The sequence below is a fragment of the Schistocerca gregaria genome, chromosome 6, assembly GCF_023897955.1.
Source record: "Schistocerca gregaria isolate iqSchGreg1 chromosome 6, iqSchGreg1.2, whole genome shotgun sequence".
In the NCBI taxonomy this organism is placed as follows: domain Eukaryota; kingdom Metazoa; phylum Arthropoda; class Insecta; order Orthoptera; family Acrididae; genus Schistocerca; species Schistocerca gregaria.
The window spans coordinates 112,623,054-112,767,232 of NC_064925.1; positions in this window are offsets into that span (position 1 = coordinate 112,623,054).

Consider the following 144,179-nt stretch of genomic DNA (forward strand, 5'->3'; position numbering starts at 1 on the left):
ACATGAAATATGTGTACATGAAAGTGTAATATTACGACGATTAACAAGCAGTGATGAAGTCAGGATTGTCAAAGGAAAAAACATCCTACACAATTGCTCGCGAACGAGCACTTCTAAATATTGTACGTAGTATGGTTTCTATCAAATGCCAAGGATAGAATAAGTACACTAACGACGCACTACAAGTAGCAATCTTAGAAGTAGCTTGATCTCTGAAGCAGACCTTAGCAAATCTTCTTTTTCCATGTAGTGAGTAGTGCTGGAACGCATTTTCTATGTGTTTTTGTGAAGATATAAACGCGCAGGAGGTCGGGCCTGCAAGTCAAGAGAAGAAAATGCAAATATTCTGAACAAATGAAAGATTCCTTCTAATTTACTTATTAGTGTGTAAAACGATACCAAACATGGAATCCATAAATGAAAACTTAAGGTGAATTGTACATTTAGTTGTCAACTATATTATTGTCAATGTTGAAGTCTATGTAAAATGTATGTATGTACTGCTTTCTGTGTGTATCTGTGAACGTAAAAATGTGGAAGTCGGTCCTGCAAGACAAGAACGAAAAAGGTGTCAACATTCTGAACAAATGCAAGATTCCTTCTAATATACTTATTGGTGTGTAAGATGCTGTTTAACATGAAGTCCATATACGAAGTGTGAATGTGGACTGTACATTTATTTGCCAACTATATTATTGTCAATGTCGAAGTCAATGTAAAATGTATGTATGTACTGTTTTCTATGTGTAGTTGTGAAAGTAAAAACGCGCAGGAGGTCCGTGCTGCAAGAAAGGAAGAGGAAACCCAAATATTCAGAATAAATTAAAGATTCCTTCTGATTTGCATATTAGTGTGTAAGAGGGAGCATGTCATGGAGTCCATATATGAAATGAGTATGAATTGTAAATTTGTATGTTGACTTTATTATTGTCAACGTTTTTGTCTATGTAAAATGTATGTACTATTGTCAATTTTATGTGAAATTTTATTCTTGAAAAGGAACCATTTATGTATGTATGTGAAGTGCAACGCGACGGACGAGTAAAACACTCGCACGTGTGAAGTAATAGAAAAATGTTAAGCCCTAATAATAGTGAAAATAACGGCTGAGCCGTAGTAAGAGTAAACGCTACAATGTGGCGAAGTGAATACAGTGAGTGCGACGGAAAAAGAGAGGAAATACGTATAACCACGAGTTGTGGTGTGAGGACCGCTGAACTACAATGGACAACGGAAGACAATGCCGAGTTCTGCAGTGCGGCCCTTACCTCACCTTGCTGTGCGAAAACCTCGTCCAGGCGCGAGATGATGTATTGGTGTTCTTCGGTGTGAGCGTTGGAGCTGAATCCGTAGTATCCCGTCTCCGGACTGGAGGGCATATACAACACCGACTTCATGAGCCTGGAGCGACATTACGATGGATGCGCGGGCAGTGCTGCTGCTCACGTGGCGCTCGCGTCACTGCGACGGGCGCAGTAAACAATGAGCTGCTGCTAGCCATAAGCGCAGCGAACAATGAGATAGCGTGTGCTGAAAAGACACCTTCTCAGAACGGCCAATGAACCAAAAGCCAGTGAGAAAAACAATTTTTAAAACATGGGGAGGACAATTTACGAAATGTAAAATTTTTCCCCTGTCCATACAGCTTAACAAGTATAATGAAAAATCACAGACTAAGACGTTAGCACGACATGGACGTACGATTATGTAATATAAATATATGTGAATGTCGTTATGTGATATAAGTGTATGTGAATGTATTTATATGTATGAATTTGTAATGCATAAGGAAATTAACTTCGTAGACTTACTTGTAGTAGCTTAAGGGTATTAAAACTCCATTGACTTGCACCAAATGACTCAACATGAGCCCCAAGGTAAATAAGGCTACTGTATACTGTCTCACTAAATAAAGAGACTTATTCCCGACAGTAAACAGTAGGGGGGGCAATTGTGATATACCTTTGGCATTTCTTACTTTTTTGTTTTCATCCTCTTTAAAAGCAAAGAGAAAAGGTGAGGTGGTAGTAGCCCAGCGTAGAGCCTGTGCCTAACGTCAGGTATTTTTGACTTTCAGATGTTAAAAGGCAGAGCAGTTTTTATTCTTGTACGAGTTGTTGGAAGGAAGGTTTCGCTCAGTGAGTGAACGAGTGAGAACCGCCATTTTTAGCGAGTAATTGCAGACTGCCATTGTGTGTATTTTCTATGTGCATCGAACAGAAATATAGTAGTGTTTTATTAAAAGAATATTTGTGAGAGTTATTATTATTTCAAGTAGTAATGCAATAAGAAGAACGGAGGCCCACCTGTGTACTGCGGAAAAATTACGAAGATCCGAATATAACAACACGGCCACAGTCAAGGAGACGGCGATCGGACATAATATTAATAATTGGTACGCATAAAATACTATGAACACGATTTATTTATATAAATATAGACTAAAATGATTCCTTTCCCGTTACAGGCAATGCCTAGCAAATTGTGCTTGTCCTTCATGCCAAAGAATTAATCTCTTTAATTCATCCATTTTAAAAAAAGCCACACATTCCAACATTTTATTGTCATTCATTCCCTATCTTATTATATTATCATTTTATTATATTATACAGGGAAGCAGGTTGCTAGCCTTGCTTGCCCCAAGCACCATTGAGTTTTACCTCTAATGGTTGAGGTACTAACCAGTAGACTTGGTAGTCTTTACTGTATGAGCACAAAGGTGACCACGAGTCAGAATATATCCGAGATGCCCAGCTGGTATCCCGACTGTCGGGACCACTTACTTGGCCACTCATATGTTGCCTGTGGTTCATGAACTAGGACATGACTACAGGAACCCACCCCATGAACCACCCCACACCATGAACCATGCACACAAAATTTCGGCAGTTCATGATTGGATAGGTACCTGATTGTCGGTTTTATAACATCGAAAACAGCAAGTGAGAAACCATGTTTGTAGGTGTTCGGCTTTCCAATGGCCACGATATGCCATAAAGGTAATAATGAGGATTATCATCTCCGTAAAGTTCCTTCACTGTCATCAGTGATCTTTCTTTTGTCACACTGAGAGCTAGATTTGGTCACTACTTGAAAGTTTAAGATTTCCCTGTATTCACACCAATGAGGGACGATACACCATGAAGTGGTGTACAGCCCCTCTTCATCCAGTTTCCATCAAAAGAGACTCATAGATCTTTCACTCCTCAGTATTCTTCTTCCCCTTCATTGTTGAAATCTACAGTTTCTTCATCAGGTGCTTTTATGTCCCCCTTGCACTCAACTTCAGAAGCACTGAGGAGTTTTCTGTTGTAATCACTGAATCTAGTCACTTATGCATAATGTTCATCAAGCCACAAAACAAATTTGTGATTTCTCGGCCTACACCTAAGCATCATATGGCGTATCACATTGTTCTGCATGCCTCATATATCTTCCCATGGCGAGCAGAAGTCTTCAGCTAAACATAGTAGTTACAGACTTTGAACAAAATATTTATGTTGCTTACTATACCAATTATGTCAGTGCCATCATACAGTGTAAATCCTTTCGACCCACAGTACACCTGAAATTGCTAGGTCAGTTAAATGCACTGCAAAACTCGGCTTTAGCTGTGTACTCAGCATCATCTTTTCCTTCACTAATTTTCATCTTCGATGAACTCAGTGATTTTGTCCAACCTTGTTCTTCGCACTTAGGAACAACATCTGTATAACTGTTCCTTAAGTTCCTGTAACTTATCCATGTGAAATTCGACATTTAGTCACTTTTTTGAATATGCGTCCACTGTTACAAGCATTTTAGACCAAAAAATTTTGATATATTTGCAAAACAGAAGACTGAAATAAATTTGTAGCAAGTATTATTTCATAAAAAAACGCATTTCAAACAGAGGAACGGACAAAGATAATCTTTCTCACAGACCTATCTTCTGTTCGCTACTATTGTGAGAACGAAAAATTTGTAGCCTAGGGAAGGTGTGGATTACAGCATAGAGACAGTTGAAGAACAAGCGCAGAAGACCAAACTAAGGTTTTTAAAACATTTATATAGACAGAATTCGGTTATGGAACTTGGCTATGTTACTTTTAAAGAATCAATATAATAAATTACACAACAAAAATAATTCGTCATTTGGATTTGCAGCTCCTTATGTTTGCCGTGTTTGCAGTTAAAATTGTTGAAAATGATTTAAACGGTGGTAAGCATTTTGGGATTTAACATCTGAGGTCATCAGTCCCCTAGACTTGGAAACTACTTAAACCTAACCAAAATAAAAACAGCACACACATCCATTCCCGTGGCAGGATTCGAACCTCCAACCATAGCACGCGCGCAGTTCTGGACTGAAGCGCCTACAAGCGTCACAGCGGCCAGCTTAAAATTTTAGACGCAAAGTCCGCCAGTTATGCAAACCACAGTTTTTCGAAGTTCCTAAACATATTTCAGCACCACTGTGCCGTCATGAATGGGTTATTGTTTTACTCAGTTGGTAATGTGAACATTTTCACTAAATGATTACAAAAATACGGGAATATGTTGTAATCATTAAGAAAAAATTTTCATATTACAGACTGAATAAAACAGAAACCCAATAATGATGGTATGGAGGTACTGAAACATATTTGGTAACTAGAAGAAACTGTGTTTTACATAACTAGCGGAACTTATATCAAAGAAAAAAATGTTCGATTTCTTTCTGTGCCATTGAATACTTATCTGCCATTGACTATTAGATATGCAGTAAATTCTCCATGTTCGTCGCTGCAACGTATGGTGTCCGTGCAAAGCTACCATTTCTCCTATGCCCGAACGACAATATGATAGCAAGAGAAACACTGGATAAAATCGGCTAGGAGGCAATGGAAAACATTTCGCAGAAATCTAAACATCCTGAGGCCATATCATACAAAGTGGAATTAGCTGACATTAAAATGGGTATTCTAATGGAGTAGGTGCCTGGAATGCTGCGGCAGCTACTTGTCGACGACTATTAACTTTTGGATTTGGAAATAACGCAAGATATTTCCGTGGTTTTTATTACAATCCAGATGTGCGGCTACATAAAACCAAAAACAATTTGTAAACGGTAAGAGAACACCAGAGGATCAGCAACGTGATTGTGGACAACGATTAGGCAGTCTACCACTAATGACCACATACCTTAGAGTAAAGATTTACAACAAATGTACACGTCAAATCACAAGCCCAGGTGTCAACAAAGGCATAGGTAACAACGTTATATATTTTAGAAAATGTCCAGACATGCGACTACGAGAAACTCTTACGTCCTCCTTTGTCATAAAACGTAGTACTACCAGACTGTAGGCTACAGCATACAGCAACAGAATGGATCGTGTGTTTGGCCCTGCTCGAAACTCTTTAAGTGTTTTAAACTTTAAATAGCAACATTTACAATGTGCTAGAGTTTACTCTGTGCAAATCACATTCATGTGGTGTCAGCTAACTAGTAACTTACAAATCCTCTCCTACATGATGTTTAACAAAGCTCGGCAGTTGTACTATCCCAGCAGTGGGATAGTACAAATACCTGAAATTTAACTGGTATGCAGATAAGTCTACCAGGCTCTCAAGACCAAGAAGAGCTAATAAGTTATATTCTGTTTGCATGTAGTTTTAATTAATTACCTTGAAGCTATGTGGAGATTTTTAAGACAATATAAGTTTGACACAAAAGTACCATAATAAAGCAGTAAAAACATATTTATCTGAAGATGGATCATTGTTCTCCACAGTATCACTCTATAGCTGTGGTAAGTGGACATATGTTTGAAGTACTGGTCCTAAAGCCATAATTATATTTTAATGTGTTGGTGTGCATATGGTGCGTCAAGCAACAGAAAATTGTCTGTAGAGCTTAAAATAAGCGTAATAACTACATTTAGTGGTAACTCGATTGCAGATGTTGTAAACTTGAACTTCTACACTGAAATTCCACATTAATGTGCAGCAGAAGGGATTGCAGTGCACACATGACGACTTTAATTCTATAACCATGGGGGGATAATGCAGAAGTTACATTATCTGAGAGTTCTTGGCTAGAAAGGCTGTAAGAGGGAATGAATCTAATAGTTAATGCAGTAAAGGAAATAGTTTAGAGGAAAAATCGAGATATGTATTAAAATTCGAAAACATACCTCCTTCGTAGTAGTCAAATTACTGGTGGGTCAATGAAAAATATCGTTCAGATACAGACTTATATCACAAGTTATAAATTAACCTGGAAATTATTAAAAGCCCACCAAACACAAAAAAATAAAGTTTTTTGTGTCTAAATGTATGTGCAAAGATTACTAAAAATTGTTGTACAAGAGTATTTTTTTATATTCTTTACCCAGTCACATATCCTAAGAAAATATCCGATTTACAATGATACATATGTCTGCCTATTGGGTGAGAGTATAGTAGGGGAATGAGGTAGAAAAGTATTTGAGACTAAGTAGTTCAATGTATAGTAACCCCCTCCTCTTATGCATAGGAAAAATGCTTTATGTAATAAGCAAACTAACACAGAACCAGGCAAACTTACACTCAAACTAACACAACTGTGAAAGATAGCGGAATTAGGATTAGAGTGAAGGGACTTGTATACCTTCACTAATTCAGAATTATCCGGTAGATACATGATTTCTTGAGGAGGGCTGGAAACCTACAACTGTGGTTCTGGGCACTGGTTTGTGCAGAGAGGTCTCTCCCCACTTGCTCACATTTGCTCTCACTTGCCATGACGTACTAACTACACGCATCAAGGAATGGAATGGAGAGCACTATGTTAGCCATCATTCTGGGTCACGTGCAGATATGTCTGTTTCCAGTGCACTGCACCTGCGCAAATGCACGACATGGCGATTTGGTCATGCCTTCCAGCTAGCGCAGGCAGACGTTCACTGCGGTCGCCTGCATTGTGATAACCCATCTGTACCAGCATGTCATGTGGAACTAACACAAAACTGCGCACATGCACGCCAGCTTTCCGTGGCCCTGGGTACATGCTGAGTAAATCCTTATTTGGTGTCTAACAGCCCACCGCAAGGAAACTGTTGTCAGGGGCGTCAAAGCCAGCTGCCACTGGCTGGTATAGGATTGGAGACCGGCACATGTTTCAACTCTCTCATGGCAGTAGGAACCGATGGTTACTATAGAGGGTGCACATAAAGTCTGGGAACAGAATCAATTGTTTCTTGCACAGATTCAAACATCGTACAGATATCATACACATGTCATTTTGAAGAGAAACTCTGAAAGTATTTTTTTCATGTACACCGCCACAGTGTAGTTTAGTAATTTGCCGATAGTCAACGCTAGTCGCAAATTTGACGAGTTCAGGCGTGGAGCGATCTTTGTCTGCGTTGGAGTTCAACAAAAACAAGTGTGCTACAGCTGATCACCGAACCTTCACAACCAAGTACGGCAGGAAGCCACCGGCAATGAAAGCCATTTACCGCTGGCACAACCAAATTGTAACGACGGCTTGCCTGTGACCGGCAAAGAGAATAGGACGTCCCAGTGTGAGTGAAGTGAATGTGGAGCGCGTATGAAGGCATTCATAAGGAGTCCAAAGAAATCTCTGCACCCTGCATCCTGTAAACTCGAATGGCTCCAATGACAGTGTAGATAATCCTGCAACAGAAGCTGTCTATAAAACCATGGGAAGTGCCTACCACAGAATTTGATTACCGTATTGATGTCCGCTGTGTTACTCATGGTTCACAAATCGAATGTTTGTAAAAAAGCTTTCAGAGTTTCTCTTCAAAATGCTATACGTATGACATCTGTACAATGTTTAGTTCTTGTGCAATAGATAATTGAATGAGTTCCTGATCTTTATGTACACCCTGTACATTTGACTACTTTTCACCGTCATCCCCCCTCATTTACCCAAATCAACACAGATATCATTGTAAGTACGAGACTTCATCAGGAAGATTACTAGGGGAGAGCACTTGAAAGCAAACATTCTTCTACAAAAGAATGTAGGCTAGAAACGAAGGTTACTATGCATTTTACTGTCTTGTTTGAACTACTTTTCAAGCTCATCCCCCTTCCTATACCCCCTATCCAACATGCACACACGTGGATACCTGTAAAAAGGAGACTATTGGGATGATTGTATCTTTCCTTATTTTTGTTTGGTGTAGTTTTAATAACACCAAGCTTCATTTTTAACTTAAAATTTAAAGTCTACATCTGTACCATATATTTCATTCTCCAACCAGTAATTTGCCAACTACGAAGAAGGTGCTTCCAGTTGTAATACATACCTAGTTTCTTCTTGTAAACTGTCTCCTTTATGGCTTTAACAGTTACTTCTGTTCCATCTTGCAGTTCTTCTGGCTGCAAGCACTCGGGGATTCTAGTTTTCCTTCTTATCTCCCGCATAATACTACGTTATGAACACTCCATGTCTTCTTGGGTGGTCACTGTCACCACTTCTGCTGCTCATTCTTGTGGAATTCAAATATTCAATTTTAAGTTTAAAACTTTGCAAACGAATTACCATTAACTGTCCTTATTCCATTGCTTTTAAATTATGCAAACGGCTGTTGTGTTTCTAGGTCCACAATGTACAAACCGGTGTATATGGATATGATGTAACCATCATTTATAGCAGATCATTGTAGGAATGGAGTTCAATAAAGAGATTTTCGTGTATCTTTTAATGTATTAAACATTACCAATGATGGTATTTTCAGCCAGTTCTCCAACACATTGCCATTTACCACCGCTATTTACAGTAAACGCTGAGTGTCTTATATTCTCCACTTGTGTTCAGACTTTTCCATATTCTGTGATTCAAGTTATACTTAAGACTTGCCTGTCCATCTGCAAACCTTCTTTTTTCATTACAGGTTTATATGTCTCCTTTGTGACACTTTTCTTCGCCAAATACTCGTAATATTCCTTTCAGTTTTGGCCTTCAAGCTCTTCTACTTCCTGTTCTATTTTTCATAAACTTAATACATTAACTGCACCTGAAATTTAATTTGTTTCATGGGGAACCGTTTACTCTGTATGATACATTGATTCTTTTGGTATAACATTATTTGCATGAACTAGTACCATTTCATTCATACCTATATGTAACAGTACTGTTGGGAACAACATTCTGTCTTGAGAAAAATATGCTTCTTCCACTTTATTATTCCACTTGTGTGTAATACTTACGTTCTATTTGTTGGAGTCAGTGTTAAGAATCTCTAAGCAGTTGACAGAAAAATAATTAAAACCGCATGCAGTTAAAGTATAGCTTATGAGCTTTACTCGGTCTTGAGAGCCCAGTGGAATTACTAGCACATCGGTCAATTTTCTGGTATTCTTGTTAGCCAACTAGACAACAGAAAAGTTTGAAACACCACATAGTAGCTGTTCTGTAAGTTATTAGTTAGGCTGGCACCAGCTGGATGAGATTAGCAAAGGAAACATTGCAGCACATTGTAAATACTTAAACAGTTCTGCATTTGCTCTAACACGCAATCCATTCTGTAGTGTACATTGTAGCCTCTACTGTTTTAAGACCATATTGTTTATTCAATGAGGAAGTAAGAGCTTCTCATAGTAAAATACTCAAATTTATGGACACTTAGTATGATGATAGTAGATCCCGAATTTATTAAAAATCTCAGCAAAATCTTCAATTATATGAAAACCTAAGAGGCAATAGTTATCAACAAGTAGCTGCTGCTATATTACAGATAGCTCTTCCATTATAACATCCATTTTAACGTCAGCTATTTCCACTTTGTATGGTATAGCCACAAAATTTTTATATTTCCTCGAAATGTTTTGCAGTGCCTCCTTGCCGATTGTATCCAGTGTTTGTCTTGCTGTCACACTGTCATTCGCATGTAGGGGTCACAGCAGCTTCACCTTGACATCATGTCTTACAGCAACAAACTTGGAGAATCTAGTATGAATATAACTGTTTTATGAGCTACACATCTCCTTCTCTAACATTACAGATCGTCCCTTCTCTTAATTGATCTTCACTTTAATCTGGATCACATACTTTAACTACCATAATATTATTGCAGAACATTTACATAATAGGAGTAATCACATTTAATTTCCTCTCGCTATGGAGCATAACATTTACAAAGTAATTGATATTGCAAATGACAGAAACATTAATTTCCATAAACCACAAACCAAAGTGTTTGTCTTTTGGTCCCATCGTCCTACCTCATAGCGACAGTAATATGCACAGAACACTCAGAATGACAGCTAATATACTACACATTATTCCATTTCTCGGTTCATATGATTCTTACATCATGGGAAGTGGAGGCAGACGTGAGTTGTACCCATGTTGTGGAACCCTGACTCCCACAACCTAACTGAATACAGAATTTGCTGTATATGTTATTGTCACTGATTTGAGTTTTGTGTCATGAGACCCTCTTTCTCCTGTACAGACTGATATTAATTTCCAACTAGGTTGGGGATAGAGGCAGATGGCAGCATGGCTGGTGATTTTCCTAGAGGGTTAATTAATTGAGAAATTCAATTAATTATTCAATTAATTAGTTATCAAAACTGTGCTTGCATCGTCAGGGCGATGACGGTTTGAGATTTCACAGAGGGGGGAGGAAGAGGGGGAGAGGGAGGTGTAAAGTGCTTCCCAGGAGGAGGTATTAATCCTAGTTCGTTTAAATCAACCGTTGGTACATCATACAACGATTAATATAACAATAGTTTTGTCCATGAGTGTAAGGTTGCCATTGAATGTAGCAACAGGCAGAAAGGCAGAAACAAACTATGCCAGAAGCCCCTTTATCCCACTACATCCGACAACATCTCACTGAGCACATTAGGGTTTATATATCTCACTGTTTCCCACAACTTTATTCAAAACCCAGCAAAATCACTTCCATTATTGTAGGACTAGAATCGATAGGGCTCCTGACCTGCCTATTGCCTCACAGGAGTTAGTGACAGAGAAATACTGTAATTCTAAACAGAATGTATGTTGTGCTCATTATATGTGAGAACTCAAAATTATGAAGCAGACTTAAATGCTTACCCATACAACTGCCTTTTGAAAGCAGGAAGCTTCGAATTAGTCCATCTGAGAGCACAGAAAGTATTGTGCACAGAACAGAAGCATTATTTGTGAACGTCTTTAATATGGTACGTCAAAACATTGTTAATTATAGTTACTCATCTTCACTATTAATTCTCCAAGGATTGGAGATTAAAGTCCTCTCCGATTTCCTGCCAAGACATCTGGTGGCTACAATTGTAGATCGCATACACTACTTAGCATAGTGACTGGTGTATGCTTCTGTAGCCCAATGCATTGCCCTGTACCTAGTAACTGCAGGTGCACTGCAATGACATACATCATTCTTCGTGTACAATTTTCAGAATATTACACTTTACCTATAGGCATCTACCCACTGTGCTACTAATGGCAAGAGCTAAGGTACACTCATTATGGAATACATATGTGCATTAGAAGCCTCATTGTCTCCCCTTCCAGTGGTGACTACAATTACAACTGCTTCTATTGGACTTAGACTAGTTTCTATTTGATTTACATGTATTAATAGAATATTACTTACCTAGTGGACACAAATGATCGAAACATATTCCTTACAAAGAACACAGCCTGTTAAAATTTCCCAGATAACTGCACCACTTCACTATAGCAGAATGTTCCAACCTCACGTTCTGGCCTTCTTCAGACTTTTCTCCACGCACTGGCATGCTGTGATATCTGAAAAATGTTAAAGGGGTTTCGGTGGCAGAAACAAAGTCAAAATAATGATGATAGAGTAACGCTTGTTCAGATCTGAAGACAAAGGTATAATGGCTATAAATGATAAAGTGCTACATAAAGTTGGCATATTTTTATATTAACTAAAAGAAGGATTTATCTCATTGCCAGTCACTCTGAGAGGTTAAATGATTTCTCAAAACCTGCATTACATTGCATCAGAAGCAAGAGTAACATGGAAGTCTGTGACTCCGCTAAGTGGCTGTTACACATATTCATTGTGCCACCTCGTGAGAAGACATGACCAATCAAGCAAAACTCATGTACATAGGGTGAGTGTAAATAGGATAGGCATCACTTTGATACTACGCAACTTCTGTGAGATATTGTATACTGTTGAGATTGTTACATTGGTTTTTTACTGTTCGGAATAGTGTCATGGCCCAGGTATTTTAATGTATATAAATGGAAATTAAGATTGCAACAAAGCTTCAGTGAAGATAGTTGGAGAAATCTAATTTCATATTACTCATGTGACTACAATACAAATAGTGTTCAATTGGCTCACCATCATTTATCACTAGCTGGGAGTGACCTGGGTGGTATTTTAAGCCTTCTTTATCTTCTTTCGCAGTGCTCTGAGCAGTTTGTTGGGGGCGTTCTTTCTATGGCAGTGTGTGGAGGGGAAGGTGTGCGAGTGAACAGGAGCAGTGCAAAACAGATCACAGTCCATTACTTTCTGCAGGACCTGGATATAACACATAGAGAAATGATACGACTCCCCATACTTTACCACCCCAATATATACCGATGCATATGTCAGTCCTGTTGGTCAGCGTAAGTGGGACAGACTTGACAAAATGTGCAACAAGTTACTTTTAACTCATCAGAATTCGAAAATACATCTGTGCAACCCGAGTTATCAGTCTTCAAGTGGACCTCACCATTTTTATATCGTCTATTACCTTTTAGTATTCATAACTTTACATCTCCTTTGGCACAACAATCTTTCCCACACTACCCATATCCAACTGAGTTTCTTGCACTGACCAGCAAACAGAAGAACAAAAAGACAAGCTGCTATTTAACTTTCTTCGGCCTAGAAGATATCTGTTTAGTAAAGTTTGCCATGCCTCTTACGTAACTGTACAGATAGTGAAATCTTTGCTTTTTATGCCTTTAATCTGGCCTTGTTCGAAAGAGCAGTTGATGAATTGGTGCTGTATAACGTTCAGTGCTGGCAGTCGGCTAGTTGTCATTGGAAAACCGTGGCTATAGATGGGTTCAGCTCAGTCAGCTGCAGGCTGACGTCATGTGCATCCCTCAAGAGACGAGCAATACACAACTGAACTAATTCATCTCGACTGAGTGATTGCTGACTCAGGAAAATGGAGCAGAAGCTCTTTGTATTGTGCCTTTCCAATGACGTCAGTGAGTGGACTAGGCAATCTGTTGCAACACTGTGCCGTCAACATGGTAAATTAATCACAATGGTATGATTATTTCCAGAAAAATATGATGTATATAATATTCAGCTTATAGCAGAGATGCTGAATCACTGAAAGGCTCCTGGTCTCACAGGCTGTGGTCACGTGTGTGTGAGTTGCATTTGCGTGAGTGTGTGTGTATGTTGTCTAATTCTGATGAAGGTCTTGTTGGCCAACAAGTAATTGTGTGACACTCCGTATGTTGTGCCTTCCTGTGACTCAGCATCTCCGCTGTACGGTAAGTAGCAACTATTTTTTTTTTTTTGCATTGTATCGTTACATTCGATCTTGGATTTTCCATTGTCCGACGTACATGAAATGTATGTCAGTATTTCTGTATCCTATTATCATGAGCAGCTTTCCTCAGGACTGTAAAGACAGAAAGTTGAGAGAGGTCAGTCCTTTAGATTTTTAAATTTAGACAGAAAACACTTTCCGACCTCTTATTTCGGCTCTTTATTTGAAAGATATCTTGCAAATACATGCCTTAATACGCCACTCATCGCTTTACTCTCATAGACGATCCTCTGTAGAGCGCCAGCTCTTGGCAGCTCGTTTCGAATTGAATGACCTGTTAAAAAACTGATGTCTACACACTACTACTCATAATTCGTCACTCCACTACCCACTCACTGCTCCTGTATGCTCTCGAATCACTTGCTGACCCAGCCCGCAGCACTGTTCACTCATTCTCTGATTAAGCTCACAGTTCGGTTTCATTATTATTTATTGAGCACTTTGCATTCCAGTTCCTATAGCCTTTCATAGTGTTTATTGCAACAATGATGGTATGCATAATAAATTATTAAATTTTACAAATCTATTAGTGTTTGAATAGAATGTAGAGCGCACTGCTTGTACATTGGTTCTCATTCAAAATTTTCTATCTTTAAAATGTGCATATTAACTATTTTGGTTTTCCATACACAGATTTTTCCATAACGCATATTAAGCCAGTCAATTGACCCCCATCTGGAAGTGATTCGAACGAGTAGGTATAATTTTACCAAACAAGATCATAACAGAAAATTTCTTTGATATCATCAGGTAGCTTCCTGCTCTACTTTCTCTTCATCGGACCTGAAATATGTCCCAGGTCCTGTCATCCAGCAGCATGCATGGAATGGTATGGTTTAGAAAAGTGAACAAGATCACAGTCACCTGATGAGTCTATCTCTCATGAATGACCTTCGCACATGCCTGCTTCCGCTGTGGATAAGGTTATCCTTCAGAAAAATTCGAACAGAGTCTGAGTTAGTATGCACCGCACCCCTGTCATTTGGCTCCTAGACAGATCATAATTTATTTTCATTCGTGCCGCCTTCACCAGTTGCTTTCCGTTCACAGTACCCTGTATCTAAAGCTATCAGTTCTTTAAGGCCAATCATGTTGAATTAGACTATGACATTGGTCGTAAAAAGTTCTAAAGGGATTATAAATATGCTTTGTACAACAACCTATAAATAAAACTGTCAATGTTACGATTCCGGTCAAAGTAAATGAAATTATGTCATTAGAAGCACCCAGTTTTAAAAAATTCCTCTATATGCTTTGGACCAATTATAAAGATCAACTTCTAAATACTTATAAATCTCTGTAATGTCTAGTTCTTGATGAAGTTAGGAGCGACTTGACCACGACAAACGCAATGATAGGTGGTGGAGTATAAAGTAGACGTGAATGCGCAACTGGAGTCGCACGACCAGACTGAAAAAAGACATACTGCAGCAAATACACTGAAGAGCCAAACAAACAGGTACACCTGCCTAATATCGTGTAGGGCCCCTGCGAGCACGCAGAAATGCCGCTACACGACGTGGCATGGATTCGACTTATATGTGAAGTAGTGCTGCTGGCAACTGACTCCATGAAACCTGGAATGCTGCCCACAAATTCGCAAGAACACGTGAGAGTGGAGAACTCTTCTGAACAGCACGCTGCCAGGTATCACAGATATGCTCAATAATGTTCATGTCTGGGGAATTTGGTTGTAAGCGGACGTGTTTAAACTCAGAAGAGTGTTTCTGGAGCGAGTCTGTAGCAATTCTGGACGTTTAAAGTGTAGCATTTTCCTGCTGGAATTGCCCAAATTTGTCGGAATGCACAATGAACATATGTGGATGTAGGTGATCAGACAGCATATGTATGTGTCATCTGTCAGAGTCGTATCTACACGTAACAGGGGTCCCATATCACTCCAACAGCAAACGCCTCACACCATTACACAGCCTCCACCAGCTTGACCAGTCCCCTGCTGACATACAGAGTCCATTGATTCATGAGGTTGTCGCCATATTCGTAGACGTCCATCCGCTCGACACAATTGGAAACGAGACTCGTCCTATCAGGCAATAGGTTTCCCGCCATCAACAGTCCAATGGTGGTGTTGACAGGCTCCAGCGAGGCGTTAAACTTTGTGTCATGCAACCATCAAGCATACACGAGAGAGAATTTGGCTTCGACAGCTCATGTCGGTGATGATTCATTGAATGGTTCGTACGTTAATTCTTGTTGCTGGCAGAGCATTGAAAGCGGCATCAATTTGCAGAAGGGTTCCACATCTGTCAAACTGAACTGTTCTTTTCAGTCGTCGTTGGTGGCGTTCTTGCAGGATCATTTTCCTGCCCCACCCATGTCTGAGATTTGATGTTTTACCGGATATCTGATATACACGGCACACTCGTGTACTGGTCGTAGGGAAAAATCTTCACTTCGTCGCTACCTCAAAGATGATGTGTCCCATCGGTCGTGCGCCGACTATAACACGACGTACAAGCTCAATTGAATCACGATAACCTTCCATTGTAGTTGCAGTAACCGATCAAACAACTGCGCCAGACATTTGTTGTCGTATATAGGCGTTGCCGATCGCAGCGCCGTGTTCTCCCTGTTTACATATCTCTGTATGTGAATACGCATGCGTATCCCAGATTCCTTGGCACTTCAGTGTGTTTCAAACAAGGCAAAGGCTGCTACCACCAAATATCATATTAAGCTTGAGATCACTGTCACAATACAATGGATCAGTCAAGAAATTGTCTTACCATTCCTCTGAAACACATTCTTTACATATTGCTGTGCAACACGCATTATAAAAGTAAATACCTAAAACTGTTCATGTGGGCAATAGTTCAGTTACGTTTTTCAAAAGGTATCGCCTTCCTTTATGCAAACTTGCTGGTATACTGGGGGATGGTTACAGGAAAGTCTAGTCAACAACTAATCGACTCTGTAACTGGTGGGAATTCTTCAATTTAATATGAGTACGATGATACCATGGCAAAGTTCCTAAGAAGTGTAAATAATTATTTCAGTCTGCAAAGACAAAATATTATATATCTCTGCTATATTATACTGCCTTAGTTGCTGCTATTATTGGTATTCATTATTCAAAATAAGACAGGCAGGGAATGCCTCCTCCTTTGTGTGTTTCTCTTATTGTATCTCAGAGTGTAAGCATCTCTTAAATCGGTTCATTAGAACCATAGGAACAATAACTGGAAATTATGATTTGATCTATATTTTATGTATCAGTATGAGCTTACTTCCATTCACTAATAGTATATAAACTTTATTTTATTTCTCTAATGATTTAGTTTTTAATATTTCTAGTATCAGTTACGATGGAAGGAGATCAGTTTGGTGACGAGCCAATTCGCAAGTCACCTACACGTTTTATGTGCAGATTTCCACGATTTAGAAAAATTCGAACATTGCAGTTTACATTTGTTCAGAGAATTCAGATTTGCATCTTTATGATGCTAATCATTTTGTTGCATTACTTTTTGTGCAAACTCGGTACCCTGCCATCGAACTCATATGCTCGCCGCAAATGATTTGGAGCCTGACGACCATCCACACAGGTAATCCAGTTAACGTTGATTCTATCATCCATGCTATATATTACAATTGTCAACTTTAAGTATATTTTGCATACTTCGTTTCTGTGGTAGTGTGACATGCCCATAATTCCGAAAAGTTTGAATTAGGAAGAAAGCAACATTAGTATATCAGTCCTAATTCTAAATTTATTCTCAGTCATTTTAAGACACGTTATATGATTACACCGTGACAGGACAACATAAATGTCATCAACCAATTTTGTCGTGTCATATTCATATAATATTCATTATTCCTATTCATAGAAGTAATGTATGTAATATAACTTAAAGTAATAGAACGAATCAGCATAAAAGAAAGCAGAAGACTGGATAATTGAATAATAATTTACAACTCTGTGTCAACCCTGTGGTGTAAAATAACAGACAGGGAGGGGTTTGTCCATTTTTTTCTTGCTTGAGTGTAGTACTTTCCTTTTCTCTTCTCAGAAATACACAGAACCTGGCTTCTGCTTGAGTTTTGTGAGTGTAGCAATAATCAGTAGCTTAGTTGTACAAGATGTCACAAAAGTGAGTAATGGTGCAGCGATGCTCGAGTTTTGCGTCTTATTAATGTTGTATTCGACAATATCCTTTCAGCATACTTAGTTACGTGTAATGTTAATTCGGTTTAGGGTAATTCAGTTACTGACTTCAGTCATTTTAAGTGCCATGGTAAAAAATGGAAATTCGCTTAACGTGGAGCCGCAAAATCTGCAGGAGAGTTTATAGATTGGAATGGAAATACTGACAGGGCTGTACAAGCGAAACTGAATTTAGTGCTGAAAGAAAAACAATTACTCCTATTGGTAGCCCTGCCACTAGTCTAGTACAAGACCCAAACAAAATGATGCTCACAAGTTAATGGAGACGGTTAAGAAAATGTCGATGAATATGTGTACTAATAACGAGAAGTTCGCTACGCCTAATGAACTGTCACCAAGGATACGCAGTGAAATAACAACTAAAAATAAGGAGCTATTGAGTTACGTTTACATTAAAAGTAAAATGTCATCTAAATTTAATGACATATCTTCTCAAATAACGGTTATGAGCACCACGATGTAGAATTTTACTTTACAGCAGAATCCCATAAAATCTGGGGTGAAAAATTTCTGTTTGTAATACGATACACAAACTACAACAGGCAATGCGTTGAAAGATCTCTCTCAAACACTAATTTCACCAGACCATCAATATTTCCTGTTGAAACTCCAATTAATTACATGGTAATGCACAATTAATTTCAAACAGACACACATAGTGTAATGTTCAACCGTTAGACCTCTATCTCGAAATTGGTCTTCGGAGAAAGTTATTGAACCTGAAGTGAATCCCTGTGAGAAACAATAAGAAAATTTTACCAGAAAGGCAAGAAAGTAACAATGATTTGATATAGATCAGTAATGTAGCAACGGGTCATTCCCATGCAAAACGCAACGTAGTGAACACATCTGTCGACCATTACGCGGTAAAATGATTTGTAATAAATAAAGCAGGTCTGTAACCAAAATTTGTGTCGCATGGTGTGGGGACAATACAATTTATACTCCACATTCATAAACGAATATTTCTCTATCAATGAAGAATCACAGGTTCCCACATCTACACTACTGGCAATTAAAATAGCTACACCCAGAAAAAATGGAGAGGATAAACGAGTGTTCATTGGACAAATACATTATACTAGAACTGACATGTGATTACATTTTCACGCAATTTGGGTGCATAGATCCTGAGAAATCAGTACCCAGAACAACCACCTCGGGCAGTAATAACGGCCTTGATACGCCTGGGCATTGAGTCAGATAGAGCTTGGGTGTCGTGTACAGTTACAGCTGCCCATGCAGCTTCAACACGATACCACAGTTCATCAAGAGTAGGGACAGGCGTCATGTGTCGAGCCAGTTGCTCTGCCAGCATTGACCAGACGTTTTCAGTTGGTGGGAGATCTGGAGAATGTCCTGGCCAGGGCAGCAGTCGAACATTTTCTGTATCCAGAATGGCCCCTACAGGATATGCAACATGCGGTCGTGCATTATCCTGCTGAAATGAAGGATTTCGCAGGGATCGAATGAAGGGTAGAGCCACGGGTCGTAACACATCTGAAATGTTACGTCCACTATTCAAAATGCCGTCAATGGGAACAAAAGGTGAGCGAGATGTGTAACCCATGGCATCCCATACCATCAAGCGGGGTGATACGACTGTATGGCGATGACGAATACACGCTTCCAATGTGCGTTCGCTGCCATGTCACGAAACATGGATGCTACCATCATGATGCTCTCAACAGAACCAGGATCCATCCGAAAAATTACTTTTTGCCATTCGTGCACCCAGGTTCGTCGTTGAGTACACCGTCGCAAGCGCTCCTGTCTCTGATGGAGCGTCAAGGGTAACCGCAGCCATGGTCTTCGAGCTGCTTGCTGTTGCAAGCGTCATCGAATTGTTCGTGCAGATGGTTGTTGTCTTGAAAACGTCCCCACCTGCTGACTCAGGTATCGAGACGTGGCTGCACGATGCGTTACAGCCATGCGGATAAGACGCCTGTTATCACGAATGCTAGTGATACAAGACCGTTGGGATCCGGCACGGCGTTCCGTATTACCCTCCAGAACTCACTGATTCCATAATCTGTTAACAGTCATTGGATCTCGACCAACGCGAGCAGCAATGTAGCGATACGATAAACCGTAATCGCGATATGCTATAATCCGACTTTTATCAAACTCGGAAAGGTGATGGTACGCATTTTTCCTACTTACACGAGGCATGACAACAACGTTTTACCAGGCCATGCCGGTCAACTGCTGAATGTGTATGAGAAATCGGTTGGAAACTTTCCTCATTTCAGCACGTTGTAGGTTTTGCCACGGGCGCCAACATTGTGTGAATGCTGTGAAAAGCTAATCATTTGCATTTCACAGTATGTTCTTCCTGTCGGTTAAATTTCGCGCCGGTAGCACGTCATTTTCGTGGTGTAGCAGTTTTGATTGGCAGTAGTGTATTACAAACAGGAAAACAATAGCTGCGACATGGATTTCTTCTTTCCGATGCACTCCAGTTTCTCGTCGTTGTACATCGCAAGACAAACACGTAATTCCGGTGATATAAACAATGACGCCACTATTGTGCTACTCGTGGCATGCACAAAAGTGTTACATAACAACAGTCGGTTACTGCTGTCACGATATGGAATGTAAACACAGACCAAAACGTAAACGAAATAAAAAAAAGGTTGTAATTTTAACGTGATTTTTGGAAGGATCCAACACTCACTAAATTAAATTTGACCCCAAACAGTAAACCAAGGGAATGGTTTGGAGGCAAGAGAGACCATACAGTAAACTTGTTATGTTATGATGATAATGATGATGTGGACATACATTAGGATTTAACCACAAATCATTCTAAATGCCGTAGTCAAACAAAAATATTTTATCTGATTCTTCAGTTTCTCCAGGCGTATTTGTTGGTCGAAGAGTGCACTGGTATACTGCCGGTAGATAGTGTCCAACGGGCACATTATTTCGGCGATCAGACATGTCGCCACCGTCAGGGCGGCCGATTTAAATCCCCTCCCGCCGCGGACCGCTCTCTTCGCCGTCCGCACCCGCGCGCCCGCGGTCGCGAAGACGTGGGCGTCGGAATCTGTCGTAGCGTCGATGTGCTTGCTACGTCCGCCCTGGCCGCCAGTTCGTACATCTTGCTGAGAGTCTTCTTAATTACATTCAGTGCCGCGTCCGAAGCTGAGATTGTAGCCGCACACTCCGTTCATAAGATATGCCCTGGTGCGAATTTCGATAGCTTCCCTTATAACGCTGTCCCAATATTTAGACGTTTGAGCCAGGATCTTGGTACACTCATAATCCATCTCGTGTTTCTCGGACAAACCGTAATCTGCTACCGCCGACTTATTTTGATATTTCAGTCGAGTGAGCCTCTGATGTTCTCGGCAACGATCTTCGATGGTGCGTACTGTTAGTCCGATATAAGTCTTCCCACACTCACAGGGAATTTGGTATATGCCGGCCTTCCTCAAACCGAGGTCATCTTTCACACTTCCCAGTAATTCCCTTGTTTTATTAGGCTGGCAAAAGCCGTAGTTGTCCTATTGTAGATGTTCAGTTTTCAAATAAGAGAGATATGAATCGCATCCTGACTGCATCTCAGATTTTAAGCATTTCATGCATTTGCCCGTAAGAACTAGATACATAATAACTAGAAATTCTGACTTACCCAGTGTTTTGTTTATCAGTACGAGGTTACTTTAACTTAGGACATACAGTTTATCCTATTTTGGAATCGGTTACGGTGGAAGGAGATCAGTTTGGACATGTGTCGATTCGATCGTCTTCTGCGTACCAGTATGTGGAGATTTGCACAATACAGAAAATATCGTACGTTACAGACTAAATTTGCTCAACGAAGTCCGATCTACACCTTTTGATGCGATGCAAATCATATTGGTGCGTTATATTTTATACAAATATGGTCTACCTTCACGAAGGTCATTTTCTCGGCAGATTGACGACCGCCCACATGGGTAATCCAGTTAATGAAAATCCACAGCACACTAAGCCTATGAGAGACAAACAAATGAATCCTAATACCCTCCACGATGACGGCGTTAAGTACATTTCTTCCACTATAATCCGTTCATCATGAGAATAAATATGATGCAAACAAACATAAACGCGATGATTGATCATAAGCGGTAGCACACGTACACTGGTGTTACGCTCTTTGGAGTAAGTCATACTTATGTATTACATACATTATTACGGAGTTAGGTTAAGTGAAACTGTAAGATATTTAAATGTATTAACAGCCACTCTTTCTTAATCACGTTGATGCCTCGTAGTTTTTATTTCAAAAATGGTGTTTAGTCACAGCCTTTCGAGACTTGTGCTCTGATTGTCGCGCTTTTATTGCGCAGTGTGAAAATGGCTGAGCCCGCTCTCTGTTCCATAGTGAAACACGAGTGTACAATACGGTTAAAAAGTGCTCAAGAAATAGGCTGCTCTTAATGTTTTTCACAAATTTACGGAGATAGTCGGATTTGAAGATTTCCTAGCCACTGTGTGTAACACAGTGGATTCACTGGTCCACATCGTACATTGGTAGCGGAATGGAACGTTAACCAAATGCTGTAAATCGTTCGAATCTCTTCAGCGTAGTTTTTTCGTTTACTTTCAAATAGATACGTGTCCCAATTAGGAAACTCATCATCACTTTTTATGAATAATGCACATCTTCTTGTTTCTAACTATATACTGGAGGCTGAATTCCTGTTTTCGTTTCAAGTACTAATTCTTAATTTCTAAGCCAACGAAAAATTTTATTTGAAAAACATTTTTTAATTTGATAGCTAATCTTTATTGATTTTTATAATGTGTATCCAAATTCAGCTTTAATTTTTATGTAGCACCCATAGTTTTCGAGCAATATGCGCTTTGCTATGTAGTATAAAAATCCTATGCTTTACAGTAAATGGGGAAATTAATGAAACGTTTTGTTGCAACGTAAGCATGGTTTGTATTTACACTAAGCTACTAAAATGAATGGCATGTGTTATTAGAGGTTTCACCTGTCAGATGGAATTGGTTTCTATTTTCTTTCTCTTTTTTCCTTGAATCTTCTTGTGGAGCTTTTTCTACGATGGATCGCTTGCCAATCTGCTCGGTTAGGTGGCCAACAGAAGTCCCCCGTCATGTTGGTGTTCCAGCGGCCTAGGTAGTCGTCTTCCATCACTTTAGTGTCGTGTTGAAAACGCTCTCCTTCCTCCTCACTAACATCTCCCATATTTCCCAGGAGGTAATGAAGGTGACTATTCAAAAAGTGAACTTTCAGGTTCCTTAAACCTCCTAAAGTTATAAACTTGTGTAACATTGTAGCTATAACAGAAACACATTCTGGGTCTTTTTCAAGTCCTAAGAACTTTGTAACGACTTACTTGTATGATACCCATGCTTCTTTCTTATTTAAGGTCATTGTGGATTCAAAATTGACATGAAACATTAACTTTCTAATGTCAGGACCGACAAGGACGCCTTCTTTTAGTTTGGTTCTGGAAGGCGTGGAAACTTTTGGCAGAGATACTTAAAACATGGTCCATCTTCATGCAAAGACTTACAAACTGTTTTATTATGCCTAACTTTATATGTAGAGGTTGTAGGAGTACGTTTTCTGGATCTACAAGGTTTTTGTTTAGAATGATCGCCTCACCAGGTTTTAAAGGCTCCCTCACAGGTCAGTTCTTTCTGCACCAGTGTTGATTCTTAGCCCCACTGTCCTATTCACATTAGAAACATGGAAATTTAATAAAGCCGCCTGCTCACCAAGGAGCATGCGTGTTACTTTTAGATCACCACATCTCATCCAACCACGAGCAGATTAGCATATGTTATTTTGCACTACTCCTAGGTTTCCATAGCTTACATTCACATGTATAGAATATCCAACAGATAAAGATGCATACATGTTACCATTGTGTAGTAAAACAGCCTTTAAACTAGATTTTGATGAATCAATAAACAGCCTCCATATTCCTTTTTATATTCAAATTCGTAATCAGACCAGGAATGGCTGAGCAGTACACTAAATTACCTTTTTGTTGCAAAACCTGGTTAAATTGCTCCTCTCTCTTTATATACATGTATATTCTGGTTCCAACTGCCAATACATTATTCTCTTGTAATGTAGAGCCAAGCAATTCAGCTTTCTTTTTCGTTAAGCCCCGATCCCTAACCAAATCGTTAAGCTTGGTCTGAGTAAACAATTTGGGCTCTAGACTTTCTGTATAATAATTGACTTCATCAAAATCTGGTTCATTTAAATCAGATTTCACATCAGAAAATACTTCTCTTGGAACAGAATTTAAAGCATCTGGTGTTTCAGGAACCGATAAATCTACACCATGTCCTGTTGGTCGGATGGCAGACGGAAGGCTGGGGTAGGTTACTACTTTCTTTTATTTCTATTTTTGACCAGCAATATCAGCAATGCAAAAGTAGCAATCACCAGAATGACTTTTTGGCTCCCTGTTTATCATAGAACTGCAAATCTAAAGGCTTTTTTCTCCTTCTGTGCCATTTCCTAAGACCTTCAACACACGCACATATTCAGTGCTTAAGACATATCTAAATCACAAAATTTATATCCAAAGTATGATTGATAAACTTTTTCACAAAGTCTGTAAAGTTTCTTTAGTGGTTTTTAATCACAAATTCACCACAAATATAACAAAACCTGTCAGCAGAGTTTTTCCAACCACGATTAGACATTGTATTGAGCACATGTACACGAAGTGGGGAAGTGAGGGTAGGTTAACAGTAAACAAAACACCATCTGTTAACACAAAAATAGAATCGTCCTTTACTGGCCAGCAAATGTTTTCCAGCAGTGCTACCAACATCTTCTACATTCATTAAACCACATATTTAAATTATTTCAACTACATAAGAACTGTTAAATTATTTAAGGGGAGTGAGACGTCAATCAGGCCGACTTGGAGCTGGAGAGGCACCACAGGACATTTTATTTTCTGCTGTCTACATTATTACAAATAAATTCATAATACATTGTCAGCATGAGCAGGATGGATTCACGATTCACACTAGTAGCAGCGAAAGTTCAAAAACATAACAAAATAATTTTCTTACATGTGAAATTTCATAATTTTTTTCACATGCTTTTGCCTGCATTTGTTGCTATAGGTACACTTTTCTTCATAAGTAAGAGACTGTAAGATGAAATTTTCACAGCATGCAAACCATACTTACAGGTGTCTAAAGCTCTATAACCTATTTAATTTATGAAAAAATTAATGAGCTGTTACGTTTTCAACTTTATATTTAGAAAAAATCAAATTTTGTACTTAATTATCCAAATGTTTACCACAGTTTTCAATAGATTTGGAAAATTCTAAAGTTTCATACACCTGTGAGTATGGTTTGTGTGCTGTGCAAAATTCATCAAAGAATCTCTGTTACTTGTGAAGAAAAATGTACCTATAGTTACAAATGCAACAAATAGTAAGCAAAAAATGATTAAAAATCACATGTAAAATAAGTAATTTTGTTATGTTTTTAAACTTCCACTGCTATGAGAGTGAATTCTGAGTACTTGTTGGTCATGCTGACTAAGTTGTATGATTCTTTTTTGTAAAAGTATAGACAGTAGAAAATAAAATGTCCTGTGGTGTCTCTCCTGCTCCAAGTCGGCCCGTTTGACGTCCTACCCCCTTGAAAAACTCTTAATTTAATACATTTTACTGTAAAATGTGAAGAAATGGTGGGTGATACCGTATTTTAAGTATCATATTTGGATTTCCCAATGTACAAAACATAACAATAATGTATTTTAAGCAAGAAAGGTTTTCCATCAATGGCCTATGTTATCTATGTTTTATAAAAGACTCTTCAGAAAAGTTGCTTAAATTAAGGAAATGTAACAATTAATTTTTTAAGGCAAGCATTAAACACCAAAGGCTATGTCCATGGTTTCATACCACAGAGGTAAATAAGTGTCGTAGAAACATGAAAAAGAATCATTTTCACAGCATAAAGCACATAACACAAAAGCGGCATTTTTACAATTGCTGCTGTACCATTACAATATGAACCGAAAAGAAGTGAAGTCCGAGAATTAACAAGACTTATGCTGCCACACCTACTGGAAATAACGCAAGCAGTGTTTTCACATGTCACTGCCGAACGCTGGCGGGATATACACTCCTGGAAATGGAAAAAAGAACACATTGACACCGGTGTGTCAGACCCACCATACTTGCTCCGGACACTGCGAGAGGGCTGTACAAGCAATGTTCTCACGCACGGCACAGCCGACACACCAGGAACCGCGGTGTTGGCCGTCGAATGGCGCTAGCTGCGCAGCATTTGTGCACCGCCGCCGTCAGTGTCATCCAGTTTGCAGTGGCATACGGAGCTCCATCGCAGTCTTTAACACTGGTTGCATGCCGCGACAGCGTGGACGTGAACCGTATGTGCAGTTGACGGACTTTGAGCGAGGTCGTATAGTGGGCATGCGGGAGGCCGGGTGGACGTACCACCGAATTGCTCAACACGTGGGGCGTGAGGTCTCCACAGTAGATCGCTGTTGTCGCCAGTGGTCGGTGGAAGGTGCACGTGCTCGTCGACCTGGGACCGGACCGCAGTGACGCACGGATGCACGACAAGACCGTAGGATCCTACGCAGTGCCGTAGGGGACCGCACCACCACTTCCCAGCAAATTAGGGACACTGTTGCTCCTGGGGTATCGGTGAGGACCATTCGCAACCGTCTCCATGAAGCTGGGCTACGGTCCCGCACACCGTTAGGCCGTCTTCCGCTCACGCCCCAACATCGTGCAGCCCGCCTCCAGCGGTGTCGCGACAGGCGTGAATGGAGGGACGAATGGAGACGTGTCGTCTTCAGCGATGAGAGTCTCTTCTGCCTTGGTGCCAATGATGGTCGTATGTGTGTCTGGCGCCGTGCAGGTGAGCGCCACAATCAGCACTGCATACGACCGAGGCACACAGGGCCAACACCCGGCATCATGGTGTGGGGAGCGATCTCCTATACTGGCCGTACACCTCTGGTGATCGTCGAGGGGACACTGAATAGTGCAAGGTACTTCCAAACCGTCATCAAACCCATCGTTCTACCATTCCTAGACCGGCAAGGGAACTTGCTGTTCCAACAGGACAATGCACGTCCGCATCTATCTCGTGCCACCCAACGTGCTCTAGAAGGTGTAAGTCAACTACCCTGGCCAGCAAGATCTCCGGATCTGTCCCCCATTGAGCATGTTTGGGACTGGATGAAGCGTCGTCTCACGCGGTCTGCACGTCCAGCAAGAACGCTGGTCCAACTGAGGCGCCAGGTGGAAATGGCATGGCAAGCCGTTCCACAGGACTACATCCAGCATCTCTACGATCGTCTCCATGGGAGAATAGCAGCCTGCATTGCTGCGAAAGGTGTATATACACTGTACTAGTGCCGACATTGTGCATGCTCTGTTGCCTGTGTCTATGTGCCAGTGGTTCTGTCAGTGTGATCATGTGATGTATCTGACCCCAGGAATGTGTGAATAAAGTTTCCCCTTCCTGGGACAATGAATTCACGGTGTTCTTATTTCAATTTCCAGGAGTGTATGTTTTATGGATGTAAAAAAGAGAAAATCGAAAAGACTTCTTTATTTATGGAGCTGATTGTCCTTGTGTGTATGTATTTTTCTCTCTCTCTCTCTCCTCACTTTTGGTTTTTGTGTTTGTGTGTGTGTGTGTTTGTGTGTGTGTGTGTGTGTGTGTGCGCGCGCTCGTATGTGAGTTCACATGCAGTTTTTGTAAGTGGAACTAACATCTACTAACTACCATGTGTGTAAATTATTGCTCTAATGTGGTACTTAGTTGGGTGATGTAAGGTGGGGACATTACATAGTTTGTGGTATTATTTTGTGGTGTCCTCGGGGTTTCTCCTTTATCCACAACGTTTTATTACTTCAAATAACATTTGACTGCTGGTGTTTTTCTGTTCGTTTAAGATTTCTTTCATCTCGATTATTGCCTTTTGGATTTGAATGTTCTCTTTTACGGTCAGGATTTGCTTCGTGTTATCGAATATGTCGTATTTTCATGTCATTTTCAATTGTGGAAGGATGCTTGTTTCCTTACAGGCGGCATTTTGAAAAAAAAAACCTGAATTCCTGCTGCGGTATTTTCATGCTTCTTTATGTACTTTACCCCTTATGTTACTGTCATTTTCCTTCTTTAGACTCTCCCGTACTGTCATTTTCCTTCTTTAGACTCTCCAGTACTGTCATTTTCCTTCTTTAGACTCTCCAGTACTGTCATTTGCCTTCTTTAGACTCTCCCGTATTGAATTTTTGGTTTTATATTCTATTATTATTCCTTGTTTATTAAGCATCAGTTTCTTTACATTTGTGAGCGTGTACCAGCTTGTATGCGGAGTTTCTGCATCGTCCTCTTGGTATGTAGTTCGCATCTGCTCGACGACCGTTTTGAAGACTAGGACTACCTGTGCTCTTTTCCAATCATGTGGAACCTTCCGTTCGTCTAGAGACTTGTGGTACACTGCCGTTAGAAGGGGGGCATGTTCTATCGCGTACTCTGTGTAGAATTGAATTGGTATTCCGTCAGGTCCAGTGGAATTTCCTCTGTTGAGTGATTTCAGTTGCTTTTCTATTCCTTGGACATTTATTTCGATGTCAGCCATTTTTTCATTTGTGCGAGAATTTAGAGAAGGAACTGCAGTGCGGTCTTCCTCTGTTAAACAGCTTTGAAAAAAGGTGTTTAGTATTTCAGCTTTACGCGTTTCATCCTCTGTTTCAATGACATCATCATCCCGGAGTGTCGGGATATGTTGTTTCGAGCCACTTACTGATTTAACGTAAGACCAGACCTTCCTAGAACTTTCTGTCAAGTTGGTACATAGAATTTTGCTTTCGAATTCACTGAACGCTTCACTCATAGCGCGCTTTACGCTAACTTTGAGATCGTTTAGTTTCTGTTTGTCTGAGAGGCTTGGGCTGCGTTTAAACTTGGAGTGAAGCTTTCTTTGCTTCCGCAGTAATTTCCTAACTTCATTGTTTAAGCACGGTGGGTTTCTCCCGTCCCTCACAGTTTTAATCGGCACGTACCAGTCTAAAACGCATTTTACAATTGCCTTTAACTTTTTCCATAAACACTCAACATCGTCAGTGTCTGAACAGAAAATTCCGTTTTGATGTGTTAGGTAGTCTGAAATTTGCCTTGTATTACTCTTTCTAAGCAGATAAACCTTCCACTCTTTTTCTGTATTCCTAATAACTTCCATATTCAGGGATGCTGCAACGGCCTTATGATCGCTGATTCCCTGTTCTGTACTTATAGAGTCGAAAAATTCGGGTCTGTTTGTTCTGAGTAGGTCGACGATGTTATCTCCACGAGTCGGTTCTCTGTTTAATTGCTCGAGGTAATTTTCGGATAGTGCACTCAGTATAATTTCACTCGATGCTCTGTCCCTACCACCCGTCCTAAACATTTGAGTGTCCCAGTCTACATCAGGTAAAATGAAATCTCCACCTAAGACTATAACATGCTGAGAAAATTTATGTGAAATGTATTCCAAATTTTCTCTCAGTTGTTCTTCCACTAATGCTGCTGAGTAGGGAGGTCGGTAAAAGGAGCCAATTATTATCCTAGCTCGGTTGTTGAGTGTAACCTCCACCCATAATAATTCACAGGGACTGTCGACTTCTACTTCACTACAGGATAATCTACTACTAACAGCGACGAACACGCCACCACGGATTTCATGCAGTCTATCCTTTCTAAACACCGTCAGTGCCTTTGTAAAAATTTTGGCTGAATTTATCTCTGGCTTCAGCCAGCTTTCTGTACCTATAACGATTTCAGCTTCGGTGCCTTCCTTATTGGAATTATAATATACGTTAATATTAATTTTCTTTTTTGGTTTATCTACTACTAAAAACATGAAGTTGTGGTCACAACATCAAAAGGTTTTTAGTTGCTTTTTCCTAGTGATGTAAGAGACAATTGTTACTTGAGGCTTCTTAGTAGATGGATCTGTGAAGGCAAATTTGTAGGAATACAGCTCTCTGCCTGCTGTCGTCTTAAGTTCTTGCGTTACGTGTTTTCTGTTGGATTTGAGTGTCCTAAGTTATAAATCTCCATACAGAATATCCGACAATTCCACGTAAGTGTATCAACGGTCAGTTGTGATATTGTAGCCTGTATTCTTCATTAGCTCCATCAGGTTCTTCACAGTCTCAAGTTTACCTCTTTCAGAGTCAGTTCTGCACTACTAAGAATTCTAACAAGTATGGCATATTTGTCTTTGAGGAACATTTTAAAAGGACAACGACCTCTGAATAGATGTAGCATATCATGAATAGTATTGAGAGGTCCACTTGTAAAGCATGTTGGAAAAATTCCATTCAGTTCTTCAGATAATTCAAAGAGAGGTGCGAATTTGTCACATCAACGTCTTTCTGCCCTGGCGACTTTATCACCAATGCTAAGAATTTTCAGTAATTGATATACTCTTCTCTTACTCATAGTTACTCCAAATACTGATCTTCCCAATAAATTTCACCATAAATCAGAGAACGAAATATCAGACTCCTGCTAAATTTTCATTACTATTAAAATATCTAACTAAGCATAAATTCAGAAACGCTAGGACAATTTTTTTTCTTACAGCTTCATTTGTGTGGCCAACAGTTTCCTGTACTATTTGAGGAGTGAAGTATGTGTTGAATGATTCACATGTACTTGTTACTTTCCCAGCAGAAGTTGTTTCCTGATGTTCACGGACTACGCTGGCAAAATCTCATTTACAATGCCTTGTATTTTGCGTAAGATACACTCTACTAGAACTTGTAACATATTTGTTTGGAGCGTTGCCTGCATGGTTTGTTCCTTCACTGTTCTCCGCTTATTCTTTTGTATTCTCTTCTGCTTCTATGTTACGTAACTCAGAATCACTGAAATCTGATAATTCGTCGTCCATTAGATGTTCAACAAAATTTTCTACGTTGTTCAGCTATCTAAAAGTCATTTTAGGAAATCTACTTTACAATTAAGGCACTTGCTCTACTATGATAAACTGTTAAAAATAATGGCTGGTAATCAGCAATGAAAATGAAATACAACAATTAGCCCACAAGAAGGCACTGTAAAACTCTCATTCATAGCTGCCAAATCAAATTTAATAAAGGAGAAATTTATAGACAATTTTTGGGGCTTGGTGGTTGTAGGGATGACAATAAAACTATGGTAGCATATAGTACCAACCCAAGGAAAAATGTGCTCTTGGACACAAAACTTATTTTTTTCTGCAATTTTTAAAATTATAGCCACATAAGTGTACGGTATAGTAATCTATAAGTTAAATGACAAACAGAAAAAATGCCCATAAATACCGGAGAATGTTTGTTATAATTTTTTAATAAAAGAAGATTGTACAGGAAATTTTTGCCCATGCTTGGTGGTTGTAGGGTTAAGTTTGGTATTGGACACTTTTATGAGACATGGGTAGAATTTATGTGGGTGTCTACATCTACATCTACATGACTACTCTGCAATTCACATTTAAGTGCTTGGCAGAGGGTTCATCGAACCACAATCATACTATCTCTCTATTATTCCACTCCCGAACAGCGAGCGGGAAAAACGAACACCTAAACCTTTCTCTTCGAGCTCTGATTTCTCTTATTTTATTTTGATGATCATTCCTACGTATGTAGGCTGGGCTCAACAAAATATTTTCGCATTCGGAAGAGAAAGTTGGTGACTGAAATTTCGTAAAAAGCTCTCGCCGCGACGAAAAATGTCTATGCTGTAATGACTTCCACCCCAACTCGTGTATCATATCTGTCACACTCTCTCCCCTATAACGTGATGATACAAAATGAGCTGCCCTTTTTTGCACCCTTTCGATGTCCTCCGTCAATCCCACCTGGTAAGGATCCCACACCGCGCAGCAATATTCTAACAGAGGACGAACGAGTGTAGTGTAAGCTGTCTCTTTAGTGGATTTGTTGCATCTTCTAAGTGTCCTGCCAATGAAACGCAACCTTTGGCTCGCCTTCCCGACAATATTATCTATGTGGTCCTTCCAACTGAAGTTGTTCGTAATTTTAACACCCAGGTACATAGTTGAATTGACAGCCTTGAGAATTGTACTATTTATCGAGTAATTGAATTCCAACGGATTTCTTTAGGAACTCATGTGGATCATCTCACACTTTTCGTTATTTAACGTCAACTGCCACCTGACACACCATACAGCAATCTTTTCTAAATCGCTTTGCAGCTGATACTGGTCTTCGGATGACCTTACTAGACTGTAAATTACAGCATCATCTGCGAACAATCTAAGAGAACTGCTCAGATTATCACCCAGGTCATTTATATAGATCAGGAACAGCAGAGGTCCCAGGACGCTTCCCTGGGGAACACCTGATATCACTTCAGTTTTACTCGATGATTTGCCGTCTATTACTACGAACTGCGACCTTCTTGACAGGAAATCACGAATCCAGTCGCACAACTGAGACGATACCCCATAGCTCCGCAGCTTGATTAGAGGTCGCTTGTGAGGAACGGTGTCAAAAGCTTTCCGGAAATCTAGAAATACGGAATCAACTTGAGATCCCCTGTCGATAGCGGCCATTACTTCGTGCGAATAAAGAGCCAGCTACGTTGCACAAGAGCGACGTTTGCTGAAGCCATGCTGATTACGTGTCAATAGATCGTTCCCTTCGAGGTGATTAATAATGTTTGAATACAGTATATCTCCAAAACCCTACTGCAAACCGACATCAATGATATTGGTCTGTACTTAAATGGATTACTCCTACTACCCTTCTTGAACACTGGTGCGACCTGCGCAACTTTCCAATCTGTAGGTACAGATCTATCGGTAGTTTTGCCATTTGTTTCCCAAAAGTGCCGTAAGTTTCTTATTATTGTTCTGTTCAACTGTTGTATGACATTAAAGGTCTGTTCTTTATTTTCTCCAGTATGTAGTAGAGAATTGTGGCGTACTTGTTGCGTCAGTTATGTGCAAGTGTCTTTCATAGAATTTATGGTTAACTTTGAATTTTTGGTGTAATGTTCTAATTTCACTTGAAAGGCAGCATTATTTTTTTATTATTGACTTTGTGCTTTGAGCTGCATGTGAACTATTTCTGATCGTTAAATACACATACTTAGGTGTGATATTTACTAAAGCTGATGTGCTGAAGCTTGATCTGGATACTTTGGTACTTCAGGTGACAGCCTGCTGAAAACGCTTGATTGGGCATCAGATACATATTGTCTTGTATGTTTTTCGTCATGTTTTTTGTGAATTCCAGGCATAGAATATTCATCGGTTAAATACCGTCTTTTGCGGCTGCAATGAAAGTCGGTAGTGGATTTACCTTTATCTTAAGTCGTCACTGTAACAATGTGTTTTTTTCTTACAATTTTTTTTTCTTTGCATCACGGACAGTGCTCATTTCTTAAGTTACTGTGTTAATATTTTCAACACAGACCACTTACAAGAACAGAGGGCCTAGGAAACCGGTGACGTTTGTGGGTTTTATAGCATTACTGGTACATATGTAACTGATGTGTCTTCAATACTAATATTTACAATCAAGGACCAAACTTCTAGTTTTATATTTAATATTTACCTTACTCCTTTGGTATGTTAGAAATACTGAAGTAAAGATGAGCCTCATTACAATCATCCTCCCAAGAAAAAGTGCGAGGTTTCTGAATATTCTCTCTCCCTTCAGCTTCGACAACTTCTTGCTCACTCAAAATACGTGAAGTATTTGTACCAGAATTGCCGAATTTTATGACAGCATCTGGCACCTTCGATAAGGTTTCTTTCGAAATAATTCTAGAAATTGGCAGCAGAAGGTAGGGAAACTCGAGGGGCAAGTAGTGAGATATTCGTACATAGTTTTCAAACGAAATGAGTCCAATTTTCGAACAGTAGATGGCTTGCGCATGGAGAAAATCCCTTCCGATTTATACTCAGGCGCAGTCTTTCTAGCACATAGTTGGGGCCAGATATTCTCAGGCTTGTTATCGAAAGCGTTAAATATTATCTTCACTCACTGTTTCTTGCAGCGTTAATAATATCGTAAGGACTGTGACTCTTTGCAAGCTATCATGTGCAAAATACCTCATTTCAGTACCTTGAACTTTTTATGAAATACTATTGTTAAGACAAAATAATTTTCAATGCACTTAGATAGACTCAGGAAACCTTGCGCAACCATTTCGTATATACACAAACATTCTAAACAGTCATGGTGGTGTCTGTTTGTCATATATCGTGTCTCCCTGCCACTTTCCTGCAGCGTCGCTCTGAGCGGTTTTTTAAGGAATTGACTAGTTTGAACCTGGGACCTGTTGCTGGTAAGGAAACGCCAGACCACACATAACATGTAGAATTCACAAGAGTTCAGTGATACTAGCGATGATATAACCAAATACTAAATGATCTCAGCGTCAGCTCCACTGCACTCCCGGTAAAGGAATCTTAATACTAACTAAATTTAGTGGAAAGGGTTCAAGGCTTTCCTATTTTTAGTTAGCTGGTAAAATAACGTCGAAAAAGCAGTTAAGTTTACCACTGGAAATTTTATTCTACCCACAAACATCGTTTATAAATTGCACGATTGATAAAAGAAAATTTTTTAATACAGGATGGTTTAAACCAACTGCGCTCAGCAAAACTAGGAACGAATATTCCCTGAATGGGTTTCCAAGCTCTACAATGGATCGAAGGATGACCTATGCCATATCACATCTATAATCTAGGTTTAAATTAAGTTTCACAAAAGAGCAAACTATCAAAATGGTCTACAGTGACCCTCAATTATCTTCAATTACTTATCTAACTTGCCGTAAATTACAGTCGCTGATGTGGCTTCTCAATAACTATATAACAGAAAAATCATCGCGTTTCAGATCTTTACTTCAAGTGGCAAATGTGAACACCATGAGCTTTAATTGATGATCGACACCAGTATTACGCAAAAAAAAGAGGTGTAGCAGATGAGACTTCTGCAGTTCTGAGTGAAGCGTTATGCGCTCAAAAATGCGGCATCGCGTGCGTTCTTTACCTTGTCGGTGTTTAGGCAGCGTCAAGGCAGCAGCGGGCAGCACAGCTCCGCTCACCTCGCCATCTCGGAAGCAACTCTCTTCTAACTTCTCCTTACTACAATTTACCAAAGTTGGTTAAAAAAAAAACTATCTGGCCTTGTTTTTATCTGACCAATCAGGGTCTCAATGTTAACCTTAAGCTCCGCCTACAAAAATTCTGTCTATCCAATGAGAAACGTTGTACCTTTCGTGGTGGGGCAATGTTTTTAAAGTTTGCAACGTAACAGAGACGCGAAAAAGTCTCACGCTAAAACCTATAGCTGGTGTGGTCCTTTTAGCGTTATCGTAAGATCTATACTGTTCTTCTGGAGCGCACTATCTTTTAACATGGGCTGGGGAGTGGTCCTAATGTAACAGACATGCGTAAAGGCTCACGCTAAAACTTGCGGGTGGTAGTGGCCAGCCGGCCGCGGTTGTCTCGCGGTTGTAGGCGCGCAGTCCGGAACTGTGCTACTGCTACGGTCGCAGGTTCGAAGCCTATCTCGAGAATGGGTGTGTGTGATGTCCTTAGGTTAGTTAGGTTTAAGTACTTCTAAGTTCTAGGTGACTAATGACCACAGCAGTTGAGTCCGATAATGCTCAGAGCCATTTGAACCATTTGGTTGGTAGTGGCCCTTTTGTGTTATCGTAACATCTATACTGTTTTTCTGGCGGGCTCTAGCTTTTAATAAGGGCTGGGGAGGGGGGGGGGGGTCCTTGACGTAACAGAGACGCAAAAAAGCCTCATGCTAAAACGTGCGGGTTGTGTGGCTCTAGTGGTTAGCTGGTGACGTGGGTGTCGGATCCGTCCCTCATCGTAAGGCCTTCTAGCTTAACAGTGTTCTGCTCTCGGCTTCTGTTCTCATTTCTCCCCTCGGAACTGCATCGGTCTCACGGTGGGAAGGTACGACATGCTTTTAGGCATTCTTGTGTTGGTCTGTTGCATTCCATTTGCTCACTTGTTACTAGTATTACTTTGTTTAATTTAATGTCACGATTTATTTAGAGCTATGTGACATACTACTGGATTTTCATATCATGTCAAGGTTTTCATGGAAGGTGTTTGATTTGCCTCACACCTTACATATCACCACCCTTCGAACTTAATTTTTGCACCGAATTTAGGCAATGATTGAATCGTTGTCTAAGTCAGTCAAACATTTTCTAATTTATCTAAATTTTCATGCGTACTGTTCAGCCACATTATTCAGTTCTATGCTAGTTTGTATAACTAATTTATATTTTTATATTCTTCCACATTATAATTAAAATTGACAAGAGAAGAATATTTTACACTATTATTAATTTTTAATTATTTTCTTTCTTTATTTAAGTGTGAAGTTTGTTTTTTAAGAAGTTTGTTATAGAAAGTGAGGTGTCTTTCACATTAATTTTCTTAGAAATATTGTTTTTATAAATGTAGTAATTAAGTAAAATCTATTCGTAACACATTTTCTAAATATCATGTGCAAGTAAAATGTTTTTGTTTCTAGACACTCATTTAAACATTGTTACACTAACAAATAAGGATTATTTCCTAGAATTGCTTTGACAAATATACATACACAACTATTGAGATATTATCCTAATAAATGGCACAAATGTTAAAAAAGGGAAAACATCCAACTAGATAATTTTTTATTCTTTGTTTTTATAAGGAGAAAACAAGTAAAATATAGTTATCCTTTTATTTTTATGAGGAGAAAATAAGTGGTATATTGTTTCTTTATATACTGTCCATTTCAGAACTAATGACTTACTTTTATCGAAAGTCTATTTTTTACTTAAGTCCATAGTCAATGACTGTTATTTTGTAGTTTATTAGCTGTCTGTTGTGCTTAACTTATTTAGTTCTTCATACGTTTCTTTTGCACAATTCCTACATCACATAATTTGATTTCACACATTCACACAATCCTATGAATGTTCAAGTATAAGGTTGGCGAATGTTTTTGCACGAAGGTGATGGACTTGAGCGAGATGGTTGTGGTGCAAGTATTTGATGTACAGCTTCGTTTGTCGTTCCTGGGTGAATTATAGATATTGCCATATTCTCTTCTAAATCCACAACCGGTTCTTTGTTGAAATCTATTGTAGTTTCTTGGTGCAAAGTTACCACGTGGTCCGTAGCTATTGTTTCTTCGTACTGTGTCTTGTGGATTCCACTGATTTTTGCTTTCGTTTTCAAGTGCGCTTCGTCTTTTTCTTGCGTCATCTTCCGAAAATATGAACTCTAGTTCCATTAGAATACCTTCAAATGCTTCGACGTCATTGCCTCCGCGACCTAGTAATGATTGCTGGTATTTCAATGGTAGCTTTATCGCGCATAATTTAATCAACTCTCCGTCATTGATTTTTGTTTTGCCATTAATTCGAAAAATTTCACGGGACTCTTCTCTCCTGAATTTTCAAACTATGGGTTCTGTAATAATTCGTACCTCACTCTGTTCTGTGCTTCGCTGGACCAATATCGTGAGAGAAACTTCTCTCTAAAATCTTCGTACGACCGTCATGTCGCTGCAACATTCTGCATGGTTTCGGCGACTGTTCCTGACATGTGTGCACATATAAAGTCTAATTTGTGTGTTAGCGTCCAGTGTTCTGGTAATCCTACTCGGAATTGATCAATATAAGTTCCTGGATGTAATGAGTTTCCTTCGCGAATGTGTTGAAATTTTCTGACTGTGATGAAATGATCGTTGTCGTACTTCGTCATAGTTCCATATGAAATTCGCGATTCTTCGACACTTTTCTTTCTGATCATTTCTCCCGTCGTTATTTCCGGTTGTGTTAGATCCATTGGATATTGTCCACTGTAACTTTCGCGTACCCTTGCGTAGTATCGTTGGAGTGCTACGCAATAATTTTCTTCCATCGGTTGTGAACGTATAGCTGAATGCATTGCACTGTACTCTTCGCGACCTGGCTTTCCATTGTCACGTATGTTACTTTCCGCCTGTGATTGGAATCGCATATGCGTAATATCTTCGTTAATAGCTTGTTTTTCCGGTGCTGTTACAGATACGGATGTGGTTGCAGACTCTGTGCTTGTTCGATCCTGTTCACTAAGCTCTTCAATGGTTTGCAACTACTCTGTTCCCAATTTCTGAAATTGTCGCTTCGTTTGCGCTTCTATTTTCACTTTGCGGTTGTCATAACTTTTCAGCGCTGCTTTTGTGATACGTTTGTGTAACGCACTGTTTTCAACAATTTCACGCGCTGTACCTGCTGTTTGTCCAGTAATTTCGTTTATCTATTTCTTTAGTTTCTTGACTTCTCCCTGGGTGTTGTTACGTTATGTTTTGATCTCGTCCTGCGTGTCATGACGCAGTGTTTGTACGTCCTCTTGTACCTTGTCAATGTCTGTTCTCATTTGATTGTGACCTGTTATTAAGTTTCCTATCACTTTTCGAGATTCTTTTGCCTCGTCTTCAATACGACTTAGGTGTAACTGAATTTTTTTGTTTTGTTCTTTAATCTCACGCATTTGTCTCGTGGTTTCTGCATTCTGAATTTGAATTTGGTTCGCTATGTCTTTATTTTTCCTTGCCATGGTTTCCGTAATTTGTTGTAATAATTCTGCAAGATTGGTGGGTTCTATTGCATTTTCTTCCGACGTCCTACGCTCTGTGTTTTCGCCCAAGTGTTGGTTCGCAACCGATTGCATTAAACTGTGCTGTGACACGTTTCTGCTCGCATTCCTTGTACTCTGTGGTGAGGGAGCTCTGATTGCTTGTACTATGGGTTCTACGTATTCAAGTTAGAATCCTCACCGAATGTCTCTCTACTTTCCTGCTCCTCTGTCGTATGCTGACCTAGGTTTTCTGTGCCTTGATCTACATTATCCTCCTTATGGTGCGTTATATGTCCTATTTCACGCGATACTGCATCGTCTTTTGTACTGTTCTCTATTCTCTGTCCATTTTCAAGCTGGGTCTCTACCTCAATTCGGTCAAGGTCTCGATCTGCCATTGCTTATCATTCCGAATTCCTTATTTTCTGTTTTAAAAGCAATTCACGCACCCTACTTCGCCTCAACATGCGCTCACACGATCTCACGCGTTTCATAAACTTTTTGTTCACACGACTTGACACTACCAAGACTGACAATCCATTCACTTACTTGTTGGGTCAGAACCAACTTGTCGACGATATATCCGCCACCTGCGCGCTTGCATTGGAGAGAAAACTTAATTTTAACAATATTAAAATTCATAACTTAATTATGCTATTGCTTCTGCTAGACTGTCTCTATTGAATACTTTCTTACCAGCTATCGCTGCAGCTACTGTTTTCGACTATGAATAACTTTAGAAAAGAATAATTTAAAACGTTAATTTTTCAGCAGGATATTTTTCTGACTTAGTTAGGCATGTGGTCGACCTTCAAACATGGTATTTTACCATCCTGGCAGGTTCGCCATTTTCTAAACATGCATGGTGGTGTCTGTTTGTCTTATATCGTGTCTCCCGAACACTTTCGCGCAACGACGCTCTGAGTGTTTTTTTTTTAGGTAATTGACTAGTTTGAACCAGGGACCTGTTGCTGGTAAGGAGACGCCAACCACATATGACATGTAGAATTCAGAAGAGTTCAGTGAGACTAGCGATAATATAACCAAATACTAAATGATGTCAGCGTCAGCTCCACTGCACTCCCGGTAAAAGAATCTTAATACTAACTAAATTTAGTGGAAAGGGTTCAAGGCTTTCCTATTTTTAGTTAGCTGGTAAAATAACGTCGAAAAAGCAGTTACGTTTATCATTGGAAATTTTATTCTACTCACAAAACATCGTTTATAGATTGCACTATTGATAAAAGGAAATGTTTTAATACAGGATGGTAAAAACCAACTGCGGTCAACAAAAATGTGAACGAATATTCCCTGAATGGGTTTTCGAGTTCTACAATGGATGGAAGGATGACCTATGCCTTATCACATCTATAATCTAGGTTTAAATTAAGTTTCACAAAAGACAAAACTATCAAAATGGTCTACAGTGACCATCAGTTACCTTTAAAATAACTTGAGAACGCAGAGAGATATCTCTCTTCTCTCAGCTTTAAATACAGGCTACATTTCATAGACAGCGTTGTGTCACCTAAAGTGAGCAAATCGCAAGGTATATGCAACGATTTTTACCACTGAAAACTCTTGAAATTTGGTGCAATTATTTACTTAATTTCTATGTAGCATTGGAACTATGATGAATAACGAAAATAAACTCAGTCACTTAGTAAGTGAAGATATCACGTTGTAACACCAAATAAATAAAATTTTGGCACTTAATGGTTTTCTTAAAATTGGATGATGAGTGGTTGATAGTGGCCAGCACTTGCGACACCGTGCTTCGCCGAAAGTAGGCACAGCAACTGTGGCCTCCGCTTATCTCACGCGCAGAGTGTTCTGTGATTGGGATCGAGGGCCTGCAGCGCACCTCCTGGTAGCCGGACAACGTGGACAAACTTTGATGACGAACCTTGCCGCGAGGCATTGCAGACGGATTCTTACGTTCAAACCTAGCCGCTGCTGCTAACGTTGCCTCGCGAAGGTTTAGAGTGCGACATACAAGAACAGCTATGTTGTTATTTGTGTTACTGGCCACCACTAGAGACTTCACGTCAAAGTTGTTGATTGTGCTGGTCTGCAACGCAGCCAAATGTTTGTTCGTTGTGGATTGAGAATTTTCTTGGCTTATCCTGGGGAAAGGTCGGTTGTAAGAGATTACTAAGAAAGGCCATATTGTGTCTGCATATTCTGAAAGTGACATGGTAGTATACCATCTGGACTGGAATACTTGCCTTTTTTAAGTGATTTGAGTTGTTTCGTAACACTTAAGATACCTACTTTTATGTTACTCATGCTAGCAGTTTTTCGGGGTTCGAATTCTTCAATACTTACTTCATCTTCTTTCGTGAAGGGATTACGGAAAGCTGTATTTAGCAACTCCGATTTAGTGACACTATCATCGGTAACACTTCCATCGCTATCACGCAGGGACGGTATTTACTGTCTTTTGCCACTGGTGTACTTTACATACCACCAGAGCCTCTTTAGGTTTTCTACGTCATTTTGAGAGAATGTTCCATTGGGGAAACCATTAAAAGCATCTCGCGTTGATGTCTGTACAAAAATTCGAGCTTCTGTGAAATTTAGCCAGTCTTGGGGATTTTGCGTTCTTCTGAATTCGGTGTGTTTTTCTCGTTGCTTCTGCAACAGTGTTCTCAAGTGTTTTGTGTACCATGGTGCATCAGTTCCTTCTCTTATTAACTTACGCGGTATGAATCTATCTATTGCTGTCGATACTGTATCATTTAATTTGGGCCATATCTGGTCACCACTTACATATTTAGTTTGGAAGGAATGGAGAGTCTCTCTTAGGAATGCATCAAGCGAATTTTTATCTGCTGTTTTAAATAGATATATTTTGCGTTTATTTTTAGTGGTTTTGATTGATATGGTTTTGAGCCTCGCTACAATGACCTGTGTTCATTAATCTCTGTATCCGTTATGACGCTCTCTATTAGATCAGGATTATTTGTGGCTAAGAGGTCAAGTGTGATTTTGCAACCATTTACAATTCGTGTGGGCTCATGACAATTGTTCGAAGTAAGTCTCATAGAAACCATTTAGTACAATTTCGGAAGATATTTTCTGTCTACCACCGGCTTTGATCACGTATTTTCGCCACGAAATCGAGGGTAGATTGAAGTCTCAACCAATTATGAGTGCATGAGTGGGGTACTTATTTGTAATGAGAGTTTTCTTTGAGCGTTTGAGCAATTATATCATCTTAGTCGGGGGTCGTTAGCAGGAGCCAATTATAATTAAAATTAAGATTTTGGTACGGCTGTGAACCCATTGTAATTCGCAGGAACTATCTATTTCAACTTCACTGCAAAATAAACTACTACCAACAGACACAAACGAAACACCACCTACTTTATTTAATCTATAATTTCTGAACACGGTGTGCACCTGTGTAAATCTCGGCAGATTTTATCTCTGGCTTTAGCCAGCTTTCTGTTCCTATAACGATTTAAGCTTTAGTGCTTTCTATCAGTGCTTGAAGCTCTGGTAGTTTTCCCACCCTTGCGGTAGTGACCAGACTCTCGCTTCTGCCTACATGGCAAATCTCATTCGCAATTTGTGCAGTCAACTGGCGCGAGATTCAGAGGAATTGGACTTATATTATTTATGAAATGGATAGGTTAAAGTCAGATATAGTGGGAATTAGTGGGAAGTTCGGTGGAATGAGAAACAAGACTTTTGGTCAAGTGAATACAGGGTTATAAATACAAAATCAAATAGGTGTAACGCAGGAGTACGAGTAGAACACATAATAGTGGCCAAGCTAGACACGAAGCCTACGCCTACCCCACAGTACTAAAAGTTTATTTGATAACTAGCTCCTCAGATGACGAAGAGATTGATGAAATTCATGATGAGACAAACGAATTATTATTCGGATAGGGAAGGGAGACGAAAATTTAATAGTAATGGGTGACTGGAATTCGGCAGTCGGAAAAAGAAGAGAAGAAAACGTAGTAGGTGAATATGGAATGGGGCTAAGAAATGAAAGAGGAAGCCACCTGGTAGAATTTTGCACAGAGCATAACTTAATCATAGCTAACACTTGGTTCACGGATCATTTAAGAGGCCTGGAGATACTCGAAGCGTTCAAATATATTATATAACGCTAAGACAGACATTTAGGACCTAGGTTTTAAATTTTAAGACGTGAGCCGAAACAAGGCCCCATGAATAGACAAATTCCATTAGAACCACTGACGGCCTTGGGAGAGCAAGCCCTAACAAAACTCTACGATCTGGTGATAAAGATGCCTGAGACAGGCGAAGTAGCCTCAGACTTCAAGAAGAACATAATAATTCTAATCCCAAAGAAAGCAGCTGTAGACAGAGGTGAAAATTACCAAACTATCAGTTTAATAAGCCACGACTGCAAAATCCACGACTAAGAAATGCTAACACGTATTCTTTAAAGACGAATGGAAAAACTGGTAGAAGCCGACCTCGGGGAATATCAGTTTAGATTCCGTAGAAATGTTGGAACACACGAGGCAATACTGACCCTACGACTTATCTTAGAAAATAGATTAAGGAAAGGCAAACGTACATTTCTAGCATTTGTAGACTTGGAGAAAGATTTTGACAGTGTTGACTGGAATACTCTCCTTCAAATTCTGTAGCTGGCACGTGTAAAATACAGGGAGAGAAAGGCTATTTACAATTTGTACAGAAACCAGATGACAGTTATAAGACTAGAGGGACATGAAAGGGAAGCAGTGTTTGGGAAGGGAGTAAGACAGGGCTGTAGCCTATCCCCGATGTTATTCCATCTCTATATTGACTAACCATTAAGGGAAACATTGTAATTCTATCAGAGACAGCAAAGAGCCTGAAAGAGCTGCTGAACGGAATGGACAGTGTCTTGAAAGGAGGATATAACATGAACATCATCAAAAGAAAAACGAGGATAATGGAATATAGTCGAATTAAATCGGGTGATGCTGAGGGTATTAGATTAGGAAATGAGACGCTCCAAGTAGTAAATGTGTTTTGCTATTTGGGGAGCAAAATAACTGATGAAGGTCGAAGTGGAGAGGATATAAAATGTATACTGGCAATGGCTAGGAAAGCGTTTCTGAAGAAAAGAAATTTGTGAACATCGAGTATAATTTTACGTGTTAGGAAGTCGTTTCTGAAAGTGTTTATATGGATTGTGGCCATGTATGGAACTGAAACGTGGGCGATAAATAGGTTGGACAAGAACAGAATAAAAGCTTTCGAAATGTGGTGCTACAGAAGAATGCTTAAGATTGCATGGGTAGATCACTTAACTAATGAGGAGGTATTGAATAGAATTAGGGAGAAGAGAAGCTTGAGTCATGTTATACGTAGGCTCCATTTGAGGGTATTTGCAATATCTCTGACAGATCGCCTGCCTGCATATTGCATATTTTGTGCAGACGACAACGAATTACAGGACGCAGCACATCGATCCTTTCCAGATGCTTCTGCCACAATTGTCATCAAAGGCAGCCCTACATATCGAGAAAGCGGCATGGTATTGCTGCTCCAGCTTCTTAGAGCAAATAGAATCAGAGTCTCGTCACTTCTTCTCAGCTACACCAATCCTATCCTCGGTTTGAGCAAGGGTAAATAGATTAAACAGATAAACATTAGTCCTTGCTGAGCAAACACCACCCAATGGTTGCCTCTATTTGTGTTGTTAACAATTCGTGATTGATTTCGTACATCCCTTTAGTTGTTTTGTTTACCGTATGTAATGATTTATAAACTATTATCATTTTTATAAAACGCTTATCCCTTGTTGATATGTTAATAACCCATTACTAATTAACTATAAAAACAACTGGGCCATCATTTCAGTCTTTGCATTCAAATATTATTTAAGATTTTATTAAAAGTGATAACCTCCAATGCAGGCTACCAATAAGAACCACTGTGAAAGGGCAGAATCCGTTTCTCAGACACAAGGCCAGTTAGACAAGAGTAAGGTTTACAGGCTAAAGCGATTTCTGGCAGAGTGTAAACTTGCAGTCGACTGTAGTCTTCCAAATCAAGCCGTAAGACCAATGTAGTCTTGCAGGGCACCTATGCATTTTCTGTACAACTGTGTCTCATCCAACGGTTTCGCCTCTAGGAGCGCTGAGTGAGCTATATCGTGAAAATGGCTTTCCCTCAGGAGAAAGCTCAATTTGTTGTGTGGTTAGCAGGAACCTAATCATCGATTACTGTGCAGTGAAAGTTAGTTTCTCATTATGAAAAGAAAGCAAGCACTTGATGCCAAATTAATCAGAATATGGATGGAAACATTTTATTAACTAATTTTGTTCAGAAACGGACAAGCAGCAGCAGCAGACCTTGGAGGTTGTGGAGGTATTCCTAACTGCATTCACGAGGTCGCCAGCGAAATTGCTTAGACTAGCTTCATGGGAGATTCAAGTGCCAAAGATTACAGTACATAAAGTATTCGAAAACGTCTTCAAATGTATGAGTTCAAAGTGAAAATTGTTTCGACCTGATAACCATGTGATATCGTAAAAATGAGTAGTTTTCAGTGGGAAAACTAAACCGTTTGGATGGGGACAATTAATTCCTAAAAACCGCCATACAGAGTGAGGTGGCGCAATGGTTAGTACACTGAACTCGCATTAGAAAGGAAGGCGGTTCAAATCCATATCCGACCTTACCGATTTTGGTTTTCTGTCGTGTCTCTAAATCATTTCAGGCAAATGCTGGGATGGTTCCTTTCAAAGGTGTGGCCGAGCTCCTTCCCTTATCCTTCCCTAATCTAATGGGACCGATATACTTGCTGTTTGGTCCCCTTCCCCAAGTCAACCAGTCAACCAATCTGACCACCATAATGTGCTCTTCTAGGGATCAGGATTACATTCTGGACAGTCTAAAGGTTAATGTGTGGTTTGGGTTAATGGGTGAACGATCATTCACCTATTTCCTTCCCTGAAAGCAATATTAAGTTGATATGTTTTTCAGGACACGTTGGTAAATTATCCAATACCCCAGATACTGGATGTGCAAGACACTATAATTTTTCAGCAAACTGGCGCTCCCCCACAATAGGCTTCAGAAGTCCTTGATTTTCCCTATGGAATTTTCCCCAACAGGCAGAGCAGCCGGATGGTCCAGTTCCATCATTAACGAGATCACCCATGATTACCCACTCATAGTTTGAGGGTATGTGAAAGATAATATGTACAAAACAATAGCTCCTGATGCTGTGATATTGCTACAATGCATCAGACATGTGGCAAAATGTGTGGAAGGAGACTGAATAACAGATTGATATTTTGTGGGTAACTGAGGGTACACATGTTGAAATGGTTTAAGGGAAGACGGAAGGCAACTGGGCTTCACGAATTCAAGTTTTAGATTTTAGCATATTTGAAATTCCTGGTCTTTCCTGCGTGAAAGAGTTTTTGTTTCATATAAATACGACAATTTTTTCGTGAGATATGGTGGTTTTACTGACGCTGTGTGCTATCTGGGGGCAGTGACGGCGAGCTTTATGACCAGGTATGGGCAGAACAACTCTATGGTCCCAATGTAACAATTTCTAAATTAGAGTGCATTGGGCATGTCCAGAAGAGAATGGGGTCCAGATGGAGAAGACTATTGAAAGAAAAGTCAAAAATAGTATTGGAAGATTGTAAGAAGGTAGATGGTAAAGGTCACCTGAAAAATTTTGAAATAGACAATTTTCAGAATTTTTATGGCTTGGCCATAAGAAAGAATGTAGGTAATTTAGAAAATATGAAAAAAGCTGTATGGGCTACCTTTCTCAACAAGCTCTCCACAAATGAAAATCCAGTGCATGGTTTTTGCACGAATGATTCTGACACTTGTCGCAAGTACAGAAGTGCTGAATATGACCACAAACAATCCGTACTTGCATCAGTAATGAATGAAATTAAACCATATTTAGAGTACTTTGTAAAGATACCTTGTTCAAGAAATGTCTTCATGGAAAAACCCAAAATGTAAATGAATGGAAGAATTCTGTCATTTGGAACTGGTGACCGAAAACTGTATCTGTTCAGCTTACAACCCTCAAATTTGGTATTTATGATGCTATTTTATGCTTCAATGAAGGTGTAATCAGAAAACTAAATGATTTTGAATTATAGGGCATAAAATATAGTGAAAATACAGCAAAATTTTTGGTGCAAATAGGCAAAGAGAGAAAATGTAAAGAAGATATTGCTAATTTAAAATACAGAAAAGAAGCCAGACAGAAAAGAAGAGGCAGCAAGAGAAGAAAAGATCAGTATGATTCGGATGATGCTCATTATAATGAAGGAGAATATTAGTGGTAAGTAATTATCATCAATAACTATACTATAATTGCAATATTGAACTTTAAATGGATTATTCTCATAACCACATTTTTTACTTTCAGGTACCATTATTTGATAAACTAATGGGTTTAGAAACATGAAATACGGTCAAGTTGTACTGCAGATGGTAATAAGTTATTACAAGTAAATTGAGAACTACCAAACAATCCCAAACAATCAGAAACTGTTTTATAATAATTAGTGTACAAAGAAGTTAAATTTCACTAGTGAAAGAATAAAAGTTTTTTACTTCAAAAACATAAGACGTATTATGTTCATTTTAGTTGTAAGTTGAGGCATACGTGTTGTATATATGAATTAAAAATTTCACTGTCTTATCACTTATAAGTCTTTTGAAAAGTGTACAGCATTGGCAGAATAGAGATAAACATTACCTTCCATCTCCAATTAAATGTAGTGAAGCGTATAACGTGTAGTAACTCTTACATAAGATCGAAAACTTAATGAGCAGAAGCATCAGTGGTATAACGCATGTTCCATTTACTATATCCATTAAAGAGTTACATTGTTTTGTTATCAGTGTGAATATTCATGGACACCCTGTATATACTCTGTTGGGGTCGACTATATACAACAAATACAGTGTGGTCACTGCAGCACCTACGTAATTCTCTTACAGTAGTTCCATTCTCCTAAGGTTTGCGATCAAATTGTACGTGGAGACTACATAGGTCAACTTTGCTTGGGATTGAATGTCAATGTGCTGGAATGTTAATAATAACATCTGAATCCCTGAAATATTCCAGATAAGTAAGAAGCGAGTTTAAAAAATGGAGCACGTTTAGGTGTGGCACTGTCGGCGACTCCCTAATATAGTGCTCATGCAGTCACTTTTTCAGGCGGCCTGCATAATGGTTCAAACAGAACCTTACCTGTTGTTACTACTTGGTTGGGCAGTGAATATGTTTGTGTTCATGATCCATCATTTAAGATGTGGTGCTACAAAAATTTTGGATGTTAGATGGACAGATCATATAAGGAATGAGGAAATTCTCCTAAGTATCGCTAAAGAAATGTGCATGTGCAAAACACTGACATGAAGAAGATGTGTGCAATGGGATACGTGTTACAACATCGTGTAATAATCTTCATGGCACTAGATGGAGCTATATACGAAGATAATTCTGTGGGAAGACACGTATTGACGTACTTCCAGAAAATAGCTGAAGACATTGAGTGCAAGTGATACTCTGAAATAGAGATGTTGATGCAAGAATGAAATTAGTGGTGAGTTTCTTCATAAACCAGCATCAGACGACAGCTGGGTAGTAATAGAGAAATGAAAGAAAATAATGAATAAAAAGTCCAAAAATGAAAGAAAAACAATGTTAACAAATAGCAGGACAATACCCAAGGTCATACTTAGGATGTCAAATAAACTTAGTGGTTTCTGGACGAGGGTGCAAAGGGGAGGGGCATGGGGCTGGTGGGTGCGGATTATCTACAATAGGGTCACAAATCATTACACTGAATGTGGTCCTACTTCACTGCTATAGCCAATAGACATTTCTATAATCATACACTTAATTTTTTCCAATAATTTTAGGTTTGCATTCTACAGACCCGGAAAAAGTACCGACTGATGATGGCACAATCGTGTCGAAACATGATTAAGCCTGCCTAACAGATGGGATAGAATTTCCATGAGTTAATACAGATTCTGTCGGAATATCTAAACAAAAGAGAGATGATTTCATCGTCAAACCTGCAAGCTCTACAATATTTAAAGGAATATCTCACTGAAAACTAAAAAAAAGTGCTATAAAGTTTATAACAAACCTCTCACCCATGATGACATTCTAAACAGCATGGAAATCCCAATGAACATCATGTTATTTCCTGAGCCAAACAAAGAATTAACGATAGATATCGTAATGGTGAAGCAAGGCATTAATTACTATATGGTTAAAATTTTCCTGAACATGAAACTTCTCAAAACACGTCTAGCATTCAGCAATTAATAAAAATGTCAGCTTACTGTTAGAAAACAACCGAAACTGAAACGCATTGACGAAAGGTAACACAACTGGGAAACACAAGTCAAATAAAAAAAAAAAGACAGATTCATATAAGAAATAAGAATACCGATATTCAGATAAAAACAAATCATCGGATCATAACATTAATAACGAAGGAAAAGGATTAAAAAGACAAATCACGATTTCCTGATGGAGAGAAATATTAATGATACTAGTAGTGGCCTACGTGTAAGATACCAGCGAAACACTTAACAAGCGCAGAAAAACACTGAAAAGCATTAACAAAGTGTAAGACGAAAGGGATTATGTAGAACGATTCTTCTACGCTAAATTATTTGGATGCAATGTACGAACAAAATACTCAGACAAGATCATTTATTAATTTTAGAAATGCCCATCCTATTTCTCAGCCTAATACACATGTATATTAGTACAGAAAATATTCGCATGCGTGAAGAATAGATAACAAGAAATTTCTCAAGACCTTAAGAAGCATGATATGTAACACACATATTCCAGATACAGCAAACCTTATAATATTTATTTTATTTCTTTACACGTTAAGTTCCGTAGGAACAAATTGAGGAGCAAATCTCCATGGTCATGGAACGTGTCAGTACATGTAATTACAACATAAAGGTAATTACAGATAAATATAAAATGTTTATGAACTCGAAATGTCAAGTTTAAGTAACCGCAATCAACAATACAACAATCAGCTTAATTTTTCGAAGGAACTCCTCGACAGAAAAGAACGGGTGTGCCATGTGGAAACTCTTCAGTTTCGATTTGAAAGCGTGTGGACTACTGTTAAGGTTTTTGAATTATAGTGGCAGCTCATTGAAAACGGATGGAGCAGTATACTGCACACCTTTATGCACAAGAGTTAAGGAAGTCCGATCCAAATGCAGGTTTGATTTCTGCTGAGTGTTAACTGAGTGAAAGCTGATTATTCTTGGGAATGAGCTAATATTGTTAACAAGAAATGAGAGTAACAGGTATATACATTGAGAGGACAATCTCAAAATATCCAGACTCGAGAACAGTGGTCGACAAGAGGTTCGTGATCTTACACTGGACTGAACGTTTCTGAGCCAAACGCATCCCTTGGGAAAGAGTTACCGCAAAACATAGTACCATACTGCCAAAGCGACTGAAAATAAGCAAAGTAGACTAATTTTCGTGTCGAACAATCACTTATTTCAGATACCGTTTCATTGGTAATAATTGCAACATTCAGTCTTTGAGCAATATCCTGAATGTGGTCTTTCCACGACAGTTTAATATCCATCTGAACAACTAGAAATCTGAACTGTGTAGTTTCAGTATTCATATCCCCATTCTGTGAAAGTAAAACGTAAGGTTTTCTTGAATTTTGTGTTAGCAACTACAAAAACTGAATGTCACTGTGATTTAGCGTTAGTTTATTTTCCACAAGCCGTGAGCATACGTAACGAACTGCAGTATTTGAAACCGAGCCAATGTTGCACACAACATCCTTTACTACCAAGCTAGTCTCTTCATCATACAGAAATATTTTAGAGTTACCTGTAATACTAGAGGGCATATAATTTATGTAAATAAGGAACAGGAGTGGCCCCAAGGCTGTTACCTGGGACACCCCCACTGTACCCCATTCAGACCTCACATCACAGCCATTCTCAAGGTTGTGAATAATGATATTTTTCTGTCTGTTGCTAATGTAAGAAGTGAACCAATTGCGACCTACTCCCCATATTCTGTAGTGGTCCAATTTATGGAGCAATATTTTGTGATCAACACAATCAACGCCTTACTTAAATCAAAAAATATACCTAGCACTCGAAACATTTTGTTTAACCCATCCAGTACCTCACAGAGCAAAGAGGATACAGCATTTTCAGTTGTTAAACGATTTCTGAAGCCAAGCAGTACATTTTATACCAAATCGTGAGATATAAAATTATTAAATATCCTTACATACACAGTCCTTTGAATAACGGTAGCGAGTACTTATGGCATAGAAGTAGGTCTAAAATTGTCTACATTATCCCTTTCTCCCTTTTTATAAACTGGCTTTACTACTCAGTACTTTAATCAGTCAACACACAGACCATTCGTAAAGGAAAAATTACAAATATGGCTAAATGCACGGCCAACATGTGCATGACATTACTTTAATATTCTGCTAGGAATTGTACAGTGAAAGTGCTTTGATTTCAGTGATTTACATATTGACTCAATCTCCCTCTTGTCTGTATCTGAAAGAAGTATTTCAGACAACAATCTCGTATAGGCATTTGCCAAGGAAGTTATACAAATCCCTGTAGAAATTCAATTTTTGTATTAATTCACCAGCAGTGCTCACAAAATAATAGTTAAGTACTGTACATATATCTGATTTATCAGTAACAAAAATATTTTTACCATAAACTGACTTTATATCGTCGACCTTGTGGTGCTGACCAGACACTTCTTTCACAAATGACCATATGGTTTCAGTTTTATCCTATGAATTAACTATTCTATTTGCATACTACATACCCTTCGGCTTCCTAAGAACATTTTTGAGCACCTTACAATACTGTTTGTAATGGGATACTGTAGCTTGATTTTGACTACTTCCATCATTTTGATATAATTCCCACACTGTTCTATATGATATCCTTATCCCTCTAGTCAGCCCCCTGGGCTGCTTATTACTGCTAGTACCCCGTTTAGAACGTTCTAATGGAGAGCAACTCTCAAAGATAATGAAAATGTGTTAAGGAAGGCTATATATTCATCATCTATGTTATTGACACGAAAAACTTCATGCCACTCCTTCCTCTTGACACGGTTTAAAAAACTCTCTATTGCTGTAGGAGCAAGTGTCCTACATAGATTTTAGTTACATGTGACATTTGTGCGAGAGAAAAGCCGTTTGGTCTTTAAATTTATGCATCATGGTCTAAAAGGCTATTCACCATTGTACTGACAGAATACCAGCTAGTAATGAAGAATGAATAAATATATTATCTATGGCTGTGCTACTGTTCCCCTGCACCCTAGTTGAAAAAAACTAGTTTGAAGCAAATCATATGAATTTAGGGAATCTATCAATGTCCTTTTTCTTCCACCATTATATACAAAATTTATGTTGACGTCACCTGATATAACTAATGTCTGGCACTTCCTAGAAAGTGAATCAAGAACTCACTCTAGCTTGAGCAGAAATGCTCTGAGGTCGGAGTTCAGAGACCTATAAACTACTACAATTAGAAATTTAGTTTCACTGAATTCGATTGCCCCTGCACAACATGCAAATATCTGTTCAGTGCAGTGCCATGATACGTCTATGGACTCAAATGAAATAGTATTTTTTAAGTACATAGCCACTCCCCGGCCCAGCTAGAAACTCCTTGAATGTATCACATCATTGCATACATGTATTTATGTAGGTGAAACAATCAACGATATCACAATAAGATGAAAACACCAAAGCAACACAAGACTCTGCATTTAGAAATTAACAACTCTTCCTAGGGAAGTAATGGCAAAAAATTTCTATTAAATACAATGAATTTTAGACTCAGCTTGAAGACGTAACAATGAGATTACCAGTTAGTAGGCTAGTGCCAAATTTTTTGTGAACTGTCTTGGAAAAAAAGCACTTAACTAGATAGGGGAGCCCAAATACTAAACAGACGTGTTTATCAATATATACACGACATAATAGTTCACACACACACACTAACACATACAAAACAGCTCTTTGGTGAAATAACACATTTAGAGCCAAAAATAAATTTCACACTAGAAAGAGGAACAGACAAACAAAATTTAGCGATTGCTCCACAAAAAGGAAAATCAACAAACATTATTTCAAATAATATTGAATACTAGCAAAAACACGCACCAGTGTCATCAAGGAATCAAACCATCCAAAGAGACACACACAAGCAAACTTCGGTGTAATTCTCCACAGAACGAACAGAGAATCCTCAATCAAATGAAACTACTCACACTACACAAGAGAAGGTGTGAGTTAGCAATGGAAAACTGATATAACACCAACATAACTTACAAAATTGACTATAAATATTGCAGTAGAAATTAAATGAACATACCAGACACACAAAAGGCACTGCACAACAACAGTAATAACCCATTACTCACACATTGTCAACACAGAACACACAACAGAACAAGAGGTCACACGCAGAAAAATTGCTTGTACTTACCAGTAATAATAAAACAGTCCAGAGAGAAGGCATAATTCTAAACAGGCACGTAATTCCACTGCTGTTAAAGTATATGTTAAAGGTTCTTGGGTACTGCCTCTACTTGATTCTTGCAATATCTTTCGATTCGAAGATAAGGCATTCTTACTAAGACAATCCCCTTGGCACTGAAAATAACCAATATGGATTTGTGCCTTACAGTATGCGACAGACGAAGCGTTAATCTTAATACAGGAGACTAGTAAAATACAAAGCTGTGAAACATAATAAACTTCACAAAATTGGATGAGAAATTATTCAGAAGTGACTACAATGCTAAAACAGCTATAAACAGTGAAATAGTATTGGAGGTAGGCAATATTTTAAGGAAAAACCACATGACAAGAAGAAACTCAGAGGTACGTCACATTAACAAATCAGTTGAACATGATATATATGTAGCAATTTAAATGCAGCTTACAAAACATAGTGCTAACATGTACCAACTTGAAGACAATCTGTTGAGAACATTTCAACCAAATAAAGCTATTACATGGTATTCCACTTACACTAAGCACTTAATAGCTCATAAACATCAGCCAAACTGCAGCGCAGCTCATACCATAGAACTTATCAAAACAGAACACTTCTATACATGGAAAAGGTAATAGTAGAAAGTAAACATATTATAAGAGAATAGATTACAGTATGCAGTGAAATACTATTTGACAGATTAAAGAAGCTGCGCTCACACACAAAGACAGAGAGAGAGAGAAAGTAAACAAAGTTCCTTGAGTCGCTCGTTCGATCGTGAAAACAGGCAAGCAGTAAACATCAACAGCAGCATTATCAACGAACAAGCGTTCTATGTTTTACATTGTAACTGCTGTTAGATAGAAACATATACCGTGTAACTGCTGAAGTTATCTCTGCCGAAGCAATATTCCGTCATCTTTGGTCCTTGCATCTGGGCGTCAATTCCAAATTCTCAGCTTATCTCCTTACAAATGAGACGGAGCCATTGGTAGCACAAGTTGGTGTCAGCCAGTGACGTCTCCACAGGCTCCTAAATGCAACACAGACATGATTTCAAGAGGGTGATCTTCACTTCATCAATACAATAGTGTGAAAATATGAACACGAATTAAGAAATGCAAGAAATTCTTAATAACAAATATTCAACGTACATGAAAACCACAGGAAATTCATGGTTATGTGCAAGGAAAAACAGAAGACTAGAATGACAACCACAAAACCTGGAAAATACTAAGGTACAAAGCAAAAGTAAAGAGATAAATACGATAAAATGTTTACCATCAAATCAACAAAAACCGAAAGTATTACTTACAAAATAAATCTACTTCCGAAATCATCAGTTGACGTATTTACGAATAGCTCCACTGAACAGCCAGCCAACATTACAGTAAGCCAATAACCGACCGACACCAATACGAACAGCTACAAACCGATACCAACACAAGTGCCAAAATCATTTGAATCAGTTACATTTATATCACTTGGATGTGAGATAGTATAAATGAAGTCGGACCTGGCGATGACGATTTACATCATTCTGCCGATTTGGAACAGTTTGATCACTCCCGCCATCACACAGTACATCACTCTTAGTTATTATCATGATTCCCATACACTTTACATCAAGTGACGCAGTCTTATTCGCATGTTAAGTTAAGAAGCCTGACGTGATATTTAATCGTAGTATAATATTTTATTATTTTAGTGATGTTAATCACATTATTCACTGAAAAGTATTGATTTTGTTACGTTGCAGTTTAGCTGTCATTTGAGAAAAGGTTCGAGTAAATTATAGCTGTTTACACTCGTCACTCGGGGAACCAAAGATAATATTTAAGCCATGGCTAATTGGAGATGTGAGCTTGTTATCTTCAGTGGAAGCAGCAAAATCTGTAGATTTTTTGCACGCCGATTGCACAACAATTCAGACGTACTGTACGAACCGAATACAAAATACAGACACAACAATAACTCACACTATTAGCGGCCCAAGGCAAACACACACTTCTTAGTGTTAAAAAGAATAGTTTCTTTTCTTTCACGTTGAAGGAGAACTTTAATTCCCAGTGACAGTAAATAAAATAAATTGAACTTCCGAATGTAAAATGACAACTGAAATGTAAATAGTAGGAACGACTGTTTCTTTCTGTCGTTATTTTGTAGTTAACGTCTTGCGTAAATATACACGGTTCATCCACTATATTTTATTGTTATGTTAAATATATTCTAATGATTTTCGAAAGAGGTAGCTATTTTAATAAGAGACGAGAATCTATGAACTGCAAGCTACTCAGTGCAAAATTACGAAATTAAAATTGTTTTGGGATGACTTTGTTAAGCGAGTGTACGAACAGTGAGACGTTGTTTGTATTTAGTTTCTAACACTATACGGAAGAAAAAAACATGTTGGCATAGTCCATTCGTATTTCGCAACATAACATTGCAATGATGCTCAAAGTTGCAGCGTTTTACACATTGACGGTTTCAACTCTGAAGTACATCGAGGTGCCAAATGGCATGGTGCAGCGATATGCACATATGCAGATGGCGGTAGTATCGCGCACACAATGTATAAACGGGCAGTTGATTGGCGGGGCTGTCATTTGTAGTCACGTGATTCATGTGAAATGACTTCCGACGAGGTTATGACCGCACGACGGGTATTGATGGACTTTGAATGAGGAATGATAGTTGGAGATAACGAATGGGAAATTCCATTTTGGAAGTCGTTAGCGAATTCAATTTTCCGAGATACACAGTGTCAAGACTGAGTTGTGAGTACAAAATCTGGCGCATTAGCTCTCACCACGATGAACGCATTAGTCGATCGCCTTTGCTCAACGACCGAGAGCACCTGTGTTTACGTAGAGTTGTCAGTGCTACCAGACAATCAACACTGCGTGAAATAGCCGCTGAAATCAATGTGGTACATACGACGAATGTATCCGTTCGGTCATTGTGGTGAAATGTGGCGGTAGTGGGCCATGGAAGCAGACGACGAGGAGAGCGCATTTTCTAACAGCATTACATCGTCTATAGTGCCTCTCCTGGGCTCGTGACAACAGAGGTTGGACCCTAGACGATTGGAAAATAGTGGTCTGGTCCAATGTGTCTGATCTGAAATGGTAAGAGCTGATGATAGGGTTCGAGTGTGGCGCAAACCCTACGAAGCCATGGAGCCAGATTGGCAACAAGTCACTGTGGAATCTTTTGGAGGCTCTGTAAGGTCTGGGCTGTGTTTACATGGATTAGACTGGGCCCTGTGATCCAACTGAATCGACCATTGATGGTAAATCGTTACATTCGTCTACTTTGAGACCATTTACAGCCTTTCAGGGACCTCACGTTCCAAAACCAAGATGGAGATTTTGGGGATGATAATGCGCCATTTCACCGGGCCACAATTTTTCGCAACTGGTTTCATTAACATTTTCGACGATTCGAGCGATTGATCGAATGATTTGGCAACCAAATCAGCAGACATGTATTCCATAGGACATTTTTGGGGCATAATAGAGAAGACGGGTCGTGCGACAGATCCGTCACTGGCAACACTTTCGCATTTATGGACGGCTACTTGAGCAGCATGACTCATTATTTCCGCAGACGACTTCCAACATCTTTTGAGACCATGGCACGTCGATATGGTTAACAACGCTAGACAAAAGGAAGTCCGACACGATATTATGAGGTATCCAAGTGTAACTAATTTTGCACAATTTGGTCAGCATCACCACTTTGGCAGTTGTTTGAAAGACTGATAGCGATCAATGTGGTTACCACCCCTAGCCATACCAGTCTCTCTCTATTTGTAATGCCTTATGATCCTATACTTGTCGAGACTGAAGAGGGTCTCCCGTCAAAAATTCTTGTTTCCTGCGAAACTGCTCAGATATGCCGTTGTTATTAGAAGCGGTTAGATAGAAGACAATTCACTTGTAGGCGTTGGACATATGCAGGTACATCATTTAGCTTAAATAAGACTCTTGTCATCAAAGTGCATCCGACAGCAATGGCACAAAACTGCTACGAGTTGCATGCAGTCAATCTGAGCGGTTCTTCATCAAGGTTGGTGACCAGATTAAGAAACAGAAGAGTGGAAAACGAAAACAAAACCTGGTAGACGACGATTAGTTTAGGTTTAAGATAGGTAAAGACGTCATGAGGTAGTTCTGGCTCTGTGCTTGATAGTGGAGACAACAGTTAAGAATTACATTCATAGGATTTTCTACCCTAGCCTTCGATTACATAAAAATGTTGAAAAGTTTTAGAAAACTAGGTATACACTACTGTTAGATATGAACATCGGAAGTGCAATAAATAAATAAAAGAAAGAGTCAGAAGTGTCCGTAAAAATCAGATTGAAGGAATGTTAGCGATATTCTTTAGCTGGTGTCCATCCTATCCTGTCCGAAACTGATCAAAAATTAACTGTTTAACACAATTAACACTCTTCCACACACAGCATATGGACTGAAATTTAACAAATGCTGATGAAAGCAAAACACAGAACTGGTAGGGAGACTATTAACTAATATTGCGACAAGATGTGTGTTCACATAATTAACGAAGTGAAGGAATTATGCTAAACTGGCAGAAAAATAACGAATGAAGGACAAAGCACGTAGGGTATAGGAAGCAGACTAGTGCAGGAAAAGTTAGCTTCGTTCGACGGAACAAGTGTACTAGTATCAAACTTATGACTGTAATTCGAAGAAAAAAATATATGACAGTTATCCGTTTCAGGTGGTTAAGCTACAAAATATAAAAATGGAAAGGTTTCAGATGTGATGTCCCCAATAAATGCTAATAGTTAAATGGAGATTTAAGCACATGAGTTTCTCGGAGTCAAGGGAAACATGAGTTCATAAAAAATATTGACTATAGAAAGGAATAACATAGTGGGGAAGCTGCTAGAAATAGCTGGAGAAAGTAAAAATTGTAGGAAATGACAGAGTTGTGTTGTACACAACAAATAAGAAAAGGGTTCAAAGCCACACAACAAAGAGACAGATCTCCTAGCAGCCATTTTACGCCTGCACGGTATTAAACTACTGTTATGAAAGTAGTACTTTGTGGTAATGGTGTTGTTAAATGAAGTTATCTATTGAAAATATTACTATGTGGATATATAGCTGTCAGTAGAGCATGAAGACTTTTTTTTCATTTTCGTAGAGAAACAGTCAATGGTAAACGCCTATCCGTCTGTTAACTGTCATAACGATTCGTTACTCAACTTTTTTAAAGACGGTGAACACTATTCCAGTTTATCTATGGCACTTGTAACATCCTCAGTTGCAATGAAGTTCACATAAGGCCAACACTTATGTTTCTGGTGCGAGTCTACAGTATTGTAGTTTTTACTTTTCCGGTTCCCTTTCTGAGAAGAGGACAGTGAGGGCAAACTTTTTACTTTGTTTATTGTATCCTCTGCTAAATTGCTGACGATCTGGTAGTAGCGAACTAGGCAAAATACTTATTAATTAGTAATTAGTAATGAGGCCATAAGCAGTGTCATAATCTTAAGTATGTGCTTTAACCCGAGGCCTCATGCGGTGGTTCCCTCCAAGGAGGTTAATGTTCGCTGGAAGTGCTGTGGGCACTGTGGATAGTGAGCCCATGTACTCAAGTGGCTATCTTATTGCCTTCGAGCCGGCATCCAATGGGATGATGATAGAAATAATGATATGGCCGGTAATTCCAATGGGAACTATTGGTCACATCGTTCCACACTCGTACTTACTTATACGTGACGAAAGTAGGAAGCGAAGAACAAAGCGGTGTTTTGATGCGTGTCTCATAGTTTCTGAGCAGTTTATTTGTTCACATTTATGTATTCTTTATGCTTCTGTTCCTTGTAATATTAGTTATTGCTTATGTCCTTTTATGGAGAATTTATTACTCTGTGATACCGACAGTGTTTGCCAGCTTTGTTGGTAATTCGTTAGGTCTCATCGTACAGCACAATAAAAATCTCCTCCTAAGCAATATGTTTTTATTAATAGCATGTAAATGGGCAACATCAGTTCACATGCATATAGATTTATCTAAGGTAGATTGACAGGAGCGAGAACTTTTGTATAACCTATGCAGTTGAGTGTCCCATTACAATGCTCACAGTACGATAAGACCGAGATAACAGTAAGATGACGATTTGTTAAGTGATGAAGACGGTGTTAGATAGTGTATCCTTGCCTGGGCCAACATCGTCATGTATATCTGCTAGTTATTCATCTGAGTAAATCTGAAACATATCATACAGCTGTTCATACAGACTGCAAAAATAAATTATAGGGTCACTTATTTGAAACACCGTCATTTTCTCTACGACGCAGAGGTATAACACTTTGGTCAAAGGTGTCTACAAGAGTCTTCCATAATGATGCAAAATCGTGATGGAGGTCCGAAAGGAAACACACACTACTGATATACTATGGTTTTCCAGTGGGTGACTCAATGGAATATTTCAGATCCATCACCGCCCAGAATTGCCACGCAACGTAAAGTTCGTCTGTTGTGTCAGTTTTCTCTGTGGAGCCCCGCAGGTGCCGGTGGATCCCGATCATCCAGTTCACTACCTCTCGCGGTCTTGGGTTCTTGATAACTGTGCTCATTACTAATTTTCAGACCAGTATTCATCACTGTTCCCTCTGTCCCCTCCTCCATTAAAGCGTCAAGGCGTCATATTCTTTCTCGGTATACGTAACCTATGCGTACTCGTTCATGATTCATCCTACGACTGTGTCACTTCTTTCAAAGTCGCAGTGGGAAATTGGAGACTTAGTGTACGGCTGTTTATTTGTTTTACTGCATTCCAAATGATTTTTATGTAATAGAACACTATAAGTGGTGCATCAATTAACTATTTCTAATATTCTGTAATAGAAGGTAGTATGAAATTAAATATTTCTCCTAGGACAGCTATATAAGTAATACGTCGCTTGGAACTTGTAATGGGATGAAGGAAACTGTATATTGTAACAAAATTCGTGGAAGGGAATCACTGTAAAACAGTTATTAGAGTACGACGTTAGCAGTGGCACCTCCCACAAGTATGCTACATATGAAATCATTATATAATGTGAGTGTGTAGTATGTGTGTCCGTAAAACATTTACATGCTGGTGGGGTGGGAATTTTAACTGTCAGTGATAGTTCTGTAATTAGGAAGCCTGCCTTTCCGCTTTCGCTTAGAGATATAATGTTTCGTATCTTAATACCTGCAACTAAATAAACAAAATCTCACAATGTATTCATCTGACAACTAACTTCAGTAGCCCATAGTTTCAATAGCAATAACAGCGGATATAAATAAATGTCGTGTGATTAGTGCTTCCCGTAGGGTAGACCGTTCGCCCGGTGCAAGTCTTTTGACTTGACGCCGCTTCGGCGACCTGCGCGTCAATGGGCATGAAACGATAATGATGAGGACAATACAACACCCAGCCCCTGAGCAGAGAAAATCTCCGAACCAGCCACGAATCGAACCCAGGCCCCTAGGAATTACATTCTGTCGCGCTGACCACTCAGCTACCGGGGGCGGACGCAACGTATATGTGAGTGATGAAGATTGGCTTTTGTGTAGAAAACGAAGCATTAGAAAACACTGTGTTATTGATAAGTAATGTCTACATCTACATCTACATCATAATCCGCAAGCCAACTTACGTTGTGTGGCGAAGGGTACTTTCGGTACCACAATCCGATCCCTCCAACTCTGTACCACTCGTGAATAGCGCGTCGAAAGAACGATTGTCGGTAAGCCTCTGTATTGGCTCTAATTTCTCAATTTTTCTGCTCGTGGTCAATAGGTGAGACGTATGTGGGGTTAAGTAATATATTGTCCGAGTCCTACTAAAAAGTGCGGTCCCGAAATTTCAATAGTAACTCTCTCCGTAATGCTCAAAATCTCTCTCGTAACGTCTACCAGTGGAGTTTACAATTCCTTAACGCTCGCTCCCCAGATAAACGGTCCCGCGGCAAAACGTGCTGCTCCTCGTTGGAACTTCTGTATCCCTCCTATCAGTTCTGCCTCATAGGGGTCCCAGATACATGACTGATGTGAAAATTAAGAATTTATACTGTAATACTTCTATACAAGGTGATCAGAAACACCCTGAAAAGCTAGTAATAATGTTGCTGGGTAGGTTCTGTTGAAAAAAGTTGTCGACAAACAAATCTGATAATCTGTGCGGTTTCTGAGTTAATTAGCATTGAAGTTACCGAATTAGGCCACTGACGCGTAAATTCAAGAAGCCCAGCAGATAGCGGAACCAACAAGAGAGCGATAAAAAACCTGTACGTGGGATTGGAGTATGGATCGAAACTAAGACAAAAGCAGAGCAGTCTCGTGCGTTATCGCCTTCGCTGTGAGAACAACTGATACTAATATTACTCTATTTGGCAGGCCGTTTGAATTTCCACGTGCAATGGCCTAATTTTCTAACGCTAGCACCAATTAACTCGGAAGCGGCAACGTACGCAATTTTTTTCTTTAACAATTATTTTTAAGCACAACTTACCCTTAAATACCGTGGTACAGCCCGTTTCCGACTACCCTGTATTTGAATTTCCTGGTTTACATCTGAAGATTCTGCACTTTGTCTCCAGGGGTATCTGCTTTTGAAGTTTCTGGTTTGAATATGACGACTTAGTCCTAGTTCTTCATCGACATCTGTTTTCTAAATACAACTCTATAACACAGGATAAAGCTTCATCCAACACGACCCTGAACTTAGTATTGTTAATAGTGGCTCGACGATATATGTGCCAATACTACCGCCCATTCTGATTAAGAGCTATTGCGCCTCCAACAACAATTATTTGGCTTACGCTCTGCCGGCAAATAGTTGTTGCAAAGTTTAGTACCGTTTCGTGTTTAAAAAGAAGTTATATTTATCGTATATTTCATCTCAATGATGACGCATTGTGGATCGCAAATATTTCACGAATTACGTTATGTTTAAATTATTTCAAACCTTCTTGTAAATAATAATAAAACTGGATTCCCATAACTGGAGATGGGTCCTATACCAGGCTCTCAGAATCCCTGTACTTAAATCTTACACTATTCACCCTGTACATATAGCTTGAGAACATTTACGTATAACACTGCGAGTCACATCACTGTATACACTCAAAAACGGAAATACAGCACATTAGGTTATGGCAGTGGCGGGCAACTGAATGGTGACGCAGTTTCGTTTCACAGCTTATAAACTTCAGTTTCATACAACACCTATTGCAACGTTAAATGGAAAGGAGTATACTGCCGCTAACTTCCTGGGGCCAGATTCAGTTACCATAATGGTAGTACGGATTTGGTGTCGCGTGGTATTAGCAAGTAACCCTGACTACTTAAAATCCGAGATTTCACCAATAGTTGCTGTGGATGCACTGGTGTACGTCATGTTAGAAACGTACATCACTGAAAGCAGACTATGTAGTCCGACGCATACCATGTTTCATTTCTCATCCAGTTCATAGGCTCTCGATATTAGTTCAAATGGTTCAAATTGCTCTGAGCACTATGGGACTTAATATCTGTGGTCATCAGTCCCCTGGAACTTGGAACTACTTAAACCTAACTAACCTAACGACATCACACACATCCATGCCCGAAGCAGGATTCGAACTTGCGACCATAGCAGTCGCGCGGTTCCGGACTGATCGCCTAGAACCGCTAGACCACCGCGACCGGCTCGATATTAGTCTTCCTGGTGCCTTTTCCGTAGTAAAATTGAAAGACGTGGTAGGACGTGATTCTGGGAGCCTACTAGAAGCTGGCGCAACGCCTGTGGGCGGAAACAGGTGGTCCACACTCTAGGAGGTCTGTCAGCTGGCCAGACACGTGCTCACTCCGCTCTGCGGACCCTGCCGTTTACTCCAGAGGACTTCTGTTGGTCCCCTACGTCTGTTCTCGCTGGATTCGATGTGCACTCAAGCATACGGTACGTGGCCTGCATATAGGAGAATTACCAGCTGCCCTCATCTCTCTACACTTAACCTGTAGCGAAAACATGTCTCACAGCATTAAAGAAAATATTACATGAACTTACAACCTGTAAAGGAAAACCCATTCAGCAGACTCCTGTTCTAGGTTTTCTCAGTAATAGTTACTGCTCTCGGTGCATGCTATTATTCGAAACCACTCCTGCAACTATATTTGTAAACTACTTTTGTAATGACACCTTGTTGGAGCTCAAACCACTGTGTAAGTCTGTGTGTTCAGGCAATAGTAGTTGTCGCACGGTTGTCAGATGGTTATTTACCTTGGAAAACCGCTTCCTATTCATACACTGTGTATCATAAAAGAACGAGATATAAAACTTAAGAGTTAAAATTGGTATCTAATGATAGTGGTAAGCCGTTTTCATAGATCTATTGGAAACTTTACATCCAGCATATGTGGTCAGGTTCGTCGTCAGGCAGTGAAATATGGAATTTTAATCCGAAAACCATTCTAAAACTGAATGTTACTCAATGAGCAACGGATTAAGACGTGTTCGGAATTATTAAGAGAGACAGACTAATAAGTACTTAGTTAAGGGGACAGAGCGAACTGGAATGCAGAATTATATTATTTATGAGAATGAAGCTGAAGTGTCTGGTAAATAAAGCTGGGCGTGCGTACAATGCTTGGGCTAAGGAAGTTGTTTGCTGGATAAGAAAAAAACAAGAGAATTTTCAGATTAAAATCTGCAGGAGCAACATGGACGGCGGAACCATTATGCAAATTTCATGTGAAAGTAAACGGGAACGGTAGCTAATTATTATTAATCACACGATAGTAAAAATAAGCTGAAACCTACGTGTCTTGCTGGCTCCCTTTTTCATTCATTTGGACAGGAATACTTGGAAGTTGGTAAGTATTTTTTTGCTTTTAACTTATTTTTCGGGACTGCATTTTCAGCCGGATCTAAGTTACATTTCACACATTCTAGAAATTGATTTTGCTGATGAATTTAACGTATAAAAGGAACAGGACACCACAGGAAGTAGCTGATCAAGTCAGAAACGATCATTGCACAATTGTGTTGTTATAAGGGCGTTGATCGCTTACCGATACCCTTACTTTGTTCAAGAACGGCGTACCTCATAGTTAATGTGGTATAATTACGGGAGATCATACCTCCACGGACAACCACAGTCTTCACTTGTTCCTTATACTTTGCAACCTAGAGACTGATACACGCAGCGAACTGGTTTCATGTCCTAGTAACTGATGGATTTGAGAAATCTTTCGGGCAGGAGGATCGTTTGAGTCTCGTACAGATTCCCGTATGGAGGACATAGTGATAGACATCCCTGGGGTTCTGAAGCAGTGGACTGGGTTGAAAATAAATAAATTGCCAGGTCCTGATGGGATTCCAATTCGGTTTTACAGCGAATACTCTACTGCATTGGCTCCTTACTTATCTTCCATTTATCGCGAATCTCTTGACCAACATAAAGTCACAAGCGCCAGCGCAGATGACGCCTGTATATAAAAAGGGCAGAAGGACGGATCCTCAAAATAACAGACCAATATCCTTTACATCGGTTTGTTGCAAGATTCTCGAACACATTCTCAGTTCGAATATAGTGAATTTCCTTGAGACAGAGAAGCTGCTGTCCATGCATCAGGACGGCTTTAGAAAGCATCGCTCCTGCGAAACGTAACGCACCCTTTTTTCACATGATACCTTGCAAACCATAGATGAAGGGTGTCAGATAGATGCCATATTCCTTTACCCAAACAAGTTGGTCTACAAGTTAAAGTAAAGGCAATCAACAATACAATAAGAATCAGCATAATTTTTCAGAGAACTCCTCGACAGAATAGAAGGAGCTACCCATGAGGATACTCTGCAGTATCGATTTAAAGTGCGTGGATTATTGCAAAGGTTTTTCGAATTCGAGTGGTGGCGTATTGAATATGGATTCAGCAGTATACTGCAAATCTTTCTGCACAAGAGTTAAGGAAGTCCAAACGAAATGCAGGTTTGATTTCTGCCGAGTATTAAGAGAGTGAAAGCTGCTTATTCTTGGGAATAAGCTAATATTGTTAATAAAAAAAGCCAGCAACGAATATATATATTGAGAGGCCAATGTCAAAATACCCCGACTCGTGAACAGCTGTCGACAGGAGGTTCGTGAGCTTACAGCACTTATTGCCAGAAACGCCCGTTTCTAAGCCAAAAATATCCTTATAGAATGCGAAGAGTTACCCCACAATATAATACCATACGACATAAGCGAATGAAATTAAGCAAAGTAGACTAATTCTCGTGTAGAAAGATCACCCACTTCTGATACCGTTCGATTAGTAAAACAGGCAGTATTAAGTCTTTGAACAAGATCCTGAATGTGAGCTTTCCACAACTTCCTATCTATCTCAATACCTAGTAACTTGAACGGTTCAGTTTCACTAATCATATGCCCATTATGTAAAATTAAAATGTCAGGTTTTGTTGAATTTGTGTTAGAAACTGTAAAAACTGAGTCTTACTGTGATTAAGCGTTAATTTTCTAAAAGCCATGAATTTAGGTCATGTACTGCACTACTTGAAACCAAGTCAATGTTGCACGTAACATCCTTTTACTACCAATCTAGTGCCATCACCAAACATAAATGATTTAGAGTTTACTGTAATACTAGAGGGCATATCATTTATATAAATCAGGAACAGGAGTGGCCCCAACACTGATCCATGGGACCCCCCCCCCCCCCCCCCCCTTGACAGCACCCCACCGCACTCAGACCCCACATCACAGGAAAAGTAATTTTTGAGAAATATCGTCCCTAGATATCAAATTAAGGCCGACATTTGATACTATCACATTTCATTTGGCGAAAATGCCATCTTTCTCAATGCTGGTATACTTCTTATATCCTTCTATCTGCTGCCGTTATGTGTTACTCTGCTTTCAAGGTAACAGAAATAAATTTTTTTTGTCTACTCTGCGCTCAACATGTTCTGTACCCATTAGATTATACATTCAACTCAACGGAATCTGTAGTTCTTCTAGACTTGCACATCGTGAATAATGTCCTTTCGCTGCCTGTTGTTAAAGTGAGAGGTGAACCAATTGTTAGCTTATCCCCTTATTCTGTAATGGTCCAACTTCTGGAGCAACATTTTGTGATCAACACAATCAAACACCTTAATTACATCAAAAAATATGCCAAGCGTTTGAAATCTTTTGTTTAGCCCCTCCATTACCTCACAGAACCAAGAGAATATAGCATTTTCAGTTGTTACACGACTTCTAAAGCTGAACTGTAGAACTGATGGCAAATCGTGTGAAATAAAATGACCAGTTATCCTTACATAAACAGCCTTTTCAATAACTTCTGCAAACAGTGATGGCATAGAAATAAGTCCGAAATTATCTACATTATTCCTTTCTCCGATTCTATAAAGCGGCTGTACTACTAAGTACTTTAATCGCTCAGGAAACTGACCATTCCTAAAGGAAAAACTACAAATATAGCTAAATACAGGACTAACATGTGCAGCCCAGTACTTTAATATTCTGCTACACACTCCATCATAACCATGGGAGTCCTTTGTCTTCAGTGATTTATTTATTGACTCAATCTTCCTGTTGTCTGCGTCGCAGAGGAATATTTCAGGCATCAATCTCAGAAAGGCATTTGCCAAGAAAGTTGCAAGATTTCCTGTAGAAACTAAATTTTTATTTAATTCACCAGCAATGCTTAGAAAATACTCTACATATATCTGATTTATCAGTAACAGAAATAATATTACTATGAATTTAAATCGTCTACCTTGTGCTGCTGTTCAGACACTTCCTTCACTACTGACCATACGGTTTTAATTTTATCGTGTGAATTAGCTATTCTATTTGCTGAACACATACTCTTTGCCTCCCTAGTAACATTTTTAAGCACCTTACAATACTGTTTGTAATGGGCTAGTGTACCTTGATTGTTACTTCTTCTAACATTTTGGTATAATTCCCGCTTTGTTCTACAAGATATCTCTATCTCACTAGTCAGCCACCCAGGCTGCCTATTACTGCTAGTACCAAGTTTATAAGGTTCTAAACATATGTTTACAAGCTTACCTTTCAATAGAGATAGTTTTCTTTCTTTCTCACCAGCGAACTCCTGCACTACTTCTTTGAAATCCAAACAGAGAGCTAGCTCACATTAAGTGGACACTGTTGCCATGCTATTCACTTGAAAATGGCCCAATGTTGCCGCAGGTACGTTTTAATCAGTTTCAATCTCAGAAAAGTACCTTCTCTGCCACCTGTTGTGCCAGCAAAATATGTGAGACTACACATATATTGCCATACCCTCCGTAATAGTTTCACAGTTTCACTTTATGTGCTGCTAAATTTTAGCAACATTGAGATCTATCTAAGAGCGTCTTTAAAATTGATAAGACTGATGTCCATGGCTTGTCCATGAGAGACTGCGCACAGTTTGAAAAATTAGTCACGTAAAACGCGAGCTACTACGTTTTTAAAATTACTAATGACGTAAAAGGAATCAAAAAATTCACAGACGTTTAAGCCGTTTCACCATCTCTCAAGGAGCACGTAATATAACATACAATTTTCTTTAAAAGTAAAGTTCTATTTTGACTGCGTTTCTGCGTTTTAGCCTCTACCTGTACTGTTTCACACAGTTCTGGAGCGAGGAGAAAGCGAATATTAGGGTTCTTCTGTATACGCCCTAATTTAAGTTCTCTTAACTCCATGATATCTAAACTAGATATGCAAAGGAGGATGTTTGGCCGTCTTCCTCAGATACTGATAACCGAGATCTTTGTTACCTCTCTTCCAGTGGTTACCATTCAAGTCTCATAAAACCTGAGCACAGGTGAAAATGCAATACTGACCACTTAGAGTGCTACTAGCACGTTTCTACATTCCTCCCAATCCTTCTGTAAGGGAGATATGTCTGTTGATCAAAACACGAGAGCAGTACGTTAAACTCAATCTCATTGTCTGTTATTGGCCTGCATGCCGGCAATGCCACGAGTTAATTGAATTCCGTACCATTTTGCAGTGTTAACGTCAGCTAGACGCCACAAGTTTTTCTCTAGTGTACATTACATTGTTTTTAAAGAATTTACTATGATTTCGCTATTTGGAGCTGTGATACTTTTTCCGCAGTCTTCTGGCTTAGTCACCTATGAAAGATATAGACTTAACTGGAAATCGAGACTGAAGATATCGTATGGACTGAGTGAATTTGAACAATTTAAAACTCTTAAATCAGTGTTGGCTGTTTTCTACCAATTTTTGAACAGCTAAACAACTGTCAGTCTCGAAAAAATTTCAAGAGTGATAAAACTCGTTCATCGTCTCACTTCCGATACAATATCTCTTGACCCCAATGTTAAGTAAGAACATACAGAACCGATTAGATGGAAATAATAAGTTGCGAACAGAAAACCATCTTCGGTGAACCAGTAAGGGAGTTGTCTAATCATCAGTCAACAGACTGATTTGTTGCGGTTCGCAACGAATTCTCCTGCTGCATCAACTTCTTTGTCGTAGAGTATTTCTTGCAGCCTATGTCGTTAATAATTTGCTGTAAGTATGTTAATCTCCGTATTCTGCTGTTATTTTTACCCTCTAATGTTCACTATAGTATATGTAAATTATTCCCTGATGTCTCAACACATGTCCAATAACAGTGTCCCGTCAGTATTTCCCACATCTTCCTCTCTTCACCGATTTTGCAGATGACCTTCTCATTTTCCTTCTTACCAATCCAATTTATTTATAGCGGTCTACTTCTTATATCATGCTATCTGCTGCCGTCATGTGCTACTCTGCTTTCAAGGTAACAGAAATAAAAAATTTTGTCTACTCTGCGCACAACTTGTTCTGTACCCATTAGATTCTATATTCAACTCAACGGAATCTGTTGTTCTTCTAGACTTCCACTGCGGCTAGAGACGTCATCTGTTAACCTTTCAATCGCTCCATAGATGTCTCTCTGCCCGGGATTTTAGCTTCATTCTTGAAACTTTCTTTTATCTCCGTCAATGGTTCTAGAGTATGTACCTAAAACAGTAGGTTCAACTGTGTGCCCTCCTGTGTAACACCTTTTTTAACCGAACACGGTCTTCCATTATTGCAGTTTACTTATTATTCTTATACACACCCTATAATTCCCGGCTTACCTTGTAGCTCACCGTCTTTTCTTGCACAATTTTACGTTGTCGAATGCTGTTTCTAGATAAATTCTCTAAACGTGTCTTGATTTTTAGTAAATCTCGGCTCCACCACCTAGCGCAATGACAGGATTGTATCCCTGATGCCTCCACCTTTCCAAAAGCCAGACCACTCGTCGTCTAACATAACTTCAGCTTTTTTTCTATTCCCCTGTTTATCGTTCTTGTCCAGTTTTGGCACTTATCTGCCCTTGCTATCATCGGGGTTGTACCAATGATATTTTTCTAAGAATCCGATGCTAGGTGTCCAGTGTCGCAAATTCTGCACAGCAACTTGAGCAGTAGTTTGGTTGCCCCTTCCCCACTGATTTCAGAAATTCACTGCTGTCCTGTTTCATTGCAAGTCTTCCAATGCTCGACTAGATTCAAACTGTAGTACCGGATCCCCGATGTATTTCACATCGGCTCCCATTCCTTCTTCTAGCACGTCAGCAGCCACGCCCTTCGTCTGTCAGATGCCATAAGTGTACTCCTACACCTACCGCTCTCAAGTCTGTGCTAAACAGCAGAATTACCCTTGCACTATAATGACCAAGCTTTTAATTTTAATTTCTGAGAAGGCTGTATTCGTTTTTCTGTACGTCGAATCATTCCATTCGATGACAATTACTTTAACCTATTTCATATTTTCCTGCAGGAATTTCTCCTTGATTTTTGTAGAGTTGTTGTTAATTTTGATCTTAGTTGCCTATATTTATATATCACTGAGTTCACTTGAGTCTTTCTCTGCTTCCTTCTCTCGTCGATCAATTGAATTATCTCTAATGTGACTATGGTTACTTGGCTATAATCTTTCCTATATCAGTGTTTACCTGTCCAACCGCTATGTTTGCGGTTTTTAGACAAGTCCTTTCTTCTCTAACTGAATTGACTGCTATGATATTCATTATGGAAGTGTCTACAGATTTCTGTGAGCTTCAGACGCGTCTCAACGTTGCTCAAAATTTCAGGATCCAACTTCTTCCCTTATTGATTCTTTCGGTCGATTGACTTCAACGTCAGCCTACTGTTCATCATTACTAAATTATGATCCAAATTTCGAGGGAATAGTTTTGCAAAGATAAAGTCCAACGTGAGAATCTGGGATGAACCATTATACAATTAAAAGAAATGTGAGAGCTTGCTGTTCAGTGAAGATTTTAATGTGTTTACCATACAAATAATAATTGAATTTCTTAAAGGCCCACACTATAGAGAATGTTTCAAGTTCTGTGCTAGAGTACGTGGGTTCAGATTCACTAAGTGTGCGACTTGCGGAACTAATAGTTTTCACATGTTCTTGTTCTCCATTCTTTACAACTTGAAACAAACAACAGCCTCAACCATACGATGAGGCGTCACATTTCATTCAAAATTCTAAATTAAAATCAGGGTAATCCAAAGTGTTTTCATTAACCAAAGCATGCTTAATAGTATCAAAGTCTTTCTGATAATGATCAGACCATAACCATATCTGATTCTTTTTTATTAGTTTCCATAGATGTTTGTGGTTTAGTAGCTGCTTTCTAATTCATGGACTAGGAAAATTATTACTTGGGCATTAATAAAATGTGCAAGATAGAAAAATTCACTCCAAGCAAATTTCGACCTTTTGAGGTTATCTCTCACTCCAGTTTGTGCGAATTTATGTAGAATCTTTTGCTAAGTACCAATATGTTGAGACCAAGTCATACTAGCTATGAGCAGGTCATCAATGTAGTGAGTAATTTATTCAACCAATTCATCAGCAAGTACAGCATCCAATGTGAGTCCACAGCTCGTGGTCGTGCGGTAGTGTTCTCGCTTCCTACGCACGGGTTCCCGGGTTCGATTCCGGGCGGGGTCAGGGATGCCTCGTGATGACTGGGACTTGTGTGATTTACTTAGGTTAGTTAGGTTTAAGTAGTTCAAAGTTCTAGGGGACTGTGACCATAGATGTTTAGTCCCATAGTGCTCAGAAGAATTTGAATCATTTTTTGAAACACACCTGAACTGTCGTTCAGAAGGAAGGGAAGGATAGAAAATTGATAGGTTCGCCCCCCCCTCCCCCCAAATATCAATGCACTATACTTTCTAGAATCTCGGCTGATTGGGACTTGCCAGAACGAACTGGTTAGATCTATCGTAGAAAACTACTTAGTATGTAAAAATTTTTGGAGTTGCTCCTTTAAAATAGCAGGCTTTGTGCGAACAGTTAAATAATCTCAGTAATTGCACTAACATCCAAAACAACTCTGACATTCCTGTTGGGATTTTTTCAACAAGTAAAGGGCTGCAGTAACGTGCCCTAGAAGATAGGATTATTTCCACTTTAACATTTGTTTCAACTAGTACCACACAGCAAGTAGTTGGGATAGTGGCACTTTATAGGATTTGTGGGAGAAAATCTAGTGGGACTTAACTTATGTTTGTTACATATATGTGTTGATCACACTTCGTCGTTTCTGAAATACTGGTATATACTTGGACAAAACATCATAAATTTGATTATGTTCATCATGTGTGACAGCTGTGGTTTCTGTTAACTTACTACTGTAAAGTTTTCAAGACATCACACTCGGCATCTCTATGTCAACATCATTAGTGTTCTTTATTAACGGAATCTTGTACCATGTACAATATTTATTGTGCTTTGCTAATTGTTCTATTGTCAGTACCAAATCACACGTAATATATAACACAATAAAAACTTAAACTGGTGTGTGTAATCAGAATAAATGTAGAAAACAATTAATCTCGCTGTGCGACAATGTCTGAACATGAAAAATAACTGTCGAAAGTAATGGTGGAATATTGAATACTAATGGCTGCACGTCACACAGAACTAAAGTCAGCCATATTTTGAATTGATTAAACTCTATTTTCGCACTGTAGGAAAAATGAAAATAATATTTAATTTTTTTTTGGGGGGGGGCTTCGAAACTTGATCGAGACTATACAATGAATGAAACTAATCCAATTTAAGTCAATTTATACACACTATCGCTGCTTGAACATGACAATTTCGTTAAAGGTCCGTTAATGTACTTTTAACTGTTTTCTTCTCTGTGTGATTGTTCTAATATCGGACGTCGTGAAAAGACAGCACCCGAAGACGATGGTGGTTTGAGGTAGACGACTTTTTGCTCAAAGTACGGAACCTTTTGCCATGCCAAGTCACCCAAGAATCTTACAATGACTATACACAAATAAAAAATATGTAGCTTAGTCATAACAGAAAACATAAAAACAGAATGTCCATTATTACACTTACATTGTGAACTTAATTATGCAGTTACGAGTGCCGTTTGGTTGCCACTCATGAATAAAATAATGAAATAACATCGTATTAACGGCGGTGCGCCTAAATACATCCAGAGGCTGATGGCCCTAGTAGCATGGTCCCTTCAATCCCACCAACCAACCAACTAACATAAATACGTCCGATCTGGCCAAGGCCTAGAAAACAGAAGGTGACTCTTCCTCTTTCGCCAATAATATGACGATCAACAATCTTCAAAAGTTTCCAGCGGCTGCATACTATATTTACACAGCTGCGGACTATATCTATGGCTCATAGTATTTATTTCATTACTTTTAAATACGTATATCGCTAATAATGGCTCAGCATGCAAGATTGCCTTTAAACCCCGCACAAGTCTAAAGAAAAACTCAATATGTGAGATAAATTTCATATGCATCAATATATTATGTAATATGCACCATATACCAAATCATAAGGACCACAACTTTCCATTGCAAACATTGTCGAATTTTCCAAAGTGTCTTACCTAAATACAAATCTGACAGTAACAACAATTATGGACGATAACCAAATGATGGGCACTTCATCATGAAGCTGACACATAAGGCTACAAGTAGCGCAAAAAGGATCTGTTTTTGCAGAATAATTCCCGTAAAAACTTTTGAGAATGTGTTGAGGGTGTGCGCCTCGATCCTGGTACCGCAGCTGGCCTAAACCCGGAAATGTCGGCCTCCCCTTTTAAATAAACAAATAAGCTTGCCCTGGTTTTGTGCGACAATTGGTCACTACGCATCTACCACATATCCAGCGCGAAATCTAGCAACCTCACTCTAGTCTCTTGTGTTACAGCTCAGGGTTTTGCAAAAAGTCTCATCGGATTTAACAATGTCTTATCTTGTTGTTGGGTAGACATAAACTGATGCATGGAATCTGATGCATCACCATTAAATATCCAGTATGTGTTGAGTCGAGTTAGTGATAGAGCTGCAACAGAAGTCGATTTCCGTTCTCTATTTCTACAATGGAAATTTTGTTACAAAAGTGACATTTGATGGTCGTCGAGAGTGCGGCACTTTACCTCCTCCGGGTGAAAGCTTTCAAGAAAGTTATTAGCAGTTTCAAGAAAATGGCTGCTTATGTTAGGATAACCAACAGGTCGCTTCTCTTCGCAAGTTAAGTAATCCGACTCCTCTCAACAGGCATGTGCAGGTAGCTCACAGAAGCCTGCCCAAACGACCAGTCAAAACTTGGACATTGCCCATGTGCCCATGTGTATGCACCGACGTTTGAGATCCAAACTACGCAGGATTGAGTTGCTAGAGGCCCTACATGCTGGTCGTGAGTAACAACGTTTAGAGTGCTGTGAATCATTCTTGTCATGGTAACGGATGTTTAGTGTTCAGTGATGAGGCTGTGTTTCATTTAAGATGAAAAAAGTACTGGCACAACGTAGGAATAACCGAACACGAGATATCCTCTCCAAGGGTTCAGGCCTGTAGCACTGTATTGCAAGGAAAGATCTATGCCTCTTTCTATTCTGTGGGGAAGACGGTTACAACAATCTAGTTCCTGGATATGTTGGAGGCCCGGCATCTGCCACAACTTTGGTAACATTCCGAAAATTACATTTGTCAACCAGCAAGTAAGAATATTTCTTAAAAATGGGCTACCTACAGGGTGGATGGACCGTAAAACACTGGGCCATTGGCCTACACGATCGTTGTCGAAGAAGCGTAGGAGGAGAAGTGTCGTAAGAGAATCGTTCCATGTTTATTTCCACCTAGTAACATTCAGTAACATGATAGGTTGCGTAATAACATCAGTGAATGCATAAATTCAAGAAACATCGGCAGAAGTGTACAACAAGTTGGCACATTGTAGAGTATCCAGTCCATGGCCGTCAGCATTTGTGAAATGTAAATCAAAACTCTCGTATAGAACATAAATGGAAGAAGAGCGTCAGTGTCTCATTTAAAGGAGAATCGCTTGTAAAATCTACAGGTACATTTCAAAAGGGAAACTTTCATGTCGCACGCAAAAATTTCTCCTTCGATTCATACAGTAGGTATAGCATCGTGCCATCAAATAATCTTTTTGTGTAAAGAAAATGTACAAAAAAATTATACAAAATATGGCGTGTCTAAAAGCAGGTTTGATTGCGTCCCATTCATTTGAATCCATGTTACCGTGTTATCATATATTTAATAATAAACTTGTAAAAATTTTGTGTCCAAAATCAATTATTCTTACGATTATTTATTAGTTTCTTTAATTTTTTTCATTAACCATTTGCTGGAGATGCATATCTGTACGAGCGCTAGCAGTGGCAACAGCGGTATCGCCCGTGCTCCCTCACATTTCCGTATTAGGCGTTGCGACCAGTTTATGAACTTTTACAAATGTGAGACAGCGTCGTAAGACTGTAATATAATATTGTATAAAACTGTAAATTAATCATAAAACATTAACTATACAGTAAAAAAAAATGAGGAGTGACAAATTTCTTAAGTGAATGACAGTTAAAAATCTTCTGACGATATAAAACTATATTCTCCAAATATGACCAAAATTCAACACATATTTCTATATGAATGTTATTATCTTGAACTTCCCCAAGAAAACAAGTTACAATAGCGTAATCGCCTTGAAAGTTGTTGTGGCAACGACAAGTTTAATTACAAGTAAATTTGTACCATTTCTTCTCGTTTCCGACCATGCTGACATGGCTCGTCCTGATTCCTGTAAAGGACATTGTTTGTATTGCAGCTATGGTTCAAATACTCCAAACAGTTACAACAGCGGTGAAATCTTGCATTCCGTGACTCAGCAATTTAAGAGCCGCATCACACGGTATCTCATATGACACGCGTTTAGACACTTTACAGATTATCATCGTCAAACATGGACACCAAGCCGAAGACTACAGTCAGTGGTACTGTGTCTGTGACGCTTTCCTTTCTGTACACCGTACGGCGCTGCAGGGTCATCCACACAAGCAGGAAAGGAAAGTTCAATCTGAATCCCCTGCTTCGATGATTCAGTACTCGAAAATTGAATTTCAAGGAAAACGTTCCCTAGAACTATTCAGTGACTTCCAATAAGATATGTTTTCTTTTTTATGCTATTACAGTAACTATTTAATTCATATTAATACACTTTGGCTTAAATTGATAAAAATATTCACAACAATGCCAGTATGTTAGTCTCGAAATGATGTAACATAAAGTTTTGTTACAATTTGTATTTATTTTTAAGGTTTATCTAGATCTACATCTACATGGATACTCTTCAAATCACATTTAAGTGCCTGACAGAGGATTCATCGAACCACTTCACAATAATTCTGTATTATTGCAATCCCGTAAAGAGCATGAAACAAGCAAACTCCTATGTATTTCGGTGCGAGCTCTGATTAACCTAACTTTAACATGGTAATAGTTTCTCCCTATGTAGCTCGGATTCAAGAAAATATTTTCGCATTCGGAGGAGAAATTTGGTGATTGAAATTTTGTAACAAGATTCCGCCGCTACAAGAAAGGTGTTTCTATTAATAATGTCCACCCTAAATCCTGTCATTACAGTGACACTTTGTAACGTATTTCGTGATAATACAAAACGTGCTGCTCTTCTTTGAACTTTCTCTATGTACTCAAGCAATTATATCTGGTAAGGATCCCACACCGCCCAGAAGAATTCTAAAAGTGGACGGACAAACGTATTGTACGCAGACTCTTTAGTAGATTAGATACATTTCCTAATTTTCCTGCCAATAAAACGCAGTATTTGTTTAGCCTCCCCAGCAACATTTTCTGTGTGTACGCTCCAATTTAAGTTGTTCGTAATTGTAATTCTTATGTATTTAGTTGTATTTACGAACTTAATATTTGACTAATTTATGGTGTGACTGAAGTTTAACGGATTCCTTTCGGCACTCATGTGTATGACCTCACACTTTTCGTTATTTATGGTAAATTGCCAATTTTCCCGCCATATAGATATCTTTCCTATATCTTTTTCCAGTTTGTTTTGCTCTTATGAAGACTTTTCTAGTCGATAAGCGACAGTGTCATGTGTAGATAACCTACGATGGTTCCTCAGAATGTCTCCTAAATCACTTATGTAAGTGTGGAACAGGAAAGTGTCTATAACACTACGTTGAGGAATTCCAGAAATCACTTCTGTTTTTCTCGATGACTTTCCGTCAGTTACTGAGAACTGTCATCTCTCTGAGAAGAAACCACGAATCCAGTCACATAACTTAGACAAATATTCCATTATCACGTAATTTAACTAGAAGCCACTTGTTTGGTACAGTGTCAAAAGTCTTCCAGAAATCCAAAAATATGGAATAGATCTGAAATTCCTTTGTCAATAGCACTCAACACTTAATGTGAAAAAGAGTTAATTGCATTGCACAAGAAAGATGTTTTCTCGACCCATGTTGACTGTGTGCCAATATGCCGTTTTCTTCGAGGCAATTCATAATGTTCGAACACAATATATACTCCTGGAAATGGAAAAAAGAAGACATTGACACCGGTGTGTCAGAGCCACCATACTTGCTCCGGACACTGCGAGAGGGCTGTACAAGCAATGATCACACCCACGGCACAGCGGACACACCAGGAACCGCGGTGTTGGCCGTCGAATGGCGCTTGCTGCGCAGCATTTGTGCACCGCTGCCGTCAGTGTCAGCCAGTTTGCCGTGGCATACGGAGCTCCATCGCAGTCTTTAACACTGGTAGCATGCCGCGACAGCGTGGACGTGAACCGTATGTGCAGTTGACGGACTTTGAGCGAGGGCGTATAGTGGGCACGCGGGAGGCCGGGTGGACGTACCGCCGAATTGCTCAACACGTGGGACGTGAGGTCTCCACAGTACATCGATGTTGTCGCCAGTGGTCGCGGAAGGTGGACGTGCCCGTCGACCAGGGACCGGACCGCAGCGACGCACGGATGCACGCCAAGACCGTAGGATCCTACGCAGTGCCGTAGGGGACCGCACCGCCACTTCCCAGCAAATTAGGGACACTGTTGCTCCTGGGGTATCAGCGAGGACCATTCGCAACTGTCTCCATGAAGCTGGGCTACGATCCCGCACACCGTTAGGCCGTCTTCCGCTCACGCCCCAACATCGTGCAGCCCGCCTCCAGTGGTGTCGCGACGGGCGTGAATGGAGGGACGAATGGAGACGTGTCGTCTTTAGTGATGAGAGTCGCTTCTGCCTTGGTGCCAATGATGGTCGTATGCGTGTTTGGCGCCGTGCAGGTGAGCGCCACAATCAGGACTGCATACGACTGAGGCACACAGGGCCAACACCCGGCATCATGGTGTGGGGAGCGATCTCCTACACTGGCCGTACACCTCTGGTGATCGTCGAGGAGACACTGAATAGTGCACGGTACATCAAAACCGTCATCGAACCCATCGTTCTACCATTCCTAGACCAGCAAGGGAACTTGCTGTTCCAACAGGACAATGCACGTCCGCATGTATCTCGTGCCACCCAACGTGCTCTAGAAGGTGTAAGTCAACTACCCTGGCCAGCAAGATCTCCGGATCTGTCCTCCATTGAGTATGTTTGTAACTGGATGAAGCGTCGTCTCACGCGGTCTGCACGTCCAGCACGAACGCTGGTCCTACTGAGGCGCCATGTGGAAATAGCATGGCAAGCCGTTCCACAGGACTACATCGAGCATCTCTACGATCATCTCCATGGGAGAATAGCAGCCTGCATTGCTGCGAAAGGTGTATATACACTGTACTAGTGCCGACATTGTGCAAGCTCTGTTGCCTGTGTCTATGTGCCTGTGGTTCTGTCAGTATGATCATGTGATGTATCTGACCCCAGGAACGGGTCAATAAAGTTTCCCCTTCCTGGGACAATGAATTCACGGTGTTCTTATTTCAATTACCATGAGTGTATGTTCCAAAAGCCTGCAGCATATCGAATTTTGTGATATAGGACTGTAACCTAGAGAATTACACTCAGTACCTTTCTTGCATAATGGTGCGACCTGTCTTTGGGTATGGATCTTTTGTCGAGCGAAGGGTTGTATACGATTTTTAAGAATGGAGCTATTGTATCAGCATACTCTGAAGTGAACCTAACTGGAATACGGTCTATACCGTAAGACTAGCTTTAGTTACGTGATTTGAGTTGCTTCACTACTCCGAAGATATCTAGACCGGAAGACGCTTTTGTTAATTGATTTGAGGTGCTTCACTAGTCCGAAGATATTTACTTCTGTGTTACTCATGCTGGCAGCTCTTCTTCATTTGAATTCTGTAATATTTACTTCGTCTGCTTTGTTGAAGGAATTTTAGAGGGTTGTGCTATGTTTAGTAACTCTGCTTTGGCAGCACTGTCTTCGATAGTATTTGCATTGCTATCGCGCAGATAAGGCATCGATTGTTTCTTGCCCCTAACATAGTTCACATACTACCAGAAACTCTTTCGATTTTCTGCCAGGTTTCGAGACAAAATTTCATTTCAAGTACTGTTATAAGCAGCTCACATTGATGTCCGCGCTAGATTTCGAGTTTCTGTAAAAGATCGCCAATCTAGGGGATTTTGCGTCTGTTTAAATTTGGCATTTTTCTTTCGTTGTTTCTTCAACAGTGCTCTAAACTGTTTTGTGTAACAAGGAGAATAGCTCCGCTGTTTGTTAATTTATTTGGTATAAATCTCTCAATTGATGCTGATACTATTTCATTGAATTCAATACGCATCTGGACTACAACCATATTACTGGTTTGGAAGGAGTGGAGATTGTCTTCCAAGAAGACGTCTAGTGAATATTTATGTGCTTCTTGAATAGCTATATTTTTCGTTTATTTTTGGAGGATTTGGGGGTTACAATATTCAATCTCGTTACGACAGCCCTGTATTCACTTATCCTTACATCCACTTTGGCGCTCGTTATTAACTCAGGATTAATTGTTGCTAAGAGGTCAAGCGGGTTTTCACAACCGTTTACAGTTCGTGTGGGCCAGTGATCTAACTTCTCGAATTAATATTCATAGAATGTGTTTAGAACAATTTCGGATGATGTTCTATGCAACATTTAAACATGTATTTTCGCCAACATATCGAGGGTAAATTAATGTCACCACCAACTATAATTAATAAAAAAAACTGAAGCCGAGGTCTAGCGTCTTTGATTCATAATCATAACGTCTTCGGTCCCGGGTTCGATCCCCGCCACTGACTAAATTTTGATAAATAATAAGAATTGGCGGCCGTAGACATCCGTCATAAGAAGTCAGCCTCATTCTGCCAACGGCCTTGTCAACGAGGGCGTAGGAACGGATAGAGGTTCAGGTCACTCTCTTGTCCTAGGGGTGTGAAATTGCCCCTAAATGCGGAAGAATCAGCAATGAACAGCGACATGAGGATGCAGAAGGCAATGGAAACCACTGCTTTAAAGACACGTAACTTGTACCAACATGACAGGTGGCCTGTAGTTGAAGAAGTGTCATGATGATCTATCCATTGGCAAAAGATTCCGGAAAGTCCCCCATTCGGATCTCTGGGAGGGGACTGCCAATGGGAAGGTTACCATGAGAAAAAGATTGAATAATCAACGAAAGGATAACGTTCTACGAGTCGGGACGTGGAATGTCAGAAGCTTGAATGTGGTAGGGAAACTAGAAAATGTGAAAAGGGAAATGCAAAGGCTCAATCTAGATATAGTAGCGGTCAGTGAAGTGAAGTGGAAGGAAGACAAGGATTTCTGGCCAGATGAGTATCGGGTAATATCAACAGCAGCAGAAAGTGGTATTACAGGTGTAGGATTCGTTATGAATAGGAAGGTAGGGCAGAGGGTGTGTTCAGTGACAGGGTTGTTCTAATCAGTATCAACAGCAGACCAACACCGACAACGATAGTTCAGGTATACATGCAAACGTTGCAAGCTGAAGATGAACAGATAGAGAAAGTGTATGGGGATATTTAAAGGGTACAATGCAGTATGTAAAGGGGGACGAAAATCTAATAGTCATGGGTGACTGGAATGCAGTTGTAGGGGAAGGAGTAGAAGAAAAGGTTACAGGAGAATATGGGCTTGGGACAAGGAATGAAAATGGTGAAAGACTAATTGAGTTCTGTAACAAGTTTCAGCTAGTAATAGCGAATACCCTGTTCAATAATCACAAGAGGAAGAGGTATACTTGGAACAGGCCGGGAGATACGGGAAGTTTTCAATTACATTACATCATGGTCAGAGTGAGATTGCGAAATCAGATGCTGGATTGTAAGGCGTACCCAGGAGCAGATATAGACTCAGATCACAATATAGTACTGATGAAGAGTAGGCTGAAGTTCAAGACATTAGTCAGGAAGAATCAATACGCTAAGAAGTGGGATACGGAGGTTCTAAGGAATGACGAGATACGTTTGAAGTTCTCTAACGCTATAGATACAGCATAAGGAATAGCGCAGTAGGCAACACAGTTGAAGCGAAATGGACGTCTCTGAAAAGGGTCATCACAGAAGTTGGGAAGGATAACATAGGTACAAAGAAGGTAGCTGCGAAGAAACCATGGGTAACAGAAGAAATACTTCAGTTGATTGATGAAAGGAGGAAGCACAAACATGTTCCGGGAAAATCAGGAATACAGAAATACAAGCCGCTGAAGAATGAAATAAATAGAAAGTGCAGGGAAGCTAAGACGAAATGGCTGCAGAAAAAATGTGAAGACATCGCAAAAGATATGATTGTCGGTAGGACAGACTCAGCATACAGGAAAGTCAAAACAACATTTGGTGACATTAAAAACAACGGAAGTAACATTTAGAGTTCAACGGGAATTCCACTGATAAATGCAGAGGAGAGAGCAGATAGGTGGAAAGAATACATTGAAAGCCTCTATGAGGGTGAAGATTTGTCTGATGTGATAGAAGAAGAAACAGGAGTCGATTTAGAAGAGGTAGGATATCCAGTACTAGAATCGGAATTTACATCTACATCTACATGACTACTCTGCAATTCACATTTAAGTGCTTGGCAGAGGGTTCATCGAACCACAATCATACTATCTCTCTACTATTCCACTCCCGAACAGCGAGCGGGAAAAACGAACACTCAAACCTTTCTGTTCGAGCTCTGATTTCTCTTATTTTATTTTGATGATCATTCCTACCTATGTAGGTTGGGCTCAACAAAATATTTTCGTATTCGGAAGAGAAAGTTGGTGACTGAAATTTCGTAAAAAGCTCTCGCCGCGACGAAAAACGTCTATGCTGTAATGACTTCCATCCCAACTCGTGTATCATATCTGCCACACTCTCTCCCCTATAACGCGATAATACAAAACGAGCTGCCCTTCTTTGCACCCTCTCGATGTCCTCCGTCAATCCCACCTGGTAAGGATCCCACACCGCGCAGCAATATTCTAACAGAGGACGAACGAGTGTAGTGTAAGCTGTTTCTTTAGTGGACTTGTTGCATCTTCTAAGTGTCCTGCCAATGAAACGCAACCTTTGGCTCGCCTTCCCGACAATATTATCTATGTGGTCCTTCCAACTGAAGTTGTTCGTAATTTTAACACCCAGGTACTTAGTTGAATTGACAGCCTTGAGAATTGTACTATTTATCGAGTAATCGAATTCCAACGGATTTCTTTTGGAACTCATGTGGATCATCTCACACTTTTCGTTATTTAGCGTCAACTGCCACCTGACACACCATACAGCAATCTTTTCTAAATCGCTTTGCAGCTGATACTGGTCTTCGGATGACCTTACTAGACGGTAAATTACAGCATCATCTGCGAACAACCTAAGAGAACTGCTCAGATTGCCACCCAGGTCATTTATGTAGATCAGGAACAGTAGAGGTCCCAGGACGCTTCCCTGGGGAACACCTGATATCACTTCAGTTTTACTCGATGATTTGCCGTCTATTACTACGAACTGCGACCTTCCTGACAGGAAATCACGAATCTAGTCGCACAACTGAGACGATACCCATTAGCTCCGCAGCTTGATTAGAAGTCGCTTGTGAGGAACGGTGTCAAAAGCTTTCCGGAAATCTAGAAATACGGAATCAACTTGAGATCCCCTGTCGATAGCGGCCATTACTTCGTGCGAATAAAGAGCTAGCTGCGTTGCACAAGAGCGATGTTTTCTGAAGCCATGCTGATTACGTGTCAATAGATCGTTCCCTTCGAGGTGATTCATAATGTTTGAATACAGTATATGCTCCAAAACCCTACTGCAAACCGATGTCAATGATATAGGTCTGTAGTTAATTGGATTACTCCTACTACCCTTCTTGAACACTGGTGCGACCTGCGCAATTTTCCAATCTGTAGGTACAGATCTATCGGTGAGCGAGCGGTTTATATGAGTGCTAAGTAGGGAGCTATAGTATCAGCGTAATCTGAAAGGTACCTAATCGGTATACAATCTGGACCTGAAGACTTGCCCATATCAAGCGATTTGAGTTGCTTCGCAACCCCTAAGGTATCTACTTCTAAGAAACTCATGCTAGCAGATGTTCGTGTTTCAAATTCTGGAATATTCCATTCGTCTTCCCTGGTGAAGGAATTTCGGAAAACTGCGTTCAATAACTCCGCTTTAGCGGCACAGTCGTCGATAACAGTACCATCGCCACTGCGCAGCGAAGGTATTGACTGCGTCTTGCCGCTTGTGTACTTTACATACGACCAGAATTTCTTCGGATTTTCTACCAAATTTCGAGACAATGTTTCGTTGTGGAACCTATTAAAGGCATCTCGCATCGAAGTACGTGCCAAATTTCGCGCGTCTGTAAATTTTAGCCCATCTTCGGGATTTCGCGTTCTTCTGAACTTCGCATGCTTTTTCCGTTGCCTCTGCAACAGCGTTCGGACCTTTTTTGTGTACCACGGGGGATCCGTTCCATCTCTTACCAATTTATGAGGTATGAATATCTCAATTGCTGTTGTTACTATATCTTTGAATTTGAGCCACAGCTCGTCTACAGTCGCATAGTCAGTTCGGAAGGAATGGAAATTGTCTTTTAGGAAGGCTTCTAGTGGCACTTTATCCGCTTTTTTAAATAAAATTATTTTGCGTTTGTTTCTGATGGATTTGGAAGAAATGGTATTGAGCCTAGCTACAATGACCTTGTGATCACTAATCCCTGTATCAGTCATGATGCTCTCTATCAGCTCTGGATTGTTTGTGGCCAAGAGGTCAAGTGTGTTTTCGCAACCATTTACAATTCGCGTGGGTTCGTGGACTAACTGCTCTAAATAATTTTCGGAGAATGCATTTAGGACAATCTCGGAAGACGTTTTCTGCCTACCACCGGTTTTGAACAAGTATTTTTGCCAACATACCGAGGGTAGGTTGAAGTCCCCACCAACTATAACCGTATGAGTGGGGTATTTATTTGTTACGAGACTCAAACTTTCTCTGAACTGTTCCGCAACTGTATCATCGGAGTCTGGGGTTCGGTAGAAGGAGCCAATTATTAACTTAATTCGGCTGTTAAGTATAACCTCCACCCACACCAATTCGCACGGAGTATCTACTTCGACTTCACTACAAGATAAACCACTACTGACAGACACCAACACTCCACCACCAATTCTGCCTAATCTATCTTTCCTGAACACCGTCTGAGACTTCGTAAAAATTTCTGCACAACTTATTTCAGGCTTTAGCCAGCTTTCTGTACCTATAACGATATCAGCTTCTGTGCTTTCTATTAGCGCTTGAAGCTCAGGGACTTTTCCAGCGCAACTACAACAGTTTACAACTATAATTCCGACTGTTCCTTGATCCAAGCACGTCCTGTAATTGCCAAGCACCCTTTGACATTGCAGCCCATCCCGCACTTTCCCGAGGCCTTCTAACCTAAAAAACCGCCCAGTCCATGCCACACAGCCTCCGCTACCCGTGTAGCCGCCAGCAGATCATTTAATTCTTCTTCACTTTCACTCAGGATAGCAATGTCATCAGCGAATCGAATCATTGATATTCTTTCGCCTTGTATTTTAATTAAAAGAGCTTTGGAGGACTTACGGTCATATAAGGCAGAAGGGATAGATAACATTCCGTCAGAATTTCTAAAACTATTAGGGGAAGTGGCAACAAAACGACTATTCACGTTGGTGTGTAGAATATATGAGTCTGGCGACATACCATCTGACTTTCGGAAAACCATCATCCACAAGTGCGAGAATTATCGCACAATCAGCTTACCAGCTCATGCATCGAAGCTGCTTACAAGAATAATATACAGAAGAATGGAAAAGAAGATTGAGAATGCGCTACGTGACGATCAGTTTGGCTTTAGGAAAAGTAAAGGCACGAGAGAGGCAATTCTGACGTTACGGCTAATAATGGAAGCAAGGCTAAAGAAAAATCAAGACACGTTCATAGGATTTGTCGACCTGGAAAAAGCGTTCTACAATATAAAATGGTGCAAGCTGTTCAAGATTCTGAAAAAAGTTGGGGTAAGCTATAGGGACAGACGTGTCATATACAATATGTACAACAACCAAGAGGGAATAATAAGAGTAGATGATCAAGAAAGAAGCGCTCGTATTAAGAAGGGTGTAGGACAAGGCTATAGCCTTTCGCCCCTACTCTTCAATCTGTACATCGAGGAAGCAATGATGGAAATAAAAGAAAGGTTCAGGAGTGGAATTAAAACACAAGGCGAAAGAATATCAATGATTCGATTCGCTGATGACATTGCTATCCTGAGTGAAAGTGAAGAAGAATTAAATGATCTGCTGAACGGAATAAACAGTCTAATGAGTACACAGTATGATTTGAGAGTAAGTCGTAGAAAGACGAAGGTAATGAGAAGTAGTAGAAATGAGAACAGCGAGAAACTTAACATCAGGATTTATGGTCACGAAGTCAGTGAAGTTAAGGAATTCTGCTACCTAGGCAGTAAAATAACCAATGACGGACGGAGCAAGGAGGACATCAAAAGCATACTCGCTATGGCAGAAAAAGGCATTTCTGGCCAAGAGAAGTCTACTAATATCAAATACCGGCCTTAATTTGAGGACGAAATTTCTGAGGATGTACGTCTGGAGTACAGCATTGTATGGTAGTGAAACATGGACTGTGGGAAACCCGGAACAGAAGAGAATCGAAGCATTTGAGATGTGGTACTATAGACGAATGTTGAAAATTAGGTGGACTGATAAGGTAAGGAATGAGGAGGTTCTACGCAGAATCGGAGAGGAAAGGAATATGTGGAAAACACTGATAAGGAGAAGGGGCAGGATGATAGGACATCTGCTAAGACATGAAGGAATGACTTCCATGGTAATAGAGGGAGCTGTAGAGGGCAAAAACTGTAGAGGAAGACGGTGATTGGAATACGTGAAGCAAATAATTGAGGACGTAGGTTTGAAGTGCTACTCTGAGATGAAGAGGTTAGCACAGGAAAGGAATTCGTGGCGATCCGCATCAAACCAGTCAGTAGACTGATGACCAAAAAAAAACTATAATTGTTTGAGTTGTGTCTATGTTTGAAATCGAACTAATCTCTCCTTTGAACCTTTCAGCTATCGTGTTATTTAAATTGGGAGTTAGGTAGAATAATCCCGTTATTATTTTCTTTTGGTTGCCATGATTGATCTCTGCCCATACTAACTCACAAGAACAATCTACTTCAATTTCGTGACAAGATAAACTACATCTAATGGCATCAAACATGCCACCGCCAACTGTGCTTAGCCTACCCTTTCTCAACACCGTTAGGTTCTTTGCAAAAATTCCGACTGAACTCATCTCCGTGAAGCCGCCTCCTGTGTATAGTAGACACCTGACGTATTTAGCGGAACCTGAAACCATACCGCCCTATGGCGCAAGTCGAGGAATCTGCAGCCTACATGGTCTTAGAACAGTCTGAGCCTGTGATTCAGACCCTCCACTCAGTTCTGTAGCAGATATCAGCAACTGGTACTGTCGACTATGCTGCAAATAGTGAGTTCTGCTTTCTTCTCATAGGGAAGACTGGTAGCCTTTACCACTTTTGTTGGCCACTAGAAACTAGAGAGGATCTCTTCCAATCCAAAGTGACACACATCACTGGTACCGATGTGAGCTACCACCTACAGTTGGCTGCCCGCTGTGCTCTTCATGGCATCTAGAAAGACCCGTTCCTCATCTGTTATGACTGCACTCAGTATGCACACAGAGTGTTCATTGGCTTTATTCCCCTTCTTGGCAGCCATTGCCCTATAACGTGCCTAACGTTTGAGCTACCAACTAGCAATAATCCCACCCTTTGTGTCTGACTGGATCTTGCGGGATAAGGGTTTTCTCTGAAACAGGGCAGGCAACTGCATCTGACTGAGTGACAGTGACAGCCACAGACATCACATGGAACATTTTTGTCTGAGTTATCGGGGAGGCCTTACATGTGGCCCCACTGAAGCCTTTCGACACCTGCCACACCCAAAGGTGACCAGCAACTCGACCACTTGTGTTGGGTCAACCTCACTGCGAATAGTAACTGGGCTGGCCACCGGTGACGACCGATCAGACGATTCTAACGTGTTGGAATTCCGTTGGATCCCCATGGCCTACCGTCAACAGTGCTGCCTCAAGCTGTGTAACTGAATCCCTCAAGGCCTGGAGGTGAGAGCGATGTGTTACCAACTCGGCTCGCATACACACAATCACAGGCGTTATCCACACTAAATACCACGGGAAACTACACTACTCGAACAATTGACACATGCTGTGAAAGTTTACTGTAGACCCTCAAGGAACAGCAACAACTGTGTCTAAAGCATTAGATTAATATGGAGAGATTCAAAAACGGAACTACTGCAGCACTCAGGTGAGACTAAATAAATCTCCCATAATTAGGAACTTGTAATATGTCACAAAATCTGTTTACTTCCAGCACAAACGAAAACGCGAGAACTGTGTCTATTAGTATTCAAAAGAAGTTTGAGAAAGAAAAGTATCAAAACACACAGATGAAATTATACAATTCGAACATTCTTAGGAGGTCGTTAAAGTCACAAAATCGGTTGCTTCCCAATTGCTGCTTCTGTCTTAGCCAGTTGCTGCTGCCTGACTGTATATACGTTAAAGAAAACTGTTACCCTACATACTTCATAATGAACACCTTTTTAGATTATTATCTATTGTAAACAGTTGGTTGTTACAGGTTGAGGAAATATTCGACATACCTCCACCAGCTAACCAAGTTTTAACAGCTGTAGACCCACTGACTAAACAGAAATGATATTGAATTTTAATTTTGAGGCCGAAATGTGTAAAATATGAAAACGTATACTAGATGTAAAAATCATCTACTTTTGGTATTGAAGTAGAGTTACTTGTCGTCCACTTCAAATACAGCAAAGTATTCAGAGGGTGTAAAGCAATCCTTTTTGAACGACTGTATTTTTTTCACAGTCATTCGTGAGAAAGCGTTTACAGAGGGACCCAATCCACACATTTTACATACCTGCACTTCACTCACCTACGAACTAAACAGAGGGGCACAACAATAGCAGATAGTGACTACCAATATCCCTTATAGTTTCACAGCATGACACTTTATAAAAACTGACCTCCTTGTACGCTTTCACACAAACACGAATTTTTCTACAAAACGTTTTACTAGTGCATATTAAGACTTGAAACGCTTACTCTTACTCTCACTCTCCATTTTTTGACGCCGTTCATATTTTCGTGGCTGCAGAGGCGGGACCTGGAGTTTTTTCTAGAAAAATACATCTGCCATACACCCCTAGTCTACAGACACAGCACGACACAGACATCTTTTTAGACCCTGTTGATATTTTCGTGGTTATAAAAGTAGTGCCAGCGTATTTTCTAGAAAAACTGCATGTGCCATACTCCTCAGGAAACCAGACAATACACAAAATTTCAGTTTGATATAAAAACGACACTTCTTATTAATATACCATCTTTGCTTATTAGGTCGTCGCAAAGAAGAAAATTGGAGACGACTGAAAGTGAGTATGATGCATTTTCACTGTCAGTTACGATTCTGCAATAAGTTTGCTGTTGTAAACGATACTTCAGATCCACAAACGTTTATAGCAAAGAATCCATAGATGAATATGATTCGTATTTTAAGCTCCAGTTGAAGAGATGAGGAGACTTCAATAGGGGAAGCAATCAAACTGAGTATCATTGGCTCCCATAATTGCCCAATGACAAACACCTGGTATTGTGGAAGGTGATGTCAGAGGTAATAGTAGTGGTGGCAGTAGTTACGGCGTCTTAGTTACGGTAGCCAGTCTCGCTGATGTTTAGGAGGGTATTTTTGGCTTCCATACGTTGGAACAGCTGCTCCTGACTTCATGAATGTGTCACCCATTATTGGCAACAATATTTGCTTGCGTCCAAACGGGGGCCTGGGCGAAAGTGCAGACCATAAATGGATGAATAAATATTATGCGCCTGTGTCCCAGTTTACATGGGCTGATGATGATGGATTTGATGTTAGTGCTTCTTGGAGAGCGACCGTCGTCATAATTATGCGTATCTGCCATTTGGGTGCCAGGACCTGTCGGTATTTTTCAGTATTCGATATTCATGGAGTTGCTGTCTGATGCTACAACCTGTTATTTTTGGAGAGTTTCTGAAACGTACGTACGATATTGTGAAGGAGTGTGTCAGAAACTATAGTATTAAGTGCATACTATTATGAGAATATCGTGTATTAATGACCATTTACACCATTTTTTGCCATTGGTGCACAGGGGACTGGGGAGCAGGTGTGGACACACTGCGCCAGCATTGCCTGGTTGTGGGGACAGGCCGTGTGCTGACTGGTGGTGGCGACACTGCTCCAGTTAACGTGAGGTCCCGCTTGTCATTTCATCCTACACATCCTGCCATTGCACAGTGTGCAGAAGCTTACACCTTGTGACGAAGCACATGGATCAAGATGGCGTGGGAGAAACAAATGAAGCATCCAGAGTTTTCTGTAACTAATAAAAAATACACAGTCATTTACATGCAGCTGAATTTGAATGAGAAAACCCCTGACGATGCCAGTACTGCATCTCAGACAAATGTGTGCACAGCAGACAATACTCTCTGAACCGGGTCATGACTAATATATTCTTTTCTTGGTCACTGAATTCCTTTATTACACTCTTTATTATGCATTTAGATTTAAAGTATCGTCAAACAAAAAATCTAACTGTACAATTTATGAACAAATGTTTGTAAAGTAATGATGTTTACAGTAATTGTGATGATGCATAAGTCGAATTACACATTTTGAGAACACATGGTACTTAGTCAAAGACAACATCTAACCCAACATCACAGGTCAAATTGCCTTTCACTGTGCAGAACATTACAAGGTAAGCATCTTCCGCCACTAGATGGCTGAAGTGAAAGGTGTACATAGAATATGACTTCCCTTATTACTTTAATGAGGAGCAGTTATTCTCACAGTAAGTTTTATAATTATAAAATATACATATTACGTTATGAAAGACGATATTACTTTATAGTAACTATTGATGTATGTGAAAATATGATTTGCCTGAGTCATATGACACTACATTTACAGTGCAATTTTTAAAAATAACTAAAATTCTAATTATCACATGTGTAGTAGAAAAATTATTACTAAAGAATATATTCAGGGCAGAAGAGAACTTTGAGATTTGGAGAGGAAAGAGACCGTTTATATGACATACCAAACATATCATTTACTTATTAAAAAACATCAGTAAACAAAGATTGAGACATAAGGGGGTGAAATCTGCATCAAGCCACAGCCCAATTGGTGCATCTCTAGTGACACTTGTAATCCAGATAACCACTTCCTACCCCCAGTGACTGAGGCTCTGAGATGCTGTCAATACATACATATCAATACCGCCACTTGCTGAGAGAGAGAAACCAAAAATCTTCTGGAAGCCAACGCGACAGAAGCATACATCATTTGATATCTAGTGGTCAGAGCCTTCTGATAATGTGACCCAGCCATTTTTTTAAGAAACATAATGCATGTCATTCGCGAACGTTATGTCAACCTCTCTTTCATGAAAGGAAAATAATAGATTAAAATGGAAAGTGGAGGACAGAGACTCAAACAAAACGTACTCTAGTGCCCTGAAGAACCATAGGAACTGGTTCACCTGCCTAATATCGTGCTGACCCACGCGAGAATGTGCCACTACACGAGGTGGCATGTTTTCGGCTAATGTCTGAAGTAGTGCTGGAGGAAGCTGACACCACGACCCTTGCAGGGCTGTGCATAAATCGGTAAGGGTACGAGGGGGTCAGGGTCTCATCTGAACAGCACGTTGCAAGGCATACCAGATACGCTCAATAATGTTCGTGTCTGTGGGGTTTGGTTGCCAGCGGAAGTCTTTAAACTCAGAGGAGTGTTCGTGCATCCATTCTATAGCAATTCTGGACGTGTGAGGTGTCGCATTGTCCTGCTGTAATTGCTCAAGTCCGTCGGAATGCACAATGGACATGAATGGATGCAGGTGATCAACCAGTATGCTTACGTACGTGTCATCTAGTCAGAGTCGTATCTAGACGTATCAGGGTTTCCCTATCATTACAAATGCAACACCTTGAAACGAGACTTGTCGGACCAGGCAATATGTTTCCAGCCATCAACAGTCCTGCGTCGGTGTTGACGGGCCCAGGGGAGACTTAAAGCTTTGTTTCGTGCAGGCATCAAAACTAGCAATTGTAACAGCAGTAACCGTTCTAACAACTGCACCAGACACATGTAGTTTTATATAGGCAATGCCGACCGCCGCGCCGTATTGTGCCTGTTTACAGATCTCAGTATTTGAATACGCATGCCTATACAAGTTTCCTTGGCGCTTCAGTATATATGATTTCTTATTAAAATGTTTTGTCGTACATTGTTTACGTTTTCAACGTTTATACGTTTCAGCAGAGCCTGCTAGTTACAAAAAGGCGTATTCAGAGTTTAAATTCTAAAATGTTTATACGCATTTCTTGATCAAAAACAGGTTAAATTGTATACAAAGTCATGGAAACGTTCACACGATACTCGAAATCAGAATACGAAAACATATTTTTTCTGTGCCTTAATCTACCAGTCAGAAAGGAGTACTCCGATGTGAGTATGTGAATTCACATCAGTTAGAAAGGTGCCACTGACTTTCTGTTACAATCAGTTTCAAAGGTAAAAGTATTCTCAATCTGTAGTCCGTAATCATAATAACGTCAGACCACATTTCTCATACACAGAACACAGAAACCCGCATGTTTTTCAGTTAATTTCACTATTTACATTTTTATCAGATGTTTACATATCTCAGGTATTTACATGAAAATCAGTCATCATTATTTTTCAAAGGGTAATGGCCATACGCTAATGCATGAGTATTTATCTTATCCATAAATAGATAATTTTTTTCATCCTCTCCAGATAAACAATTTGTTTTGTCTAATCTTAGAAACTACATTTTGCTTTGACTAAACTACATACTGTACAGCTGTTTTTACTTCCGAATTCAACACACATTCCCTGTAATCATCATCTTTAGACCTTTTACGGAGACTTTTAAGCCATTTGGTCTGTGCGTCCAGACTTTTTCTCGAAAGCACATATTTTTACCTGTAGACCCACCAGTTCTGTAATAGGTTCGCCATTTGTTTCGTCTTTTATTTAATCAACCTCCATTTTCCCTCACCAGTGCACTACTATATCTGTTATGTTCAGGGAATCCAGGAGAAACAAATGTTGTACGGACATAGTTCCTGAAGTCCTCGCAGATATTTGGAATGAGGCTGTCTGTGACCATGAAACACAGTTTTGTGCGATTTATCACAAACTTGTGCAGTACCACTTTCATAATTTTTCAACAGAATACCCCATGCTAAGCCAGGTGAAGCTTTGCAACGCACAGGATCCTATTTATATGTTCTAAGGAATAGACTCGAAAAGTTTTCTTTCATGTCAGCTACGAGTAGAACGTCAGTTTTCAAATATGCAGAAATCGGAATAGTGACACAGTAACATTCCACACAGATGATCATTGGTACCCACTTCTGTTATCGTTTTGTCAGTTAATAAAATTTTAAACTTTCATTAGATGATATGTGATCTTCCAGTGAAATCGATTAGTTGTACATACTCATAAGGAAATATTCCCCTCTGAATAACTATATTAAACTCTTGATCATCAGGAAAACATGGACCCATCGTCTTGAGTTCATTTGATTCTAGTTATGAGGCACACTTTTCGAATGAGCACATCAAGAAATTTAGAAATTTGACAAATTGGAAATTTGCATTACTGCAATACCTACAGTAAATGATTTATGTATGTTTCCATGGTAGATGATAGAAGAGAAATACGACCTGGACTTGATAAAAAACATTTCTTCGGCCTATACTCCACGTTCTTCTTACATTTTTGTGATCAAGAAATATCCATCTTAACAATTCAGATTGTGGAATACGACGGGAGTCAAAGGTAAAAACGTGACAGGTGAAGCGTGGGGACTGACGCCGCACTTCCAAGAAATTCCTTGGTAGACTTTGCTTTGAGTTCGACGCTTATTGCTGTTGTATCCGTAGGCGAGATCAATTTACTCCCAAGGTTTTCTACTTCAGGAGTGGAAAATAGTGGATAAATTTAAAAAGTTAGGATTTCGAGACCAAGGTAAGTCATGGAATCTTTTCACGATTCGTCTTCAACAGTACGTGCTGGTAGAAACGGGTGTGGTACCTTATAACTCGCATTTAGATTGCTCAATAGAAACATTGTAGGTTACGTGGGTCGAGTAATGGCTTCTTTCGTTAACACATTTGGTGAATATAGGGTTGCGGCATCTGTCTCTATGAAAACGGACAGATGACGAACCTTCACTTTAGGACAGATCGTGTGATGTTTACAACGATAACAGGAGTCCACATGATTTAGTTTTACAGGAAACTGTCTGGAAAGCGCATTAGGACAACAGACAGGGAAAAATCGACTTCAGAAGTTCTAATACGGGCCGTGAGACTAGTCGAAGTGGAAGGTAGTGCTGAAAGGAAAGCAGCTCTAATGAGAAATATATAAGAACGAACTTTAGGGAGAAATTTTTCTACGAGCAGTTTCAAGAAAACATGGTGTGGATCATCATCACACTTGGGTGAAAATGCAGGAACGAAGTTGAAAACATGTGGCTTTGTACCAAACAGACAAACCTCAGATATAAAGCTTTCAATTTAGATGAGTGAATGGAAATAAAAAACTAATTCAATCAAGAAAGCAGTATTATAGGGAAAGATCAGTTTCTCTCTTTTTTTAAAACACAATACGGACTTTTCATCAGAAAAGCGCCAAGGTTTCCTGTTGCCAGAGTGATTGGAATAAAAAGAAAAGAAAAGAAGTCAATTCTTACTTTGATCTATTGACGAAAGCGTCGACGGACAACGGGATTTAGGATAAACCAGGTAGTATTTACAACGTAGACGAAACTGGTCAACATTTAAACAATTATCATGGCAAGAGTGTAGTTGCAAAAGGGAGCAAGGGTGTCCAAGGATTCAGTTCTATTAAAAACGGTCTGTGCAAATGGCTCTGAGCACTATGGAACTTAACATCTGAGGTCATCAGTCCTCTAGAACTCAGAACTTCTTAAACCTAACTAACATAAGGACACCACACAAACCCCTACCCGAGGAAGGATTCGAACTTGCGATCGTAGTGGTCGCTCGGTTCCAGACTGTAGCGCCTAGAACCACTCGGCCACTCCGGTCGGCCAAAACGGAGGGACAAAAACAGTTGTTGCCCTCTATAATGATGAGGGAAATTTCGTACCACTTTACTACATTTACAGAGGAGTAAATAAACAACAAGAGGTTGAAGCCAATATGGCCCCAGGATCAGTTGTTGTTATAACATGAGGATCGATGTGTGTCAACGCCGATATTTTCATGGAACGGTTTAAAAACCATTTCCTTCCCAAAGAGGCACTTGGCCCTATTCTGCTTCTGATAGATAGTCATGCCCTTCTTGTGAACTCTGTCACTCATGAGTATCTAGCTGTTTGCAAACGAAATGACAATAGTTTGTTGGCATAGTCATACGACACACTTTTAAAGCCACAGGACCGATACTTTCCCAAGCCGCTGAAGGCTTATTTTAAAGAGCCTTGTCATTCACGGATTGTAGCTAAAGCCGCCAAAGACAGAAGAATTACATGGCAGTAGTTTAGATAAATGGGCTTCAAAGATAAGACTCGTGCTTCAACTGTCCACATTGGTGTATCCGGATATAGTGCTACTGGAATTATCCTGCTTGACAGAGCAGTAATTCCTTATCATGTCTCCGTTTCAGACATTAATAATGCTGAGACAGAACTCCTAACTACTGAAGATGTCTCTAATAATTTGACTCCACATCAGAATCAACATCTACATCTGAAACATATTTGATAACAGGACACTCTTCTACTTGCAGGCATCGCACAGATGTGAGTAATGCTAGATCAACTGCACACTGGCATTGGAGTGTAAATCACAGTTCAGTGACTGCTAGTGAAGAAACTACACCGAAAATGCTGGAACAGACTTCACTTATTCCTGCAGTACCTCAGAGAAGTAAATCTAAAAGAACACAATCAGCAATGAATCTAACAAGCGAAGAATTTAGAGCAACGAAAGGAAAGGAAATCATTGAAGAAAGGTAGAGGGAAAAAGCCTGTACACAGAAAATGGAACAGCTAAAAGAAATCAAATCCCCGTAGCCAGAGAAAAACACCGCCGTAGAAGTGTCTGTTTGAAAACACAATTTCGGGAAAAAACGATGTTGATATGTCCCTACAGAGTAGTTCCTCCGATGAATTAATTTTGAGGAAAATGAATGTGTAGAGTCCCTTCAACTTTGTCAAGGAACGTCTTCTACCTCTGATTGGATTCAATGAATAGGATGTTCTAGATGGCTTCATGAACCTGCACTCTCCATGGGAAAATATATTTTTTGTCTGGCCAATAAAAAAATTAGAAAAATAAAAAGTAATGTGAGTGTTTTCGGTGTCTTTTTCAACTGGCCATCTCTTTTATCCTTCTGCGCAGCTTGCCCGCCGTTTAACATTTACTTGAAATTTACAAGCCGTTGTATGTTCTAAGAGTGTTCCGTTGTTACAAAGTTCCTCTTTATAATACAATAATTTCTGCAACAATATACAATGATCAAGATACCAATCTTGCCTCAATCCATTCCGATACAACTTTTTATATATTGATAATATATTTTATATATTGATAATAATTAATCTGGAAAAAAGTGCGATGTCTCTCCTCCAAACACCTCATAGTGAGATCCATATTCACGCTGCAACTGGGGTGTGCTGCCCCTCGTTACACATCGGTGAAATCTCTGTGACCTCTGAGATCATCATTGTGTTCCTCAAAGGTACCTGAAAAATATGGCAGACCTGTGCAGGGTGATCTTCAAACGATTCCTGGCAAATATGGTAGACCTCTGCACAGTGAAATGCTAGGTCTTCTTTGAAATTTATGTCCTTCTGTTAATTTTGCAAGAAAAAGTCACTTTCCATGTACATTAATGAAATAGTAGTAAACAGTAATACAACTACATGCTAGTTTTGACAAGTTCTTTACGTAATGTAAATGTTGTGCACTTGTATTAGCAACCTGCAACAGATGTAGATTTTACATGTTTCTCACGATAGTGTAATGGTACAACTGGAAATTATATCTCATCCCCCTCGCCCACTTTTATCTGCTATCACTTTCGACAGTTTTGTGCGTATTCCTGCTTAAAACAGCTTTTTTTGTTTAGATTACCTAGAAGCTGAGATATATCTTTGAACACCCAAACCGAAACCCTCTTTGAACCCCCAAGGTTGTTAGCTGGTTACAAGTGACATTTAGTTAAGTATCCTACATCATTTATTTCAGATGTCATGAAACATATATTCCTTTCACGGAGATACATTTGTTATTCCTCACGTTATCTGGCCAAAGAAACTTGTAGACTGTCTACAACCTTATTTTAAGAAGTTGATCACTCAGACGAACACTGGTCTAGGAAACATGAAGACTGCCACACAAACAGTGTCTGGGCTCCTTAAATCCAATTTTATTGTCTGTCACATTTGTGGACATACGACTCCTAAGCGCAAGTTAGGCAACAGTCAGTTCAAGAATATTGGTTGCGTCTAATTTACAGTGTGTTGGTGATACTTTAGCTAATTGCTAATAGAACAATATTACTAAATTAGTCTCAATGCCGACTTTGTCCACAAACTTCAGAATATCGACAGATTACAGTGTCAGTGGTTTTCGTCAGACTGTATCACTTGCTGCTCTCAGAATGGGTATTAAAAGAAAGCTGCCGCAGCCCTTAGACCACTGATTCGATCGGGTACAACATGGCAAATTCAGCAGTATAAAATGAAAAGCTTGTAGGAGTTACAGGTGACTCAGGTTGCACTGATACATGAGAGAAGGAATGAAACATATGAACAAATGACTGATGCATTGATAACGTAAGCAGAAACGTTTCACCTAGTAAAAGAAGACTGAGACCTTTTTATAGAGAGTTTTGACACATGCCTGAGAGGTGACTGACAATCACTGCTCTCTCTACTCCTACTGATTACAGCATGTGCAAACTGAGAAGAAAAGTCAGCAAGAGATACAGCACGTAATCGTTACATTTAAGTTGTAAGACTGTTAATGGGAACATTAATTTGTCAGACATACATTGCTTGATTACACTTTTGTCCTTGAAAGAAAAATAATTGTTGAGCTATGCTGACAGTTATAATAGCACAGCATCAGTACGTTCCTCGAGTGGATGCCTTGCTTTTAAACCCAACCTCCCTTTTCAGTCACCAAGAGGCGGGGATGGGCTGCCCATGCTTTGTTATTGTTTCTGAATTCCTGCTGAATAAACAAGTGCTGAATAGGAAAAAGTCTATGCATGTGCACAATACTTTGTTATTGTTTCTGAATTCCTGCTGAATCAACAAGTGCTGAATAGGAAAAAGTCTACGCATGTGCACTACTGTAACTTATTATTTCATATGAATGGGCTTCTCATAAAGTTTCCACCAGTTTCCAGGCGTGTTCAAAGATAACTCTAGATCTTTCTCGATAATGATGACAACACTGTCAACTGAGCATCATTGCCAATTTTGAGTAAAATCCAGTAGCCTACTTACAAAGTTAGGATTCTAAGTGGAAACTATGTTGTTAGTTGTTCTTGGATGCTGAGCGAGTAACACTGTTTCTTGTTAGCACAACCATAGTACATTTCATATTTTACTGACCGTTTCACTGCTTCTGCTAACACATTATTGAATGCACAGCATCAAGGTTAACCATACTTTGCATCACACAGTTACTAATTACGTGTTGAATAAAACCATGTGTTAAGGGTTTGCAGTTATCCTGTAAACTGACCATCTCAGGCTAAGAGTTTCCCCTTTTTATGGTGCGCACGGGTAGAAAATTGATTGCAAAAGATCTGGGAAAGAGAAAAAGACATGCTGTTGCCAAAATTTCACCGATTAGAAACACTACTGATAATTTTATAATATCTTGAACCGCACTGCAGATCAGATTAAGAAGTGAAAATTAACTGGGCCCAAAGGTAAGCCTCAGTTAGTATCAAGTATTTGTTTATCAACTGTTGAATTAAAAAATGTTATCATCCTCTAATCTAAACTTACTTGAATCAATGTTACCCACTTTTTCGTTTCATATGGGTAGAAAATTGATTGGAGAAATATTTAAAAAGGTGAAACAAGTTGTTGCTGAACATTTATAGATTGAAAGGCAGCTGCAAATTTTAAATCACCTCGATCACACTATAAAATCAGATGAAAGGGAGGAAATAATTCATACCTGAACTTCAAGAGGAAATATGCACACCATGTAAGAGCTACTGGCAGGCCACTTAACACTATAGCTGTGCATAAGAAGTTTTAAAAATTGGGTGCAGTAGCTGAACAGCTGCAGCCATTCTGTAATCAGAGTTGAGCACCGCTTCAGCTGGTGTAAACGGTAGTGACAACGGATTGCGGATGACTGGAAACGCTTCATCTGCAGGGCGGAACGATACCTGTCGCCCGTTACGTACACAGGTGATGGTATTACCTCATGGGAGTGTTTATGTTGTGTAGGGTAAGGTGCTCTTACTTCACTTAAGAAAACCCTAAATGCCGAAGGATGTGAAAACACTTGACAGCATTATATACTGCTTAGGTTAGGGGAACAGTTTAGAGGTAATGATTGTCTGTACTGAGATGATAGTGCAGCTTATCATAAAGAACAGCTTTTAAGCAATGGATTGCAAGCAGTGACGTTCCTGATACGAATCTTTCTGAGTTAGAATACCGACTACAGCTTACAACTTTACGTACTCCTCTACTGTTTGAGAAAGAATTGGATGCTGTATCACTACACACTTTCAGGTGTCTTATGGAAAGTCTTCTAAGCAGAGACAAAATGGTAGATATCGAAGTAGACGACAGAGGGATAGAGAAACAATTAAAATCGCTCAAAAGAGGAAAGGCCGCTGGTCCTGATGGGATACCAGTTCGATTTTACACAGAGTACGCGAAGGAACTTGCCCCCCTTCTTGCAGCGGTGTACCGTAGGTCTCTAGAAGAGCGAAGCGTTCCAAAGGATTGGAAAAGGGCACAGGTCATCCCCGTTCTCAAGAAGGGACGTCGAACAGATGTGCAGAACTATAGACCTATATCTCTAACGTCGATCAGTTGTAGAATTTTGGAACACGTATTATGTTCGAGTATAATGTCTTTTCTGGAGACTAGAAATCTACTCTGTAGGAATCAGCATGGGTTTCGAAAAAGACGATCGTGTGAAACCCAGCACGCGCTATTCGTCCACGAGACTCAGAGGGCCTTAGACACGGGTTCACAGGTAGATGCCGTGTTTCTTGACTTCCGCAAGGCGTTTGACACAGTTCCCCATAGTCGTTTAATGAACAAAGTAAGAGCATACGGACTATCAGATCAATTGTGTGATTGGATTGAGGAGTTCCTAGATAACAGAACGCAGCACGTCATTCTCAATGGAGAGAAGTCTTCCGAAGTAAGAGTGATTTCAGGTGTGCCGCAGGGGAGTGTCATAGGACCGTTGCTATTCACAATATACATAAATGACCTGGTGGATGACATCGGAAGTTCACTGAGGCTTTTTGCAGATGATGCTGTGGTGTATCGAGAGGTTGCAACAATGGAAAATTGTACTGAAATGCAGGAGGATCTGCAGCGAATTGACGCATGGTGCACGGAATGGCAATTGAATCTCAATGTAGCGAAGTGTAATGTGATGCGAATACATAGAAAGATAGGTCCCTTATCATTTAGCTACAAAATAGCAGGTCAGCAACTGGAAGCAGTTAATTCCATAAATTATCTGGGAGTACGCATTAGGAGTGATTTAGAATGGAATGATCATATAAAGTTGATCGTCGGTAAAGCAGATGCCAGACTGAGATTCATTGGAAGAATCCTAAGGAAATGCAATCCGACAACAAAGGAAGTAGGTTACAGTACGCTTGTTCGCCCAATGCTTGAATACTGCTCAGCAGTGTGGGATCCGCACCAGGTAGGGTTGATAGAAGAGATAGAGAAGATCCAACGGAGAGCAGCGCGCTTCGTTACAGGATCATTTAGTAATTGCGAAAGCGTTACGGAGATGATAGATAAACTCCAGTGGAAGACTCTGCAGGAGAGACGCTCAGTAGCTCGGTACGGGCTTTTGTTGAAGTTTCGAGAACATACCTTCACCGAAGAGTCAAGCAGTATATTGCTCCCTCCTACGTATATCTCGCGAAGAGACCATGAGGATAAAATCAGAGAGATTAGAGCCCACACAGAAGCATACCGACAATCCTTCTTTCCACGTACAATACGAGACTGGAATAGAAGGGAGAACCGATAGAGGTACTCAGGGTACCCTCCGCCACACACCATCAGGTGGCTTGCGGAGTACGGATGTAGATGTAGATGTAGATGTATCATAAGGACAAACTGTGGGTACATAACGTACTACGTTAACAGTGTTGCAGTTTACATAAAGCTAATTTGTCGATATTTTTGCTATAATGTGACATCATATGCAGCACATGAGGCATTGATTAACTGTAAACGTGAGATCCGGAGTAGGAAGAGGGCAGAAAAATGCACTCTAAGTTTGGGTCGGCATAACCCGTGCCATAATTCACGTGCAAATGGCGTAATATGTACTGAAGAGAAGCTCTGGTTGTTACTTGACGTTCAACGACTCAATTCATCTGAATTTGAGAACGTTCGACCAGGTGAAATGGACGCAAGCCAACTGTGTGTTTTCGAAATATTTCGTGCAACTGCAGTGCCTCAACGCAACCGAATGCAGGCGTCTGAGATAGTGTCCAGCTTCAGGACAGTTATTACAGATGGCTGATTGGTGTTGTACTGCATGGAATACGTGGCGGCTTGGATTATTACGCTTGACCTGATAATGAAAAAAATTATAACAAAAAGCGTGACCAACCACAGCACAGACGTGCAAAATTCCTTTAAGTACGCAATCTGTTTCCAGTTGTTTTGAAATGCAGGGATAGAACATTCACATTGAGGACTGAGTTTGCCAGATCATGTGGTACGTTGGGCCTTGTTTTCCTCCAGGACCATGTGTCGTGCGTTAGTAAACTGGAAATATGATGCTGCTTCAAAAAGATAGATCTTGCTGAGAAACGCTTTTTTCGCTATCGGAACTTGTCGACTCAACATGGTAATGTGTTATAAGAAATGGAAGACTCACAGCAGTAGCTTATCGTTGTTCCTCACAAAATGTGTGTATGACATGCTCTACATACTACTACACCTAGAATATATATACCTTGAAATACAAAACGGCAGGGCTTCTTCTGCTTGTATCTTATAGTTCCTCAAGGATCTGGGCGTCGACGAAAGTGTGGTACCCACTGAAGGACTATTGGAATTGGATAAGGTGCAGAGCCTTCCAACATTAAGGGTGAGACTCGTCAATATCAAATTGGTATTGGTGGTAATCGTTCGTCAGAAAGACTACAAAATACGTCTCTCATCCAGCTTCTCGTGCATCAGTGCCACTGAACTTGACATTCTACACAGCGGCTCCATTTGCTTGATTTAATGTATCACGAGTAATGAACAACATAGATGCAGGAGATTGCAAAAACTATAATATGTAACATTTTACATATTTCTGTAGGATATAGAGGGTGTATATATAAATGACAGATCTATTCACAAACCATCACGCAGTGGACCTATAAGAGCTGTCACTATCATACTCCAAATGTAGACTCTTGCAACTCATTGCTTCGTTAGTAAGTGGCTGCATTCCTCACATGGTAGTGCTTTCGACTGGGAGGTAACTGCTTTTTGGATAAGCAGATAATACATTCACTTGAGAGGGTTTGGTCCACGGATTGTGAACTCCTTGTGGTTTTTGAGTTTATCACAGTTAATAATGTTTCTACTTACCTTAACTGATTCCATTTCGGTATAAGAAACTGGTTGTTGTTTACATTAAGTGTATGTTATTTATACTGTCCACAATTTAAGGGAAGATGTAATTGGAGCCGTCTGGATTCTATTAAGAGAGAAACGTCAGTCAAATCTTGGTTGTCTAATCGATATACCACGAATATTTGACGCATATTTGGAAAACCAACTGCCCACCGTAGATACTATATATATATTGTTATTGTTTATTTCCCCTTTTCCTTCCCTCCGAAATGTATGATGATGTGGCAAATGTTCAAATAATATTTTATGTTGTTTGCACACACAAATATGATAAGTAGAGAGAGAGAGAGAGAGAGAGAGAGAGAGAGGAAGAGTTTATTGTGATGTATATATCACAGAAATGAAAACGACGCAGGTGAGGACATATTGCACAGTGCTTTTGGTAAAATTTACTGACAGACGAAGGACGAAAGAGAAAGAGAGAGATGAGATTACCTGTCAAGGCAGTATAGCACTTGTAGAGACAGAATATAGTGCTGTGTGTGTGTGTGTGTGTGTGTGTGTGTGTGTGTGTGTGTGTGTGTGTGTGTGTGTTTGCACGAATGTGTGAGTGAAAGTGATTGTATGAAAAATGGAAAAGAAATCAAGCTTTCCTCAGGCTACAAGATTACTTTGGAAGACAGATGATATGCACAAGGAGAACAGAGTTCAATGTGTTAAACACAGGGGTGTATGTGTATGTGTGTTTACCGAACCCATAGATAAATAATGTTGCAAATGTCGCCTTCTTATATAAATACATTTTAATGTCAGATGAATACAGTGAAAGCTTTCAAATTTTTCTGAAATACTGGATATCTTTAAACTTGGTGCCTTTTTATGCTCTTCAAGTAATTGTCTTATTTTAATGCTGTCCTGAAACCGACTGGTGAAGAAGAAATGAGAGACATATGAGGTTGACTGGGTGGAGATAGAAAGCACAGATGGACCATTTCTGTCATCCTGTATTTTTAAAATGCGCACCATATTCAATTTATTTCATTAATCACTACTGACAAATTGTGTTTTTAGATTTCCCAGTTTTCTATCCACGGATAACTGGATACCAGTGCACAATCAGAAAAACACAAGAGAAACGATGACGCCGCAGAGCAGGAATACTTCTAGCGGACAGGACTAAAATCCAGGCTGGATCTGAGAAACAGCGATGAGCGGAAGGGGGACCCAACATCACAAGAGCTAGTCAATAGCAACCTATGGAACAATTAAGTGCAGCGAACCTTCAGCACAATCCTGTCATCAGGTGAAGTACGACCCACAATGCAAATGAGACAAAAGAAGGAAACAATTCAAGAAGTCAAGTCAACAGCGAGTAGGCGACTGTACCGTGGAGATAGAAACGAAAACTATCGAATGAAGTGTACATCTACTGAGAGTTATTTTAAAATTATTATTGTATTTCAATTCCCTATATGGGGCAGGCTGGCAGCAGCTTAGGCACAGCTTTTCAAACGAAGGACAGACAGTAAGTACAGAAGATGGAATCATTTGAAACAACATAAAAGAGGATATACGGCGCAACAGATATATAAAAGGGGAACCATAATGGAAGCGTAAAAAATGGGTGTCTTTTAAAAATGGTTATAAAAATCTAAAACCTCAACACAAAGACATCACATACTTTGATGATTAAAAGAAACACAATGCAAATTACGGCCTGGGCATAAAACGAGCTATCGGCGCCGTAGCACATAACATTCACTGACAACAACATTATGTACAAGTCCAGCATACTATTCAAATCACAGCTCTTGACGCCTTGGGAGAACAGCACCAAACTGAACACTGACGTAGCATACTGACGACGATGAACAAACTGATAGGATCCGCCAAGGGGATGGAGAAGAGGTAGAAGGGAAGAAATGTGGAGGGTCGGTGCTAGAGTGGTGTGAGGAGCGAGACGGGCAGGGAGCATGCCGAGGGGGGCCAGGAAGTGAAGGACATGGAATGAAGTAGGGGGAGCAGAGCTTCAGGGTAGGAAGGCGGAAAATAAAGTCTGGGAGAAGAAGGGGAGAGGAAAATAGGCCCTGGGGAGGAGGGGAACAAGGCCAGCTACAGGTGGTAGGAAGGGTAGATGTCATGGCGAAGTTCAACATCTGGGTGAGGGAAGTGCGGTATATCGCCCTGATGAAGCATTTGGCTCGTGTGGAGGTGGAGAGAGCGGTCGATAAAGCGATAGAGTCACAGAACAGAGGGGGGGGGGGGGGGGGGAGGAAGGAGGAAACCAGGAGTTCAAGGGATCAAATCTGTGGACAGTGTAAAGCATACAGATATGTTGGAGGAATTGGAAGAGATGGAGGAAGAAGAGTCCTGTGGGGGAAGGAATGTGGGTATGGAAGGCAACGAGGACTGCTCACTGTTTTAGGATTTGGAGGGCTTTGTGAAAGTGAGGGGGGGGGGGCTGGTGAATCCAGGCATAGCTGGCATAACAAAGGATATGATAGATGTGGGATCTGTAGGTGCGGAAAATGGTGGAAGGATGCAATCACCACATCTGGCCAGATAGGAGTTTCAGGAGGCAGAGACAGGAATGGGCTTTCTGCTGGAAGGTCAGGAAATGATAGGTGACAGTCAAGGGTGAGGGCAGGGTATCTCAGGGTGAGGTGAGCTAGATGGGACAACCATAAATGGTTAGGTAGAAATCATGGAGACAGAAGTAATGGGTGGTGCGCCCTATGATGATCCCCTGGGTTTTGGAGGGTTGATACAAAGGAACCACCGGTTACAACAAGGGGTGACCTGGTCAGAGTGGGTTTGGATGGTGCACTGGGACCTTTGAAGGGTAGTATAGAGAGCCAGTAAGGCTTTGTCTCATTAGCGTATTGGAGGAGGTGAACAGGTGGGGGTGGCTTAGGCATATCTGGGGGTATTGTTGGGGTTTTGTTGGGTTTGAGATATAAGAGGGCACAGGAGTTCTTGCACAGGACAGGACGGAAACTGGTAGAGAGGATGGTGTTGTATAAATTGGAAAGGGTAGTCAGGAAGGAGAAGGGGCATTCTCTGAGGTGACTGTAGTTGACAAAGTAATGATCAGAGGCCATGTTGCGTTTTGACCAGACTATAAGTTTAATGTCTTGTGCTGTTATTGGAGTACTTATGTCAGAGAGGACCATTTGCCACAAGTACTGGAGACTGGGAATAAGTGGAGTGACCAAAGTATTGGCGTGTTGCATGATGATGCGTAAAAAGGGAATATTCAAAGTGGGGATTATCGGGGATAGAGAAGACCTTGGAAAGATGGAAGCAAAGTGGTAGGCCTTACTGAGGTTGTCAGGAAGGGGGCGGTTGTTATAGAGAAAGGGGTAACCAGGTGTAGAATAGGACCCAGTAAGGCGATGGAAGGCTAACCAGTACTTGGAGGAGTTTATAGGAAGGGTTGCATTGAGTTGTGAAAAGGTCAGCCGCCAGCCCTGGCAGTTCTTTGCTGTAATGAGGTTCCTGAAGTGTCACTCTAATTGTCGGTGGCGTAGGAGTATATTTCTGTCACATGTGCGCAGAAAGGAGCAGTAATGGTGTCGGGATTCACAGACAATGCGGATAGCCCACAGAGGAAGAGTGGGATGGTGGGAGTGGATGGTTTTAGTGGGAACATGAGCCTCTAAAGCACCAGTAATGATCTTCTGATGAAAGGACAAGGTGTGGATAATGTCATCAGGATGGTGATACGTAAAAGGGTGGCTTTTGACCTGGGTGGCGAAGGATTCCTTGTAGGCAACCCAGTTGGCGTGACAGTAGTCATGGAATACCTTGGGATAGGGTGCAGAGTGAGGAGATGGCGGCAGTTGTTGACCAGACATAATGGTGAGAACGATGCGGAGGTGGTCCCTACTTGTTGGTTCAAGGATGTCGATGGCAGTATGCCCAAGGAGGTTGGCAGAGGTAATGACAACATCAGGGGTGGTGTTTCTTTCAGCTCAGGTGTGCTGCAGAAGCGGAACAAGGTAACCTAGGATCATGAGGAGGAAATGATGCCACCACAGAAGTTTGGCAGTGAGCAGCTATGGATGTTGATGTTGGCAGCAACCATATAGGTGGAAAAGTTGCAGTCAAAACGTGGGAGATGAAGTCATTGGGGATAGGACCAGTGGGACAGATGTAGATTGTGGTACAGGTAACGGTAAGGAAGGGGAGAAGATGATGACAAAAATTGTGCAGTGGGGTAATTGAGCAGGTGTCGTGGCCAGATGGGGATGCGGTTCGGTTCGTCGAAGGTGACGCCACCCTGCACTATGAAACCAAGAGCATCAGTTCAGTGGAGGATATAAGGAGAGGTGTGGATAGTATGGTGGGGCTGGAGAAAAGTTTCGTTAAAGAGAAAGGTGTGCACCAGGTGGTGGGAGATTGTGTTCATGAGTAGGTATTTGTCAGTGTGGAAGGAGCGAATGTTCTGTAAGAGGATGTGACACTCATGCTGCGCCATTACAGGAACAAAGGGGGCGGGTGAAGAGAGGGGAGGGTAGATGTTTAAACCAGGGTGTAGAGTCGAGTGAAGATGTAGTAGGCGTGGTTATGGGAGTAAGTGTCAAGGACGTTGAGCTGAAAATGGAATGGGTGGCGAGAGTGATCTGGTGGTGGGTGTGAGGGCATTGGAAAAGGTGACTGTTTTCGAGGACTATGATGATGAAACAGGTGATGTCGTTAGCTGTGAGGGGTGGATGGAGGGAATTGTTAGGGTGGATGGGGAGGATCGATGGGACAGACAGGGACAGTAAGCTTGGGGGTGGCATCAGCGGCCATAGGCTTCCTCTTGTGGGAGTAGGTGAGATGTGAGCCATTACAGGTGTTACAGTAGGGAAGGGTGGCGAGCTTGGGGAAGTTTTTGTGAGAATGGGAGGCGTTGCAATGGGACAGGTAGAGGAGCTTTTGCAGTCAAGGGTCATGTGATCATTATACATGAGGCAGCACTGGAGGTGGTAGGCTTGGGGAGATGTTCTGGAGGATTCAACAGGGTGGTGGCAGCGGAAAATTAGGGCACCCTGGGTGCAAAAGCGGTTGATGGAGGGGTTGGACTCCAGAAAGACCAGCAAGAGATGTGGGAACTGAGGCACTGATGATATGGCAGGCAGAGTGGATTTCCAAGTCGGGGTGTGAGTTCAGTTTAGCCAGCACCTCAGCTTCTGTTATCAATGGACTAAGCTTGGTGATCATAATGGTTTAGGTTGGGTGAGGGGGGTGACAGGGAGGCTGGGGCTGATGAGGAACTGAAGAGGAGTCTCTGGAGGGAATCAGTTGGCAGATGGGAGCACCTGGGAGATCCTTTTGTATCTCCATGGTGAGGGTAAAGGCATCAAGGAACTTGAGGTCAAGAGTGGACAGGACAAAGATGTGGAGGGTAGGGTCCCGTGTATGGGTGATACAATGTTGGGTTTTATCCATGGAAATGGTGGTGGGAGTCAAAAGGGGCAGTGACTTTTTGTGGGAAATGGTGGAAGCAAAGTTGGCATTGAAGCACTCCTGGTTTTTTATATATAGTAGGCCAGGAGATGGGGAGAGGAACAGGGAGGATAAGGGAGGTGGTGGGCGGCATAGCCTGTAGGTTGGGTGGTGGTACTAGGAGTTGTGGTCAGCTTAGTGGTGGCAATTGTGGTCCGGCGTGACGTGATGCGGTTGGGGGAGGCAGAAGACGGAATAACTAATGCGGTTGGGGGAGGCAGATGAGGGAATAATGAAGTGAAAATGGGTAGTCGACCACATGAGTGGTTGCAGCAGATGTGCAAGAGGAAGCTTCAGTGAGGGAATAACCAAGAGTAAGAGCTGTTGCGGGTTTGAAGGCTGATGAAGGGTGTAGATGTGTGGGTAAACAGCGATGGAGGGGATGGGGGGAGACGGATGGACAGATGGCGATGGACGGAGAGCAAGGGGCGGCGACGGCAGGTAGGCAGGCGGGCAGGCAGATGGGCAAACGGACGACAACGGGAAGGGGCGCTTCTAAACCGCACATTCCACCTCGAGTGTAGCTCAGGCAGCGTAATTCTTCGACTCGGGATTGAGGTGATCCTACCCTCTAGACACTGGGTGGTCGGGCTGCGGCGGTATTTACACTAGCCCCGAGGTACTCTACTGGCCGGTATATTCACGTGGAGAGACGGTGGTGCACTCACTAGGCGTATGCAGGGCTGCGCAACAGTGCCCTCTATCGGCCATCGAGATCCATTTTCTCCAAATGACATTCAACTTCGGCATGCCCGATACCAGACCCACAACCACCATGTCTCATTTCTAAGATTTCCCACAAGTGTTACCCTGCATTTTTGAATTTTGCATCACTGCATCTTACGTCACTGACTAACAGTGGAAACTTGAAGTCTGCGACAATGTTCCAATCGACGTAGTACTCCAGTCTTATGAACATTATATAATAGTTAAATAAGTGGACCTAGAGGCGTCCCTGAGATTTTGCACTTAAATTACCTAATGACTTTGCAAACATGTAGTCCAAAAAATGGTGAATGGTAGAATTTGAAGATACCAAATGGTAGAAAATTTAAAAACGCAAGATGTTGGTAACTCATATTTTAAGACATTAAAAAATCGAGGATGATAGAAAAAGTCCAATTATGTTCTGTAATACCTTCCCTCCCCGTTTTTCAAGCCCCTTTGCCCCTCTCATCCCCTTTCCTATATTCGCCATCAGTCACATTCCATTGCTTTACAGTACACTAAAAAGTAATAGTCAGTCTCAATGTACAAACAGAGCATCTATTTTGACCATGTTCAAAAGAAGCCATTCGATCAGAGTTTGCGCATCTTCTTCAAACGAAGACCAGGAACTACCTGAGTTACTTATCATAATTTTCTATAAAATGTATGAGTAGCAGTATTTCTACTTCTAAAATAATCTGGAAAACTCACACATTCACATATGTACATGGATATATACAACCAAAACCATAAGCAATAGGTCATGCAAATTATTGGAGGGTCACATAGGTAACTTTCAACTTACGTTTGTAAATTTTATTGGACCCTACATAACAATTGTAATGGAATAAGAAAACTGGTATCAGGCATAACCTAAATTGTAGAACCCAACTTTTACTTAATAATTTAGCTAATGAATTAGCAAATATCTAGTATTAGCCATGCGACTTCATGCCTCAGTCTATTTAACTCTCGGTTTGTTTGCCAATCAATCTAGGAAATTTCTCTGGTATGTCGAAAGGGTGCTGGGCGCGCACTTTTGAAAGAGGGGTAACCGCGAGACAGCTAGGCCAGGTGACTACAGCGAGTTGGGCCGTTTTCCTCTTGTTGGCGGTGCAGCAAGACCGAACAGGCAAGGAACGTGTGGCGACTGTGGATATGGTATGTTAGAGTAACTCCTGTGGAAATGGAAGTGAACTGAACTTCAGTAAGGCAGTTTATATTAGCCGAACTTGGTTACTGATACTGTATCTGTCGCGCGGAGAGCAACCTTATGACAAGTAAAAGATGAATACTTGACAGATAGACTGAATCTGAATTTTTTTTCTCCTTCGCCAGAAGCTTCCAATACATCCTACGTGGCTCGAGTTAATTGCTTACTTTCAGTTACAACGCTCTGCCATGAATAACCTTCATAACCCCATGGCAGTGGGCCATATTCAACATCGCAAAAGAATATTTTTGTATTTGCACTATGTATTCTGTTTTCCTTCACCATTCACTAGCTCATCCATATTTTCACCAAAAGTTTCGGTTGAAGTTCCCTTTTAGGCTGTGAATTTGCCTTGTAGCTAGTAGTAGATTTATCTGTTGTGGTAGCAGCCAGTGTTAAATAAACTTAGAATTACGCCTGTTTTGCGAAGGGGCATCTCAGTCGTCGTCGACCGGATATAACGCCAGTGTGCACATCCACGAGGGGCGGTTGGTCTGTATTTAGACACTGGTTCATCTTTATTTTGATCATGAGAAGACACAGCATAGTGAAGTCAACATTTGGCTTTGTGTAACTCCACGACGTAAGATCATTTCTATCGATCATATGATTGGTATTTCATAAAGCTTTTATTATCGTCATTTTTTTGCTACGATGTAATACAAAATATAGTTTAACGGTTATTTCTAATTAGTATTCAAGCTGACAAGTCACTGCTGAGAATGCTGAAGTGCTATTTAACCCAGCTTAGTGATAATTTTATTAAAACCTATTTTGTCATTTTTCTGCTCTCTTCTATCCCACAGATTAATTTAATGATGACTACTCGGTAGCATTTGAGTTTATAAGGCGCTGCTGACTTTCCTGAAGTGCCATTAAACGTGGCTTCATGAACATTTTGATAAGAGTTGTTATTGCCATTTAGCTGCTGTATGATATTCCACAATTTAATTAAACGGTCACTACTCATTAGTGTCTAAGATGATAAGTCACTGATTAAGTTTTTGAAGTACTATAACCCTTGTACATAAAGCAAATTCTCTTGAAAGTTGTTATTGTCATTTTAAGGTAGTGCTACATTCTGCAGTCAAGCTGTAATCATATCATTATTGTGTTATTTTGCATTTTATTGATATCTTAAGGCTAAGGGCTTACTTTGTAAACATAAGACAATTATCAGTGAACCCTGATGTTCCTGTTAAATAAAATATTATTCCCGCCATCCACCACATCACGGACCTCCCCATAGCCACCCATATCCTATATATCGATGACAAGTTTTACTTTAACTCCTGTTTCTCAATACTTCGATACGTTAAAAGAAAATCTACTGCTGTTTTATGCTCTTGTTGCTCCTCATTACAATCAGATGGCAGCAGTCATATATCGAACAGTGAAAACTGAATCGTGTAAGGTTAATCAGACTCTTAAATTAATTATTTTCCACATCTAAGCTGTTTTACCACATTTATAAATGTCACAATGTCGTTTTTACATTTCAAATATATGGAAAAATACGCCTAAATGTAATGCTTACTTCAAGTACCACAATGTTATTTTCCAAACAACTATCGTGAACTCTAAAGTGAGTAGCTCAATGATATCCTATGCCTTATCAGTTTAAAGTAAGACACAAACAGAAAGTTGGTATCTAATATGTCACCTGAAGATCGATTAACTTTAAATAATCTGATCAGTCATAAGACTGCAGAAAATAGTAGTTACTTAAATTACTTCATATGTGTAATGATAACAGATAAGGCACCAAATATGTTGTTTAGCTGAATTATACATCTCATAGGTGATCTGAGCTGCAGAATTAGGATACAGATGTATGAAGTAGTTCCATTACTTTTACCTGTTAGGTGAAGCCAGTGCTCATCATTTGACGTTATGGTCCATTTGTCAAATGTACGCAATCTTGTCAGAGTTGGGTACGTATTTTTTTCCTGCAGTTCTGCTTCAAATTTTCGAGGATAAACTGAGTGCAGAGTTTGCCTTTGAAGGTGCGATACCATTACCACCATGGAACCATGACTATCCTCATCCAGCACTGATAGTTTGGTGTTAATGAACCTTGTCTTAATTGGAAAGCATAGTTCGTCATGTGCGACTTCAGGATTGAAAACTCTCTGGAAATAGACATTTGGCCGTGATCTACAGAAAAATCTCAAATGAACTGAATGACGTGCCATGAAGCTTGTACATGCGTCCCAATGTGCCGCGTAGATGCTGAAATACAATGGCATGACAAAAAGTACTGTGTATTGTTTGAGTTCCGGCCGGGGTGGTCGAGCGGTTCTAGGCGCTACAGTCTGAAACCGCTTGACCGCGACGGTCGCAGGTTCGAATCGTGCCTTGGGCATGGATGTGAGTGATGTCCTTAGGTTAGTTAGGTTCAAGTAGTTCTAAGTTCTAGGGAACTGATGACTTCTGAATTGTAAGTCCCATAGTGCTCAGAGCCATTTGTATTGTCTGTGTCTGCCGACTGGTCTAGCTGTGTTGATCCAGGGGCTATTGAACAGAGGCAGAAAATTAATGCGAGAAGCTGGTCGTGTATTCACATCTCGATGGCGCAAATGAAAGGGACATGGAAGTGCTTCGATGAGGAAGTACTTCGAACTGTCTGCATTTCTAGTGGCATTCGAATTTCCATATAATATTAACGTCTGAGAAGTATTGTACGGACCCATTTGTTAAGAAACGAGAGGTTTACCCCTACCCGTACTTTGAACTGTATAAATCGTATTTTACGATAGTAATGTTTCAGGCAGTTGTTAATTTCCTTTGTATTGCCACTTAGTGTGCAATTGGTTTCGATGCAACGATCGTAGACAAATATCTGGTTGTCTTATAGTAGTCACTGAACTATGTGTACCTGTTATAATTCAACTGCTAATGTTTATACATACCTACTTTGTAATTGGAATAGACGCCCATATTGCATCTGTGAGCGAACTGTGGACTGTCTGTATATTGCTAGACTGTTACAAGTCACATAAAACCATTTAGTGCAGAAACTTCTCGTGAAATAGTTTACACAGGTAGAATGGTAGTTTATGATCGTTGATTCTTCATTTATAGTGCAATCTTTGCTAATCGGCAGTATTAGTGGTGTATCATTGATATTGTTCATTTTGTTATGCTATGTGTCTCTGGTTATCTTTTGTTTTGTTACATGTGTATTTTTATCCTTTCCCTAGTTCCAAAAGTCAGTTATATTTTACTAATATTTTTTTTTTATATGATCGATTTGTTTATTGGGAATATCGTTTGGATGATTTTTCTATCCATACATACATGTAACTTCCAGTATATTTATGGCATGTTCCTTTGGCATTTTGTGTAACAGGACATATCGAAATTCCGTTACAAGTTCAACAAGTCGGAGTTGCGAATAGATAGGAAAGTAGATAGAGGATGTAGCTAACAAATAAGTAAAATTTTGATTCTGATTGTGGTTTCCAATTCGTGACTGATAAGACCTTAACAAACGAATAGCCCTAATAATACGTTAACGGTATCTGTGGCACACGCCTGCACGTTTAAGTAAGAAATGCTCTTCAACGCTCCTTACGAACTATTAAAGGAGATTGTAACCTTTGCACTTTTGCAGAACCATCACAGCTTTTCAGTTCAGAAAACAATTCAGTAACAATAGCTTTCGCGTAATTAAACAAAACACTTAATTAATTCAACGTTTAATTGAACATTTTAAACTAGAACATCAAGAACAAGGAAACAAACGAACAGAACTAGAACTGAACGAAAAAATAACTGACTTTTAAACTTTTTTAACATCAACAACAATTGGCTTTATGGGAATCTTGTGAATGCCGGTTTCTTGGGCGGGCCAGTAACAACTATTAGCCCGTTCCCCAATTCCTGCGGCAGACGAGCACAGGTGTGGGAGGCCGAGTTGGACGCCGCAACAGGGGCCACGTTCTGCGATGCCGCAACGTCCGGTTCTGCCATCTACCAGTAAAAAATATAACAGATGCGGTTAATTAACTGGAACGTGTAATGACTGTTAGAAGAATTACACGAGTTTTATACAAAAATGTGTATCACCAATGTGATACAAATTTGACTCCGAGACTGTTCTGAACTACGAATGTCTTCTGGGAGCTTCATTCATATCAGGACCCGTATGACTGATGTTAAACAGGGCTCCGACGGGACTTCCTTGCAACACACAAATCTCGGAGGATGTTTTTGTCTATTTATGCGTGTTCTAAAATACGGAACGAACAGCGGTCATCTGAGGGCGATGGTGGTTAAATATCTACTTGAGGAACATTAGCTTCAAATCATGAACTTATTATGCTGCAGGAGCTCATTAGGTCTAAGACTTCCAATAGAGAATGTCCTGTAAAAGAAACTATTACTAAGAGGCTGTAAGAGAAATGTGGCTTATATCTCAATGAAGCAAGAAGTTTCGTCACCCATAATTTAACCACAAAAGCGTGTTGTGCTACAGTCCGGCAATTGGAGCCAAAGTTAATGCCGGTTTCTCGACGTTGTGCAAGGTTCTGCTGCACAAAACACCTCAGCTTACGTCAATGCGACTTCGTTAATAAACTGCCATCCCTCTTCATCAGATGTGCTGACTGCTGCTAGTACCACCTATCACGAGGAAGTCTTTGATAATTACTGGAGTGGAGAGAAAAGTTGGACTCCAGAGTAGGCTTACCACCCATTGTTCCTGCACTATGGTACGGTACATAATTCTTGTAGGATGATGTCGGCTGCCAAATTGACCTTGCGTTCTTGCCGCTTTCCCAAAGAAATAAAGCTAAATATTATTTCTTCTCAAGAGTGAAGTATCTGACGCAGCAATAAATGGAAGAGAGAAAAGTGTCTTTGACAAAGTAGCTTAAGACACTTTTCAGTTATTGAGATTTACTGACACCATGCTATATCCTGTGAGTGCTCAACAAGGCGGCATTTAGTTCTTAGCTTCAAACGAAATGAGGCATTGATAAGAGTAATCATTAACTTCTTTGGTGAAACTGTCGTGTTTCGAAGGCCTTAGTGCAACGACGTTCGTCATTTACGGGATAATGGGAAGCACAAACGATTAGAAAATACTAAAATAAGAGAAGAGAGTACATGATTAGAGTCATGTAATCACCTTATCATCGATTAGTGACACAGGGCGAAATGTTAAATTCTTGCCGAACAGAAACGATGACAATGTCTGGTAAGTGGTGCCACTGACAAAATCGCACTTGTAATTTAGCTTGTCTTTGAACCACAGAACGAAACAGAATTTTTTTCATATTAACAAACATTAACAGATGTAGCAGAGGTGACCTGTACAAAGACAAATCTTAGTATTGACCTGATATCTAACGTCAACCCGTTAGATTCGTTATCTGGCACCTAAATTGTAAACGATAGAGCCATACATATAAACCCGTACTGCTATAATATTAAACACAACAGCTCAGAAAGAAAAGACAATATTTACCAACCCATCATCCACAACATATCGACAACTACCTATTTTGGTTAAAATACATAGCGGCACTTGGTACAAGAATAAGTACCCAATGCCTGGAAAACTCAGCTTCCGGCTTCATATATAAACCAGAGAAAGATACACCTAATGCTATGCTTCTCATCCCATCGCACTTTCGTTCAGTATTGGAAAGGTGATTGAGGGGATAGTAAAACAAATTCGGTACTGTTGTTGAAAACACCACTGTGCGCTACATGGTTCTCTTCTCCATATTTAACACACAAAGTGCACCTACCATTTTGATACCCACAATACGTCACTCCATCAGTCTCGAGAATATGGTCTATGACACATCAAAATAATCGATAACACAGGAAAGACCGTAGAGGTAGCTGTACATTTCTACATGTTTATCGAAATGATGCAGCTCCCAGTCTAGCGTCGCTTGGGAGACAAATGGATCAACTGAAGCAACAACATATTAATAAGAGATCTGCTCGGTTTAACTAAAGATGGCGTCGATATACTTCAAATGATATTACACCAATGTTATTGCGGACCAATCTTAACCTGTGATTATATTGCGGACCAGTCTTTACCTGTGAGACGGAACAACCTATCATCAAAAGTACAGTAGATGAGGAGCGGCATTAAATAGGCCGTGGCAGAACACGAACACAAGTGCGTCGTGCCAATACAAGTTGTTCATTCTATTGGGCAGCCAAACAGCTCGATACAGGAAAATGAGAGGGGAAGCTGAGATAGCAAAGTGGACGTCCAATACACACCGCATGTGTGGAGTGAGGAGAGGGAAGGGGGGGGGGGGCGGGGAGGCTACTGTGTGAAGACGACTTGTCTGCCAGATACCGCTGGGCGGCGGACCGACCGTCTGCCATAGGACACCACACATGAGACCACTGGAAGGAAAATACAATCACTGTATATAACGATCTACTGAGACGGAATGGTTCTTTATGAACATTATTTCTGCACTGGTGCAGCAATTAGTGGAAGAACCTCAGATAATAAACAAGCTACATTTATTCTACCTGAAAAAACTTCGTGTGTCAGTGCACGTGTGTTCGAGTTCAATAAATAAATTCTCAGGGCACACACGGTGTACTGAATATAATCACGATGTGAGTAAATGCTGTAAGGGCTACATTCCTACAACAGAAGAGGCATCATGACGTCCTTAGACAGGCAATTCCCAATGCAGTAATTGCTTTAAATAATCCATTTCACGAGCTACACGACGAAATGTAATTTGCAGACGAAGAGCTACAGTTCTAAATGACATCACTCAGCTTCGATCTCTAGCTGGACGTAGATTTGGGGAATATATTCAACACATTACGTACTAAAATGTTGCAGATTGGAAATTGGACGGCTCATATATGTTTCTCACGAACACAACAGGAAGAGTTGGGAACCAACCCTCAATAGTTGCTGAATGAAGCCATCGACCTGGACTACAACTTTTATCACACTTATTCAGGCCTGCTGCTCTGCAACAAGTGACAAAGGCTTGAAACAACGACGAATCTAGTAAGGGTCAGTTTAAGTTACAGCATATGTGGTACTGCCTTAAATCAAAGTTACTATGTATGAGTAACTCACCTCTGCTGAGCAAACTGTAGTCTCCACCGAATCCAGACACTTCTCCACATCTTCTGTAACAGTGACTGGCATGACGTCAGCTTCCTCTTCCACCTGCCGGCAGAGTGATAAAACGTCTTCAGTTTTCCTTACTTATTACGTAAGTGTAATGATGCATCTAAATTCACAAGTAAATACCTTTTACACCATTGTACCAAACATCATGAAACTTCGAAACAAGACATGATGGAATTACGTAAACGTTGCTTCACGTTGTGTGTGTGGTGTAAACGAGAGGTATTTGTTTCTATGTCGGCGCAGTTCAGTGAAACAGTAAGGCTTGGACACAGTTGCCAGACTTCTTTTGCGATAATTAGTGGAGATGACGTTATCACTACATATTTTTGAATTAGCCTAATTTCGAAATGACATCAGTAAGGTTTGGTCCTATGCTGTACGTGATTTGAGGAATCTATCGAACACATTCCATTTGGGAAAATAACAAACCAGTCGACTCCCATATATGACTGTGAAATGTAACGGAAGAAATAGGGGCTATTTGTCAGCGATTGCTGAAAGATGATACTAGTATGGACTGAAACATTCATCATTGTTCTTGAGGGTTGTTGTTACAAAAAAGCTGACAATGGTGTAAAGCAACAATATGCGAGCTATTGCTTTGAACCAATGTAACTCTACCCGTGAAACTCACCCTTTCAGAACCGATTGTAGGCTTGACCGAGTCCAGACTCTTCTCCGTATCCTCGACAATAGTGGTTGGCAGCGGTTCAACTTCTTCCTCCACCTGTTGGCAGAATGAAAAAAAAATTGAATTTACATTCGCATTACGCAATTTTAATGTTTTGCCGATGTTTACACATAAATCACATTGTAACACATTTCGTGATATCTCTAAACATAACAAATCTTAATTATGAATACAGTATGTCACGTCACATGGTATGTGTGGTGTGAACGAGTGTCTGCCGCTGAGACGACATACTTGAGTGGAATAACAAGGATTGGAAATAGATGTCACACTTCTTTCCGATAATCAGTGCATGCGACATTATCACTGCAAGTTTTTCCGTTATCTGTATGTATCTACGACATTTACATATAGCCTACATTTCTAAATGACATGATTCGCGCTCGACCCCTGCTGCATGGATTTTGGGTGATCTGTCCAACACATTAACGTTATGACAGGAAGAAACTAGCTGACCCAGCTACGTTACTCAGAAAAGTAACAGGAAGAGGAGGGACAAATCCTCAGTGGTTGCTAAATGAAGCTACAAGAATCGACTATAACATCTGTCCTCCTCATGGAAGCTTGTTATTCGATAACAACTAACAGAAGCTTGACGCTAAAATGAACGTCTTAATGGTTAGTTTAAACTACACTATACGGTTTATTACTTTGAACCAAAGTTACTGTGGCTACGAAACTCACCTCTGCCGAAAAATCTGTAGCCTTGATAGACTCACGACCCTTCTCAGTATCCTCCATATAAGCGGCTGTCATGATGTCAGTTTTCTTCTCCACCTGTCGACAAAATGATGAGAATTTCTGACTTTAGCTACACACTACGGAAGTTTGATGATGCATCGATGCTTACTCATAAATCTCTTTTATATCACTACAATAAGTATCCCCATATCGTAAGAAATGGAATATCAAAACTATGGAAAGGTCATTTCAGATTGTATGTGTAGTGTGAACGAGAATTATCTTTTGCTACGATGTCAGGGTTGAGTGAAATGGTTATTCTTTGCAGTAGATCCCACAATTCTTTTCGAGATGTAATACAGAAGATGTGGTTAGCGGGAATTATCCCTCAGCTGTATGTTTGTGGCCTACAAACCATAATCCAAGAGATACCGTTACTTTTTTCACAAATGAATGTCACCCAACCTACGACTCCGAATTTTAGCTCAATCCATGGGTTGCTAAGATTTTCTGATTAGGAATGTATCTGCGCTTTCCATTACAGCAGAGGTCTGCATCTCCTGCTATTATTTGCAGTCTTAAATACAAATTCCATTATGTTTGCAGAATTTAATTTCTGTATGTGTCAAGTATAATAGCCCTTCACTTATAGTAGTACATAAAATAAAAGTTCGAAGTTCGACGGGAAATACGTTACGACAGAAACACTGGAAATAGTAGTTTAGCGAGACGGAGATATAGTTTACTAAGCATGGACTACTACAGCAATTAGCGAAATAACGAATGTTAAGTAACAAGTGGCCCACGTTATCGTCGTTGGCAGTAGTTGTAAAACCTTTCATGTGCCCGTGGACGTGGGCTGGGGATTCAGTAAAAGTTCTCGACATACTTCCTGCAGTGAACGTAATCTATATTGGAATATATGTCGTAAGGTTGGTCTTCCTACAATTGAAGATTCATGATTACGTGGCTAGACAGGCAAGTATCATTGTCTCGATTATATCTTTAACACTCTGTTAAGATACCTACATTCTACAAGTTGCACAATCAACGATGATTTACGGACAGAGGTTGAAAGAAATAAGTAATATAAATAGCTACAGTTCGAAATGAATGTTCTCAGGCCTGACCTTTTGTTGTGCTGGGATATGGGGAATCTATATAACTCATTGCATTTGCGAAGGTTCGAAAACTGTCGAAAATCTATTGTACGTTACACAGAAACATGATACGAAGAGGAGTGAGTGAATTGTCATTGGTAGCTGAATGAAGCTATCAGTTTATCATTGCAACTGAGGGTTGTTATTCTGAAACAAATGTGAAAGGCCTAACTCGTGTGGGCTACTGCTTTAGTTACTGTATCTGTGAAACTCACCTCTCCCGGAAGCCATGTGGTCTTGACAGACTGACGACCATCGTCGATATATGTGATCAAGATCTCCTCATCTCCCTTCTTCACCTGTCGGCAAAAAGATACACAGGCTTGAGTTTACTTTAAAATATTACACAGGTGTAAAGGTCCGTTGGTGTTTACATATAAATCATATATTGCAATTGGAAGATATGCCACTTTTGCTAGAAATGGGACATTAGGAAATTCAGGGGATTTGCTGTACAGTAGTACGTATGGTGTAAACGAGAGGTTTTTGTTGACGTGATTCACCGTTGGGTTAAATAGCTATGTTAGGCCACAGTTTATACCCTTGGTATTGATTATTGATTGTGAAGACACTGTCACTACACATTTTTCAATTATGAGGACGTATCTAGTCTACAAACTATAACATAAAAAATTCCGTTACTTCAGAAAAGGTCCGCACTACCTACATAGCATGAGGCAAGTCCCCACAATTTTGGAAGAGTGTCTTCAGCACTTGATTTTTAGCCATTTAGTGCCACTTTACTGTCACAGACCTACTGGGCAATGTTCCCCCTTCATAAGTGACTGGTTAATAGCACGCACAGTGTTTACAGTTGTTCGTTGAAGATGCCACTGTAGTTACTGCACTCACGTTGCTCATACTCAAGGAATGACATCAGTCTCGGAAAATATGGTGTATTCTGGGATCAATCGTAACGGTGCCAGATGTCATGGATTTTACTAGCAATGCTCATATGACACTCCTTTTGCAATTTTCCTCTTATGAACATCTGAAAGTTATGGATGAAGAGAGTTAAGAAGCTGGAATATTTCTTGACATTCAGATGGCTTCTGTCGTATCACCATATATACCCTTGTTACAGAAAATAAGATAATAAGGGATATCAAACGCAATTTCTAACTATATTGATCATTTTTTGGTGAAAAGTATACAGCTTTTTATTTTGGATGGAATATCATTGACTGATGTAGATGTAGCTTAAGTGGTACGACCTGGATATGTTTAGGTCCACTCCATCTCTATGCAACCTAGCTATTACCTGGCAGAACTTATTTGCAACAGCGCCAGGCTTTCTTCAGATGGCGTAGTTGTCTGCAAGAGCATACTGTGCAAAATAGGCTGCCATATGCCCAATAAGATGTGATTAATTTTTTAATTCGATGTTTATACTGGAAACGTTTTGTAAGAGTTCAGGAATATAAAACATAGTACTTCCCAAAGCTAAACAACGTATTCCGTCACCTTTTGAACGTGCATTCTGGAACATATTACTTGTTCATCCGAAGTATGTGCCGATTACCATACGGCCATGTTCCAGCTGAGTCGCTGGCACAGTTTAAACACATCGACTGGTTGTACGGCACCCTCTATATGAACTACGTGACATATAAAATGGAAAAGGAAATATACAAATATCCAATTTGCATGGGAATTATATAAAATAAAAAGTAGTAAACTGCTTCACATTGCTGTCCACCTTCTTTCCACATTTGTCTGTAAATATTGAAAATAGAAGAAAATATACTGGTTCACTCCTTGTGAGTGACTTGTTTTTTAATCTTTAAACACATACGGAGCGTCAGATGGGCAAATAAATGGTTCAAAAATGGTTCAAATGGCTCTGAGCACTATGAGACGTAACGTCTGAGGTCATCAGTCTCATAGAACTTAGAAATACTTTAACCTAACGAACCTAAGGACATCACACACATCCATGACCGAGGCACGAGGCAGGAATTGAACTTGCGACCGCAGCGATCGCCTAGTGCCAGACTGAATCGCCTAGAACCGCTCGGCCAGACCTGCCGGCTCAGATGCGTAAAACACTATTTACATTTTTTTTTCACAAAATACAAGAATGCACATATATTATACGTGGGGAACATTTCGAAAGAATGCAGTTTTTAAAAGTGCAATACCGAAGAGTCTCAACTGCAATGGATCTACTCGCACAAGTACTTTTGTGTATCAGTTTGTAGTCGTGTGACATGGAAAGATATGCTCCCTCGTAGGTAAAGGACGTGCAGACATTGCTTCATTCGAATCATACCGGGAAAATGCAATCTGTTTTCCAAAGAGATTGCTTACAAACAACTCGTACGACCCAGGTATGTCTGACGTACGACAGAGTGTCAGGAAAATGTCGAGTGAACTAAGCTGGCACACGTCTGAAGACCGACGCCAAACATAGCGTTAAAGCTTAGTTACTACTTTCAAGAACCAATATGAAACTAGGAGTCTAGGAACATATTTCAATTACCCATGTTCTGCTTTCATACATACCGTGAAGATAAAGATTACTAATTACAGCATGCCTCGGAGTATTTACGCAACCACTCTTCCAGCGTTCTATACGCCAATGTAACGGGAGAAATACCGTTACTTATGAGCGAATAGAAAGTATCCCCTGCCACATGCTTCAGAGATCTTTTGCAGAGTAGTGATACAGTACATAACTGCGCTGCATCTCTGATACATGTTAGTGCACGTATACGTATCTGTGTGAAATTCCTTCACCGAGATGGTCTTGCTGAGTGGTACAAGACAAATGGTGCTGCTGAGACGTAGCAACTGCTAGATACTCCACGTACGTTGCGACCCCTTCATAGAAAAGAGTGACACAAAGTCATGCCATCAATATCAGCCCTTCGCCTCCGTAAAGGCCTCTGTTGCAGGTTGCAGGAAGATCTACTGGAAGTGAGAGGTAGCCAACTGCGGGTGATACAGTCAACAGCTCGGGCAGGGCTCACCCTTGTTTAGCAGGTAGGTGTCCTAATTTACGTACCCTATCACAAATTGTTTTACTTCTTCTTCAGGAGACACTCGCTTACGACTGGAGTATGCATACCACTGAGCAACATCACGATGCATTCCCGTAAAACGAAAGGAAGGAAGGAGTGAAGGAATGAGGGCGTAACGCTCCTTCCACGGTCGGGTTACTAGAGACGGTTCAGAGTCTCGGAACGGGAGGATAGGAGAGAAAATCTTCCGTGCCCTTTCTAAGGAACTACTCCAGCATTCATTTTACGCGATTTTTGGAGATTAAGGGAAACCTAAATATGGATATACAGACGATGACTGGATCTCTCGTTCCCTGAAAACCAGCCCAGTGCGTCCCCATGGCGCCACCTGACACTACGGTAGAAATGATTTCGCCCCTTCACGAGAGGGGAGGCTATGCTGCAATGAGGGTACTATTATTGTCTGTCGGAGTTTCTGAGTGGCTGATTCCACCTTCATCAGCAATAAGTAATCTTGTCATTTCCTACATTTTTCGGAGTATCTTCACTTTGACAAAGATGTCATCTCATTTTAGTTTCAGAATTGCATTCCTCTGATTCTGTTGTGTCATATAATTCATTGCTGTACCATTTTATCATAGATGGGTGGCGATGAATGATTTGTTCTGTAAAGCAATCGAAACGAAAGCTGCATCGTGCCGCAGCCACCAATATTAGACTGCATGGCTACTGGCATTACAGCAACACCCTTCTACTTATTCGCCTAACGGCTTCAGGCAGAGGTGCTTTCTCACGAACAGAGATAGTGTGCTTATCTTATACGTAATATGCGTAAATCTGGTTTACAGCCTAAAGGAACTGCATCATAATCCATTGCAAAGTGCTAAAATACCAGTGTGCAAAGGAGTTTCCTAAGTGGTGCTCACTGAGATTCATTTTTTTGATGAAGACAGCGCTTGTGTAACAATAAATTATGAAAGTTATGTTGTAATCCTACACAATATTTCGCGGTCACAAAATTAGGACTTAACTTGGCAGAAAAGTCGTTGCACTATGGTGTTGCCACATCCCACACAGCTGATGCATCCATGTCAGTTGCTCGAGAAATGTTTCCTCAGTACTTAATGACACGCCTCGGGGTTCTTCATTGGGTACACGCTCGCGATATATGTCACTTTGCCTCTTCTTCTTATGACGTCATTTGAAATGCAAAATTCATTGCCGAAACACGTCACTCACTCATCGATTTGAATGTTGCAATACGTGAAGAATAAGGTGCTGTTAACACACTCTCACAAAAACTATGCAGAACTTTAGAGAAGGACCTGTAATGTGAATGAACGAAGGATGTTATCTTTAAAAGAATTGCAAATGTGAAACACATTAATTTACACAGTGGACTGGTGTATGCATGTTTTATATGTGATCAGTCATGGTAGTTTGAAATTAATGCATTCTTGTTGCGCTTCCCTGTAAAGACGTAAGGAATCGGATACGAAATTCTAGTGACACGTCGTTGACTGAAGCTGATAACAGTGATACAGAACGTTACACTCTGGAGGTAGTCACCATGAGGTAGCAGTTACACCTGCCGTGGGTGTGTCTGTGTCTTGCCAAGTAAGGCTGAGAAGGTCAAGTGACCATTTACAGTAAACCGTCCGTAGACGCAACACGAGCTGGCCCTGACAGAAGCATCCCGGCTGCTGCTGGGAAGCCTGGCTACTGTGCTCCACCTGCCATGAGCCACGTGTGATGGTGTCACTCACCTTGCAGCTGCTGGTCGGTGAGTCAGCGCTGACGGCCTCCCCCTCTGGCTCCGCCTCCTTGGCGCCACAGCAGCAGCCCAGCAAGCACCAGATAAACCGGAACATCTCTGCACAGAGGAATCACATTAAGGACTGTCTCCACCTTCCGTGTTACAGCTACGTAGTAGCGATGTCTCACAGCTGCAGTGCAGAGAACACAAACTGTTACAACATTGTTGAAGCAGAACGATCTACGACTCACGCAATAGTCAACACCGCAGACAGCCACTGCAGACCATACCACATTGGCAAAGCTGAACTACTAATGTAATAAGCAAAACTTGATATATAAAAAAGAATCGAACCAAAGCGTCGGTCAAAATTCGTAGTTTCTTAGTAAAATATTAGAATAAATTCCACGTGTTGAGATAGAACTCTGAAGTTGTTAAAATTAAGCAGTGCCCCAGATACCGATAAAATCTTAGCCTCACTCGACAGATGTTTTGCAGGGGAAATAACTCCCATTACAAATCGAATACACACTGAAGAGCCAAAGAAACTGGCGCACCTGCCTAACATCTTGTAGGGCCCCTGTGAACACACAGAAGTGCCGCATCACGACGCGGCATGGACTCTACTAACGTCGGAAGTAGTGCTGGAGGGAACTGAAACTACGAAGCCTTCACAGCTGTCCATAAATCCGTGAGAGTACGATGCGATGCAGATCTCTTCTGAACACCACGTTGCAAGGCATCCCAGATATGCTCAATAATGTTGATGTCTGGAGAGTTCGTTGGCCAGCGGAAGTGTTTAAGCTCAGAAGACTATTCCTGCAGCCGCTCTGTAGCAATTCTGGGCGGTGGCGTGGTGCATTGTCCTGCTGGAATTGCCAATGTCAATAGAATTTCACGATGGACATGAATGGATGCATATGATCAGACAGGATGTGTAGGTGAGTGTCACTAGTCAAAATCGTATCTAGACGTATCAGGCACCCCATATCACAACAAATGCACATGTATCTCACCATTACAGAGCCTCCACCAGCTGGAACAATCCCCTGCTGACACATAGGGTCAATACATTCATGAGGTTGTCTCCGTACGTGTACACCTACGTCCACTCGATCCAAATCGAAACTAGACTTGACCGTCCAGGCAACATGTTTCTAGTCATCAACAGTCAAATGTCGGTGTTGATGGGCCCAAGTGAGTCGTAAAGCTCTGTGGTATGCAGTCATCAAGGATACACGAGTGGGAGTACTGCACCGACAGCCCATACCGATGAAGTTTCGTTGAATGGTTCGAAGCGGACACTTGTTGATCGCCCAGCATAGAAGTCTGCAGCAATTTGAGGAAGGGTTGCGCTTGTGTCACGTTGAACGATTCTCTTCAGTCGTCGTTGTTAATGTTCTTCCATACTCTTTTCCAACGATTTCAGAGATTTGATGAGTGACCGGATTCCTGATATTCACGGTAAACTCTGAAATGGTCGTACAAGAAAATCCCCACGTCATCGATATCTCGGAAATTCTATGTCCCGTCGCTGGTCGGCTGACTATAACCACTTACGTCGTAATAACCTGCCTTTGTAGCTGCAGTAACCGATCTACCAACTTCGCCAGACACTTGTTGTCTCATATGGGCTTTGTCGACCGCAGCGCTGTATTCTATCAGTTTATATATCTTTTTATTTGAATACACGTAACTATACCAGTTTATTTGGCGCTTCAGCGTATAATGCACAGTGTCTACAAGCAGACTGCTGATAAAACAATTGCAAGTAGTGTATTGTGGTACTGATAAGATGTATGGGATCTATACCATTTTGGCCAGATAGGCGATACTGAACGTATACAAGAAAGTGTACCACTATTAGGCAATATTTTGTTTTACTCATCGGAGGTTATCACGAAATGACGGGAGTCGAGTGCACACGTGTGAAGAAGCAGAGGAGTTCTGTAAACTATACAACAACAAATCTGCGGAATTGGGCAGATGGAGGTTTGTAGAGAATAGGCAGTTTAAATGAGTTTCTCACAAACAATACATGCTTTAAATAGACGACAACAGAGGCATGTCATCGTAAACTTTCCGAATTCGTCCGAGCGGTGAAATTCAGGAGGGAATCTGACGAAAACTGTAAATTTACATTTTCCCACATTGGTCTTGGGTTACATAGCTTTCGAAATTATGATCTTTCTTATGAAATTGTTAACGAAATGCCACGAAAGCCAGTAGAGCCATATCGGTCAGTCCCAAAGATTGCTAATGAGAAACACCAGTGGAATTAATTTTCTAATGCAAACAATGGTTTGAGGGCGGTGCGTATGGACTTCGCTGACTCTTCCTGTGTTGGTTTGACATTCTAGGTCACAAGTTTCTTGTTTTATACGACAGGCTGCCGCACACCAACGCCCTTTGCGGTCACCTAGGGCACCTCCGTGCACACTGATAGAACATAGCGCAGGGATGGCAAACTCGTGTACATCTATGTCGGCTTTTTTCGGAAGATACGTATAATGAGGCAACGACGTACCATCAAACAAATCGTACAGCAAAATTGATACTGCGTCTTAGTCTTTTCTCGTTGCTTATTTTGTGGATGATTATACATGTGATAGCCCACGAATGCATAGGAATTTTAAGATTAGAACTCGTGTACAGTAGTCATGAAAATAATTTTTTTTATTTATCTAAAAGAAACTAAAACTAATGTAATACGTCGTGTTGTGAATTCAATGCACACTTCCTAACTTCTAGCATAATGCAAGGTGAACTCCAATAACATGTAGACTGTTTCATAGCCAGTCATTAATGTCATTCATTTCAGAAAATAATCATTAACAGGCTTAGGGAGTTGAACATAACAGCAAACTCCAGCTGCCTGTGTCTGAAACGAATTCCTTACTTTAAACCAATTTAATGTAGGAATTTCTGCTCATGTTGCCTGATGCTGTTTCCAATTGGTTTATTTTTATTCTTTTCTTGTTTCGTAAAATTTTTAAGTCCATACTGATCTAAACTGGAAATCAGTGAGCTGTATATAAATTTTTTCAGTTTCCAATCAACCAAATGAAGTCATATCAGGATACATAATAAATATTATTGGCCTACTGCTTACAACGACTCTCTCAGCTCAAAAAGTCTCGTTGAAAGTTCTTAGAGTGTATTAGTGAGAAAATTCCTAAATGACTCTTCTCGGTCTGTCCTGTAATTTCAAATCGATGGAGAACCGATAGGGATACTAAAGGTACCCTCCGCCACACACCATCAGGTGGCTTGCGGTGTATGGATGTAATGTAAATGTAGACGGTAATTTTTTTCATTTCAGGATGCTAATTTTTAACAGCCATAGAAATATCTGTGTCCTAGCTAGTTTCTGGCAACGATACTATCGCAATAAATACTTATTTGATTTTATTTATTTAATCGTATGGCTAAGGAGACCCCGTCAAGCGGACCGTTCGACGGATGCCGGTCTTTCAATTCCACGCCACTTCGGCGACCTGTAGTCTATGAGGGTGATAGGATGATGATGGGGACAGCACAACACCAGGTCACTGGGCGGAGAAAATTCCCTGACCCAGCCGGGAATCGAACCCGAGCCCAGAGAATTGACATTCCATCACGCTAACCATTCATTCAGCTACCAGGGTCAACACTTCTTTGATGACATTTACAACACAATATCGAGCAAACAGAGCTAAAGACGCACACTTAACTACAGTTTAACTTCCGTAAACATACTTCGAAATGTACTGAGAGGAGTTGACGTCATTTTTCTTTCTTTTCTTACATTATCCGCCACTTTTAGTACTCCGTCTTTTATTGTGTTCCCAGAGTGGTATCTTTGATGCGATCACTTTTCAGGTAGTGATGGGGCACAAGCTAACCAAGCTTCTTTCAAAGATTCCCTGAGGATTTACCATGTTGAGCAATGGAATGTGCGGCAGGGTAACTTGCAGTGTTAGTATGACAATCTTAGAGAACATATTTGTTGATGTCGCCTGCCTATTCCTGTCTTTAACAGCACATGAAAGAATCCCTTTTGCTCTTGTTCGCCTTTTTTCAGAATAAGATTTGTCACTTGTTTCATACTGTCGTTTTAGGTGCGACGTTCTACACACCACAGTCCTGGTTCATTAAATGAACAGTGTTGTTGCTTTTTTTAAAATTATGTCTGACTTTTCAGTCCACAAACTTTTAAGTTATCTATTATACATCTTTTGCAGTGTTTGTTTCTTTGACGACTACACATGTTGAATAGTATTCACAAGTTAAAAAACTTTTCTAAATATTTGTATTTGCAGCACACGATAATAGGTCTGAAGTCAAACAGAGCGATCTAGCAGTGGATGACCGGTATATTATTACTAATGTATTTGAGTGAGCGTGAGTGCAGATGTATCATCTACAACGTCTATGACACGTCCGCAGGATAGCTCGTTCTCGATAAATCACTCGAAATGTGCCAAAAGCTCAAACCGGCCGGTCCCGACGACGTGCCGGGGACACATTATAGCAAATTCTGACATTTACTAGGGAGCACAATAGACTAAATCTCCACAGAAATCCTGCGAGGTATAGTTGCCACCGCAATTCACGAATGCTGCAAAGGTTCTAATCCCAAACGAGGTCTAAACTGCTGCAACCGCTAATGATGAGTGATGTGTTAACCAACGATGATTAAAAAATGCTCTTGGGGATCATTAACAGTTGACTGAAAACTGAACTCTCTCTAAGTGTTGGGGGGAAAACCAAACACCTTGGGTCCAAGGACCCAGAATGACTACTGTATTTGCAGACTACCGAGACCTTGTCGCTATGGTTCATATAGCACGGTGGCCGCACGTAAGATGCGGCCACCGCCTTCTCCAGCACCGTGTGCAAACGTTCCAGTGGCTGCAGCGCAGCGTACTTCAAAGCACTCACAGTAGGGGCACCACGAGAGATGCAGCAGCCTTGCCAATCGATTCGACGGCGGCAGTTAGGATGCAGCCCCACGTGATTAAGTCACGTCGTCACACTCCAGAAGGGGAGTCTTCTGGTGGGCCCCCTAGAGTACGGAGCAGGTCTCCTCCGAGTGTCGACGCTGTTACTGTGATTGTGTTTACGGGACCTGGACACGAGTGATTACGCTATGTTTCACTTTGCTGTCAGAGTAAGTCTTCTAAGTTGTAACTAATTACAACTTTCCATTTAGCAGTTTGTACCTGGGACACGACAGCTATTACGTGGGATGCGCAGGTAAGTATGCTCATTGAATTTTGCGATCGACAAGAAGTGTAACACAAAGCAGAAATTACCTACCTTGAGTGATGGCTAAAATCAGATGTTATAAGACATTTGTCGCAATTATGAGGGCATGTGCACAATACGTTGCAGTCGCAGTGGGCCCTCCGTCAAGGTAGTTCTACGTAATTGTGCTTGTCTACACAACACCAACGGAAGCTCTTCTCCTTTGATTATAGGTCACTTTAACGGGATTCTATATATATGGGAATATATATGGGACGAAGATTGCATGCAGCAAACCCATACGCGGATGACCTCACCCTTAATTCAAATGACAAGCAACATGAGATTTTCCCAGAAGACGTACTCAATGAAAATGTAAAGTCCACTGGAGCCAGGATCAATACAGATTTCACTGACCTGCAACCTGGTTCTCTATATCGCCTGCATTAATATTTGCATACATCTGGTAAAAGACCTCACTCTCACGTGATCGCCACGACGAGTCCACCTCATATACTAGAACTCAGCTGGCAGGAAAAGATTCAATCAATCAAACTGACATTAAGGAGCCCAAATCCCAAAGTCTACAGAGAATAGAAATGGCATTCTCCAGTATTGCTTAGCTGTTAACCAGGCTCTATCATCTAGATCCAGACCTATCCGAACCTGAAAACTATGCAACACAAATACTTCCCGTGGGGTCACCGTGTGTCCGGAGATGCAGTTTTCTCCATACTGGTTATCCTCATCTCACCCACACCGCTTGCCGACTGTGTATTGGAGTGGATAAATCCACATCATTATTAGATGACGATATTCCTAAATTATACAACCAAGACATTCTGGAAGTGTACAGGATGCATACAACAAAACTCTTCGAAACATTTTGACCATCAGATTGAAGTATGCAGATCTATATTCATTCAGAGTACAAATCTGCAGATACTTCTACAAGCGCTACATAGAAATAAGGAAAATACACACTGAAGCATTACGCAACGTGTATCTATTAACAATTAATTCAACTCACTCTTAAGCACCCAATGGCAATCGAGTGTCCTCAAACAAATTGATCACAAGGTCAGAAATACACTCAGGCAAAGATTTTACACACAAATATTAGAACTAAATATCATCAACCACACCGATTCTACTTCTGCTACAAAACATTAAGTGAAACTGACACCTCTGTTTCATGCGAAATGTGTGGAGTTGAAGCTAACATTGGACACACGTATCTATGGAAGAAAACGAAAGAAATTGTAATTCGATGAGAAAAGGCTCTCTGTCATCATGAGAACAAACACAACAAATGTCGACCATATTTTACAACCAGATCGGATATTCTTTCCTGATACGAAACACAATGTTGTTGCCTGGCTTGCTTCCTGCTCATACCTTTCCCGCCAAACTCAAGGACAACGAAACATAGGCATATATCGATTATTTGTCAATGCATCACAGGAACCTTAAATCACATCTGTTAACCAGATATGCACCGTCAGTGGGTAACTATGTGCGTGTTATTGTAGAGGCTGGTTAAGAAACGAAATCTGAGATGAAGAGTTCACGTTAGTCAGTAACCACTTACAAAATAAGACAGTTGGGATAATCATTTTAAGTAACGACCAAAGTTCTAAAACGTAAACAGTTTTAAAGTCACATGTGAAAATGCTATTTAGCGTAAAAATTGTGTGTTTCAATCTTATTATTATTAGTATCTTTATTATTATAGTCAGAAGTATTATTTGAAACGCAAGAGAAGGACTGATACTTACTACATCTTAAGTCTAATTTCATATGTCTAACTACAAGTGCTTCATAGAAAAAACCTAAACCCTGTAGTAGTCGTTGCTATTCTGCTGTTTAATTCCTACAATTTGCATGTAAAATAAGTTCAAACGTAATAGAACAGCGAATAAATAAATGGTTTACACTAATAAATCACTGCAGTTTATGCTTTTTCTCTTATTTTAGTATATTCCTGATGATACAAGGCTTCCACTGCTATAATCGTTCATCTTATTTTACAGCTGCAAAATACTAACGCGAATTCTTTACAGACGAATGGAAAAACTGGTAGATGCGGACCTCGGGGAGGATCAGTTTGGATTCCGTCGAAATGTTGGAACACGTGAGGCAATACTGACCTTACGTCTTATCTTAGAAGAAAGATTAAGAAAAGGCAAACCTACGTTTCTAGCATTTGTAGACATAGAGAAAGCTTTTGACAATGTTGACTGGAATACTCTTTTTCAAATTCTAAAGGTGGCAGGGGTAAAATACAGGGAGCGAAAGGCTATTTACAATTTGTACAGAAACCAGATGGCAGTCATAAGAGTCGAGGGGCATGAAAGGGAAGCAGTGGTTGGGAAAGGAGTGAGGCAGGGTTGTAGACTCTCCCCGATGTTATTCAATCTGTATATTGAGCAAGCAGTAAAGGAAACAAAAGAAAAATTTGGAGTAGGTATTAAAATTCATGGAGACGAAGTAAAAACTTTGAGGTTCGCCGATGACATTGTAATTCTGTCAGAGACGGCAAAGGACTTGGAAGAGCAGTTGAATGGAATGGACAGTGTCTTGAAAGGAGGATATAAGATGAACATCAACAAAAGCAAAACGAGGATAATGGAATGTAGTCAAATTAAATCGGGTGATGCTGAGGGAATTAGATTAGGAAATGAGACACTTAAAGTAGTAAAGGAGTTTTGCTATTTAGGAAGTAAAATAACTGATGATGGTCGAAGTAGAGAGGATATAAAATGCAGACTGGCAATGGGAAGGAAAGCGTTTCTGAAGAAGAGAAATTTGTTAACATCGAATATAGATTTAAGTGTCAGGAAGTCATTTCTGAAAGTATTTGTTTGGAGTGTAGCCATGTATGGAAGTGAAACATGGACGATAACTAGTTTGGACAAGAAGAGAATAGAAGCTTTCGAAATGTGGTGCTACAGAAGAATACTGAAGATAAGGTGGATAGATCACGTAACTAATGAGGAGGTATTGAATAGGATTGGGGAGAAGAGAAGTTTGTGGCACAACTTGACTAGAAGAAGGGATCGGTTTGTAGGACATGTTTTAAGGCATCAAGGGATCACAAATTTAGCGTTGGAGGGCAGCGTGGAGGGTAAAAATCGTAGAGGGAGACCGAGAGATGAGTACACTAAGCAGATTCAGAAGGATGTAGGTTGCAGTAGGTGTTGGGAGATGAAGCAGCTTGCACAGGATAGAGTAGCATGGAGAGCTGCATCAAACCAGTCTCAGGACTGAAGACAACAACAACAACACATTTTACTATTTATTACATATTCCTTGTATAGTGTTAATAATTGAAGAATATACTGGTGATTGTTATGCCACATATATAAATGCTTTCAAATTTTTAGTTCAAGTGCAACAAAAAATTTAAGAAATAAGAAAACGCATGCATCAATTACTCTACGAAAAACTACACACAAAGTTTAGAACCATCAGCAAAAAATGAAGAAACTGTGCCCCCTACATTTTGTTGCCATATGGACATCTAAACCAAAATCACACGGATTCCTGTGCGTAAAAAGGCCTCTCGGCGGTTATTCTTACCATTGTATTTACCCGATTACAGCGGAAGCATACCATAAACTCTGTAACGGTTGCTTCCACAGTCCTGATGTAGATGTAATCATCAGCTGAAGCTCAGTCGGCATAATGATCACGGCGATCTGTAGTATTATTACATCTATAGTGCATATTGTACAGTGAGATCCGTTGTATGTTCCGATTCATTGTGACCGTATAGGGTGTCATCTGGGCCACGTTTCTTCACAGTAACTGCTTCCAAAGGTATATTGAAGCGTTGTCTGTGCAGAGTATCACGAATTAGACAATGTGCAGTGCACGCTGTTAGGTCATATCGAATTTGTTTGGTATGAGGCGTGCTTTAGCTCTTTCACGATTACTGGTTTACATGTAGCACAATTCGACCGTAAAAATCACTCTGCATATTACGGGAATAGCCGACGAAATTTAACGTACTTACTATTCGGCGAGTTCTGTGGATACTCGCACTTGGATTCTCATTCTTCGAAAGTGCACACATACGTCCGAGAAACACTGAGACACAGTTCATTTACTAAACAGTAATTTTGGCTCCTTGATAGCCGTTTTACATGAACATATAGTATGACATGTAATTAGATCGGCGTGTGATAGAAAGTAGATTCAAATATATGATACAGATTTCTGTAACATTACTAAATGGCACAGCAGTTCTTTCACTACACCGTCAATTGTAGCTTCACAACTGTCATCGTGTAATGACTGATGAAATGAATGAATGACGATGACCATTCATTATAATTCATCACCAATTCTAGAGAACTAATAGTGCGTACAAAAAAAAGACTAGGCTTCGGAAGAGTATTTTTGATTCGACCCACCTGTACATAAATATCTCATTTGTAAACCTTTAGTACTGTCTAGAAGTTTTATAAAATGCGGGCATATCACACTTGATCCTAGTGATGTAAAACAGACGATAATTAAAATATTCCAAAACTTATTGCGGCAAGACTGTCGAAAAATGGAGCACTTGGAAATCGGCAGCCCTACGTACCGACAATGTGAAGAGCACGTGTGGCGGAAAAGGTGCAAGTCTTCTTTGGTGAACAGCGAATCCACCACTCCATTTGCATGCATGTGGGAACACTTTATCGCCTAACGATCTCGGCTGAGATATGACTGGTCGACATGTCTTCCGCCGATCACTTCTGATGTTTCCTGGACTCAGAAAATAGAGTAAATTTCACCACAGATGTGTTCTGCCCTCTTGATTCCATACGACCTCAATCACAGTTAGACCATTCTCGATTCTCCTTCCAAGATTCACAGACAGTTGTGTAATCTTAATTGCCCATGTCTTGTTATGTTTATAATATGTAGTATACACATCATTTAGTGGACATGTATCCTCGACGTTGACAGTTTCACAAGATTCTGTGCAGTTTTTGTTGCCCTTAGAAAAATAGATCTCTCGTCGGCGCCTACAAGTTCAAGTGAAAAAATCTTGATCTGCCAGATAGTATCAACCTTTTTATTAGTCAGGGAATAATACATAGAGTCGTGACACTAGCTTGGATCTGTCTAACTAAACTGAGTGTACCTAGTGCACAGCTAGCACTGTCTCAAACGTTGAACGAAGCATGTCCGTGCAACTATTCAAAACTCAGTAGATGGTCTCCAGCGCTTAAAGCATCTCTGGAGATGAACAAGATGGGAAGTGGCCGAATCGCAATTTCAGATATTTGGCCGGTATGGTTTCTCCGTAATATGGCAGATAGGTGCTTTGTTCTGGTCGCGCGCAGTGCGACTTAGGGCTCAGTTTAATAAATATATCTCAGGAGAAAGTTCAAGTCTCTGTTCAGTTCGTATGTTTAAGTATTAAGTGTCGACATTATAGAGAATAATCCGCTCTACAGGAAGGGTGCCTTCGTTATCTGACTAAACCACAACGTAGATATACCGGAAACTGAAAACATCTCAATCATGCTATTTGTAATTAAAAACCCTGCACCCCAAAAGACTATAGCAATAAAACGACAGACTGACTAAAGTAAAAAAAAGTTACCTTTCACCAAAGCTGTAGGAGGACGATACAAGAAAATCGTAACAAATATTGTTTTAATTGGTTTGGTGGCCTTTAAAAGTTGCGCGCAACTTATATTCTACACCGAAAAACCGCAGAAGCCTGAAGTAATGTCACCTGTATAACAAAACGTTGACTTAACCTGAAACGAAATCAATGATCGCTGCGCTCTGCAGATTGCGTAAATCATGTTGCTGGAATTGTTAACTGGCACCTACATCAGGGAGAGTTTCCATTAAATTCTCTGAATGGCAGACCGTGTCTAATAGTGATCAAGGACAGACTGAGTCACAGATCACATACCTGTTTTTGCACGAACTGTCCCGACTGTGTCTTGATTCCTGGACTCTTCTTCTTAGATGACCGCAAGAATCTAAAACGCTTTGTTTTTACTATAACCTCACTTTTTCACCAACAAATCAACGCTCACGATATGTAGACGCTCCTTCAACGATAGAGTGCAAAGAAGGGATGTTGCTACGCAACGGTATTCACCGCTTCAGGCGATACGGCTTTGTTGACAAGCTCCCCGGCGACAGAATGTTAAACACTAGCACAGATAGCGTCAAAGTGCCACAAAATTTGGAAGATACCGTACATTATTGTCTTTCCTATATCGCCACTCTATGAGATAAAAGTTGTTATTGTTGTACCATTAAGCCCAAAGATTTGTTTGGTATGAATCGCAAAGCGCCATCACATTCAAGTTGTGATTACGTGTTTCCGCGACATAGTATTGTATGTTCAGTGGTAGTGGAAGTTGCATAACTGTCCCATTTGATTCATATTTCGTTAGCTACATCATGTCCGTCATGTCCATAACAGGTATTACAGAAGTAACTTTCTCAGGCAACCCCCCGCCCCCCCTCCGCCCACAGTTAAGTAAATAGCTGTCACTTTCTACGAAACATGGTAAAGACGTCACTGAACCTAGTAATACATGACAGTAGAGATAATGTTGGGCTTGCAGCAGCGCTGCAATATCTGCGGCAATCCGTCGCTTTGGGTTTACTGCCATCGTTCGTCAAAAAAATGGTCCAAATGGTTGGACTTAACATCTGAAGTCATCAGTCCCCTAGAACTTAGAAGTACTTAAACGTAACTAACCTGAAGACATCACACACATCCGTCCCCAATGAAGGATTCGAACCTGCGATCGTAGCGATGGCGCGGTCCCAGACTGACATGCCTAGAACCGCTAGGCCACATCGGCTGGCCCATCGTTCGTTGTCCTTACAGTCCCGACTTGGCCTCATCTTCGAAGACTTAATTTTATAGTGATGAGGCGATGTAACAAGAAGTGAAGATGTGGCTCCGTCAACTAAGTCAAATATTCTACAGTGACTGTATAACCAAATTAGTCTCTCTTTGGGTGTTGTGTGTTCGTCACCTCGTCGAATATGTTGAGAAATAAATATGTAGACACGAAGAATGAAAACGTAGAATGTTGATAAAATTCTGTCTAACTTAAAAAAAAGGTCGGTTCACATAAAAATTTCGTAGACAATACCTTTACTACGCTTTCGTAATTTTGCAGTTCTCTAGAACTGAGATTCCGAAAATGTTTTACTAACCCAAACGTATTCTGCTGTGTTTTTTGTAGTAGAATAGTCGGTAACGAAAGTCGGAACATTAGAAGTTGCGTAAAAGATGCCTACTACACATGCCTTCATGCAATGATTGGTGATTAAAGACAAAATCAGCACATGATTTGAAGTTATTTGCTTTGAGGGACTGACACATTGAAAAAAGGAGAAGAAAAAAGCAATGGCTCTTGGCATTCGATGGTTTTGAGGAAGCTGCAGAATCATGCATATGATTATCGTATTCGTGTGATTAACACTGAAGCCCAATGCAAAATGTGAAAAGGTTTTTCAAAAATGTCCTTGAGCATTATGGATCTTTACAGTTGAGATCATCAGTCACCTAGAACTTAGAACTACTTAAAACTAACTAACCTAAGGACATCACACATATCCATGCCAGAGGCAGGATTCTATGCTCCGACACTAGCTGTCGAGCGGTCCCCGATTGAAACGCCTAGAACCGCTAAGCCACAGCCGCCTTCTGAAAACGGTATGAAGTAACCTAAAGTTTCTTTGGCCTTGCAGCCCCTGCTATGTATAGTGAATGTAACCCTACTCCTATCCTACTTGCCATTCCTGAAGAGGGGCAAAAACGACAGCAGCTGAGAATATGAATGCAATTATGGTGATAATTGTAAGCAGGAATAAGATTCTACACTGCAATTATTTAGTAAAAACCAAGTAGTTGATTCTTAGAAAAGATGTCGTGGCTTTTTTGGGTCAAAACTGAGAACTATACATCTTACATTGCATGATTTCTATTATAGTGGCACAACAAAATAAAAAAAAATGGATTAAATTCGTTAAAAGAGATGACCAAATGGTTTCTGTTGTGATACTGAAGTTCAATTAAACTTCTTTAAGTTCGCTAAAGATTCGAGTTAGTTATTTACCCTAAAAATTGAACCTTCACCTAAATGAAATTTGTTGAGCTACAATGAAATACATGAACTACGTAACCCATTATATTGATATCTGAAAGTAGTTGCAACGTTACTTGGTCAACGATATGGCTGCTGAAATGTCGTGTTTCAGTCGCGAATGCGACACTTTGGCGAAACGCAAGCGTTCGAAGGCTACTGACTCGAAAAGAAAAATCGTTCCATCAAGCAAGATACTACCAATTGCCTTGTCGCAGTGTTAACACCGGTTCCCGTCAGCTCACCGAAGTTAATCACTGTCGGGCTGGGCTACCACTTGGATAGGCAACCATCCGGTCTGCTAAGCGCTATTGGAAAGCAGAGTGAACTTGTGAGACAAACTGTGGAGCTACTAGGCTAAGAAGTAGCGGCTCTAGTCTCGGAAACTGACATACGGCTCGTAGAGCGGTGTGCTGACCACACGCCCCTCCGTAACTGCATCCAGTGACGCCTTAGGGCTGAGGAAGACACTGCGGCCGGTCGGTACCATAGGGCCTTCATGGCCTGTTCGGTAGACGTTAAATTTTAAGCAAGATACTGTTACCTGCCATGCACATCAGACTTAGATTGATGAAATGTTTCACTCAAGCACATACAAATGATGCTACCTACTTCTTTCCCTTGGTAACAAGGTTTCTCAACGTACCTTATGACAAATTTAATGAAAGGATCTTCATGGCCCTTCAGATCAGAAATTTAATGAAAGACAATCTGTCTGAAAGTACAATAAATAGTTGGTGCGAAATACATCAAAACTATTAAACTACGGTTAACACAATGTGAAGGACTTTCTTGAAATTGGGATCTAAAACTTAAGTCAAGCTACATTATTCACATTCGTATATAGCCTTCTTCCCTGTGGACCTTTGCGATGTTATTGAAGAGTAAGGAGAATAATTCCACCAGGATGTGAAAGAGAAGGAAAAGAGATACCAAGGAAGATGAAATGTAAACATTACAGATATTACAGACATATGATTGGTGGATGGAGACAACCACTGAAGAAAAGTTTCGGTCCACGTCAGAATAAACTTAAAGCACCGAAATCAATGAACTGAAATCAAATTCTCATTCATACATTGCGTTTTGCAATAATTATTAGGATTTTAAAGGAAAATGTACCAGTGGCCACACAAACGTACTGTTTAGTGATTGTAGCTAAGGTTAAAAATTAATCCCCCTTCGGAAATATATGATTACACTAAAAACGTTGGTCAACTTGTTGATAGTAAACATCTGCCACCCACTGCTCGTGCTTCCTTGACTCACATATAGATTAGAGTTAATTGATCCACGATGCAGCCTCAACTACAGTCTCTGATTGCAGTTCGAGGGAGAATCAGATCATAATCGGTTCTGTTTCCTAGGGTCACAAACAATTCTGTACTCTGCATTATCCACAGAATGTCTTGTACTTAATGTACAAAGCTCGTTTAGGGAATACGTCTCCTCAATGTTGATACGTTCACAAGCTTTGTGCAGTTTTTTATTGATCGTCGAGGTATTGATCACTGGTCTACTAATTCAAGCCACAAAATCGTAAACTTTCAGTTAATTTGAACTTTTGTACTGGTCAACGAATTAATCAAAGATTTATGATTCTTGTATGGATCTCTCTGACCAACCCGGATTCCAGCTATCATCTCGGATTATCTCCACTATAAAGGTGCCAGGAAAGGCTCTGCATAATGTGGCAGAGAGGTGCAGGTGTACTGAAGCCTAGAGTCAGGTGGAAGGTAATGGACATTTAGGTGCAGTTGGAAAGATATTGCTCGAGAAAAAAATATGTCTCCATCCTCTACGAGTTTCTTAATTCCCAGCGTTATCGATGTAGAGAAAACTACACTCATGAAAATGGAGCCATTCTTTAAATGTAGTCTAATTAAAACCCAATACAAATACATCGATAGTTAAAAATGTCTCCATAAAGCAATTCCTCACCAAGTTTGAGCATGGCTTAGGGGAAGTGTAGTGCGTGATCATTCACAGACGGTGATGCGCAGCGCCGCCTGCAGCCGATTGCTGCCTATGAAGTCCCCAACCCAAGGTGAAAGAAAAGGGTGTGTGGCGCAGGGTGAGCACTGTCTTGAGGGACACGGTCTGGCGTCCCACCCAGGATGGGTCTAGCAGTGACGGCTGGGTCTAGCCACTGCTCTTTGATGTGGGACTCTGCTTGTGCCAGGTGGCCGCTGTTTCCCCTGTCTTTTGCGGGACACACAACACGAGTGCTCCGCTTGCCAGCAGCCTGTTTGACAGCGTGCGATCTTGGAACAAGCCAAAAGGACATTTCGCCGAACCTCTGGACATCCAATGTGTGATCTGCCAAACCCAGCAGGTGGTGACATCGCCTGCGACAAGTCAGCTGAGTGCAGGTCGCTGAACGACTGGAAGACAGGCCCACCGCCTGAGTAAGAGTGGGTCCTTGGCTGAATGCTGGAAGCTAGGGCTAATAGGCAGCGAAGGGCGAGGGGTGTATCTTCCTCTCAGGTGTACCCCATGTCAGTGTAGCTGGTCTGCGTGAGAGACATGGCTCCCAATCCTCTCAGCTTTCTGTGACCGAGCGGTTCTTGGCGCTTCAGTCTGGAACCGAGCAACCACTATGGTCGCAGGTTTGAATCCTGAATCGGAAAAGGATGTGTGTTCTGTCCTTAGGCTGGTTACTTGTAAGTAGTTCTACGTCCTAGGGGACTGATGACCTCAGATGGTAAGTCCCATAGTACTCAGAGCCATTTGAACCATTTTTCTTACTTGTGTAACTCTCATGATGGCTGACACTGGAGCCACGATACTAGTGCGGCCCCTTGAAGGGCCTCTTCGATGCAATCTGACCCCTCCACAGAAGTGGATGGGCGACAGGCTGCGGAGACGGAACCAATGATGTAAAGACACTCGAGGATCACTCGGTTTCTGGATCAGTGTGTCAAAAACGGCAATATGACGCATGTGGCAGTGCAGTTCATCAAACACGAGCTGGCTGCATGGGTCATAGCGAATGCTAAACTTGATAGAAGAGTAGAGGAACTAGAGGAGGAGAATAAAAGGCTGCTCAAGGAGCTGGTAAAGACGTGGGCTGGTGGGTCTCCGGAGGCAGCATCCAAACCACAAACGACAAGGGAAGCAACTACTAAAGTGTCACAGCAACCGAACATGGTGGTCTTTTTAGGCCCCCTGCTCGGTAAGGAAGACAAAAACGTGTATTACAACAGTGAACACTGCAAAAGAAAAGATAAAAATAAATAAGGCTAAAACAACAGAAAATGTTGTAATCATTGGTGCAGGTATAGGAAAGTAAGAACAAGCTCTTAAATGATCAAAAGATATATAAGGTGGTGAAGTGTTACCCGTATAAAAAAGCATTCCTCTGGTTATAGTATACGTTGTTCCAGTTGTGATGAAACAGGAAGAGGTCTATGACACGTTAGCAGAATATAGACGACATTGATATGGAGATTTTCAAAACGAAATTCAAACTTCGCTTTAAGACTGGACCCCAGAAATGTGATGTAGTGCATTATGTTGCAGAGATTTGGATGAAAATCCGGAGGAAGGTAACCAATATGAGCAAGCTATATGTTGGTTTCAATGTGATTATCGTGAGACTACTTACAAGGGAACCTCCTCATCGCAACCCCGTCAGATTTAGTTATAAGTTGGCACAGTGGGTAGACCTAGAAAAGCTGATCATAGATCAATCGAGAAAACAGGAAGAAGTTGTGTGGAACTATGGAAAAATAAGCAAAATATACAGACTGAGTAGTCCATGTGGAAGATAGGCAACATCAAGGATTGTCTGAGCTCAGGAGCGCTGTGGTCCTGTGGTTAGCGTGAGCAGCTGCGAAACTAGAGGTGCCTGGTTGAAGTCTTCCCTCAAATGAAAAGTTTAATTTTTTATTTCTAGATAATTATTATCTGACAAACTCTTATGTTTTCATCAATTTTTTGGGAGTGATTTTCACATCAACCAGAAAGCCTAAATCGAGCAAGGTAGAAGAATCTTTTTACCCATTTGCCAAGTTTACAAGTTAGGTGGGTCGACAACATATTCCTGTCATGTGACGCACATGACGTCACCAGAGTCGCATGGAATATATAACACGTGTTTTCCTATGGAGGAATTGGTTAACCTATGACCTTGCGATCAAATGCTTTCGGTTCCCCTTGGAGAGGCACGTCCTTTCGTCTACTAACCGCACGGTTCTGCGGTACGGTCGCAGAACACAGACACTAAACTTACTACAGTGAACAGAGACGTCAATGAACGAATAGACAGATCATAACTTCACGAAAATAGAAAAAGTAAACATTCCACTCGAGGGAAGTCTTGAACCAAGGACCTCTCGCTCCGCAGCTGCTCATGCTAACTACTGGACCACGGCGCTCCTGAGCTCATTTTATTATTGATATTGCTTATCTTTTACGTGGACTACTCAGTTTGTATATTTTGCTTATTTTTTTCATATTTCCACAGAACGTCTTCCAGGTTTCTCGAATGATATGTGTTCAGTTTTTCTTGGCCCATCCACTGTGTCAACTTATATGTAAATCTGGGGGGAGGGGGGGCGGAGGGGAGGTTCCCTTGTTAGTGCTACCTCATTGCCCTATTTTCTGGGACGTAGACCAGATCCGTAATCATTTGTGCATCAGAAGACCACTCAACAAAAATTGGAGTTAAATGCGAATATGCATACCCTTATAATGAGAGGCAAAAAATATTGTGATGCCACAGGTAGGACCTGCCTCACATACGGGATGCTGGAGCAGCGTTCGATGTCTAGAACTGATCATGGCTGAGGCCACAACTTGGCCCAGGATGCCCAAAAGAATGTTCCCAAGAAAAAGAAGGAGAGATGCTGAAAGGGTGAGCAAATTCAAAGACTTTGTGAGGATAACTTTTTAAGCTCGAACCGATAGAGTAGAAACTGTGGACACTGGTATTCAGACTAAGCTTCAAGCTCCAACTCGAGCACTCTCTTCCAAAGAGCGCGGATACAGGCTGACATCTGACAGTGAGCACCAAGTAGGGCATCCTAAGGTGGTGGGGTGACCTATGGTGGTACAACAAACTCAGGTACAGAGTGATCAACTTCAGGACATTACTGTGAGCATCGCTAATGCTACATTTCCCGAGCAAGACGTACCCCCCACCCCACCCCACTCCCTGTTAGACGGACTGCAGCTGATCCAGTGAGTAGGCATCCTAATTTAGAATTCGCTATGCAACTTCAACGACTGGAGAAACCGGCTGTCCTGATCACTGATTTAAAGAATGTGGTCTGAGTAGCACATAAATACGGAAGGAAATTCACCTTCTCGACAATGGAGACTGTAGGCAGACTACAGCTAATGCCAATAAATCCACCCCCCCCCCCCTCCCTGACTTTGGAACCTTTTGGGATCTCGTCAGAAAGGGATTTCAAATGTGAAACGAGAACTTTTATCTAGATTAAATTTATGTTGAATCACTTTCACGTGACTGGCGCAGTGCGCTCCAGTGGAAAAAGCAGTGGTCGAATTGCAACGTGTTGGGCAATTAAATGCGCACAGTAGTAAGCTTTTAATGCAAGAGCTACGCAAAGTGGTGGAGGAGAGGAGACTGGTTATGCTCTTTCTGCAGGTTTGATAATCCCTTGCCGGACGATTGGCTTTCATGTCCTCCACATGGCAAATCATTTATACTGCCGAATTGTTATTACTAGTACACTGAGGGTTATGATAGTATCACAATTATCAAACGGCCATTGCTACACCTTGAGCTTCGATATCACTGGGAGTAGTCTACACAGTAAATATATACTTTCAGCACGGTGGGTAATTAGACGAGCACCTGGATCGTCTTACTGGTGTGATGACAGTGTTGCTGGGGCGAAAAGTTATCGTGATGGCGCACATCAACACGAAGTCCCCCTGTGGTTCAGTGGCACTCAAGATGCCAATGGAGGCAAGGCAAAAGAGGCGATAATGAAAGGGACAAAGAAGAACCCCACAGAGGAAACGTCGTGTAGGCCGTTATGATAACTAGACTTATTTCAGAAATTCTTCTAAAATCTGCTGGCTGCCAGATTGGCAGCTCACAGGGTGCTGTGTGTGTTGAGCGGCAGGCAGTTTGGCTTCTGCCCGGTCAATCACGGTGTGACGCTATTGTCCTCGAGGCCGAGGTCTGTGACTCAGCTAGCACTAGTACATATCAACCTGACGGTGGGCATCAGCGGCGCCTTTGGCCACTGTGGTGGCCTTTACTCTTGTCCTGTTTGTAGGAGACAGTTATTTTAGGGTCGCTTTATGGTTGTCTGAGGAGATATTGTGACGGAAGGGACGTGTGTCTACCGACCCTAGCAAGCCCATCAGCAAAAAGATAAAGATTAGATTTCCACAGAGGCACTGTCCTGGGACCACTCTTTTGGGACATCAATATGAAGCGATTACTGGATAGTCTACAGCGAAGCGATGACGTGCTCGAGGTGATAGCCTACGAAGACAACCTCCTCCTTCTGGTTGGCGGCCATCTGCGAGGATCTTGAGCCTAAAGTAGAATGGACAATGTGTTACCAGAATCGTGAAGAAAACCGAAAATGAAGATTGCCCCTAATAAATCAACCTATCTGCTATTAAAAGGAGTTAGAAAGGAAATTTTTTCACATTTTTTGGTTTTTACCTCATTGTAAAATCAGCAGTCTCCGTATAAAATTATGTATATAAGAAATTGTATTTCCGAAAGCAGTGGCTGAAATGCAATTATCGTAGTTCTGAAAACACAGAACATACACATTAATGTCCTGTAAAAGTTTCATGTCAAATCGATTAATCGGTAAATTTAACGTTACTGGGAGAGGGTGTTCAAACTCCCCTTAAAGGGACAACTAATCAGAAATCCTACTGTAAGGATCGATGGCTGAACAGATTTTCGATTACCGCTCATAGTGTTTATTGAAACAATGGTGGTATTTATATTATATTATTACATTTTACAAATGTATTAGTGCATGAATAGAATTTAGAGTACAGTGCATGTACATTTGTTATTTTACTGCATTTTGTATTTATAAATTGTGATTACTAAGTATTTCAATTTTTAATACAATTTTGGTTTTCAGTCTTGTGGAATGTAAGCGAGCTACGTCACCATCACCTGGAACTGCGTCAAACGACTTGGTATAATTTTATCAGACCAGATAGTAATAAAAAATGCCATTCACACTAATAGCTAACATCTTGTTCTACTCTTTCTTTGTCAGTCCTGTAAT